Below are 144,179 nucleotides of genomic sequence, written 5' to 3' on the forward strand. Positions count from 1 at the left end.
TGAACATGTGTAATGCAACAAATGCTACAAGATCAAACCAAGATACCTCGGGTAAGATCAAATGCATAGTGTGAAAATTTCCATTAGGTGGGACATGTAGCACTTGAGTGTACCTGATGTCAAACAATTTTAGGTGCTTCTATTCTCACTATTTAGAAAATAATCATATGAAGGATATGTGTTCCTCAAAGAGATGCAACAAAAGACAAGGAAACCATGTTTAACCTACTATAGTTGAAAACAACCACTCAAGATATTGGACCAAAGCCTAAAGAGTTTGGTTTGAAATGTAGGCCTAGGAAGTTTTCTTCCTAGTATTAGAGAGGGCAACAATCCAATAAAGGCCAAAAGTTTCAAATTGATACCCAAGAAACATAATTCCCAACACATAGAAGGTGATAGTCTACTAGAGGTTGTGGGTCAGAAGAGGAATGCTACATATGACAATGGACATGCTTTCTGTATAACTATCCAAATCTAAGAACATCAAGGCTCTATAAGCCATAGTATAGCAAATGCAAAGGAGTTCACATAGGAAAATACTACAAGATTCCAACCCTCCCTTACAAAAATGACACTAATTACTAAGCTAAGGTTTAGACATTCACAACTAATGCCATAAATCTTAAAGTCACCATTAAAACAACTAATGCTATAAATCTTTAAGTAGCCCCTATAATAGGTGCAAGGAAAGGATAAGTGGTAATACAAAAGGAAAACCCCCCCACAAAATCTAAATTTATATTTGTAGACTCAAGTAATAATCCAGTCAAAAGGACTCATAAAAGGTAGAGACAAGGAAGGAACAATTGATTCAACAACTAGAAGTAGTAGATATTTCTATAAACTTTCCCAAGTCGATTGGAGAAATTAGTGAATTTGAGTAAGGCGTATAATGGGATAAGGATATGGACTTGTTCCTTTGACAAGCTAACTTGACATTCTGTCAATTGTTGGTATTATCCCCAATATTTAGGAGAAAATTTAAAGGCACATTGTCTAAGACTATGAATGCGCTTGCAAACAAAGTAGATCACATCTCTAAGACCTACTAAATCAATAAACATGGCCACTACTCTTATGGGTTTGGGCACTTTAGAAACAAGAGTATAAATTGAAGGGTACTTCATAGTTAATGCATGAATTAATGAATGTTCCTTAGTGAACATGATAGCTCAATGTGATATGTTCAGGCTCACAAGACATGCAATCAATACAATTGGCTCTCCTAAACCATATCCTTATGGCACCTCTTACCCACTCCTTTTAAGTATGCCATAGCTATTTGAGGTAGCGTACAAATGTATTGGCTCAAAAGCCCTAACCCTCGTGGGTTTCACTATATGTAAACCCTTACTATCATTGCATTCAAGGCCTCATTTAGACAATCCCCAACTATAAGTATATCATGAATAAAACATGCCAAATATCCCCTTTAAATGATACTCTATCATGAAGAAGCCAACTCATGGAAGTGAGTAGTAGATCACCAAAATTGGGTGAATATATCCATCGCAATTATAAAGTGCTTGTAAAATTAGTCCAAACACTAAGATTGAGTTGTTGATGGAATGCTCTTGAGCTAGAAGGGGAGTTAACATGATGAATCAAAATATCAAGGATGATGATTCTAAATCAGCACATGATCCCCCTTGCAACGGGGTACCAGAAAATAGCTTCACTTTGTGCAAATGCCATATGTTAAAAATGTAACAAGATGGGGCATCTAGCACAAATTGTCAAGGTTTCCACCATAAGCAAGAAGAGTCATGTAACATAGGTGTAACAAGATTGGGCATGTAGCACAAATTGTAAGAGTGTTCACCCTAAGCAAGAGGAGGCATATAACATAAGCCAAAAATCACCTTGAAACTTGGAAAGTATTGTAGCCATAGCTTTTAGTGTACCTCATATAAATACCATCATGTATCAACTCAAGTTGTTGTAACCTAATTAGAGTGAGGTTGAAAGACTTTCATATTTGCCTTAAGTAGGTAGTCACCATGTGGGTTATTGAAACAAAACAAAGAAAATGAAAGTTGTTGCTTGTGGTAAAAAATTTAGAACCCTAGAAATATCATAAATATGCACAAATTTATTGGATCACATTACTTTTGTCTATATGCTATATCCCAAACAAACTAAGGGACATCCTCCATCTCTACCCTAACATGGCTTATTTCCATGTGATGCAATCATGTAGCCTAGCTCCAAACAACCAATGGTGAATTAGCTTCCAAATTCATCTACAGCCCTAAAATAATTATAAACTTATTCATTATGTATTTTACATAAAGGACAATAGCCACATATGGGAAGCCATTTCGTTAACGAGTTTAATCATAAACAGCCTCCAAAATAACAAATTGATTTTATCAAATGGAGTCTTTCTAGGCAACAAGCACAAAGTTTTGCACTTAGGCATAGCCATCATTGTGTTAAGCACAACAATGTTATGCTTAATTGAATAATTATGAGCCTTAGCAATCCTTCATCATATCAAGAGGATTACCTCAACATGAAAGTAACCTATATGAAAGACCATGTATCAAGAGATCAAAGTCTAACAAATTCATGGACCTTATGAATCAAAATTTCATAATTATCATTTTATTGCAAACAAGCTATAATGATAATAATATAGGTTAGCGGAAGGATGAAAAGGGTATATTGGATCAATTTTGACCAAAGAAATAGCATTGGAAGCAACTTAAGTCCTTGAATCCCAAATTTTTTGGATCACATTACCTCTATGTGCCATATCCCAAACAAGGCAAGGAACATCCTCCATGTCTACCCTAACATGGCTTGTTTCAATGTGATGCGATCATGTAGCCTAGCTCCAAACTACTAGTGTTGAATTTCTTCCAAAGCTTTCAAATTCATATACAACCCTAAAATAATTATAAACTTATTCATTATGTTTTTTTACATAAAGGAAAATAGCCACATATAGAAAGCCATTTCGTTAACGAGTTTAATCATAACCAACCTCCAAGGTAACAAACTAATTTTACCAAATGGAGCGTCTTTCTAAGCAGCCAGCACAAAGCTTTTGCACTTACTCATAGCCATAACTATGTTAAGCACAACAATGGTATGCTTAACTAAATAATTATGAGCCTTAGCAATCCTTCATCCTACCAAAAGATTACCTCTAATTTCAATATGAAAGTAACCTTAAGTCTCCAAGACAAAGGCATGCCTTCTTGGATCCTTGAGAATATCTATACAAGCCAATTAGTCTCTTTTTGAGTGAGGGAATATCACTCTCTCACCTTATTAACAAGGAATCAATTAAGATTCTTTTTGTTCAAGACATCTTTCCACTTGCGTATTCCCTACTATTAAACTTTATGAGCTAGTATTGGATTAAAGCGAACCAACGAGATACCATCATCAAATGTAGTAAAGTTGAGCCAAATAGATAATTTGAGAGAACCACCACCTATGTTACTAGATTGAAGTCACTTGGTTTGATCTAATACATCTTCCCATGCTTTGACAATAGAGTTGGAAGGTTTTGCTTCCTTTAATTTCAAAGTGAGAAGTTTGAGTAATAATGTATCATACTATTCCACAATTGACAATTCCTTAACCTTCTATGGAGCTAATCTAATCCAATATCTCAACAACAACTATTATTCAACTTTTTGAAGCCATTTCACACTAAACTTATGGGCTCACATGGAAACAAGCCATGTTAGGGTAGATATTTCAATTTGTCCTAAGAAAACTTAAGAAGAAAGGGAAGTCTCATTAACATAAGCAAAGTCAAAGACTACAACACATGTTTTAGCATTGTAAGCTTTCCTAAGAAAGTAAGCCTAGCATTACTTCAACCATCAATTTTACCCTATAATCCTCTATATTATCCATATTGTAAAGAAGAATGCAACCACCGTTGCCCATTGTTGAAACAAAGCCTATCCAAAATTGTGACTCCTCCAAGAGAGGTCTAACTGCGTATTTCTCCATGACAATTGCTTCATACCCCTACTTTCATCCAATGTTGAAGCATCCACTAATTCTTAAGTATAAGCCACTTTCTAGCATACGTAAATTTGTTTGTAGGTCTTGTTGTGACCAATGAGAAGGTGAGGTTACCATATTTCCATTGCCTACAAAAATAGCATCGGTACCAAAATCTCAACCAATCTCTACCATAGAGCCTTTCTTTTCAAGCTTGTATGAAGATCATAGACTACACTCAAATAAAGTTGTGTTTCTTGAAACTCTCAGTGTACTTTTGTCAGGAGTCTATCACGACTGGAAATATCATTGGTGGAAAGAATGGATTTCTATATAAGATAATAGTGTCTCCCACACCATGAATACATGCCATCCAAAAGCACCTCAAGAACTTTCTTATGTAAGCCATCTTTGCCACTTTAACCTCTTGTAAAGCAATGGTATTGGTTTTGAGTTATTTTATGATTCTAATCTAAGTACTCTTCTTGGGCTCAAAGCAAAGACCCGCAACATTCCATGAGATGATGTTAAGCCTCTTTTGTGAAACTTGAGGACTTAGAAACTAGACTAAACATTCTCTAGAGACACATAAAGGTTGGGAAAACCTCAACCACACCTCATATCTTGAAACAATGAGTGAGCACCATATATCATTTTTTCGACTTGGCCAACATAAGTTTTCACCTCCATAGCCACTTTTTCCCCCTACCAACACGCTTTGCTCACCTTTGAAATTCCACCCTAGCCTTATACATGCCACTCTCTTCTTGTTCAAGCAAATGAAAAGAGGAGACCTATAGAGTTGAAATGTGTTGCACAATGCTAGAGACTACAAGTTCAAACTTGAGGTCACTCTGATTTCACATTAAGCTTCAAATTTAGCCGTTTCTATGAAGCATTGCATTTTGAATTGGGATGTGCACTACTTGCTCATATATAGGAAGTAGGCTAATGCTCTCTATCTAGGGGTATGATAATACTCTTTTATTTGGGAATATGCTCCTATAGTTCAAATTGGGAAGCATGCTAGATGCATCTATCTAGAGAGTATGCTAATGGTTTTTATTTGGGGGGAGTATGCTAATGGGTTTAGTCATTTTATACATGTGATCCACGTATTGATGGTATTCCGTTCAACAAATCAAGAGAGAGATTAGCATAAGGAGATTATAAAAATACCATGACAATGGGGTTCTAACCATATAATCCTTTGATTAGCATTTGCCATTGGTGTCCCCTTCATCGTTGGGATATATATACCAATCACTTTTCCAGCCTATACTTCAACTAATAACTTGCCAAATACAAGATTGCTTACCTTGCTTGATGACCTATTAAGGGGGAAACAATGACAAGAGGCCCAGCTGTAGAAGCAGCTGTCTGCTTGTGTGCAGAAAACAAGAGAATCAAACAAAGGGCTGGAAAGTAGTGGTGCAGCAGGTTTAGACAAGAATGACGCAAGGAAAGTTGAACAAGTTTTCAAAGAGCAAGAAAACCTTCATTATAAGGTAGGAAATGGGAGGTTGGCCGCCATGGTCTGTGATCTGTCTTATATGGAACAAAGAACATTGTAGTTAACTTATCTAATGGTCCAAGGTCTACTGTTTTCTTCTCATTATGGAGACTGTACCAACCAATGTCTCCTTACAAAGATGGTGTTAACCAATGTTTTCCTTCCAAAATGCGCAATATAATGCATCAAAGTTGCAGATGAATTCAAATTCCCAGAAGATATTGGTGGAGGCTTTATACGGCAATAGAAAGGTGTCCTATGTGTCCTCATCTTTGCGAATGGGTTAATATGTAGTGAAGAACCATTTTGAAGCCATGACTGCAGCCATGACCATCAGTTAGGTCATATGATTCAATCACCTCGTCAAAGATTTGTGAACATTGATCCACTTGGCGCTATTATCGAATCAGACTAGTCAGTGTTCCTGAAAAATTAGCCAGCCTCTTTTACAGCCATGATAATAAAAGGTAGCAATGCTTGCTAATGTGACACCCAAACCAAAGTAACAAGGCCTCACCACGTTCTCTTTGTTCAAAGACTCATCTGTGCTGGGAAGCATGGGTAGACAATGAAAGGAATAATTTAGCAACACATCCATGATTCTATGGAGAAGCTGCTCCGCTATTATTGGAGACCCACACGGAAGGCACAACAAACTTTTACATGTGAGAAACTTGTCACCATTTGTTACTCTTTATTTAGTTGGCCTATGCACCAATTGCTTGCCATCGCTGCAGCTGATTGCGAATATGGCTTATCGCATGCCATAGCACATCTTAATGTTATGGCCCTGAAATAAAGTAGTCATTAGATTTATATTTTAGGATAAAAGGTGAAGCTCTCATGCACCCTTTACCCATCTTTGTGCCTAAACAGCAATCTCTTGTAATATTACAACCATCTAAAAAGTCCAGACTGTTGGACTTATGCTATGAACACTTTGCAGGCCTCCAACATTACATCTAATGTTGGCTAAAATAATTAGGGCCAGGACAAAATTAAGAACAAACCCTTCAAGGATATTGAACTAACACAAACACCAACATTTATCTGGGTCCACAATGGCATGCTTTTCAGGGCTGTTTCTGCAAAAAAATAGTATTACTACGGAGATCTGGCACTGCATCAAGAAATTTTTTTGCTTTCACTGCTAAATGTTCTGTATCAACTCGAGCCTGCTTGATCAATTGTTCTATGTAACATCAATGCCAAAGCATCATATGTACTTTTGAGCACTGCTCAAAGTCACAAAAATTACTGAGCATTTTTGCACAATATCTTACAAAATTGCAGCAGCTCTAAGGCTGCTAAGGCTGGACAAGACATAGCAGGTGCATTCTATACTGCAGATGTACATTTCAGTGGCCCCAGGCAGTGGAATCACTTCTGTAAATTTTTCATCTGCACCAGCATGTACAAAAAGGGATTCAGGTATACTACCATGGTCTGTAGTTAGCTACGACCTCTGCAATATTTGCTTTCACAAACACACTGAAATGCTTTTATGGGATGGGTCGCATCATCAAAATCGATACAGTAATCCTGCAGAACATTCCTTAAGAAATTAGCAACATTGACTAAAGACAATACCACAAAGTTCTTCGCTGTACAAACGGGACCTAGGAGCTTTTATTGAAAAAATGAAACTTGGCATACCCAGGTCAGCTCTTCATAAGCCTTAACTAGCCGTGTGGTAAAAAAAGCAATCTGCAATTTCAAAGCAAAGAAGTTAATTTTACACTCTGCAGGGTATAAGGAGTTACATAGTTTTAGAATCTGCATGGTATGAACAAATCCAAATAGTATTGAAGTGATTGGAAAATTTTACATGGTAATAATGGTGATCTGGGCTCTCAATCTCAACTGGTATGTCAACTAGATTGGCATCCTCACACCTGCAATCCTATCCATTTTCAGCTTCACGTAACTCAGTTTGACTTATATTAAGAAGAGCACAGCATTATTTTCCTAGAAAATTCCATAGACAGGATGCCTGGAAGTATGGAAGCTTTATTAACAGAGTTTACTGTAGCATTGCTATAGACAAACCTGTTCACAGCCAATTGCTTACATGCCCAAATTTGAACCCTAATAAATGAACTACTCAAGAGGCCATGTATAAAAACATATACCTATGTACACAATTTCTTTCATGAACCAGATCTATTTTCAACCAAGAATGCCGGAATGGGAGAACAGCTGAAGTGGGAAAGTTCAAGCGGAACAGCAATTTATGTGGGTAGATAGGTACGTAGGTAGACCCAAAGCTAGCCAAAAACATCTGTTTCATTTAAAAAACATCAATTATCTTAGCTCATTACATCAAACACACAAACAAGGATATACTTGCCGGTGATTAATGAATCTTGCCACATTGCCATAGTTTGTGGCATCTAAGCACAGCAATTCGTCATCCCGCAGTATGTTTTCAGAGCTCCAGTCAGCATCAAGCAACACTGGGTAATGATCAGAATGACCTTTCCCGGCCGTATTTCTCATATCCAACTCAATATTTGTCAAAATCTCACCGACATATTCACAGACAAATGCACCAGGAGGCAAATCTTCCAAAGTGCGCACACCCCAACCTTTCTTCTTGGAAGTGAAGAAAACCTGGGCCAACATTTTAAACAAATTGCCATAGAAGTCCCTTTAGCATAGCAAAACATCAATTCTGCTCAAAAACTTAGAAAGACTATTCCCTAATTTCCTTGTTTTTGGATGAACAGGGCAACCATTTGCATTATCAAGACTATTCTCAGCACTACAAGAGGTGCTGCTAAAAAAACCAAAAGCGTGTTATTTACAAGCGGAAGTTTTAGTGCCTTAAGGTTGAAATCAGTTCCTACAACAATCTCTATGTAAGGATTATAAGCTTGCATCTGATGTGAACAATTTCAACAATGTAAGAGCTGTGGATTGATTTTGCTGTGCATCAATGTACTACCATTGTGGTTCAGTGTTATAAATTGAACATGTGAATACCAATTCCTAAACGTACCCAAGAATTTATAAGCATTTTCCATTTAAAGCTAAAATATTTAGCTGCATGGAAGTATTCTTGTTGGTGCATCTGCATTTCAAGAATGAGGTCTTGATTTTTTTCCATCAGAATTTACATCCTTGGACATCCGGATGGGTGCCAAATGCAGCAAACCACCAACGCTTGATGCCGGGGAAGAGGCATGGATACAGAATTTGCTGACCAGCAGTGGGGTAGGTGTAGAAGACCAAAACACAACTGTGTAAGGTAATGCTGATCAGGCGGGTAGCAACAGTGGAACAACCACCCTGGCAGCAACATGGCAGACAGCAGATGCTGTGTTTGAGGATGAGAGCAGCAGTCGGGCCAGAAAATGCAAATGTAGCCACCAAAAACACAGGCAGCAGGTCGACAACAAGCAATCGTATAAGACGGGCATGGCATGGGAACCTATGCTCACCAAGAGGCTAGGTCAAGGTATATGCAGGAGGGTTGTCCACAGGTGTATTGAAACCTATGCTCACTAAGAGGCTTAAGTTAAGATATATGCAAGAGGATTGTACAGAGGTGTAGTGGAGTTTGTGTGGTGTGAGAATCAGCACTCCATCCCCAAATTAGACAGCAGTTCTTGCATCTCTTATTTATCCCCCAGTACACCATTTTACTGCTACGATAAACAAAACTTCAGGGATTATCTACCATTCGTCCCCTCTTATTCTTTCCAAGTCACTGGATTAGGGTGTTGGCACATCAGGTGAATAAATGCCTCCAATCACATTCTGATGCTAGCTTTTATGATGCCATTTATCTATGGTGTTCTGGATAGTGCATCTGCAAACACATTTTTCTTTCGGGAAGACTGATCGATATGGTTAGAGCATGGACAGCAAACTAGTGTTAGCAACATATGCAGTGTAGTTATCTCCTTTTGTTTTTCAGAGAAGAGAAAAATATATTAATGAACATGGCAGAAAAATCAGCCCAACACAAAGTTAGACAAATAAACCTTGTATAGGACTTCAATGATACTATACATCGAAGTGTAAGCAAGAGAGGTCTAATACAAGGGGTGAGTAAACAGCCAACCAAACAGTTTTTAATGCCGAACCACATGTGACTCCCAAGTGGAAATAGGTTCCAGAATGCCAGTATGAAGACTTAGTATCAAAGCTTTTTCCTGCTTTTCAATGCATGCTTTGACAACATGCATAAAAATACTAGAGCTCATGGGACCATGATGGTCCAACCTGCCAAGCTCTCCCCATTGTTGCATAGGGGGCGATGTGGAATGCTACTAGCAAGAGCAAAGGGCAAGGATAGTGTAGAGAAATACTCGTCTACAAATAGCAAACACAATCATACTACAAAGCACTAATTGATAAAAGAACTCAGTAGGGCTAAGCTAACTTGGAGACAATGAACACTAAAGATGAATAAATGAATAATAAATAAATACAATGATCAATGAAGCAAGTGAATACTGAACCTAAAACTCCTGTGCCTCTAGGACCCGGGCAGAGAGTATGAGCTACAAAGTGTGTCATACTCTTAAGGGATGCTAAAATGCAGTAGAGAGCCGTCAAATGTGTGTGGCAGCAGCAAATGAAGATCACGGGAGTCTAGACCAGTGCCGGACAAAGCTAGACAGCTTGAAACAATAGGCAGCTGGCTGGAGGTGTCAAATGATGAAGGCAACAGCGGCTTGAGTGAAAACGGACGCTGCAAATGTTGACTGGCAGGATGGACAGCATACGTATGTGTCGAAAAATGACTAAGAGACCAAAGAGATAGTAGGGTTTGCAAGGAGAAACACAGTGTGTGTACAACAAACGCTGAGAGAGAGGAGAAACTCACAAACAAGAACACTATGATAATGCACTAAATCATGCTATGAGAAGAAAAGTTGGTACAATGGAACCGAAGCTCAAAAGATGACTGCAATGTCCTGTCAGAATCAAGCAGCAGCACCTATGGGAATCTACACAATGAAGGGAGTAAAAGGCAGTCCTCGGGTAGTGGGCTATCGAAGTAATCACTAGAAGGTGAAGGACACTTATCGAGGGAGTGATGGACCACAGTCCTCTGATGTCATCAAAGATAAGGAAGATGATCACCAACTATCAAGGGAGTGAACCACAATCCTCAGATATCGAGGAGATGGCCTGGGCAAAAAACGCAAATCCTAGAGTGTGTCGAAGTTGTCAGACACAGGGAGAGCAGCCTAAATGTTCACACAAGGTATAAGATGATGACGCCAAATGATGAGGATGCTCCCAGGCTACAAAACAAAAATACTTGGGTGATAAGGAGCTGATGGCAAGGGTGAGAAGACTAACGCCTAATGATGAGGATGTTGTCACCAAGTGGAGAATGCTGACGCTGGTTGGAGAAGTCCCAAATGCAGGTTGTCTGAAGGTTGCTAGGTGAGAGAAGATGTTGTCAATTGTGTAGGACTGATGCCAAGATGTGGGGAAGCTCCAAAACGCAAAACCCAATGATGGAACAGGACACCTGAAGCAGAGGGTGAAGAAGGTGGAAGGCAGCCACGAGCCACAAACCACAATGTCTGCCGAAAGAGGGTGTAAGGGTAGTGGAAGAACTGGAGAGAGAAGGGAAGAGTGTTGAAGTGACGAAGGAAGAGGAGTGAAGAATGACAAAAGTGAGTGGAGAATGAATGAAGTGACATGCCTATTTATAGGCATAAGTTGTCTAGGGTGGCACACCACCCACTAAAAAAGGGACTAGAATGTAGACACCAACCCTTTTTGGGGCTGTCAATGCGAAACCCTAAATGAAGTGTGGAAACTGAAGAAGTGGTTTCTCAACAGCACGTGCTGATGATGACACGACAAGTTGGATGCTGAAAACACACACTGAATCTGGTCATACAGTAGCAAATGCAACCTATTAGGCAATGGCAACAGGCTGATCGATAGAGTCGCTAGCTGATGAAAGGTATCTAGATGTAGGCACAAGCAATAGACAACGGCTCAAACTCACATATCCTCCATAGACAAGGTGTGGACATCAAAGACCAACACCAGCAATCCGCAAAACAAGGGTAGGCCAAGTGGTGGGCAGCCTGTCTATTTATAGTTGAGTGGATACTCCCAAATTAGGGTTTGGCTTATGGGATACAAACACTCTCTAAGACATACATTGTTTAATGAAACTTTTGGTAACAATTGAGTTTTGGGGCTATGATAAAGGGCTAATGAATTTATAATGCACTTTTACCTCAACACCCCCTCTCAGGCCCAACACTAGAATATCAAGATAGCTCGAGCCCAATTTCATCCCAATGCATTGTCGAGGATATTTGCAAGCATAGTGGGTCTTAAGCTGTGAGAATTTAGTAAGAGGAAAAAGAAGGAAAAGATGTAGATGAACATGTGTTTAATCTGTATTTATAGTTTTTATTGATTTAGGGACATATTTCATCATGAACCCTAAACCATAAACTCGTAATCCAATATGCATCATACATTAGCTTCAAATCACACCCCATGAATATGCAAACCATGTTTCATCATGGTCTAAGCATATTTCGATCATTCTCATCATGGTCAATCATCATGGTCAAGGGCAAAATAGGCTAGGCCTTCCCTCATACATTTATGCTCCTTATATACATGATCTCTCCATGCTTTTCACACTCAAAAGCTTCGGCTTTTGCCTTTCTTGCCTTGCTTTTTAATTTTTCTATTTTCGTTTTTGTACAAGCCCTACATCTAGCTGTAACTTATTTTAGCCATAATTTTGCCATACGAACTCCAAATAGGGTCATCTAGTACTCAAATCAAAGCGAACTGACCTTGTCGCCTTTTCCCAAGATAGTTGGAAATGCTGCTTTTCTGTAAACATGTTACTTTTTATATTTTTCAGCTTGGACGACTTGTATAAATCCTTGCGTGTATTGAGTCTTTAGATTCATCCAAAATTCTCATTAAGTCATTAGAACTTAATCTCAGATATTCAAACTATTTTAAAGTTCAATTCTATCCACTTCTATTCCTAGAAAATCCAACGAAGACTCCTTGATATGTTATCAAAGTGACTGAACATCTCATGAAGACAAGCGATTAGTATTCCATATGCATACCAATGAAACACTAGTGTAGATAGATCGTTCTATTATTTTCATTCTCTTAACTTATGGTTACACAACATCCACCCCCTCTAAACTTGCACATTCTCCGGCATGTGCCAAACTACGCAACCCTCCTAGATCGAAAGACCAAAAACTAAGCATCCAAAGTATCACGCACACAAACCACCTACCACCCCCCGGATCAAAAATCCAGATAGTCATCTCATTTAGGGCATAAGCATCATGGCATCCTCCTGAAGCAAAACCCAGAAAAAGGATTTGCTGAAATCCACAAAGCAACAATAGATCCATTGACTATTAGCCCTACCCTCCCCAATGATCGTTCTAAGCATGAGGATGTGATCCAATTTAGAGAAGTCTTTCCTAAAGCCAACATATCCCTATGCTCTAAGCCCCCACCTCTCCGCTCATCTACTCAACTCCTACTCAAGAATGGAGGCATATAGCTTAGCCAATGCGTGTCCAACCATAATAGGTCGATAATTATTGGGTAGAGCGGGATCTCTTTACTTAAGGATAGCTACAATGGTGTTTGTGTTCCAACTCTCTAGGAGGCCTTTGCACATGCCTCTACTAAACATGTAAGCTAGGAACTCCGCCACCAAATCTCTAGCATGAATCAAGTGCTCAGCTACTAATCCATCGTGATCATGTGCCTTACCTTGATTGAGTCTATCCATAGCCTTCCATACCCCACTCTTTGCAGAGAAGGTGGTGGTCTCTGGGCAGGGCTCTGGTGGATTGGGGAGAGGAGGCTGACCTGCTACTATGCAGAGATTAGCTGTGTACTGCTCCCATGTGATGGGTGCAAGTAGATGGCGCTCTCTGAAAAGTCACCAAGCCTCTCTAAAGAGTCAAGAACAAATGGTGTAAGTCTTGTGTCATTCATTGTTTCCTCTTCTTCACTATGTGTATCCATTGTTAAAGTTCTTCTACCTGCCTTTGTGTCTTCTTAAGTACTTCCACAAAAGAGGTCACCTCCTTTTGTATTCCCTCCTCTTTTTCCTACTAAAACCAGCCTTCCTTCTTGGAATGGGTGGTGATAACCTGATTTAAGAGTTAATTACAACAATAAATAAATATACATAAAATGAAATACACACTTTACCATAACATTCTTGGCCAGTAGACACCCTGTTGGCCCCAAAATTGGCACCCCATGCAATATTTCTTTAGCTTTCATCCAATTGGAAGGAGTACAACTTGAGATTCTTTAATCTCCTCTTGCTAACCAATTGCTCTTGCTGTCATAAATGACCAGCAAGCCTTTTGGGTCATTTGCCCCTTGATTCACCCAGGACTTCTTCTCCAATTTGACCCTTGGCTGGCCACATGCTGCCCCAAATCAATTTGGGATGGGTTGGCTCTTGAAATCCCCTGATAATCTTCAATTATCAGCTGCTGATTTCAGTCCCTTGAGCCTTCAATCTCTAGCATGAATCCCAAGGTGACTGCTAAACCCTAATTTCTGCTGTAAATTAGGGTTTACTGCAGAAATTACAGATCAGCCCACCAAAAATGGCTGAGATCACCTCCAAATGGCTAAGAATTGCCAAGAATGGCTTAGCATAGGCTGAAGGAGATGAGAGAATACTGTAGAGAGAGAAAATTCTGAGATTTGTCGCGAAGAACTGATCAAAATCAGCTGCTGCTCTATTGTACCAGCCCCAAACGGATGCACCAACAACAATAGGAGCATCAGAGACTATGATCTTCAGGAGAAAGTGCATCAACAGCAATTGCCAGCTTCCCAAAGTCAAGAATATGCAATCTCCATCACCAAAATGGTCTCCAATGGCTGGGAAATGGCCCCAAAAGCTGGTAGCAACAGTCCAACACCTCTTCCCAACAGCTCCAAAATGAAAAAACGATATTTCCCTCTCCCTTCAGCCCTATTTAGCCTTTCCCCCACTTGCATGGGAAAGTTTTGCCAAGTGGCAGCTTTCTTAATCCATTTCCAACAATTTCCAGTCATTTAATTAATTTTCAGAATTAATTAATTCTGAAAATTAATTCAACCCTTAATCCATGCCCAAAAATTTGACCTTGCCCATCCAAAAATTAATTGGCTAGGCCATTTGCAACCCAAAGTGGTCCCATGCATTAATTGACCCTTGGAAAAGCATTAATCCATTAATTAATGCCTAGTCCCAAGTGTCACCACTGACACTTAATGGCCAATTAATGGTCCTAGGGGCAAACTGACACCAAAATTCACCTAGAATCAAACAAGTGTGTAACTTGTTACAACTTTTGCCTTTGACACCCATCTTTTTCACAGGGTCCTTCGGCCTTCAACTGTGAAAAAGTAGCTTGCACCTCACATGTGCGACACATGTGCATCTTTTAATTGCACATTTGATTAATCCTTTAATCAAATGTCATAAGCAAAGCATCAAATTTTCACGTCCTCGTGACACCTACAAGTGGTAAACTTCCTCCTTGATTTTGATGAGTTCGATAACATTTGGCTGAATCTCACCTTCCTCTAGTTTGGGGCCCTATTCTAACATGTCCCTGTGTTTCTAAATCACATCATCTTGTGCTATAACATTGAGAGAGTGCACATGTTGTTGCAACTTTGAGAAAGTGCACATGTTAGATGCACGAGTGATTTGTCATGCCTTTCCCAAACACTAAGGTTGTTCAAAAAGGACGGGGTGGATTCACTTGAGGAAGTGGTACTCAAACAAACATATTACACACACAGGAGACATACATACAGTGGACCTATAATGTGTCTAGTCATGTGGTAACACTTCGATAGAGCATTGAGTGGGAATGTTGAGAGTAAGCTATTGCAATTGTACAATGCCACATTGCATGGGTGAAAAGGTAAGAAAAGCCCTCACTTAAGAGGGGGTGTTAAGAAGTAATCTTCAATGTTTGTGAGTGGGTGTGTGGGTGTATGTGTGTGAAAGCACTCTTAGGTACTTCAGACTGTGTAGCATATAAACGTGGATATAAGATGTGGATAGAAGTGTGCTACATATGTGCACACATATAAAGAGTGAAGAGTAGTGTATCACATGGAGACACACTTGGAAAGTGCAAGGCTACATAAACTAGGCCTCTCTTCTTCTATATATGTGACCACTATAGAATAATTGTTGAGTGTGTAATCTATTATCTCCTTCATCTATAGCCATGGAATTTCTTATCTACTATAATCCATCGTGATTATGTTAATTGTTTGTATACACCATGATTAGCCACGCATTGAGTTTGCTAACAATCATCCACAATCAACAAGAAATACAAAGCACCAATAATGGTCGTAGTGGATGTTGACCCGCAAAGATTAACATAGAGACACACATGAAAAGTGTGAGGCTATATAAACTCGGCCTCTCTTTTTCTATACATGTGACCACGAAATAATTATTGAGAGTGCAATCTATTATCTCCTTCATCTATAGCCATGGAATTTTCTGTCTACTAAAATCCATCATGATTATGTTAATTATTTGTATACACCACGATTAGCTCCACATTGGGTTTGCTAACAATCATCCACAATCAACAAGTGGTGCGTTGTCCACAATCAACAAGTGATGCAATGCACCATTAATGGGCATAGTGGATATTGATCCACAAAGATCGCGACATGAATCAACCTAAGGGGCTCCTCAACTCTATGAGAGGTCTACTGAGGGAGTCGTATGTGATTTTGTTTCCCAAGCAGACAGGATTTGTGAAAAGTTTTAGGTATGAAAGACCCTCAATCATCTAATTGTGTGACAACTCATTAAGAGAATCATACCCAAGGTGTCTTAAGTGGAAATGCCAAAAACACTCATTCTTCATGCACTCCCGTGTGGTGGCTAAATCCTAGAAATGATGAAATTCAAAGCCCTCAGCAATCATCTAGGAAAGAAATCGAGTCATCATATAGAGGCCACTAGGTTGTGCCTTGCCGTGAGCAATCACTAAACCAATTCAAGAGTCAATGACCTCACCTATGGTCGCAATAAAGAAAACTACTCACCCCAAATGGTAAAGCTACTAAATGGATAAGAGACTTACTCCAAGCTTGAGGACATACTACACATTGTCTAGCAAGGACATACTCCAAACTTGACATGACCTAGACCATGAATCTTGGCCAAGGAGGTGTTCCCACAACCAAATGGCTATTGGAGGAAGATAAGCTAAAAACAATGTTTATCATTGTCTTCGATACCTTTGCATATCATGTGATGACCTTTGGGTTATGCAATGCACCAAGATCTTGGTAACATTGTCGCACAGAATACGTGCAGGAGTTCGTGAAAGTCGCTCATCGCAGGGACACTATGCGAGATGGGAGCAAAGGATTATGAAAAGTACTCAACTCGAGCAAAGAAGAAAAAGCTAGAACAAGGCGTATGTGAAAGCAATCTCATTGATTAAAGGTGGAAAGATACAAGGATAGAAGACTCGTGATCAAAACATAGATACTACAAGAGAATTCATAGGAGTAGAGGACATTCTGAATGTGAACAAGGTAAGAAACTTGAGTTAGCTTTTCACTTGATGCCCGCAATGTCTTTGTATTCCCATGAAGTTAAGTGTTGCAATACATGGTGAGTTGAACATTAGAAGCTACAAGGGCTTTTGAGACAAAAATATTCTGAACAAGGATAATGTGATACGTGGCTCCACTATCCACAATCCAAACAAATGAAGAAGCGCTCAATCACGTAGAGTGGGCCTCTATAGTCGCCTCATCAAGAGAGAACTCGCAAATATGGACTAACCTCACATCCTCCGATATCTCTATAGAGATGAGATGCCAATGGGGCTAACTGGTGACAATGTGGGTCTAAGTCCTCCATTGTCCCTAATTTTGGTTGCCACCACACTGCCTTCCTTAATGGGGGTTACCCAACTGAGGAACAGGGGTCTGATTCTTGGGTTTGGATTGTGTATCTCTAGCCTTTGAGTGACACTCCTCGTCAAAATGGCCAACCTTTTGACAATCTTGGCAATGCCTATTTTTCTTAGGAACATTCTATCTCCCAGCTTTGAGAGTAGACTAGATGTTCCTCGTGATTCACTTGATTGTTTTTTATTTTGATCTTGATTTTGGTTTTGTTTCTTGTTGTTCCCTTGCTACAAACGAATTGGTTACAAGAGTCCCCTCTGAAGGGTAAGTGGACACGCTATGAAGCCAATTGAACAATTGAGAATCACACAGTAGCTAACACTCAAATTCATAGAATGTAGGCATGGTGGGCTATGAAATCACTTGCTGAACAAAGTGAAAATATTTCTTTGAGAACTTGTTCTGGAACAATGAGACGTGGTCGTCAAGGTACTTAAGTAGTAGAAACATCAGCGAGTAATTGTCGATATTCAAACCAACTTGACCTTAAGGTCATCTTGATCTATGATTCTAAATTCTTGGAGCTCATGATCGAGATTGATATGAGAATCCTATCCTGAGCTACATAGCAATAAGCCAAATGTTACCATCGCTCGGATGCAAGGTCAAAATGCTAAAGTTGAGAATGAAATTTTGAAAGCAACCCTTGTGTTGACTCAATGATGGCTAAGGCATTACATGCATTCCAAGATCAGACAAACTCCAGTGATAGCGAGAGTCTAGTTGGAGATCCAACCCCTATACAATATGAGGCATTGGAAAAGAGAGGTAAGAAGATGGATGGGTAGGATGGGTAGATAGAAGTGGATAAGGGTCTCCATAGGGTGCCAATGGAGGAGGCACTAGCATCTGATAACCCTAACCAATTGTCAATTGGGGCACTGGAACATAACCAAAAGGTCCACTAAGTACAGCCATATGGGTAAACTGTGGTACCATCTGATCCATACTTGTGAATGCTTGCAAGGATATCCCATGCAAGAAAAAACCCAAAAGTATTTGAGATGAAGGTATAACCCTCCCATAGGTGCATGTGCACAACCCATATGTGAGAAAAAAGTGGTCTTAAAGGTTATGTCTATGTTTGAAGAACCCCAATGTGATATGAGATTTCAGATTGAGTGTGTGAAAAGGAAAAGTGAATGGTGTGAATGATGATGCAACAAAAGAAATGGGTGGGAAGGATCGGTTTTGAAAGCGAGATGATAATGAATTAGATATGAATGCTTTGAATTGATTTTTTAATTTTAATGGTTGAAATTGAAATGTGGAAAAGTATGAACAAGGAAAAAAAGATAATATACCAACTTTAGAATGACCTTGCGAAACAAAACTTGAAGAAAAAGATAAAAAAGGAAAACTTACAAAAAAGGTTCATTGATTTTTTCTCATACACACCTCTTCTTGTGTTTACATCAAGTTAGTGGTCATGTTCAAGACTTCAACTATTACGAATGGATTAAAGAATTCCTACCTCTTCTTGATTTTCACCAAAATCTTGTAAAGAAATAGAAACAACCAAAGATGATACAGAAGTAAAAGTCGATATACTTGGCACGGGTAGATAGAGGAGAAGAGAAGGTAGGCTTGTACTTCCTACTAGTTTCTCCAATAGAATGGACGTTCCCAAAGTGAAGGCTTTGTCCTTCTTGCAAAATCAATAGGTCTGTGCACTAAACCTAAAGAGGAATAATCAACATTACCTTCTAGTTGTAGTTAGGCTCTATGCATGAGGATCAAATCAGCCTCATCTCGTAAAATCTTGTATGATGATTCTTCAAGCTTGCATATCTTTTAAAATAGTGCATATAAGTCTTTGGAAAGTGACCAATGCTTCGTCGAACCAAAAGGCATGACAATGTAAGTAAACATCCCCCATTCAATGGCAAAGATGGTCTTAGGCTGATCGTCCGCATGCCTTTGTACCTAATTGTAGCTTGAAAAGTCGTCCAAGAAATTGTAAGCTTCCTTCCTTGGCATAAGTTTGATCATGTGATCTGTGTACCACATCAGATAATGGTCTCTTTTGGTTGTTGCATTTAATTTGTTGAGAAGAGTGGAGATTGCATAGTGTATCTCATCGATTATGTTGTTGAGTGAGATGAAAATCTAGACAACAAGGAGAAGGTAGAAACCTCTTTGAGTGATGAGAGCTTTTTGGTAGTCCCCTAGACAAGTTTGGGAGAGAGTTATTTTGCAACAATCTATTGTGAATGAAGAAAACACAGACTGGAGCTCAAAAGAGCCTATGATTGAAATGGAGAAAACCATGAGGGAAAATGACCAAAAAAAAAAATAAAAAAATTCAAGAACTAAGAGAAGAAAAGCTAAACTCTAAAGCAACACTAAAAACTCAACAAGAGGATGAAAGTACCTTGACCAAGAATGGTAAAAAAGAAGAAATGAGCAAGTTGCCAGTAGAAGATTCTATTGAAGAAGAAAGGAAATCAATTTCTTTGGAAAATGCAAAGGAAACACATACGGAACTAGTAGAGGGTATAGAAATTATAAAAGACATGATTATGATGGAGAAAGTAGAGCCCTATGAGGAAGTAAGGACTGAGACAAGTCAACCTACAGAAGCGATCATGTCTAAAGGGCCCAAGGAGTTTGAATAAACAAAGAGAAGACCAAAAGGCCTAGAGAAGGATCGGATGATAGGCAAGTCTTCGTTGTATAAAGAAAACTATTGCATGTGAATGTTTGCAAACTAGGGGTGGACTAAATACGTTATGTTTTTTTTTTTTTTTGAAAACCCTAAAGACTCCTATCTTGCAATGGATTGTCAAGTTTTTGAATCTTGTAAAAAGGTAAGATTGTTGTTTTTTTGCTTTGAAAGCCAATGAAACCCAAACTTCTAACTACCTATGAGTTCAAATGTTGCTTGTCTTTTGAATTTCTTCAAGCATATAACTTTTCTTGTCAAGTTTTTTGAGTGACTATGTAGAAGAGGAGGAGATTTACATGTTGAAAGCCAAGCCAACACAAGGCAAAGGTATGTTTTTAATGAACCATACACTCATAAACATCACTGGTATCAAGAGAGACACGTGCACGATACTACACATTGTTTTTGGACACCGCACATGGGTCTAATAAACCACTTTTTCTCAATTTACATCCATGCCAATAGGTCGATGCACTATATTGCTTCTTTTCCAATGCACTGCACAGCATGAGGCCCATTGAAGCTATATCCAGTAAACTTACATGTACATGCACATGAGAGAATTGAGCACATACCTCATTACACATCACTTCAGAGACTTCTGTCCCATGTTAGGAACCATTCGAATGAGAGGGAAAGGAGGTTGGATGACTAGAGGGCACTCAAAGCGCAAAATAAACACAACTCTTCAAATGCATTCATATTTTCCTATGTATACATTGGATGATTGCCTTGCAAGTCATAATTTTCCAATGCATATCTTCATCAATACATCAAATGCATGGCCACATTGTGCATCAATAGCATAGCATAATTGTTCTTAAGATGCACCCAAGATAGTGGAGTCTAGCAATGGGCCTAGTGTAAGTCTCGGTTTCTCATCATTGCTGAGAGACTTTGAGAGGGAACTGGGGTGAGAGTGGGCTTTTTTTCCAACATGGAGAGGGGAGAAAGAGGAGAGTATATATATTTATATATGTATGTGTTTTTGTTAAATTTTATGATCTCATGTTTTTAAGGAAGAGATGTGCTTTTACGCGCACACGTGTGTGTGTGTGTGTGTGTGTGTGTGTGTGTGTGTGTGTGTGTGAGAGAGAGAGAGAGAGAGAGAGAGAGAGAGAGAGAGAGAGAGAGGGAGAAGATGTGTTCATATGTGTTCTGAGGCCTAGATTTACGTGTTACAATATATGGCTAAGTACTAGTATTTATAAGCATATGTATTTATATTCGTCTGTTTTGTGTATGGGTATATAAATGCACGTCTATATAAATACATGTTTAAGTGAGAGTGCTTATGTGTATATATATTTATATTAGTTTGTATGAGTGCATATATGTTTATGTGCTTGTGAATATATGTGTGCAAGAATTTGTGCATGAATGGGACCTATCACCCCTATCTTCTAAGGCCCAAAAAAGAAAAGGAGAGCGCGTGGGAGAGCGTGTGGTGAAGAAATTGAGGAGAGCTTTTGGATCAGAAAGGAGGGTGACTCTGAATGAGGAAAAAGCTGGAGGTTGGCTGTTTTGGGAGGGGAGGCCATCTCTGCAATTACTTTGGGGGGCCAATTGGTCAAAGGGGCACAAGGAAGAAGTAGGCCTAATTGGAAAAGAGGAGGCTGTGGAAAGCCTGCAACAGGGGCAGATAGATTCGCTGCAACAGGGGCAGATAGATTGTCTACTCACATAGATTCGCTGGTATCTTATCATAGATTGCAGAAGATGTGAGTAGGCTTCATGTATGCAAAGTCCAGGGCACAAGCAGGTATTAGATGATCAAGGGGAGCCTGCACTTAGAATAGACAACCTTGCACCAAAGATTTCGATGGGGGGTTCTCTGCTTGACTGGAGGGTGAAGGCAAGCTCAGTCCCAGTCTTGCAGAGTCAAGGAGGGAACAATGCAGATACGAGATGATCAAGGGGGACCTGCACTGAGAGTGAACCACCTTAAACCAAAGATTTCAATTGGGGGGCTCTCTGCTTGACTAGAGATTGAAGGCAAGCTCAGTCTCAGTCTTGCAGGGAGGAAAGCTCATGGTAAGAGACACTTAAGAGGAAATTAGAAAGGGAGGTCACCTTCTGCCTCCCTTCCTCTCTTGCTGGATCTAGCAGCAACCATGTAACGATCTTGCCAGTAAAAAATGAAAGCCAGCTCCAGAAAACTTCATTACAGCTGCAGACCACCGACCAGCTCTTCAGTATCTTTTGAAGAAGATAGAAGTTGAAAGAAGAGGACCATTATGATAGCTGCCTTTGGTTTTGCTCCTGGAAATGAACCATCATGAAGAAGCTGGCGGAGGAAAATTTAGACAAAACTCATGAAGAATGGTGGTAGATGTTCACATTAGTGAAGGCATTTGCGTTTGTAAGTTGCTGCCATGAGATATGCTTTTGATCTTTATCATGGTGTATATGACTTCATTTTGGGTTACTTGATAATTAAAAACTTAGTGTTGGTTGATAACCTTATATGAAGATGTTTCTCTTTTTCCATGCTCATAGCATTCTTCCATGTATATGACAAAGATGTTTTGATGTAAGAGGGTTCACTTTCCATCTTCACCATAAAGGTCCTCTTTGTTCTGTCCACATGGATACCTGCCTATTACTTTCTTATTCATCTCTAGAGAAAATTGGTATGTGCATGGATTTGTTTGTTAGAGAGGGTGATTCAAATGTTGAGCTGGTATTAAGTATAGCTTGCCCATTTTCTTGTCAAGTGGGATTTGGTAGCTTTGATGTGTGACATATGAGACTTCATGAGCCCACAAGAGTAGGTTTTTTGGGTGTATAGAATACATTGTTAAAATGGTTCAGCTAAAACATTCTTTGGCTAAAACATTCTAGTGGGCTTCTATACCTGAGACATTAAGAAAAAATCATGCTTTAACTTCGAACTCTTTGAAGGAACCAAGGGTAGATTATACGTTATTTGTTATTGTGTCTTGTGGCCGTTATGTACACACTAATTGAAAAGGAAAGAAAGGTTATCTTTTAAGATTTTCAAGCCACAAATCAAGGAAAAAGATACGTGAGTGCTTCAGTAAGAGAGAATTATCTTTATCAAGAGGGAAATGTGGCTAATTACCTTAGGCACCTTCAGGCCCATTAGAGCTTAAGAGACACGAGAGAGACTCATTAGAACCTTGCCACTAAGAAGGGCAATAGAGGCATAGGGAAGTTGTATCATTCTGGTCAAACACAATTTTTTTGTCCCTTTGAGCCTTTAGTTCTTGTAGTGGTCTTGTGTGGTTTGAGCACAGGTCAAACAAAGTTCAAACCCTTACACTAAGTCACTAAATCCTACCAACACTCAGTAATATCTCTCTTGATTGTGCATGCTTCTCTGGGCTTTTCCTAGCAATCAACACGTGTCAACGCAAATACCTTAGAAACGTTGCAACTGAAAAGGAGTTGAAAACTAACACAAAAAAGGAGATCGAGTCATTGTATTGCTTGGCACAAAGATGGAAAAGCAAGCCAACAAAACCATTGAGGGCTCGATGAAGGTCAAGGAGATCAACCTTGTTTAAGCAAGGGAGAACCCCTTGTGGAATCATACGACTCGAAGCACCATTGTCAATTAGTAAATGCCTCTCTGAAGATGAGAGAGCCAAAGGAGACAACTCTAACGAATGGACGTGGAGGAGTAATGATTTTTTTGTAATAGCAGACGTACAGGTAGATGTAGATGAAGCCTTCATTGTTGCTCCTTCCTTCGCAGTTGGACAAAGGTTAGGATACTTTTTCCATCACTTCTCCTTGGGTTAGGAGATCTTCCAACAATGTGGACACTTGGTGTCACGAGGACGTGAAACTTTGATTGCTTTACTTTCCATTTGGAATAATTTTTACTCAAATGTTTTAAGTATGTGCTGCACATGTGAAGTGCAACTGAGATTATTTGATATTTACGAGCCAAGGACCTGAGGAAATCAATGGATGTCAAAGGCAAAAGTTGTCTTAAGAAATGTTGCACGGATATTAGGTGGTATTTGATGCTAGAAATTGGCCTAAGACATTTTATTAGCCATCAGTGTCAATTGGTGAAACTAGGAATTTGACATTTAATGGTATTTAATACGAATTCAAGGGCTAAAGAAGACGCATAAACACTTGGGAGACGAATTAGCCGAGCCAACTTGGATGGTCACACTAATTTTTTGGACACCAAAATAATATTAAATTAATTTTACATTTTTAAAGCTGAAAATTAATTTAATAATGCAAATAATGCTTTCAATTTGAGTTTGGAAGGTTGCCACTGGGCACACTTGCCAATGCAAGCTGATGGAGGCTATTGGCAAGCAAAGCGAGTGCAGGGGTGTGAGAGAGAGAGAGAGACATGGATCATTCCTGGATAAATTCAGTTGTGGAGAGGCTATAACAAAGGTCACCAGTAGATTTTGGCCATTTCCAGCTTTGGAGCAGGCAGCAGTAACAAGGGGGTCTTCTCAAGTAGGCAACAGCCATTCTGGGCTTCTTTGATTGCTCGCGACAGTTTTTGTGGTTGTCAACACAAGGCAGCAGCTGTTTTTGGTTGAAATCAAGCCACTTCTTGTATAAATTTCTGAGTTTTCTCTCTCCTCAGCATTCTCTCTCGTTCTCCAACCATTTCCCAACCTTGCTCCAAAGATTTCAGCATTCTAAACCTTGAAGGACGAGAAATTGTATTTTTCACTATTGTAAACCCTAATTAACAGTAGAAATTAGAGTTTGACGGCAACCTTAGGAAGTGTGCCAAGAGGTTGGAACCTAAAGTCTTGAATTTCCAAGACTAAGAATCAATTCTCAGCAAGATTCAAGTGAGGGACCAGCCAGCATTTGAATTTGGGGCAATTATCATTTCCGAAAGAGTTAGTTAAGGCCAATTGCAAAAGCAAATCGAGGGGCAAATCAGTTTGAAGACTTTCTCGTCATTATTGGCAGCAAAGGGCTTTTGGATTGCGAAGGGGATTGAAGGAATCCCATTGTATTCAAATTCAATTGCAACTAAAGATAAAGAAATACCAAAAGGGGCGCTAGTTTTGGGACCAATAGGGTGTCCAATGTCAAAGATTGATTGGTAAATGTTTGTGTTTTAGCATTTCATTAATTATTGCTTGCTGTAACTAAGTTATAATCAGGTTATTACCATCCCTCCATAGAAGGAAGGCTGGTTTTATGGTCCCTTTGTCGCATAGTTCAGGGAAACTTTGGAACGATAACAAAAACAGGAACACTAATTTTCAAAGGGACTGAAGCGGGAACGAGAACGCAGTGACTTTTACTTTAAAAACTTAAATTTACCAATATGCAAAAACTCAAAACTATAAGTTAAAAGATGTTAATGAAGCTATAAGATGGAAGTTCTTAGTTAGAAAGAAAGAAAGAAAGAAAGATATATTAACGTCTACATAAGGCCAATGTGGCCTATGAGACAAAATCCTGAGTACATCCATGTCTAATGTCATCTCATCAGTAAGGTAAAGATAACATTACAAATAAGTGGGTGGCCTATGAAACAATACTGAAAATAACTATACGACACAAAGTTGGCAAAGTCTATTCTCTACTAGGATATTTGTCCATCTGTCTGTCTCCATCTGAAGCCTATGTGAGGACGTGTGAATTTGTCCGATAGCAACCCGTACGCTATGGAAGAGATGGGTGTCCATATATGCTGGCCAAATAGTGTAACCATCATCAGAGAGGCACAAGAAATGACTCCTGTAGAACTCCATCCTCCATCCTAGAGGGAGTGGTGGATGGATCGATGTCCTTGCTATCTCAATCCTCAAGATATCAGCTCTGATCACCTGGTTCAACTCTGATCGGCTAAGAGAAAGTGTAGGTTAGTTAAGGCTATAATCCAAAGGTGGAAGACGGTCAATATCCAAACTATGTAGGCTCATCCAAATAGCCATTTGTGAAAACCAACAATTCTTCTCGCCTCCTGTTGCTAGTTGTCTAGATGAGGTTAGTGCCAATCTAGAGTATCTATGGCGTGGAAGTTCCCAGAGTCTGTGCCAAAAGGTCACTGCCCTGAAGAGAGCCTCCGTAACTATAGGTGTTGCCCCTAGCTCTGCTCTAACAATGGGATGTGGGGTGGAGAGCTTACTCCTAATCATGCATGCTATCATCATGATCAATGGCCTTTCCATGCTATCCCAACCATCATAATAATCCCTCTCTACTCCAATCTGATCAGTGAGTGAGCTGAGACATCTGTGGTACAAGCTGCAACCCCATACCTTTGCTCCATATAGTAATATAGGTGTGACTAGGGTGTCAAACAACCACAGTTTGGTGAGGGGCTCCTGGAACTGTATGTGAGCAAATTGACTCTCGAGTGCCCCTAGTGCTGTGTATCCCCGTGCCAAACATGCCTCTAATGCCCCTCTCAACGAAAAACGTGGGCCAAAGAAGGTGACTCCCAAATAGACATATTCCCTCACATGCTCCAATATGTCTCCCCAAAATGTGAGTTGGTACATAGATCTAGTCACCCATGCTGCTAAAGTATTGAAAACAATGGTTTTGGTCTTCCCAAGGTTCACTGTGAGGTCTTTATCTCTGCAGAAGATGTGCAAAGCATCTAGATGGCACTGTAATCCCTCCAATGAATCTGAAATGAGAACAATATCATCTGCATACAATAATATTGGTATCAGCACCCCTGCCAGGTTGGCTCCAGCTCCTCCTCAGTCTATGTTATCACACACTTCATCTATGTATAGACCAAACAATGTGGGTGAAAGTGGACATCCTTGTTTCACTCCTATGGTACTGCCAATCCTCTCTGATAACCCCCCAGGTGCTCGTATATGACCTGTCATCACTGCCTCATATAATGCATAGACACCCCATCGTATACCCTCTGGTACTCCAATGTCCTGCAATCTCTGCATGATGCATGTACGAGGCACTGTATCAAAAGCTTGGCGAAAGTCTACAAAGCAACAATAGATCCTCTTGACTCAGGCTCGGACCCTCCTTGATAATGGCTCTAAGTGTGAGAATATCGTCTAGCGTGGTATATCCCCGTCTGAAACATGCCTGTCCTTGTACTCTCTTGCCTTGTATTTCAGCCCACTCACTGAGTTCATGCTCCAATATAGATCCATATATCTTGGCCAAAGAATGACCGATCATGATAGTCCTGTAGTTGCTAGGAATCAAGGGATCACCACTTTTAAATAGCGGAATTATAGTATTGTCTGACCAACTCATAGGGAAACCTTGACATATTGCTCTATTGAACATATGTGCTAATATGGGTGCTAATATGTCACAAGCATGTGAGAAATGTTCTGCTACTAGTCCATCTTCATCCTGTGCCCTCCCATTTTGTAATCTATAAATTTCATCCCTAACCATTTTCCATGTGAAGAAAGACCACTGTGTTGAACTACAAGCTTGTGGGGGCTGCATAGGTGGCTGTCCTGACAGGTCGTACAACTGTCTCCCATAGTCAAGCCAAGCATCTGGTGATGTAATCTGTACAGGGGGTTGTCTTTCGTAAAACATCTTCCATGCACTCTTACTGTCCCGTCCCAAAAATAGCTGATATATCTCTACTTCTGCTTTCGCTAAGTAGTCTCGTTTCTTCTTCTGCACAAGGCGTTTGAAGAACGCCTTTGCTTGGCGATGTGTTTGAGTGCCTAGCTCCACTTCCCTCTGTAAGCAAGCTCGGGTGACTACACTCATCATCATACCAGCTATTTTGGGGAGCAGTAGATCGTGTGGGTCTACATCGGGGCAAGGTGTGTGGGAATGCATACATGGCTAATCCATGTATGGCCTCTGCTGAATCCCTTGTAGATTCTTCCAATGACCTACTCAAGTCCAATGTATGTAAACTGGTCTGTAGAGAACCTTTGTAGATGTGTGAGGTGTCTTCTGTAAAGTAGTATTTGAGATGTTTAGGGAGGAATGGTGTTTCATGTTTCATACATACACAAGAGAGCATGAGTATCAAAATAGTATGATCTGCTGATATGCCAATTGGTCTCTTAGATATCTTAAAGTTTTGGATATCTCGTATCAATGTTGGTGAGCCTATCAAGTGGTCCACAGTACTTGCCCCTCCTTTGTGATTCCAACATGTCAAATTGTCACATCTTGGCCATTGTTGTAGACCATTAAAGATGGCTGGTCTATGTGCACTTCCCAAAGTCAATAGATGTCCCATAGGTACTCACTTCCTTATCCTGGGCTCTCCTGCGTAGGCCTATTTCATCTATGTAGATCTCTTTGAACATGGCATTATCATGCAAATAAAAGTCACTCTGTCTATCTCCAATGCGTGCATTGAAATCTCCTACTAATAATGTCCCCAATGCTAGCATATCTCATGATATCCTCAAAGTATATCAAAGGAAGATCCATCTCGTGTGGCATAGGTAGAATTTGCAGGAGGAAAGTAGCATATTGTGATGAATATATCCCGTGGTCTTTCTACATGTATCCTAATCCATAAGTATCATGCATTGTCATCACTTTTCACTACTTGCACTATCCCTTTGAGGTCTTCCCGGTATAGTATAGCCACACCTCCAGAACCCCTAGTGCTTCCTGGTTTTCTAGCTGTTGCACGAAATGCACTTTCCTACCTCTATCCCTGCACGTCTGGTAGTCGGCTACCTTTACATTGGTGTGTTTCTCTGTACATTGCTATATTTATGTTTTGGAAGCTATCTTCAAAGTAGCCAGCATTCAAGCGTAGGGCTCCATTATAGGGCCATGATCCTTGTTTTAGTAGTTCACTTTTAATGTTCACATATAGAAGAATCACAATTTCACTTTTATGAAAGGTCATGATTGAAAGGGTGAGCCCCTTTTTGCTAAAGGTTGTGATTGAAATGGTTGATCTATACTCAAAATGGCACATTTGTGGCCTAAAATAAATTATGTTTTCCTGAAAGGGCACAAACTTTCAATTTTTTACCATAAATATTGCATATTCCATGGAGACTTTTTATGTCCCGAAACATTTCGGGTTTCATCTGAAATGCCATGTGGTTCCATTTCAGGATTACAAACCATTTCGGTCCACGAAACATGTTTCAAGAAATTTTAACCTCGTTTCGGTGTTTTGCCCCTTCCTAAGTGCCGTTTCGGGCTGTTTCGTGCAACTATGCATTGCCGGGATCCCATCAAATCCTTTGAAAGGATGGGCTCAAGGCACCTGATTGCAAGTCAGAAGCTTTGCATCATTGCTTAAATTGTGCTCGGATGTTCATTACATCAAGTATGTCTTTACATGGTGATAAGGGATCAAGTAGTGACGATGCATCTCAACTTGGTCATTCACATAGTGAAGGGGGAAATGCAAAGCATGATCTTGGACAAGGTTCTCAAAATGGACAGCAAGCTCAAAATGTGGGAAATGACCCAAATGTAGGAACTTCCATACCTCAAGATGCTGATGATCAACAAGAAAGTGAAGAATTTGATGATAGGTTCAAAGATCGGATGAGGACAGCAGCAAATCTGTTTATTAAATTGGCAAAGGATCCTCAGCTTACTTGATTCTTGAATGCCCCAAAAGGAAACAAAAACAAAGAGAAGAGAACACCTACTAGAGCTTCAGGACAACCAAAAGAACAAAAGGAAAAGTTGTTGATGAGCACAAAGAGTTGGTACCCATGCGATAACAAGGTGGTTCCATACGTAATGTACGGCACATATAGATACGTACTATACGTCGTTCTATATGGATAAATTTTTTATGTACATAAAAATACATACCTTTGTAAAAAAATAATAAACAAGAGGATATTTTAGGGTGTTTCCCACTGTACATTAAGCATAAAGATATATACATTCCCTACTTAGTACTTATGACCATGTCACATCACAATTGAAACCTTTAAGCATTAAACATTTAACACGTGCATAACACTGAATAGTGAAAACTGAAATTTGAGACTATCAAACTAACATTGAGGAAGTCTACATGATAAAGAGCCAAAACATAACACAATACACTGCATCAAACAACGTACAATTGCTAACAAGGAAGTTAGGAACAATCCACCAAGGTGACAAATGTCAAGTCAAGATGGCTCCTAATAGAGCATACATATGTCATAAATAAAAACACCCAACTGAAATATATGAAAATTCAAAATTTTTAGATCTGACTGTAGTCACTAGTACCCACAGTCCACTGCCTAGGCTCTAGCAAAACTCATGATCACAAGAGGACGATGATGAGGCTGAAGAGAGCATGTCTCCATCTGCCACGACATTGCCATTGTCATCAAACTCTGGCTCTACCATCACAGGGCCTGTAGCCTGGACTGCGTCACCTAGATCCTCCTCCTCCTCAATGTGAATGAGACGAACTGCCTCATTCGCACGTCGCCGAGGAGTCCGAATGGGTAGCTTCCCTCTGTAAATGCCTTTCCGTCGAGCACTCTCTGGATTTGTAGCTTGCTCACGTAGTGGAATGCTATAAGCACATGCGCGTGACCTCGTCACACGCCTATCCACCTCCTCCATCTCTCTATGAAGCATACGCAAAATCTCTTGCTCGTCCCTAATATTCTGGTCCTCATCTGTGATCGGATGATTCAGATCAACCACCAGCTTTATACGTGAGGGATCAGCCTGTTCAAGATGGCAACATAGCATACATTTGCTAACATTGAACAATAATGTAAATTTTAAATAGCTACTAGTTCGAACCTGCTTGGGTGTCCCCAAGGCATGGTAGGCACGCACAAGCCTCATATTGGCCCTGCAATACACTAACTTCTCCAATTGAGAAGTGCTAAGGCGATTCCGGATCTTTGTATGAATCAAAGAATAAGCACTCCAATTGCGCTCACAAGCACCCGCTGAGCAATCCTGCATTTGCAGGTGTCATTGGCTTGATAATTGCCATTGCTACACTTGAGAGAGTGAAAGAGAGAGAAAGAGAGCACAAAGAGTGAGTTACCTGTGACAGGATACGTAGAGCCAAATAAGTCAGACCTGGAAGGCCTTGCCGACCATAACTCTGCCACCATGTGAAAGGAAGACTAGTAGCCTCCGAACGCAATGCCACCGCCCTTGAAAATGATGGTCCCAAGTTATTCACGAAGCTACACATCTCTGCATCTATTTGAAGCTGCTCCTCCTCGTCAAAGATACGTGCGATGAACTTGTCTTTCAGTTGCATGAGATGCTGCTCATGGAACAAGCCTGGGGTCTTGTAGAAAGGATGGAGTAAAGCAACCATCCCATGAATGGGACGACTCAAACTTCCACCGACTCTCTACAAGAGTCAAGATATCATCTCGACTGCAAAAATCAGCAACATCAAAGTTTAGACACATTGCAAGGCCAATGCATGTGCTGTACTATATAGCCTATGCATTAAAATTTAATAATAAGTAAATAGCATATGCAAGCAGCCATAAAGAAGTACAAGAACAAAATCTAGTACATACCGCTGCTAGGACAAGGCTTGGCATGCTATGATATGGCTCTTCATCTGATGAAGAGGTGATAAACCAGACCCAATGTGGAGCCCTCCATGTCCATGACTCGTAGCATCACATACATGGGCTGCAAAGCCACTATCAAATCCTGCACCTCTGTCCAAAAAGACTCATCTAGGATACGCCTTTGAATGGCTTTGGTCGCCTCTTTTAGTGCATGAGACATGTCCCTCCACTTTGGGTCCACAACTATCTGCAAAAGTGGATCCCTAAAAGCTTGAAGAGCCTTTGCTGTCAAGATTGTGGGAGAGAAGGAAGGAGTCTCACTTGTAGCTTTCTTGCTTGCACAATGGGGGAATACACACAGAGGTGGAGGCTGAAAACAATTTTCCTCTTCTTAGTTGTGTAAGCCAAAAGAACTCAAATACAAAGAAATAAAAGAACCCTATATATGGGTCTCAAACCAAACTCAACTAACTAAGGTGGCATACTAACTGAGCCACGAACTAGAGTAGATAAGGATAGCTATCATGTAGCTATTATTCATGGGCGGTGTACCAACCGCATCTGCAACTGACACGTTGGTGACATAAATGCACAACGGTCACCCTGCCGTATCACGAGTGGAGCTCGATATCTCAACACTCCCCCTCGAGCTCAATCCCAAATCCTGCACACCAAGCAGGTCTCTAAACTTGCGCAGCTTCTCTGCGCCCAATGCCTTCGTGAATATGTCAGCTACCTGATCCTCTGTGCTAACATAAACTAGATCAATAAGACCTAGTAAAACCCTCTCTCGCACATAGTGATAATGCACCTCAATGTGCTTTGTTCTAGCATGATAGACTGGGTTATTTGCCAAGTGTATACTACTCATGTTGTCACAATAAATGACAACTGGCCCATCAGTAGACTGATGCATATCATAAAGTAGCTTATGCAACCAAGCTACCTCACATGCAGCCATTGCTGCACCCCTGTACTCAGCCTCTGTGCTTGACAAGGCAACTGTAGGTTGTTTCTTGCTGCTCCAAGTGACTGCAGCACTCTCAAAAGAGAACACATACCCACTGGTAGATCGTCTATCAGAAATACTACCAGCCCAATCAGCATCAGTATATCCATGTAACTGTATCTGAACCCCAGTCTCATAAAATAGTCCATACTGCAATGTGGACTTCACATACCTGAGTATGCGTCTAGCCGCATCCAAATGTGGTTTCCTTGGAGCCTGCATAAACTGACTTACCAATCCAACAGCATAGCTCAAATCTGGCCTGGTAATAGTCATATAAATCAAACTTCCTACTATGCGTCTGTACATAGTAGGGTCTTCCAAAAGCTCACCTGCATCTGCGCTCAACTTCACATTCTGCTCCAAAGGAACTGAAATAGGCTTACAGCCTGTCATCCCATATTTGGACAGCATGTCCAATCCATACTGCCTCTGCAAGAGCTGTATCCCACTTGGTGATCTAATCACCTCAATGCCCAAGAAATAACGCAGCTCTCCCAAATCCTTCATCTCAAACTTATGCTTTAATAGCATTTTCACATGAAAGATATCTTCATCACTGTCACCTGTCATAATCAAATCATCAACATAAATGACAAGTAGCATAATACCTTTCTCTGTTTTTCTCACATAAAGTGAGAAATCTGCCTTGGAAATCTGAAAGCCAATAGTGACAAGATACTGTCCTATCTTGTCAGACTATGCTCTAGGTGCTTGCTTCAAGCCATACAAGGCTTTCTTCAACCTGCAAACAAACTCAGGATAAACAGCATGCACATAACCTGGTGGCTGCTCCATATAGACCTCTTCTTGCAAATCACCATGCAAGAAGGCATTCTTTACATCCATCTGATGTAAAGACCATTCCTTTGATGCAGCCATAGCAATGACTGCTCTTACAGTTGCCATCCTTGCAACCGGACTGAATGTTTCTTCATAGTCAATGCCATATGTTTGTGCATACCCCTTGACTACTAATCTTGCCTTGTATCTGTTCACAGAACCATCTGCATTGTGCTTCACCTTATAAACCCACTTACAGCCAATTGCATTCTTACCTTTAGGCAAAGGTACTAACTCCCATGTAGCATTTGCTTCCAAGGCATCCATTTCTTCATCCATGGCTTTCTCCCATTTTTCTTTTCCCATGGCTTCCTCAAAAGAAGTGGGTTCTGGTTCTTGTATCACTTTAACCATATATGCATAGTGAATGGCTGTAAATCCATCATATTTCAGCCTATCCACAGGATACCTAGCTCTCGTAGACCTGCGCAAAATAGGTTCACTCCCAGGTGCTCTCAAAACATCCCTGGTCTTCCTTACTCCAGGTGTAACAATAGAAGGAATACCCAACTCATCATCAATGCTCTGTTCTGAGCCACTAGATTCACCATCCACATAAGAGTGACCTGCATTCACATCAAACATGGGCTGATCAACCTTCTCTTTTCCTTTTCGTGATACTTGCATACCACTATCTGCATTGCTTTGAGAATATTCTCTTGATCTCAATCTGCCTGTCCATGGCGAAGAATGTGAATCACTACAAGAGGACGCTCCAGGTCCACTAATATTTTGTGACTGCTGCTGTGAATTCTATGCAGCATTACCATTTTGTGCATCTACATCATCAATCACATTTACTGGTTTATACCAGCTACTCATCTCATCAAAAACAACATCTCTGCTCACTGTAAACTTACGAGTAGAAGGGTTATAGCATCTATACCCTTTTTGCTGCAGAGGGTAACCAATAAAGATGCACTTCTCAGCTTTTGGATCCAACTTGGATCTCAGCTCATCTGGCACATGTACATAGGCAATGCAACAAAAAATTTTCAAATGAAAAATATCTGGTTTCCTACCAGTATACCTCTCCTCTGGAGTCATCCCATGTATTGCTGCAGTGGGAGTCCTGTTCATTATATAGACTGCTGTAGCAACTGCTTCAGCCCAATAAAAATCTGGCAGGTCTTTTTCATTGAGCATGGCACGAGATACCTCTCCAATATGCCTGTTTTTCCTTTCTGCAATTCCATTTTGTTGTGGGGTATGACTACATGAATATTGCTGCTTTATGCCATGCTCCTGCAAGAACCTTGCAAACTCATTTGAGAGGTACTCTCCCCCTCCATCTGACCTTAGGCATTTTATTTGCAGGCCTGTTTCTTTTTCAACCATAGCTTTAAGAGTTTTGAAATATCCAAAAACTTCACTTTTCTTTTTCATAAAATACACCCAAACTTTTCTGCTATAGTCATCAATAAAAGTAACAAAATAATGACAGCCTCCAAGAGATGCAGCTTTAGTAGTCCACACATCAGAGTGGATTAATTCCAATGGCTTCTTACTTTCTTGAACATGGATAGGAAATGGTTTCCTTGCCTGTTTTCCAAACTGACAGGCTTCACATACCTTATGCATTTCTGCAACCTTGAATTTAGGCAATCCTGCAACAATATTTTGGGCCTGCATTGATTTAAGTCGCTGTACATTAACATGACCAATGCGTTTATGCCAGATATCAATATCTGCAACTACACCGATCCCATGTGCAGACATTGCTGCACTCAATTCAGACATGTCTGCATCCAACGTAAACATTCTGCCCTTTTTCTTTCCTTTTGCTATCAAGCGACCTTTATTTTTCATATCCTCAACAAAGCATCCATGAGGATTAAATCTGACCTGCAAGCCCTGCTCAACCATTTGACCAACAGAAATCAGATTCTTGGTGATATTCGGGACATAAAATACATCGGACAGGTATTTCTTTTTCCCATCCTGCATAGACAAATGAATTTTTCCAATCTGCACAATAGAATGTGCAGTATCATCACCAGTCTCCACAAATCCTGGTTTTTCCATTTTCCTTGCATCCTCCATCCATTCTGCATGACCTGTCATGTGGTTTGATGCACCTGAGTCAACATACCATACATTGTTGCTTTCTTCTGCACTTGTCACAGAATTGTTCATGTGCTGCACCATGAACAAATGCTCATTTCTCTCATCACCACGTCTACTAGAAGATGCATAATTCCCTTGTTGCAGTTTTCCATTCATGATATCATTCTGCTTTTTATAGCAGTCTTTAGCCATATGACCCATTTTGCCACACTAGTAGCATTCAACATTACTGTTTGCATTTTGGCCTCTTTGCCATCCACCACGACCTCTTTGGCTCCCCCTGCCTCTAGAGTTACCACGTCCTCCTCCATAGGACTGGTTTTCTTGAGTTTGCTACATATTCTGATTTCTGCCACGGCCTCCAAATCGGCCTCCTCTACCTCTGCCTCTACCTCTTCCAGTATTTGAGTAGAAGACAGTTTTTTTTTAAGTTCCTCCTGAAGAAGATGCACCACCATTTCTCTGCTCCTCAGAAATTAGAAGAGCAATCAACTCCTCAAAATCAGAAAATCTTTCACGAACTGAAATGGATGTCCGAAACTGTGCATAATCCTTTCCTAGACCATTCAAGGTTACAGAAACTAAATCATCATCTTCCACTGGCGATCCAATGGAAGCAAATACATCTGCAATCTTCTTCACCTTCACGTGGTAGTCATTGATGCTCATATTTTCTCTTTACACATTATGCAACTCTTGCTTGAGCTGCATTTTCCTGGCTTGCGTATTTGTGCTATACATTTTTGACAAAGTATCTCATGCCTCTTTTGGCGTGCTTGCATCCTGAATATGCACAATCATAAAGTCTGAAATACTGATAGACAGCCAGTACATAACTTTCCTGGCTCTCTCATGCCATGCTTTGAATGCCTGCATTTGCTGTTGATTGGGAACATCAGAAAGAACTGGTTCTTCTTCATTTCCTGCAACAAATTCCCAATATCATTTTCCCATAAGGAAATTCGTCATTCTAAACTTCCATGCCTGGAATTTGTTCTTGTCAAGCTTTTCAGTTACAATCTGTGAAAGAATCAGACGCCATTACAGAACACTGCGAAAAATTCTGTCACTGCAAAAACTCAGCTTCACCCTCACAAGGGCAAATCTGCAAAACTGGCGAAAGTGGTATTTGACCACACAGTCACTTCCTAGTAACGATTTTGCATAAACAGGAACCAAGGATGATTCTGAAACTCCCAATGTCTCTGCGCACAAGCATACGATGCAATTTCTACAATAACTTTTCACCGACCTGTAGAACAGTGATCGCACAGCATAAAACAGAGCCTTTTCCTGAGTGCGTGCAGAAAACTTCCGCCTTCAAAACAGGCCCCGAAATGGCCTCAAATCAAAAAAACAGGGTCGCCAGGAGCTAAAGCTCTCTCCCGCAGCATATACTGCCCTCTTGCTTCACCGCGAAGGGCGTCTCAACCTGAGACAATGCACTCCTGCAATTTCCGGCTGTGCTACCTGCAGAGATCTACTCCCAAAACAAAAAATGAAAGCAACACTGCTCTTACCAGAACACCGCGAGCTTGGCTTGCTTTCTTGAGCTCCTTACCACGAACAAGGCTCTGATACCATGTCAAGATTGTGGGAGAGAAGGAAGAAGTCTCACTTGTAGCTTTCTTGCTTGCACAATGGGGGAATACACACAGAGGTGGAGGCTGAAAACAGTTTTCCTCTTCTTAGTTGTGTAAGCCAAAAGAACTCAAATACAAAGAAATAGAAGAACCCTATATATGGGTCTCAAACCAAACTCAACTAACTAAGGTGGCATACTAACTGAGCCACGAACTAGAGTAGATAAGGATAGCTATCATGTAGCTATTATTCATGGGCGCTGTACCAACCGCATCTGCAACTGACACGTCGGTGACATGAATGCACAACGGTCACCCTGGCGTATCACGAGTGGAGCTCGATATCTCAACATTTGCAACACCAAAAACATGTATACAAATTTGGACTTGGAGGGCCGCAACATATCTAGATTACTGTGGCTACAAAAGATGGCCAAAGCTCGATACTTCTTTCGAAAGAATGTGGTCATCCTAGTAGCATCTGAAACTGTGGGCTGCACCCAAGGTAGTTTGCCTATGCCCTCCATAAACAAGTCTAGACAATGGGCTACACATGGAGTCCACACAATGTGTGGGAACTCCGCCTTCACCATTTTTCCCATTGTCTTGCAGTTGGATGCATTATCTGTAACAACTTGGACCACATTCTCTTTACCAATCTCCATGATGGCTGTATGAATATGCCCATAGATAAACTCACCTATGATCTTCTCTCCTGCCTTCCCTGCATCTACAGCGCGCAAGAAGTAAGTACCAAGACAAGAGTAGACAAGTATATTTATGATGTGCCGCTTGCGTATATCACTCCATCCATCAGAGATGATGGTGCATCCAAACTGCTACCAGCCAGCTTTCACTGGGACCAATACCTTATCTATTAAGGCCTTTTGCTCGTCAAGTGCAGTGGTGCGCATTTTTTTGTAATCCAATCCACACCATGAATCTGTAGCACTAGCACCCACTTGGGCAATGGCCCTAACCATCCTCTTCTACTGCTCAATCCTTAAGACATTGAAACTGATGTTGCACTCAATGAGAGTGCGAGCAATCTCCATCTCAGCCACCTTCTGACACTCTCTCACCCAAGACTGAGAATGCACACATGAAGGCAAGGTGGTTTGCATAGGCACATGCACATCATTAGAACCTTCCTCCTCCTCCTCCTCCTGCATGACACGAGCCCTCTTCCTACTAGCAGATGGCTGCTCTGGGCAACGGGCTGAGACACAAAACTCTCCTCTACCTGTGTGGGAGGATCACCAAACTCCCCAAGAAGAGCATCGTGCAAGGCGTCTTGTGTTTTCTGGGATCCTTGGCCTTTTGTTGCTGCACCCATTGCTGGAAAGTTCTCAGCAATCAACTTCTCTCGGACAGCTTTTGGCACCTTCTTGCATGTGCTACAGTTGTTTGTGCAATTGATGCCCGTCAAATGCTTCACCACACGCGTAATTGTACTGGTCAATGTGAAATCGCAGAATTTGCATGACCACCTGCGACTACCTGAACCAGCTTGCCCGAGATTGTTGACGATATGAAGTATATTGGTGTACTCCTTCCAATAGGGATTGACTGGTTTCAGCATGATGGCTCCTGGAGCAAGATAAGAGAGAAAAACATCAGTAAATATGTGCGCGCGCATGCACAAGAATCAACGCGAGCAAGCGTGCGCGTGCCCGTGCAAGAGAGAGAGAGAGAGAGAGAGAGAGAGAAGGGCTCCAGCATGCATGAATGTGAGCCCATAGAGAGAGAGAGAGAGCGCAAAGAGAGAGACAGAGAGAGACGAGACGTACCTAGTCTGTGCACGCTGGCGCCTCCTGTAGCTCACATAACCTGCAAACACTGAAACAGTGAACACGTTTGGGACTTTTGTCTCAATTTGCCCAGGAAAATCCACAAATAACCAAGCAATGCAGAAATCGTCAGGCACATCACGTTTTGGGCTCCAAATTTTACATGAAAAAAATAATCACGTTTTTTATGTTCCATACGTACACAAAACGTACGATCAGTACGTACCGTACGGTAACAATCCGTACATACGTACTGAACCTACCTTGGACAACAAGTGCAAATGCATGGCCAACTCGGTAGTGCCAATCCATGGAAATATGGCCAGCATGGTATTCATGCAAATGCAAACATGGGACAGCAAAGATACTTTGGTGGTCGCACCATTTTTCATGCAATGGTTAGTCAAGGACCGCATACGGCAATGTATGACACAAATCCCCACTGTATGCAGCCGCCAATGCATGGTTTTCAACACCCAATGTATCCGGGTATATCAGGTGGAATCCACAATCCCATGTATGGCAGGCATAGACGTGATGCCTGGGACACAAAGTGAGCCATATGGAAATGTATCTGCACCCTCTTGGGCTTTTGCAGCACAAGGATTTAGAGCTGGTCATGTAAATGCATCTGATAGTGTTGGTTGTCATGGAAATGCAGAATGTTACAGGCTGAAATTGCCTCCATACTGCCGAATACACAATGATATGCCACTTTCTCCTCCTCTTGTAAATCCCCCTCTCATCTTGGCAAGAATCTCATCCACAGTGTTTTGAGGGATTTCCTTACATGGAGCAACTTGCCCCCTCCCCTCCCCAACGTCCTAGAAAGATGTTGGAGAAGCCAAGTTGCACCACTTGCATAGCACTTCCCGCAATACTTGCACGTCCAATGGTGGGAGTTGGAATTCTTTGTGTCCCTCTCCACATGGATGGCGTGCAAATTGAAGGCCTCATGCTTCTCATGAGTCATGGTACCGATGTCAGATGGAGAGGGCAAGGGAAGGGGGAGAGAGAGAGAGAGAGAGAGAGAGAGAGAGAAGGACAGTGAGATACTTGAGTCTTAACTCTTGAAAGTTAAAAGAGAGAGAGAGGGTTGGAATAAAGTTGAAAGAGCAAGGTGAGAGAGAGGGGATGGGAGAGGCTTGAGCCTTGAGCCTTGATACGATGCGGGAAGGAGAGAGTGAGAGGCTAGAGCTTCACCAATCACAAATCAATTTAAGATCTAGGAGAGGGAGATGAGAATGGTAAATGCTTGTTGAATTGGTGTGGAAGCATGGATGAGAGGAGCATCTTTTGTAGACGAGAAGAAGGGTCAAATAATCAAAGAGGAGTCAACAATCAAAGAGGGTTGCCAGCTTGATGGAATCCAAGGGGGGTTGGGGGAGGCGTGCATAGCTGGAAAAGGGGGTAGGCTGAAGTATCCAAGATTTTCCACCCCCCTAAAGTGCCACATAAGATGACACGGCCCAAAAACGCACAAGAACGCGGGGAGACTGCTAGACGTGATGTCCAAAAACGGTTTGTTTTATCATATGATTTTGTATGGATACATACGGTATCGTACGATACGAATAGTTCCCTACGACATACGGATGCAACTATGTTTGCACACAAAGGATAAGATCTTTGAGCCTCATTGCTATGTGGAGAGCATGGATGCAGCTTATGTGAAGATTAAGTATAGTAATTTGGTCTACGCAAAGCAACCAATACACACAAGATCTCCTTTAACATGCATAACCATTTTTTGGATTTGTCAGTTGTATACCAAAGATTGCAGGATAAGCAAAAAAGGGTAGCCGATCATCATAGACGTGCTTTGCAGCTTACGAAGAGCGATTATGTATTGCTGCATTTTGAAAGGTAAGGCTGAAAAAGGTGAAGGGCAAAGAGAGATTGTACCCAAAACTGAGTAAGAGATACTATGGGCCATTCCAAGTGTTGGAGAGAATCGGTGATATATGTTATAGGTTGAAACTGCCTACTGCCTTTCATGTGCGCTTACTAAGGCCTTTTCATGGTAAAGTGCCACAGGATGTATCTACTAAAATTCAGCCCAAGGTTAAGGAGCTAGATGACATATTCATACCTAAGCAAATATTGGCACACCTAAAGCGAAAGATCAAAAGTAAGGTTTCCAAGCAGTATTTGGTGAAGTTTCAGAACTACTCACCAATGGATGCCAAATGGATAAAGGATGACTGGGTAGGCCATCCTCATTTGTTGCAACTTTACCTTCATACTTTCCAGTTACACCCGGACTTAATCAGGTTCAACAAAGCAAGGGTCCAAAGCATTACTCGATGCTCGTGAGCAAGCCAACACCTCTACTCCTCACGGATGGACAGCTCTAGATGTAGTGGATCTCAGATGTATTCAGCATACATTCAAGGTGCTCCCAGTATGTTTGCCAAGGAATACTATTCACTGCTATGCATATGGTATGGTCTATCATCTGCAGCTCTGAAACTATACATTTGCATCACTTTATGCTCCGTGTAGCATCACTTATGATCAGCATCAAATCATTGGTTTTTTATCATTACAAACTCTCTATCTTATATCGATTTGCAGTTAATGGTCATTAGTTTTCACTAGTATTAAAACCAACCTTTCTTCCCAAAGAGGGTGGTGAAACCTGATTAAGCACTAAATTACAATAATTAACAAATTCACAAAACAAAAATGTACACTTTACCATACAATCTTGAACATTGAACAAGCTATTGGCCCCAAAACCGGCACCCCTTGTGGTATCTCTAACTTTTATTACAAATGGATGGAGTGCAACAGAGATCCCCTAACCTCCTCTGCTAATCCAAGTGCCTCTTGCTATCAAAACTGACCAACAAGCCTCCAAACCAATTTGCCCCCTAGTTTGCTTGGGGATTCGCCTTTACCCTACTCCGTGAAAGACAAATTTAGCCCCAAATCTAATATTGGCTGGCTAGCCTCTTGAATCTCTTCGAAATTCCTCAATTTCACATATTAGAATTCAAGTCCTAGGCCCTCAATTCTGAGCACGCATCCTAAGGCAATTGTCAAATCCCTAATTTCTACTATAAATTAGGATTAATAGTAGAGATTGACTGAAATCTATTCCTCTAATGGCTCAAACTACTGGAAAATACTAAGATAACTTGAGAGATGACTAGGGGATAAGAGAGAATGTTGTAGAGAGAGAAATTTAAAAGTGTCATTGCGAGAAACACTGAAAAACTACTACTGCCCTACTCAAACAGCCATGGAAGCTGTTATCTATAGCTTAGAACCACTAGAAATATTGTTGCTCCCTCCTATATGCTTATCATTTGCACGACGAGGACCTTGGGTGGTTGTCATTTACTCCTAGAGCACTCCAAATTGTTGTCACATGCTGTAGGACTGATCCCTAGTGGCTGCAAATCACATCAACAACCTCCCCTTACTCCCTAAAGTCTCACTCTCTCTCACAATGGTTGGAATAGACTTCTACTAGCCTCCCTAAAAACGTTTTTCCCACTTGCATAGGAAAGTTTTACTAAGTGATAGTCTTCTAGTCCCATTTTTCCACATTATCTAGCTTATTAAAGTAATTTTCAAAATATTGATTTTGAAAATTAATTTGATAATTATTCTAGTACTCAAAAAATTAATTTCACCAACCAATAATTAAATTGGCTATGCCAATTTGTCTTTCAAGTATCTTTGAGCAGTTATTGATCCTTAGATTGACATTAATTGCTTAATTAATGCCTAGTCTTTAATGTCACCACTAACATTAGTGGCCAACATTGGTCTAGGCCAAAATCTAACAATGGATACCACCTAGTACCTATCAAGCGTAACTTATTATACCTTTTGCCTTTGGCACCAACTGATATTTGCAGATCCTATGTCCCACACTGTGAAATAATTGACTTGCATCTCACATATGCAAGTCACATTAGCACATTTAATTAACTTTTATCGAATGCTAAGCAAACAAATAAAATTTCACATCCTTGTGACAAACCACGCTATTGAAATCTCTGCAATCGTCCTCGGAGTGCAATCGTCCTCGATTGCACTCCATTGTGCCAAAGAAATAGCATATTGCACTGGAATTTCTGTAAGGCATCACAGTCATAACATTGGCCACTGTTGTTCAACCATGTCATATGCCCCAAACCTACTGAAAATTTCCAGCCAACATATACATAACATAAAATAGAAAATCAGTCTAGAACTGTTGCTAGAAACCCATTGGATGCATCCGTAACTCATATTTCTCAATTGTTCTGACTATCAACCATAGAAAAGCATTAATTCAACTAAACCATGGCTGCAATTGTCAATGGCATCTACTTACATGCTAGTGTCCATGAAACCAGCTGTAAACCATTGACAGCTGAGCATGATCTGATCATAAACTGATCATTGTTAATCTAACAAGTAATCACAAACAAATTGCAAAATTGAATAAATAATTAATACAAAAATTGATGCAAAATGGATCCCAAAATTGACCGTAAACAATTCTCAATTTGATCAAAGACTGATCTAAAACCGATCAGAATTTTTGTCTCAGAACTGAGGCAAAAACTCATGCCAAACTGATCATAAATTGATGCAAAAGTATCATTTCAATGCTCAAGTGACACGCTTTCTCATCTATATACATTTCACAATGACTAGTACACTAAGTAGTGATCTCATGGTAGACATACTATCAGCACAGTACCGTGGATGTATGCTGAATACATCTGAAATCCACTACATATGAGAGTTGTCTACAACTGGCGGAGTGGAAGTGCTACATCCCCCTTTAGCATTAGGCAATGCTCTAGACCCTTGCTCTACTGAACCTAACTAAGCCCAAACCAAAGTTGCCTCTAACAGAAAGGCATCTTGGTAAAGTTGCAACAATTGAGGATGGTCTACCAAGTCATCCTCTTCCATCCATTTTGCATATATTGGTGAAACAATGCTAAAGCTTTACCAAGAAGCATATGGAAACTTTACCTGTAACTTTACTTGCCTCAAACCTCCACTAGGTTGTAGGTCTTCCCCTTAAGCATTGCGACACTTTATACTTTCACATTGTTGCAATTCCAACTTAACTAATATCCAACATTGCATCCAGTTGACTAGCCCCTCATGTGTGCCTAACATGCTAAAAGCACCAAATGCATTAGGAAACATTTTTTATTTCATAGTTTGGACCATTATAATGTGACTGTGCATGGGAATATACATTTTACCAACCATACCAAGATACATTTTCCCATACATTGCATACATTAATAGTTGTATTTCACTCATGACCAGCACTATACAAAGCATTTGCATGACCACATCAATACCATGAGTCCCAAACACAGTGATTGCACATATACATTGCCAGACGTACCTCTTTGTGCCCTAGCATCATGCCAACATTGCTCTACATGAGGTTATGCACATTATCAGTCATACCCAAATACATTGGGCCTTGCACACAGAACACATTGGTTGCTACATATGATAAGGAGTTGTATCATACATCCCCATATGCAGTCCCTAAACCACCATAGTATGGAAACCAGTGCCACCACAAAGTATAATGGCTACACCATCATTGCATACATAGTCAACTGTCCAAAGAGCATTGGATTGGTGCTTCCAAATTGGCCTTGCTATGCATCATTTGCTTATGCTCATACCCATTTTTAGAACATCATGCTGCTGTATTGGCTCTTCCTTCAATGCATTTTTCTGTCCCGAACCTCTTAAAGACAATTTTCTCTTCTTGCCTTTAATACCCTCCTTTAAGGGATTCAAAAAGTGCATGAACTGAGAATAATTTACCAATTACACAAACATTTTAGCTACTGTCATCAGTTGATCTTCAAAATGGTCATCAAATTCCTCTTGCTTTTGCTTGTCATCAGCTTCTAAAGGCTTAGAAGGGCCCACATTTTGGTATAAACCAACATTATCAGCTTGTTATCCATGCTACGTGCCTTGTCCAAATTCACACATTGTTTTTTCCCTAACACTTTGTGAATTTTCATATCGAAAGGCATCATTCCTACTCGATCCCATCTCACTATCTAAAGACATTCTTGCTGTAATGCTTAGCTGAATACAATTTCAGCAGTAGAGCAAAGCTTATGACCTTCAATCAAGTGCCTCGAGCCCACCAAGCAAGGGAACAAGCGCCCCTTGTGATATCTCTAACTTTTATTGCAAAAGAATGGAGTACAACAAAGATTCTCTGACCTCCTCCGCTAATCCAAGAGCTTCTTACTATCAAAACTAACCAACAAGCCTCCAAACTAATTTGCCACTTGGTTTGCTTGAGAATTGACCTTCACCCTGCTCCTTGAAAGATATATTCAGCGCCAAATCTGATATTGACTCGCTCGCCTATTGAATCTCCCTCAAATTCCTCAATTTCAGCTATCACAATTCAAGTCCCACGCTCTCAATTCTGAGCATGCATCCCCAGGTAGCTGTCAAAACCCTAATTTCTAAGAAAAATTAGGATTAGTAGCAGAGATTAACTGAAATCTCTTCCTCTAATGGCTCAAACTACTAAAAATTACTGAGATAACTTGAGAGATGGCCAAGGGATGAGAAAGAATACTATAGAGAGAGAAATTTCAAAGTTTCATCATGAGAAACATTGAAAAACTGCTACTGCCTTGCTCAAACAACCATGGAAGCTATCACTTACAACTTAGGACCGCTAGCAAGACTGTTGTCCCCTCCTATATGTTGTCATCTGCACCAAAAGGACCTTGGCTTGCTGTCACCTACTCTTAGAGGGCTCCAAACTTTTGTCAGATGTTGTAGGACTCATCCCTAGTGGCTGCAAATCACATCAACAACCTCTCCTTACTCTCAAACAGTCTCTTTCTCTCTCACAATGGTTGGAACAGACTTCCACCACCCCCTAAAAACGTTTTCTCCACTTGCATGGACAAGTTTTGCCAAGTGGCAACCTTCTAATTCCATTTTTTAACATTATCCAACTTATTGAATTAATTTTTTTAATACTAATTTTAAAAATAATATAATAATTATTCTAGTACTCAAAAAAGTAACTCCACCAACCAATAATTAAATTCACTAGGCCAATTTGTCTTTCAAGTATCCTTGAGTAGTTATTGATCCTTAGACTAGTAATAGATTTCGGCCATTTCTAGCCAGTGGTGAGCAGTTCTAGAGAGAGCAACACTAGCCAAGGGGTCCTCTCAACTGGGAAACAGCTTGGGACAGCAATAAGCGATAGCCATTCTAGGCTTCTCTCATTGTTGGCGACAGTTTTTTTGGGTGTCAAGAAAGGGCAGTAATTGTTTTTGGCTGAAATCACGCCACTTATCGCAAAAAAAATTGGATTCTCTCTCCTTAACACTCTCTCTCATTCTCCACCCATTTTCTAACCTTGCTCCAAAGATTTCAGCATTCTAATCCCTAGAACCTAACAAATTGTATTTTTATTTGTTGTAAACCCTAATTTACTACAGAAATTAGGATTTCGCAGCAACCACGGAAAAGACTTGAATTTATAGGGCTGAGAATTAATTCTCGTCAAGATTCAAGTGAGGGACCAATCAACATTTGAATCCCATTAAATGGGATGCCAATGTTGGGGCCAACAAGGTATCCAATGTCCAAGATTGATTGGTAAATGTTTGTGTTTCAACATTTCATTAATTATTTATTGTTGTAATTAAGTTATAATCAAGTTATTATCACCCCTCCACAAAAGGAAGGTTGGTTTCACTTGGGATATCCTTTGCACTTCCTCTCTACATTTGTATCTAAGTTTAAAAAAGTCAAAAGATAACTCTAATTTCTTGCACTTCTTCTTTTCTTTCTCTCCTTGGATTGTCCTTTACCCGATGATGATGCCACAAAAGCACAGCTCTATGCCCTGGTTCCACAAGAATGTCTCCCCTTGTGACGTGCATCCTACTCTAGTACTACAAGGACTAGCTCCTCCCAAGTGAAATATCAGGCCATTCTTCTCTTCTTCCATGCCACCACCATCAGCATCACCAAATACTACAAACTAGAATGATGGAATAGTGATAGATTTTTACCCCCTTCCACACCATTCATTGAAATACCTAGTGAATAAACAAACATGCCTTACCTTAAATCCCAATTCATGTGCAATTGTTGAGCTCTTGTATTTCATACAAACTACTCATCATGATTCTAGTCAAGAACTGTGATCCAAAGTCATATTCAAGACATAAAGAACAATGGATGAGATCTTTATTGACACGATCATCAGTGAGGGTGTGTTGCATTGAAACTTATTTTGTTGGGCTTCTTCTTGCATGGAGCTCTATGGTGGTGAAGTTATTCTTACCATACTGTGGAGTTGCTGCAAGAGAGAGGTGACAAAGGTGTCATAAGAAAGCCACAATCTTCCTGAGCAATACAAGCTCATCCTAAATCTCCTACATCCAAGTAGTCCTTTATCGCAAGGGAATCTACAACAGAAAGGTGGCATAGCTTCAACCAAGTTGCCTTGGTAGCTCAGCTTGAGTGCCTGCTAACCACTACCCATGCCTACGTCTCGCCACCGTGCATTCTCAATCTATTGCCCAATAGTTCCAGCATTAGAAGAAGAAGAAGACTTCATTGAATTCTCAATCTGCAGCACAATTCAATGAAATTGTTACAATTCTCAAGGTGGCTCAAGAGATGAAATATAAGGAGATGGTCACCATCCTTTGGGATAATGAAAGGCATAGTAAAGATGCTGACCTTGCATTGGTAACCTTCTATACCAAGAAACAACCACCCAAGTGTTAATATTGCAAGCGTATTGGTCATACTCTTGGCCAATGCTACAATAAAAAGGACAAGTAGCAGGACAAATAGCATGCCCACTATACCGCTGCCCACTCTATCTGATATTGACCCTAATGAGCCACCTACTACTGACAAGGCTCTTAATGTATCTGTTCGATCATTGTCTCTTGGCAATGATGAACCCTATCAATATGCGCTTTGAATCAAAACATAAATAAATAAATAAATAATGTGTTTGGAATTAGACACTACCATGCTAATGCATGCGTTAAAACCTTTCCAACATATCTATTTACTAAGTGGAATATTCTACTCGAATTTTTATCCCAAAAGATTTGTACTTCCCTTTTATGATTCTATCAAGAGTTCTATTTCAAGGGGGTTTATAACCACTTTATGCATGACCTCTATTTGTTAGTATTATACACGCTCCTGTGTGTGTGCACACCTTAGGTATGTAAGTATGTGTGTTAAGAGGTGTCAACACCTTTTACACCTCCCAACATTTAATAAGGGTCAAAGGTTTAAGGGAAAACCCTAGGCCTATATAATGAGGCCTAGATATTATACTTTCAAAAACATCTATCACACCAATCTATTCAACTTATTGTGTACTTGCAACAGCTCTCTCTCTCTCTCTCTCTCTCTCTCTCTCTCTCTCTCTCTCTCTCTGTCTCTCTCTCTCTTCCCTCTCTCCTTCCTACTCTCCCTCTACTTCCCTCTTCCTCTACCTTCTTTTCCTCCCTCCTTCCTACTCTTTCTCACCTTCTTTATCTTCTCTCTCTCCCCCAACTCTCTCTCTCTCTCTCTCTCTCTCTCTCTCTCTCTCTCTCTCTCTCTCTCTCTCTCTCTCTCTCTCTCTCTCTCTCTCTCTCTCTCTCTCTCTCTCTCGCCCCGTCATTGATCCGTCAGAGGGAACCGTCACGCCACGCTCTGAGTCCCCAAAACCCCCCCCGCCACCGACTTGCTCAGGCCCTCCCGCCACCAACTTGCCCCCGCCACGGCTCATCTCGCTCCCGCCATCGCTCTACTCACCTCCTCCCGACATCACGCCACGCTCTGTCCGAGTCCCCAAACCTCTCTTCCGAATCCCCAAAATCCCCAACACTCCTCGTCCGAGTCCACTGAAAATCGAACGCCCTCTCGTCCGACTCGGACACTGCCACGTGGACTAAATTGTCCGAGTCTCCACAATCGGACGTCGCTCGTCCGAGTCTCCGCCCTCATCCGACTCGGACACCAGTCCCTCGTCCGAGTCGCACAATCGGACGCCCCCTCTCCACGTGACCACGCACCTCGTCCAAGTCGACGACCGGACCATACAGTCCGAGTCGCCGGACCACGCACACCGGACCGCCCCGGCCATCGCCCTCCTTGCTCCCTTGACAGGAGCAGTCGCCATCTCTCCTCTCCTCGCAGCAGCCGCCCCCCCCCCCCCCCTCTCCCCCGCCCTGCTACAGGCCTCCCTCAGGCCCCGGCCTCGGCACCCATATCACCCCACCGCCACTAGCCCTGCCCATACCCGACTTTTCCGCCACCTCCCACCACCGCCCATCACGCATCCGCAACCACAATGAGGCCAGATGCCCGCATCCCCTAAGCAAGCCCCGGAACTGTGAGGAAGGGATGGGCTCGAACAAGACATCCCCGTCACCAAGCAGCCGCACAAGGGGGGAGAAGAATGAGAAATACTCAGCGATTTGGAGCAGCATTGACAAGGTGACAGACTACCACACAAGGAAAGGCATGGAGGCCCTCCGAGATGTATGCAAGGCGCATGACCAAGACATCAGCAACATCAAGGAAATCATGGCAGCAATGTGCGCGGAAACTGCACACCAAATCAAGGAGGAAATAAGCACGAAAGTGCAAGAATGGAAGAACGAAATCTATGCCGAGATCACATCGCACTTCACCTCCTGGAAGGTGGACATTGAAACGTCCCTCCAGGAGAGAAACAGGGTGATCGAAGAACTGAGGCACGAGCTCGATGAATATAGAAACCAGCTGGACCTACTCAAGAAGGAGGAAGGAGAAATCACCGAAACAACACCCACCAAGGTGCAATCCGAGATCAACGAGCTGAAGACACAAGTAACAAAGGAGCTCAACACGTGGGCGAATATAGTGAAACAAGCACAAGCCGAAGTGGCCAAGAACTCCAAATGGATTGAGGTAGCCAAGAAGTCACCAACAAAGGAGGAGGAGTTTGTGAATGCAGCACTGGAGGAGGAGAAAAGGAGAAAGCTTAGAGCGCTCCACATCCGGGTGGTCGGATGGAAGGAAGGGGATAGCCCCCTGACAAATGCCCAACAGATATGTGAAAAGCTGGGAGTAGAGGACCCTCAAATAGTGGAGAATGCATGGCGTGTAGGGAAAGACCTCACCAAGGGAAGGCCTCTTATCCTCAAATTTGCCAACTTAGAATCCGGACGAGCCTTCCTCTCTAAAAGGACAGCTCTAAAAGGGAAAAAAGTCTACCTAGAAGATGACCTCACACCCGCACAAGTGGCACACCGTAAAGAATGCATGCCACAGATCCTGGAGGCTCGCAAAGCGGGAAAATGGGCAGTATACAGAGATGGTCGGGTCATCATCACAGATAAGCGCCAATGACGAGGTGCGGCCTATGAGACCCACCTGAGTTTTGCAGTGTGGAACTGCAACGGAGCTATGAAAACAGATGCAGGATTATTCCAGGAGACCTTCACCGGCAAGGACATCGTCCTCTACACAGAAACCCACCAAAGCCCAGGCACCTACTTACCAGAAGTGAGGGGATATAGATGGGAGACGGCATGCCGCCCTAGAGCCCGAACAAAAGGAGGGACCCGAGGGTCCGGAGGGGTGGCTGTGTTGTACAGGGAGGAGCTACAGCCCATGGTGCAAGTCATGTGGAAAGATGAGGAAGCCCGGTTCATGTGGATCATGATACACACAGATCGCCCCCGAGACATATACATGGCGGTGTGCTATTTCCCACCAGCACACTCCCCATACGCACCACAGAAGGGCGAGTCACCATACCTACCATTGTACGAAGATATCATGCACTACTCCAGCTTGGGGGATGTCATGTTGGCTGGAGACTTCAACGCACGCACAGCACAAAGGCAGACCCCTTCTTCGAGAGCGAAGACCACATGTACAAAGAGATTGCACCGGAGGAGATAGGACTCAACCGGGCATCACAGGACACAGCTGAATGCACTGAATATGGCAAACACCTAACTGGCGTTGGGGGGGCACACGGACTGGCCATCCTCAACAGTCTCGACAGATGGCCTGGGTCGGATGCCCTCACATGCTTCCCACACAAGCACACGGCCAATTGCATCGGACGGGGGGCACATGGAGCACCCACACAGAAATTGGGAGCAAGCACAGTGCACTATATCCTCGGACCTCTATCACTTATCCCCGACGTCCAGTCCTTTAAAATATCACCTCGCCCACTCGCAGTGGCTGCCGACCATGCATACCTGCAATTTAACATAACCTGCAGGTATGACCTAGCCCCCCCAGCAAGCAATCCCCCAAGATTCCCCAGGTACCACTTTACTAGGCTAACTGCGAGCGCATACTCCGACCATCTCTATTGGAGCCTGCAAGAAATGAACCCCCATGCACCCCTGGAGGAGATCACAGCACAGTTGGCGGGCATACTACACACCTCAGCTGCCGAATACTTCCCCCACACATCCCCCTCCCCCCACCCCACCCCTCCGAACAAGAATGTCCCACAAAATAGCTGGTACGACGCAGAGTGCAAGGAAACCCGGCTCCGTCTTCAACAGGACGAAGCACGGGGAGTACACACGCATAAACAAGCACGCTTGATCTTCCGTCGCCTAGTGCGACGGAAGAAACAAGCCTACCTCTCCAAAGTGGAACATGAATTCTACCAGCTATTCTTAGGACAGGACAGCAAAGAGGCATGGAAGGCGTTTCAGGAACCCCGAGCCCAGACGCCCATCACCTCCCCGAACACTTGGCACGCATATGCAACCTCACTATACCAAGTACCCAAGCAGCCCCAGCTACCCCGGCCCCCAGGGAGCAGACCCGGATCATCCACATTCTTCAGCACGGGGCGGGTTCGGGACACCATTGATAGACTCCAAAATGGCCGTGCCCAAGACCACGAAGGCTTGGTAGCAGAGCATTTGACCCATGCTAGAGACATACTGGCACCTCTCCTAGCCCTATGCGAAGGCTTCCCAGCCAGTTGGTCAGCCAACACCATACATAATACCTATCCTGAAGGCCGGAGACCCCATGGTTCCCACGAACTACCGAACAGTCATGGTTGGCCATGTACTAGCCAAGCTCTATGGATCCATACTGGACCACGAGCTGAGCAAGTGGGCAGAGCAACACCAACACCGAGCAGCAGGACAAGCAGGGTTTAGGAGGGGGTTCTGCACCCTTGACCATATCCTCACACTGAGAGCCATCATAGAGGAGGGCAGAGCACATGGAAGACGGGTGTACTACTGCTTCGTGGACTTCCGCAAGGCCTTTGACACAGTCCCATGAGCGAGGCTCACGCAGAGACTACAGGAACTGGAGGTACCAACCAAAATACGATGGGGGATACTAGCACTATACGAATCGGTAACGGGCCGAGTTCGGGCACCGAGAGGGCTGTCAAAGGAGATCACCAGCACCATCGGAGTCAAGCAGGGATGCCCACTCTCGCCCACCCTATTTGGCCTCTACATTGATGAGATCTCAGAGTACATAGATTGGGCGAGGAGGGATCGAGCCTGGGAGGGACACTGATACCTATCTTACTATATGCGGACGACATAGTCCTCATCTCCAGCACACCCGAAGGGCTACAGCGCCAACTGGACGCACTACAGGCCTTCTACCAAGACAAAGACCTAACTGTGAACCTGGGGAAAACCAAGGTCATGGTGTTCAACACGTCAACCCAATGGCTCCAACGGTCAGTACCCCCCTTCACATAGGGCGGAGAAACCGTGGACGTGGTCCAAAGATACATCTATCTGGGGATTACATTCTCTGGACCGAGATTTACCCTGAGAAAAGCTGCGGAAGATAGACTAACCCGAGGCTATGCAGCCCTCGGGTCAATGGAGAACCAATGTGCCCGCATACAATTCTAGGAACCCCGGACAAAGCTCTGGCTTTTTGACACCTTGGTCACACCAGCCCTCCTGTACGGGGCTCCCATATGGGGGTCCAATCTCTACCACACGCGGAGGGCCCCACAGGATCAGCCACTACCTAAGGAGGAGGCCTCCTATGAGGGATGGGAGCAAATGGAGAGACCCTTAATACTTATGATCTCATGGATGATCCAAAGCAAGCCCTCCGTACCACACGAGATCATCCGCACAGAGCTGGGGGCACCGCCCCTCCTGGCTGAGGCCCTCTTCCAGACCGTGACCTTCTTGCGCCGAATATGGGACCTGCCCCGGCACCGGTACCCCAGACTCGCCCTGAAGTCATCCAAACAGCTAGCAACACAAGGGGACACTGAGTGCTGGTATGCCCGAACAAAGACCTGGCTACGGCTCCATGGCCTGCACATGGACCACCTCCCCCCACTACAATACAGCCTAGACTGCCCACACCTGGAGCTCAGCCGAGAGGAGGTAAATCGCATCACCAGAATGGATATCATCCAGACAGACACGGCCAGGACATGGGTGACCCCCACGTCGAAACTAGGAACCAAGAAGGCTTTCTACCGAGAACACTCCCTGCATATCTCCCCGGACAGCTTCATCACCCGCCCAAGCTACATGGACACACACCTGTCTCGCGGGGTCAGAAGTGCCATCGGACAAATCTGCACGTCCTCACACCAACTACGGGTCGAAACGGGCAGATATGGCGCCAACCCCCTCCCCCCAGAAGACCGAATCTGTTAGCTCTGCCATCTCGAGCCAGAGACAGAGGAACACTATATCTATAGATGCCCAGTGTACTACGAAATCCGGGGACGCTTCCACTGCCTATTCAGCGAAGGATTCGGACCACTCTCCAAGGTGATGGAATTCAAAGACCAGAGATGCCTGGGGCTCTTTCTACTAGAAATACGACGCCACAGAGACCACCTCCTACAAACCACGGAGCAAAGACAAGGAGCCACCAACCAACGCACACTCAACGACTTCTACCAAATACCAGCTACCCTCCCCACCACCGAGCCCCCACCAGCCCAACCGGCCTCTTGACCCTCGGGGGCCACCTTAGAAATAGCCACAGAGAGGTAAAGCCTGACGCCCATGCCCCGCCGGCCCCCGTCCCCACAGAAGACACTCGTCGAAGATACAAGGGATACTACGCCGCCATCGGAGGGCCCTGCCCCGCCGCTTTAGCCTCTCCATGCTAGACTGACCCATGCGGGACATCTTAGGATGAACACCCCAGGAGCAATTCCACACCGCACTAGGAGTACCTCTAGATTGTATCTAGTCCAGATATCATTTTGTACCTACTCATTTAGTTCAACATAGCATAAATGTTAGCTTCATTGGGACTTTTGAAATCTCCCAGACATTTGTATGCAACATTTTGGTCTCATAGGCCAACTTGGCCTGTTGTAGACGTTAATATAACTTTCTTTCTTTCTCTCTCTGTGGAAATGGAGGGGGAGAGAGAGTAGACAACGTGAACTGAAAACGATAGATTGTACTTGCTGAAATAAAAGTGATAAAGTGAAAGTACAACCTTACATTAACCCCCTAACTTAACTCAAATTAGCTAACTCAAGAACTAACTCTAGAAGTGGTGAGAACTTATTAACATAGTTGTGTTCACACTATAAACCAGATAACTAAAACATTGCGCATTGCCTATAGAATTGGTAAATTCTAACACCCCCTTGCAATGCTAATGTGGTAGAAGTACAAGAAGATCAATCACCAAAGGGTAGTAAGTTCAAGGACTTCGAAAAAGCCTCAAACTTCTCATGAGAAAGTGCTTTGGTGAAAATGTCCGCAACATTCTCCAATGTAGAGACATCCATCAAATAGAAAGAGAGAGAGAAAGAAAGAGAGAGAGAGAGAGAGAGGGAGAGGAGCTGAAAATGATAGATTGTACTTGCTGAGCTGAAAGTGTTAAGAATGAAAGTACAACCTTAGGTCTAAGGTAGACCAAGCCCCTAACTTAACTCATCCCAATTGCAACATCTTTTCTTGTTTCCTTGCACGCATTTTTGAAGGACATCTATGGCTAATGTGTATGCTTTGCAGAATTGTGTGGACCACGATCATGTAAACTGACCACCATCATATCATCCTCTCCCTTCATATTCTTCCAAAGCTTCTAGTCCCCGATTGGCACTGATGGCACCCCTTGTGCAAGTGCCGATCCTACCCTCTCTACCCGCATCCAAGAAGTTCCATTGGACAAACTACCCTTTCTGGTCCTGCAGAGTCGAGTGCATCCTTGATGGCTACAACCTTTGGGATTTTGTTGCAGTCCCTATACCCCAACCTACCGTGGATCCTCGTGATGGTGTGACTTTTGGGCTCAATAGCTTTATGGGATCAGCTGAATACCAGAGCCTGCTCTTCTCTCTTTTTGAGTTGTGTACATTTTGTGCTCATGCATATAAGACATTTCCCCACCGCCGCAAAGGTTTGGAAGAGATTGGGATCTTTTTCACAAATTCACATCCATAGGATGGAGGAGATATGGGATAAGCTTCTATCCCTTGGTCAAGACATTCCTTCAAAGGACCTAACTGTGACACTTCTCTCACATCTTCCATCACTAATATATGATGTGTTCTACCCTGGTCTTCTCTCCTCTCATGTATGGGAGACCATCACTTGGGAGGAGCCAATCCCGTTGGGGCTTGAGCCGAATGCACATCACAAGTACACAGATTCTTGCAGAGCTTGTGAACATAGCCGTGCTTTTGCAGTAATATCTATAGGTACAAATCACACCATGTAGAAGAAAGCAAGAGGAAGAAGTCAAAGTCATTAGCTCTTAATATAGATTTAGTGGGGAAGTGCACACGATACCCCACGTGTCCTCACTATGGGAAGACCTCACACACGGAGGGCACATTAATGCATTTCTTTTTGGGCATTGTAGACTATCCTCAACACCCACATTGTGGACTTGGCAACTTTATTACCAATTGTGGCCCCAATTTGCCTATAATACATGGCCTATCCTCTCACTCTCATCATCCATCTTTAATCCTTTGTGATCAACCAGCCCTCCTCATTCTCTCATCCCCTTGCTACCGTCTAGTGCCCACATTGAGGCATAGAGCTACATGTTGGGGCTGACTGTTATACCCTTGTATTCTCCAACCATTGCAATCAAATTGTGCCTTCTCTCACATGTGTTCTCTTTCTATCTCCTCTCCATATTCACTTTCCTTTCCACTACAGACTCTCACATGAATATCATAGAAATAAACCAAGTGAGAAGATACTCTAACTAGTCTTCTTGGACTAATCCACAATACTTTGAAAATAGTTTATAATACACGATGGTGTGCCTTGAATCAAAGTCCTTTGGTGCCTTCAAGTACATCCACATGCCTTCAAGAAGCTCACAAGGATTTTGGTGGAGGACAGCAATTGTGACTAGCATATTGTGGTATGGACTGCAATCACTTTGAGTCCTTAGGCAATCACTGGTTGTGGCTCATAATTGTACGTTAGGGAGAGTAATAAATATACAATAGCCAAAATATTAGTACTATCAAGTTTGAATAATAGAATGCTTCTGATGAGATCAACAACAACGCGAGACAAATGTTTCGAAGGAGTGATTGTTCATTTTGCTCTATATTCAGTCTCGAGATAGCCCAAGGATGACAAAGAGAAGCGGGACTCCAAGTATGGAAGTCCATTTGACTAAACTAGTCAGTGAGCTAAGAAAGATGGCCAGCAATGATTTCATCGGTCAAATAAAGTTACAAGCAGGTCTCCAACTCCTAGGAGACAGATTTTGAGAAATAGCAACAAATTGACCACCATTGCTGATTTTAGTGCAACAATTCATGGATCTCCACAGTTTGCCTTGCAAAAAATGAAATGGGCCAGAAATGGTAATCAGACCATTAGGACTCGTTAGCCTGCCAATTTGTTAGTCGGTCATCTCCTAGTTGTGAGCTCTGTCAAACTCTGATGGAGACATTGGAGCTTTGACTGTCCTAGATCATTCAGTTTGTGCGCATTTCTTTTTTAGTGAGTGTCAACTCTGTTCACACTGTGCATGCAGCCAGTTATCCAGCTTTGTCAATGGTCAGGCTGCTGCATATTGACAATTCTAATCAGGTCGGCTTGTTAAGATGGCTGTGTCAGCATTTTTCGCTCCCAACAGGAAGGCTGGTATTGGCCGATTGCAGTATTTTTGCTCCTGTCTGCTGATCAACCAGTTTTGATCATTTGCAGCTATTTATAGCAGCCACACAATTGGGAGCAAATCACTCTTCTATCTTGCAGGTTGCACACTCCAACTCCAGCTTATTCTCTGTGTCTCCAGTGCTGCCATCATCATCATCCTGATCCAGTGCCCCTACTAGATCTTTGGGCTGCATCCAGGGACTTGTTAGTCCACCATTGTATTCAGCATTCTTCAGATTCCGTGCAGATTTCTCTTCTCCTTCTGTTCTCTCTCCTCTCTCTTTCTTCTCTATGTTCGTGTCTCTCTTCCATTGCACTCTCTCACATGGTAGCATCGCTTAAGTGAGGACACAGAGGACTGTATCAAAGGAAACCACACTTGACAATCTGTCCAGTGCAGCCAAATGCAGTTCGCACCTGTGTGTTCGGGACTGAAAACACAGATTTCTTTTGCCTTTTATCTACATGGAGCTGGGAACGCAAATTTTTCTGTCCTTTGGAGCTGAAAACGCACATTTCCTGCGTGCTTTTATTTGCATCATACAAAGGTTTCTAGCACTGCTCAGGTGTTTCTCAACTTGTGCAAGATATCTACAACTGATTTCCTACACATGTAGCTGATTCTACCCTCCGTTTGGGCTTCCCCAAATCCAAATGCAATAGATCCAAGTGTGGCTTCAGGTCTAGACTCTATAGAGATGGACTTCCACTAGTTCAATGTGTTTGATGATTGATATAAGGAGCCTATTCATACTCCCTTAGATAGGTATCATAATCATCGCAAAGATCGGAGGTCAAAGTCCTGTTTTGATGGGCACCATCTTCTGATAGGTTTCAAAGATTAGAGCAACCTTCTCCTCCTCCCTCTCTCATTGTTTCTGATCGGGCCCATCCTTCTCGCCCTAAGATGCCTATGATGGCACCATCTATTCAGGTGCCCATTCTCTCTTCCCTACCAAAAGAAGATCAGTTGGATGGATCTAATTATTCCCTTTGGTCCTACAAAGTGGAGTGCATCCTTGACACATTCAATCTTTGGGCCTTTATTACTACCCCCGTTCCTCATCTCATGGAGGATCCCACAATTGGATCGACTATGGATCTTCATGCAACTCTTTGGGATCGGCTCAACTCCCAAGACCCATCCTTTCTCTTTATGACCCTATAGGATTTTGTCCTTGTTCATATACACAAGTTGCGAAGGGTGGTGGAAGTGTGAATAAAGTTTTCTTCCCTTTACCATCAAAAGACTTTGCCCACCTTAGAAGTGTGATTAAGTTTTCTTCCCTTTACCATCAAAAGACTTTGCCCACCTTATCACCTTAGAGAAGCAGCTTCAGAGGCTCTCGGTTGATCACTCTCCTTCTTTGAAGTACCACATCAACAAAATGGAGGATATGAGGGATAAGCTCACCTCCCTTGGTCGAACGATATCTTTGGAGGATAAGGCGATGGTTCTCCTTACCTAGCTACCATCTCCTAAGTATGATATTCTCTACACCAACCTTCTTACATCAAGAATATATGAGACTCTTCGTTGAGAAGAGCTAGCCCTGCTTGTCTTGGAGCATGACGAGCATCTCAAAGAGATAGGAGCCAGTAGATCCGACTCTACCAGGGCCTTTACTACAGGTATACGAGGGGAAAACAAGAAGGCAAACAAGAACAACAAATAGAATGAGAAGAAGGACGAGAAGAAGTCCAAGTCTAAGTGCCCACGTTGTGAAAAAGACACTCATCCGAGAGTGAGGTGTTGGCAAAAGTAACCCCTCTATTTGAAGCCAAAGGAAGGTTTGAAGGATTCAAACAGTACCCCTACTACTACTAAGTATGTCTTTGTTCACTTGTTTGAGGTTGAAGCTGTCTTTGTTCACTTGTTTGAGGTTGAAGCTACAACACTTGCTTCTTCCCCTAGGGAGAAGCCACGGCTTTTTGACAATGGGGCCTCTTCACATATGACCCACCGATAGCATTGGCTTCAAGTCCTCTGTTCCAAAGGGGGTTCCATCACCATTGGTGACAACTCTTCCATCCCTATTCATGGAGTGGAGACTATTCCCCTTTTGCCAAATAGACAAGTTTCATCCGTAAGGTTCTTTACATATCATATTTAGGCTTTAACTTCCTTTTTGTCCATGGTTTAACAATGCTAGATACAAGCATCGTCTTCACCCAAGATGCTGTGATAGTTGAGGGTTCTACTACAGGATCTATTCTTTGGACAAGTACTCAAGAGGGTGGGCTCTATAAGCTCACTATCTTTGTTGCATGGACTTCCCAGGAGCTTGGGCTGCTTTGGCATACATGTTGTGGGTACCTAAATTTTGACTCCATCAGACAAGCTTCTTGAAAGAAGTTAGTGGAGGACGTTCTAGATTTTGCACTCGTTCACACTTAATGCCCTAGTTGCTTACGAGGCAAGCTTGATCCTAAGTTGAAGAAGTTCAACTTCGTTAGTTATAATATGACCATGAAGCGCTATAAACTTCCTATGACCCAAAGAAATGAAAGATTGAGGTGAGCAAGGATGTGGTATTTGATGAGGATGTGGCCTTGGATGTTCAAATTGATGGTGCTTCTACTACAAGTGGTTCTTTGTCATCGTCTTGTTGGCTGTAATATGACCACAAAGGGATACACACCCTATAACTCCAAGAAATGAGAGATTGAGATGAGCAAGGATGTGGTATTTGATGAGGATGCAGCCTTGGATGTTCCAATTGATGGTGCTTCTGCTACAAGTGCTTCTTCATCATCAACTGTTCCCCCCCCCCAAACCCCCATAAAAAACCATTAGTCCCTCCCCTTCCTTCCAGGTTTCCGCTTAGCACCCCTCTGTCTTCGACTCCCCCCCCCCCCCCCCCCCTTTCTCCCTCCATCTCCCCCTTCTTTCCCTTCTACCTTTGATGGCTCCTTCTATTCCTTCTTCATCAAGTATTTCTACTCTCTCTCCATCTCCTAAGTATCTTCAAAGAGTGTTGAGACATTCGAGGGGGAGCCCTTTCCCCCATTGAGAGAGCCCTATCATAAAGTTTGTGGGGACATTACGACCTCTATCAACTTTAAGGGATTTAGACACCTTCTCAACCAACCATATTGGACCTAACCCTATTTTTAGTGTCTTGTGCACGTGTAAATTATACCCACCAAGCACATCAAAACTCAAGAAGATCTAGAATCTTGCAACAAAAAAGGGACAAGCGCACTCCAACCCCTACCTATGAGCCCTATCACAAAGTCTATGGGGAACATTAAGAGCTCTATCTACTTTAAAGGCCTTGGACAATTTCTCAGGCAACCACTTTGGACCTACCCTATTTTTAGTGTCTCGTACACGTTTATGCCTGTTTTGACCAAGCACATCAAGAAAAACCACAATTTTGACCAGCCACATTGGGCCTACGCTATTTTTAGTGTCTTGTGCACACCTATATACCCACCAAGCATACAAGCTAGCTCCAGCCCTTGCCTATGAGCCCTATCACGAAGTCTATGGGGGGCACTAGGAGCTCTATCCACTTTAAGGGTTTTGGACAATTTCTTTGGTGGCCACTCTAGACCTACACTATTTTTGGTGTCTTGTACACGTTCATGCCTATTTTGACCAAGCGCATCAACAAAAACCACAATCTTGCAATGGAAAAAAGATAGGCAACCTCTACACGTAATCTAAAAGTTTTGTGTAGAAATTGGACCATAGCACGCACTCATAGAGAATACAAAGGCATGAATTGTCTCATAAATACCACAATGCACCTTTGTAATGGTAATCACTACGATAAAATATGGTCACCAAAACTTTGGTATCTCAAAAGTATGGGACACATCTCACATGCTAATATAGATGGTATCCTTCCACCAAAACAAATATGTCCAAAACTTCGTCCAAACTGTACATCATTCGGGTTATAAAAGGAATCACAATCAAACAGATTTCTGAAGGGATCAGTCAAACAAAATTTTATGCAGTGCTGCAACCAAAGACAAGGCTCAAAACCTTGAAATGCCTACCTAGATAAACATTTATCAGCAGAAAAAAATTAAACATGCCATTTTTCATGCCAAACCCCAAATAGCAAGAACCTGTATTAGACACAGGAGTTTTGTTGAAGGATGACCTCTATGCCTGATTTAAAAATTCTCGTGTAGATATCAGGCCATAGTACTCACAAAATGTCATATAAATACCGTATGTATCTTTAAAAGGGAACCACTAAAATGAAATATGCTCGCCAAAGTCAGGTATCTCAGAAGTATGGGACACGTCATAGCTACAGCTTGCACACTAATATGGATGGTATCCTTCCAGAGAAACAAGATGCATGTCCAGAATTTCATCCTCATACAACATTCAGGTCTTCAAATGAATAAAAATCAAACAAGATTTTATATAGCAGTGCAACCAATGACATGGGCTCAGGACTTCCCAATGAGACACCCAAATAAATATATAATCAGCAGAAATTATCAATAGAGAGATGTTATTATGCAAAATCCCAAATAGCAATAACTCTTATTAATCACAAGTGAATTTTGTTAAAGGGTGACCTCTACCTGTAGTTTGCATCTTATGCCTTTCTGGACCACCCTGTTTCCACAAAGCATGCTACATCCACATTTTATCCAGCATTCCTTGACAAATTTCCTCATGAGATGCCCTTTACAAGGTTCCCTATTATCTCCTTGCTCCAAAGGACAAGCACCACTTTTACAGTAATACATGTGATTTGTAGTTTCCCCAGACCTTTTATCTGCTATAGCTTCTTGTAGAAATGGGACACGCAAAAGGCCCTCAGAGTTGTATGCAAACTCCCCCCCAGTTTCTCTTGCACAGTAACAAGGTGGGTACCTTTTCAAACAGTCACCAAAACAATTCCCACAGCAGTCTTCTTCTCCAATTCGGTCCAAGGAGAAATTGATGTATGCACTTTGAAAAGTTATATTCTTGGGTATGTAATAAAATGTTAGTGGTAGACTATCCTGTGTCAAGTCGTTTACTAAACGTATTGGCACTAATTCCTGCCCTCTTGAAATGTCATCTGAGCTATGCCTGTAGGATTCATTATCATCTCCTCCATTTCGATGTGGCTGCTCTGACACTAAAGCCAGCTGTTGTGGCTGCTCTGACACTACAGCCAATTGTTGTGGCTGCTGCCACACAAGGGCCAGTCTATCCCTGCTAGCACGTGCTGTACTGGATTTCCTTACATCCCTGCTCACGCATGAGGTATTGGATTTCCTTACGACCAACTGATGAGTCTTCGTAGGCTCTTCATCTGCCTCTTCATCTGACTGGCTTCCATACAGAGCTGCAATTGCTGAAAGAGCACCTTTATTTTGCTTAGAATCTTCCCTTCTTCTATTTGCTCCTAAGCCTGAACTACAACTGAGATCTTTCAAAGGTACAATTTCCATTGTTCTCTTCTCAACACAAAGTGATTTGTTTGAAACTGTCGGCAGTATCCCTTGACAAACTGCATAAATCAGATTTAACTGCTTAAAAAGGACATGTCAAATCATGAAAAAGGGCCTTATGTTAAAAAATTACCAGCAAAGCCCAAGTCTCTAGTTCAATTGTGATCAGATACTAATCATGTTGCATGAGCAGCCTAATTGAAGAACATTTGTATGATTCCAGAAGACTATTGAACCAGTCAATCATCACTTGTAAGCAGCAGGTAAAATGTACACAGAGCGTGGAAAAAACCTTGTAGATCATTCTATGCACTCGGCCTCACAGCCAACTTCCATTGAATAAAAAAGAACCAACCTATTGTATGTGAGTTTGAACTTGGATCTATTACATTATCATGGGCCTTTTCAAGAGGACTTCTAAATTCTCTTATGAGGAGCACATAGAAACCCAAAGCTCAAAAAACCCACAAATATGCACCGAAATGCTCCATTCTCCACCTGCCTTCATGCTATGGTGCTATAGCATGCCCTACTGCTGTACACGACATCATACTCCTACTTCAATGCATTTATCTTCGAACACAAAATTGCATCCAGTCAAGCATGTTAGGCCCTTCAATTTTGAAATGCATTAGTTACTCCTCTGACCAAAATTGATAGAAGTTATCCAATTTCCAAAACTAGTAACGCTGTTGGATCAGCCCAAGGAGGTTGGGCACACAGTCGTTGATAAGGACTATGTTATGTACATCATACAAACGAGTCCATTCAACACCTTCAATACCACCCTCCGTGCTTGAGACAAGCTAGTAGCAGATTTTACAAAGTACATGATCATGTTGCAGAACGAGATTGATGTTATTTTGCCCCCTTCAAAGAATGAGAGGGCCCTTGTGTTGTCCAAAGGTCACAATCCAGGGTGCAGCCAATGTCAACAGCCACAAAAAGGTGGCTGCAATGACAATAGATTATAGGAATAACAAAAGCAAGCAATATGGTGGGGGACCCTGCACCCCTATTCGTCACTCAACATTCACACTCTAACTGCTATAGCCAAGAATGTCTTTAGTGACAAGACTCGTTTTAATACGTCGAATTTCACAACTTGGTCAAATCTCAGGCAACAAGTGCTTCAGTCCCAAGGCCTTCTAGAACTAGTTGTTGGTCTACAGGCCATGCCTGACCTTGGACTTCCCCACCCTCATCATGCCCATAAATCAAAGGCTCGCTGCACCATAGTGAATATCAAGTTAATGCAAAGGTTACTATTCAAGTTTCATTCTCAATTACAATATTTTTCCCATAGCATATGATCATTGGGGTCATGTTATCGACCATTATGCTTTGAGAGATCAAAACCAATGCATCAGTCTTGATCATGAGCTTCAAGAGTTCTCCATTATGGAAGGGGATGATTTGAAGGTCAAGATGGCCAAAAAAAAGCATTTAATTGTTGAGTTCACCACCACCAACTCACTAAAGTCTGATGACAATGAAGTCACATTGTTTCTAAAGAAGCTACCTCTGAAATACTTTCATTTTATGCAATAAATCATATCATTGCCCCAATTGCTGACCTTTCATGAGTTCAAAGGTTGTTGCATTATGCTCAGTTGCATGACCAAGTCGATGAAACAACCTCCTTCCCTTGCCTACTTCAAAGAGGCATCTGGTTTCCACTTCTACAAAGGGGAAGTTCAGAGACGGCAAAAACTCGTAAGACCAGACCAGAAGGCAAGTCCTTAAAAGGGTGACTCCCCTTCCACTGACAGAACTGAAGAGACTAGACCAAATTGGCAAAGCATGCCTAAAAAGAATAAAGCCAATGGTCATGTAATGTGAACAAGGAATGTAGTTCCAAGGCCCAAGGTCACATCCTAGATTGTCTCCCCATCCCCATCAAACCTTGGGTCCACCCAAGGGCAACATTCGCTTTGGGCAACCGAGAGGGGGATCTTATTGCAACGGCTTCACTTATTGCTCCCATTCCTCAAAGTTTCGCTAGCTATTCTTGCAAGCCACCCACACCAAACTTCATACCACATGCTCATCTAGTCACCCTCACAAGGACTCAAATTTGACCACAGTCCATGCAGCTTCTCCATGTATTCATAATTTTTATTGGCACAACAATGGTGGCCCCACCCTCGAGCTAGCACCTTCTAGGTCCCTTAGCATATATTAGGCTAGCACATCCTCAAGCTAGTCTAGTAATTCTTTCACTCTTAGCCCTTGAGGCTAATCAAGTCCGGCCCATAGGCTCAATTGTCTTTAGGTACTTACTCACTCATTCTTTCAATCTTCCAATGCATTCTACTCTTATATTTTTTTGCTTTGTTTTCTTAGCTTTAGTACCAAAGCATCTTTTAAAAAAGCATCAATATGCAAGTATTAATGTTCTCTATTACTTACAAGCTAGGCTTGCATTTTAGTTAAGGACTAATGTTGCAAGTATACATTAGTCCTAACTACACTGGAGAAATTGTTTGATGGTTGTTCCAATGCTACATATTCCCTCTTGGATGAGCCCTATTTCTTCGATCAACATGGAGACTTCCCCTCATGAGGCTAATCTTTAGACATCTCTTGATGCTACCATAGCAATTGTTGATCCCACACAACTCTCCTAGCTCAAGTACATCTACTTAGACTTATGCACTAGGTTCTCAACACCATGGATTAATGTCAACTCCCTTGGCTTTGACATCCATGATTTGAGAGAGATTTGCTTGCTCTAAATGACATGGAGGTTTCAGCATTGTCTTCTTGTCTTCAACATCAACATCCCCTCCTAGTATGCTCAACAATTATAATATTGGTTTGTTTTTAAGACTTAATATTTCAAGAAAATTAAGAGAACAAATACTTAAAGTTGAATACGAAAATTTACAGTCATACAAATGTAAAAGTAATGGAGATAAGATTGAGGGCAACAAGATGAGCAAAATCCCACCCCCCCCCCCCCCCAGAAATTTATTTCTGCTCAACCCAAGTCCTTTAGGAAAGAGCTTAGTTATAATCAACTAGAGAGAGAGTAGAAGTAGTTCTTGCTCTCACAATATCATAAAAAGATACACACACACACACATACATTACTTACAATGCAATAAAAACAAGAGATTTCTTTACAAGATATAAGTAGAAAGAGAAGAAATCAACCTTTCTACATCGTCATTGATCAACAATACATTGATATCGCTTGGTTCTTGTTCTAGAAATGAAAGTAGAGCTCGAGGAAAAAGGGCTGTAATGAATTTACAGGTTTATTGTCCTATAAAACAACAACAAAAAAAGAGAAAATATGGAGATATTTGATAATGGAGGAGTGAAGGATGATAATGTAGATGGATGGGACTGATGTTAAGCTATATTTAATAGTTATATAAGAGTTTATAGCTAAGAAAAGTAATGAGAAATGAGGAAAAACGATCTCTCTTTATAGGAAAAAGAGGAGCACTAGTGCAAAAAGAAAAAGCGAAATAGCACAAGACAAGTATCCAAATACATGTCATGAGGTGTAACAAGTAAAAAGACACATGGAAGCTTGTGTAACAAGTGTCCTAACACTTGTCTCTTCTTTATGGTCTTTCTTTTTGGGCTGAGTATTATCAAAAATAGAAACAATCAAATTTAGTACGCACTGCTAAACTACAAACTTGTTGTTTTTAGAACATCATCCCTATTTTTTAAGACTAGCAATTCTAGAGCCACCCTCCTCTCAAAATATGGGTGTCATGTGAAAGCTCATTATGAGTATATTACAAAAATAGTATTAAGATCTTTGTACGAGTTTTCTATGAAAAGATATGTGCATTTTAAGCTTCAACCTACACATACACAAATACAAACATTTTATGATCATGATTGATTGTACTATTAGTTCTCGTAAATCTAGCCCACACTTCAAGCCATCGGTTCTTTATGTGTGTGAGCTTCACCCTAATATGCTTGAATTTCAATCGAGTCATATAGATGAAAGTGTGTACTATCTTATATTTAATCCACTGTGAGGACCCACCATAACTTATGACTACTCATCAATGGCTAGCTCTAATGCATTTTTCTTTATATCTAGTAAGTGCAAAGGAAACAAATTCAATAAATGATTAAATAAAGAGAATCATAGAAACAATACAACTTCTTTTTCGATTATGTTATGACAATATATAATTTTTCCATGAGAGCACTATCCAACTAGCATTGTGCTACAAGAGCATATGCCACTTTATGCATCTTTTTTTTTTGCATTTACATTGGGCTTTTATTTTATAGCCTTAGAAATGATGAAAACCTATGAGAAATAGACTTTATAAGCACTTTCTCATCCTAGAAAGAAACTTGTACAAATTTTACCTCTATCATGGATGGATAGTCCAATGCAGCTATATAATTTTTTGGAAGCTATTATAGTCTTTTTACCATAATCTTCCTTTAATTGTAGGCCCTTCTCTCAAATGGATAGTGAATAAATATCCTAGACTCTTATAACAACTTTTTTATCCTAGAGGAAAACATATACAAGTTATACTTCTACTCATACGATGGATAATCCAGTATGGCTTTGCATTCTTTTAGAAGCTATTGCAGCCTTTTTACAATCCTCCTTTGATTGTAGACCCTTTCCTCAAATGGATATTGGATAAATATCCTAGACTCTATAACCACTTTCTCAACCTCAACTCTTTCCTTGAAGGTCTAGAACTCTTCTTAAAAATAGAACAAGTTTAACAAAATCACCAACTTTGTGTGAATGGTGATTTCTTGAGATGATATGTATCCTCATGGCCTTCCTAGGAGCAGTTCATATATTTTTTATTTTGATCTAAGTCTAAACAACTAGTATCTTTGTCACATATGATAGTTCAACTAGATCTTACTATCAATATTTAGGCTTTATTACATTAATTGTTCATTTTCCAAGACATATGTATAATTTTACAAATGGTTTTAACTTATGGCCTCATAGGCCATTTTTGCCCTTTCGTAAAACTTAATAATTCATTCCACGAATCTCTCTCTCTCTCTCTCTCTCTCTCTCTCTCTCTCTCTCTCTCTCTCTCTCTCTCTCTCATATGTATGTTTCAAAGTTGCTCAAACTATTATGGTCTTCCAACTCGACAGTCTAGCGCAATTGATGTACTGACACTTGACGCAACTGTCTGTATTGACACCTGACGCCCGACACAACTGATGTATTGATGCATGAATGCTAACATTAATGTACTAATGCCACAGTGACGGCTCTGACTAACTAGGATGTACTGACACCAATACCTGCCATGAGCAATATACTAACTAATCGACAATGAGTCTGTTCCCAACACAATAGTAAGATTGTTCCCAACAGGGGGTTGTGTAAAGAAATACCCTAACACAGAAACACAAATAACAATCGTACGACAAAGCGCAGATTGATAAAAGAACACAGATAGGGTTACGATGACTTAGAGACAATGAACACAGTGAATAATGAAATGATATGACTACTGAATAAACAATGCTCATGCAATAAACACACTATGCAATGAATGAATACTCAACCTCGAACTCCGATATCTCAAGGATCAAGGCAAGGATAATGAGCTAGAGAGAGTGTCATACTCCGAACGGATCCCGAATCGCAACAAGGCAACCTCCGGATGTCAAACACCAACAAACGCAGCCAAGGAAGGCTGGATCTGATGCAAACGACAATGCAAGAGAGAGAAAGACTAAAAACACAGGAAAAACCGGCAATAGCAATTAGTATGCTAAAATCAGCTCCAAACAATGTGTGATAGATTGGAAATAGGTACCAAACTGTTATAGACAGTAATGGCCAGCTTGGACCGCGATGTCCTCCGCATCTGGAGTGTGGGCAGCAAGCTGAAATACCTGAAATCTGCAAAAACGAGATTATTTCCTGAATGGAGAGTGATCAGCAACAGTCGCTCTGCTGTAAACAGCTGCAAACTACGGGTGGAAGGCTAGAAACGGGCGCTAGACTGTAGGTGATAGCAAGGGACAGCTGAGACAGCGATGTTCTCCGCGGAAGGGGCGTGGGCAGCAAGCTGAAAACACCCGAAACTTGCAAAAACGAGATTAAGGGCTAAATGGAGGGCAGCATACTTATTTATAGAAAGTTTAGGCCTTCCCAAGTGGGTTTGTGCTTCTGGAACACAGACACTCTCTAGGATCGCATTTCTTTTAAATAAACAAGGTTTCTTCATTAATTAAGCATGTTTTGGGGCTATTTTAGTAAAAGCTAAAGCATTTTTTAGCTCAACAGGTTGCTCGTCAGTCAAACAACTAGGAGCCTGCTTGCTTGGCATTGCATGGATGTATTAATTGCTAGATGGTAGAGACTACAGAAAGAGAAACCAGTGGACATGAGACTGAACTTGACACACAAGGGTTGACCGTAGAAGGCACTGCATCACAAGGGGGGTACAAAACTCCAATTAAAGACGAAAAGTTTTACTATAGATAAAACAAAAGGAGAGCTCGTGACAATGCCACTCCCACAAGTACCAAGCGATAGACAAAGTTGCAAAGGTTGATTGCAACAAACGGTTTGGATGACGTGAAAGCCCTCATAAGATATGAGATTGCAGCAATATGTATGCCAATGATTGACAAGGTGACAAGTGACATGAATGCAATGCATTAAACATGGGGAAAGGAATTAAATGCTAAAATGGATGCAAAACTGAAAGCATGTATCAAGGTGTGGGCCAGCATGCAACAAAATGTCATGAATGACATGGATACAAAGTAAAAAGACATATATGACAAATTGCAAGAGACATTCAAAAGGGAACTAAGTGCTGCTATAGATACAAACACGAAATCATGCATTGATGGCTGGGATGATGCAAAATACAAAGAAATCAAGGCTGACGTGCAAGTTGATATGATAGATAACTTGAACAAGTGATGCTTGGAAAATAGATATGGATGCATTGAAATTTAATACAAATGCACACATAGAAACCAAGGATAATGTCGAGCATACAATGAAAGAAAATGCATAATGAATTAAGATAGTCAAAAGAAACAAAGAGAAGCCTCAGAACAAAGTAGAAATGATGAATGCAACACTAGAAGAGGAAGCAAAAAGGAACTCCGTGCATTATGTGTTCGTTTGGTGGGGTGGGTTGAAAAAGGAACCCCCCTAGAGGATGCTAAAACACTTTGTGCTAAGATGGGTGCAAATGAGACACACATTATGGATGCTTGGACGGTGGGTGATCCAAGTGACAAAAGAGGTCGGATCTTCATGCTGAAATTTGAGGACATGGATAATAAGAGGGCCTTCCTCTCAAAAAGAAAGGCTTTGAAATGCGAAAAGCTTTATCTCAATGGGGATCTTACACCCGCCCACTTAAGAGCATAGAAGGGCTAGCATGCCAATGGTGTTGGAGGCACGTAAAGAAGGCAAGTATGCTATGTATAGAGATGGCAGAGTAATCATAGCAGAACAAAGGTCAAAATGACGGTACGCGGCCTATGAGACTTTTAAGGATGTCCATTCAGAATTGTAATGGTTCAATGAGACTTGATGCAGGTTATTTTGAGGATACTTTCCTTGGGATAGACATAGATATATACAGAGACACATCAATGTAAAAGTTCTAGATTACTAGATGTTGTGGGATACAAATGGGAGAGTGTTTATAGGCCTCAACCTTGTAGGCCAGGAGGAACCAAAGGGTCAGATGGGGTGGCTATTCTTTATCATGAGAGCCTCCAAAACATGATTCATGTGGTGTCACAAGATGTGCACACTAGATATATGTGGGTAAGGCTAAGGATAGGGCACCCGAGGGATCTATATGTTGCAGTATGTTACGTCCCACCTGTCTATTCAACATTTTCCCTTGGAGGGGAATCACCATTTGAAGTACTACATGAGGCCAAACTATGGATGAGTCTTCTTGACAACATGCTTCATATTTGGAACAATTTCCATGGCTTTTTCAAGATGATACTTCCCTCAATGAGACTAGTAAACAACTTATTGTATTAAATTTCTATACAATTTTAATTATCTTATCTTTATCAAAATTGGATTTTGATGGCATCAATGGATAGTATATATTATCCGCTACATTATGAGGTATGCAAGCATTGGGGACATACTACTAATGGGAGATTTTAATGCTCAAACAGGAAGTGACCAGTCAGCATTTTATGATGCTGAACATGAGAGGTTTAAGGAGTTGGCATTGGACAAACTAGGGCATGACAGGACATCTCAAGATAAGGAGATGACAGCACTTGGATCCCATTTGCTAGCATTAGGAAGTGCTCACGAATTAGCTATATTCAATGGCTTATCGAGATGGCCACGAGTGGATGCTTTCACTTGTTGGAACAACAAAAAGGGAGCCAGCATTGTGGACTATGTAATGGGCTCGCCTGTGTTATTTCCAAAAATTAAGCATTTTGAGATATCTAACAAGCTGATTAGTCTCGGCCATGCAATCCTAAAATTCACCCTCGCATGTGGTCAAATATAGGAAACATGCACACAAGTACACACATTACCGCACTATTGAGTTTCTAGAGCAAACTCCGCATATCTATGGTGATGTAGTACAAGATGGCTTAAGCTAGCTAGACCAGTATGAACCACTAGAGAATGTCACTAAATCTCTAGTGAAAGTTTTACATACATCAGCTACAATGGCGTTCCCATGTAAGATGGGCTTTATTGCACCACATAGATACACTACCCCTCAAAATGCTTGGTATGATGATGAGTGCCAATAGACTAGGACCAGTCTACAAAGGGATGTTACATTAGAGACATGCACACACAAGCATGCACGAAATGTGATCTGTCATCTTGTGTGGAAAAAGAATAGAGATTATCTAGCCAAACTCGAGTCTGAGATATATCAGATCTTTTTTAGCAGGGACAGCAAGAAGGCATGGAGGAAATTTCATGGTAGACAACCCCCAATTCAGTTGACATCACCTACCGCATGGCATGAACATGCTAATGCACTATATGATGTTCCATCACAAGAGCAGATTCCCTGTCCATCAAACTCTAGGCCAACACAGTGTGGATTCTTTACGGGAAAAATGATGAGGTATGCCATTTGAAGGTTAAAGAATGGGAGAGCACATGATCAAGATGGCCTTGTGGCAAAACATTTTGCACATGCATGTTAAGCATTGGCCCCTATCTTGTCAAATATCTTCAATAGAGTTGTGTGTGAGGGGTTTCCAAGAAGTTGGTGTGACCACACAATAGTGTCGATTTTTAAGAGCAGAGATCCATCGGTTGCTAACAACTACCGCACTCCTCAACAAGAGGCTACGCAACAGCTGTAGAAGAGTGTGTTGGTGCTAGGCAGCATGCAAAAGCTAAAAATGCAGGCAGCAGGAGTGTAATAATGGTGCTAGCTGATGACATCAATGCTGGAGCAGCAAATGCAACCTAATCTAGGGCAACAAGTGGCTGGCTGCAGTAGAGGATAAGTCACCAAATGTGCGGCAACAATCAAGTAGGCTAGACAACCACTCCAAGTGAAGCTGATGGCTGAAAACTACAAGAAGAGTGAAGACCTACAAGCCAAGGGATGAGCTGATTGGTGGGGCTAGCCTTCTATTTATAGATAAGGATTATCCCAAAGATTGGGTGTTTGGCTTATGGGACAAAAAAACTTTGGTAATCTTTGAATTTTGGGGTTGTTTTATGAGTTTTGGGGCCCTTTAATTTGTAATGCATCTTTTTAAGCTCAATACCCCTCTCAAGCCCAAAACTAGAAAACTAGAACAGGACTGCAAGCATAACTCAACCCATAACACCTCAAGGCATCCCACCCCAAAGCAGCTAGGGTATTGAACAAAGGGTGCATGTAGGCCTGTAAAGAAATGTTCGTCTACAAAATACAAAATACAATCGCACGATAAACGTGCAGACTGATAAAGAAACACAATTAGGATTAATGCAAAGACAGTGAACATAGGAGAAAAATGAAACTGAATAACGAACAAATGAGTACAATGCTCAATGCATCAAACCCACTATGCAAGGTGAGAACTAACCCCCGTACTTCCGTGTCTCAAGGACCGGGGCAAAGACTATGACTAGAAGAGTCTATCATACTCTAATGGATCCCGAGATGCAGCAGGCAATCTCTGAACGTGTTTGGGAGCAACAAATGCAGCCTGTGAAGGCCAGTGAGACAAGTGGGCAGTAGAGTGTGCAAAATCTGCAAACCCAGATCAAGGTTGTGATGTGGCAGCTAACATATGCAATCGGCTGCAAAATGTAGATTTTGATGACATGGTAGATCAAGCGAACGCAAAGAACAGCAAACGCAAACTTAGGGCTGATGTGGCAGGCTGCTGACAGGCTGTGTAGCAACAACAAACAGTGTGGATGCAGCAACAGCAGCAAAGATGATAGATAGCAGTGGGCAGCAGCTCCGGCTAAGATAGCCTTCACATAAAGGGTGTGGACAGCAATGAGAAGGCACCTGCAAGATGCAAAAAAAAGAGTTTTGAGGCTGGATGGAGGACAGCATGCCTATTTATAGAAAGTTTGCGTCCTTCTTAATAGGGTTTGTGCTTATGGGACATGGACACTCTCTAGGAATGCATTTCCTTTTAATAAAGAAATTTAATTCATTAATTAAGCACTTTTTGGGGCTGTTGTAAATAAGCTAATGAATTTTTAGCTCAACATGGCTACCTATACTGGCCCACTAAGACTACAAAGGTGATGGTTATTTCACCTCAAAATCCCAAAGGGTCGCCCCAGAGAGGCACAAGCATCGGATAAAGGATGCTTGTCAACTACTAAATGGCCTATCAAGACCTCCAAAGGCGATGGAATCACTTTGAACTTCTTTTTCTTTTTGGAAGTAACTATGCCTATGGGGGAAAAATAAAAGGGATCGTTAGATCCAACACCACAAAACAAAAGACTATCCCAACTGCCCATCAAGGGTGTCGAGGACAAAATAAAGGGGTGAAGGAGTATGAAAGTGGGGTGGTTATAGAATCGCCAATCAAGACAGGTCAAAATCCACTCAAGGGTGCTGCTCAAGGGTGCCGCTCAAGGGTGCTTTGCACAATGAGATGCACATACAAATGCTACATAATGAGAATGCACATGCAACAAGATGCCACTTGCATTGTGTGCCTGGTTGAGCTAAAACACACTTTACAGCTGATTAGCATCTTTAAACAGCCAAAACACACTTTAATGAAAAGCACAAAACTAGTACATGGTTTGAGAGAGTTTCAGTGGTCCCCCAAAACCCAAATTTTTTGGACACCCTTCAACATCTTTAAATAGGCAAGCTATCCACCATTTAGTATCATCCCATTGGTGCAAGTTCTCACTCCTTTGTTGTGTTTGGTCCATCTGCCATCACCAACCCACAAACTACCTCCTCCTCCTCCTTGCGTTGGGACTCTCTATCAGCAAAGCAACAGGTGGCTGCCCTCCGTCATCAAGTGTCAACCTTGCAATCTGCATTGGGCTTGTTCTCCCCCAAGCGATAGCTGGTGACCTTCATCTACCTGCATGCGACCATCTTCTACCTATCAGCGGCCATCCTACAGCTGTATTTGCAACATCCTACTGCCACCTACTACTCCAAGCATCATCCCTGCTATGAGCTCTATCTTTTGACTACTTGGTGATCAATGTTTGGTGTTTTTTCTCGTCTTACACACTCTAATTGGTAATCACATCACTTGGGATCCGTCTCCGATGGACATCACTCTCCAAGACTCCATTGCTCTACCCTCGGGCATTTTGTACACTCTTACATTCATTTACAGCATTCATTCACTTTAGAGTGTTTTCTCTGTGTTATCTATGTGTTTGAGTTTCACGTTTTGCATTTGCAATTTGCATTTCGCATTTACGGTTTGAGTTTTGCTTGTCACTATCTAAATTTTTGTGTTTCAATCGTGGTCATATATGTTGTGTTTCCTCAGTGCAAACCCTAGCATTTCTTCACATGGTATCAGAGCCGGAGCTCTTCTAAAGAGTATCATGCAGTAATTGTGGAGGATAGTCTTTGTGCAAGACTCACACACAACTCGATTCGGACTCATAATGTCTTAGGCACCTTCTTCTAGGAATCCTATGATGCCCTATTAGGCTTCTCCATCATTGGAGGCTTTGAGAAGGCACTATGGTCTCAAGAAGGAGGTAGACACTGGAGGCTTTGAGAAGGCACTATGGTCTCAAGGAGGCCACACCTTTACCACCACCTTCTCATTTTGGTCATCTTACAAATGAAGAGTTTGAGGAGTACTTGCGCATCACATACAATCAGGTTTACACCCCTCCAATGAGTGCTACTACTCCGTTTGGACCGATTGGTGAGACTGGCCACCTACCTGATCTTAGAGGGACCAGGACATTCGACGCGTTTGGCGATCCATCTCCTTCATCTTGGCCAAGCCTTCTGTCAGGCTCGTATAACCCTTTTGAGTTGTATGAGCCAAAACCCTCTCATGTTTCTTCTTTTGTTGTGCAGGATTCAAATGATTTTCAGTATGTTAACTTTAATAGAGGAGGCTCTCGAAGCAAGCACCCGAGGCCTCACTTCTCAACTCCCTCCCATCCCACCACTATCTTCTCCACATTCTAATCTACTCACATCTTCATTCCAAAATCTTGGATTACACTCCAGTTCCACTCAAAGCACACTAGGGGCTTGGATTTTCCATCTCGGCTCCTAGCACTTTCTCATTCCACATCCCACCATCTACCTTTCCACAAACCCCCACTTTACCACATCATTACACACTGGGACAACTATGATGGGCATCCCTCTCACTACCCCCGGACACTCACACTCCCCCACATGACCTTTCAGATGTAAGGATATCCATCCTCTACTTATGGACTATCATCCCGCATCCCTTGGGTCACTCCAACATAGGGATTTCAATCCTCTACTCCCAATGTCCCTATCCCACCACCCAAGGCTTCTCATGCAGTTACTACGCCCATACCCAATATACCCATTTCCACATTTGCGACCACTGCACACACTACTCGTATGCATGTTGGGCCCTCTGGGATCCCTTTCCAACTGTACTCCACTCCCCTACCTTATCCACCCTACCCCTATTACACACCTTCTCTATCTTCTAGCACTACCACTCGTCACAACAGCCAAGAAGCCTTCACTCATAAGACTCATTTTAATGGGTCCAATTTCACCACTTAGTCGAACTTCATGCAACAAGTGCTTGAATCTCAGGGTCTTTGGGACCTCGTCGTTGGTACCTATAAACCCTCGATTAGCTCGCCTTGATCACATCTATCAATGGAGAGCCCACAATGCCACAACCAATGTTGAGTTAATGTACAGGTTGCTTCCTAAATTCCACTCTCAATTGCAGCAATTTCCCCTCGCATGTGAGCATTGGAGTCATCGCATTGACTACTATGCAACCCGAGATCACACTCGATGTATCAATCTCAATTTTGAGCTTCAAGAGTTTTCCCTCAAGGAAGGGGATGATCTAAAAGTCAAGTTGGCTGAATATTGAAGGTTACTTATTGAGTTTGCCACTATTAACTCCCCAAACTCAAACGACGATCAAATCACGTTCTTCTTGAACAAGTTGCCCAACAAATACTTCCATTTTATCCAACTCCTTACCTCACTATCTAGATTGCTGACCTTCTACGAGTTTGAGTGCCAATTCTTGCATTACACAAGGCTACACGATCAAGTCCATAAGAAGTCCTTCACACACATCCATTTAGAGAGGCGAGGGTCGGTTGCCTCTTCTTTGAAACGAAAAACCAACAATGGCAAGAGCTCGCAAGATACAAAGCCAATCTAAAACAAGGTTGGCACCCCTTCCTCTAATGGAACCAAAGAAACACAACCCCTTTGGTAACAAATTCCTAAGAAAAATAGATTTTGAATACATTGTCAGAGGTCAACCATGTGGACAAGGAGTATCGTACCAAGACCCAAGGTCTTCCACCTAGAAAACCATAGCAAACCGCTACGATTGACTCCACTCCAGCTAGCCAATCCACTCGTGCTACACCACCCGCTGTTGCATCATCTGCTCCATCTATCCCGATGACTACTAAACATGTGGCACACAAACACCCTTAGCAACCTATATCCTTTACTACTCCTAAAGGATTAGCTAATTGGTCTGCTAGTCGCTCACCTATTGCACTTTACACATCCATTCCTAGTGCATCAGCAGCACTTAGGACCACTTTCCCACCTTGACATACATGATAGTGGCCACTCACTTAAGCGTTTCCCTTTTTAGACTTTCATTGCATACTTACATACTCATTGCATTGCACGTAGCTTTACTTTATTTTTGTTTTTTGGAGCATCTCACTACTCACTACTATGCTTGCAGATTTTGATATCTTTTGCAGGGTTTTGTATTTGACTGTAGAACCGTAGGTTTGCACCACTCCTTCCTCAGCTTGGGACAAAAGTTGTACACCGTTCCTTTCATGGTTCCATCCACAAGGATTTTTGCTCTTCTACCCACATGGAGACTTCCCCTCTCCTGCGGCGGATCATGCAGTATCTATCTTGATGCTATCATGGCAATGACTTCTATCCTTGCTCTTCCAATAGGGATGCTTCATCATCTTCATCTATATGGTTCTCAGCACCACACGAAGACCAACATCCTCAAGCTCCTCTTTCTTCTTCGAAATCAATATCCAAGTTGAGAGTGGGTTCCTACCCTTCTTGATATTCCATACGTTTTGACACTTGTCTTCGATATCGACCTTCCCCCATGTTGTACCTTCCCATATGCATCACATGATTTCATCATCTTTGTACTAGGACACTTGGGCAAGTGAACAATTTCCCCATGAGGGACACTATCCAAGTGGCACCTGCTACATGAGCATTCTTCAACATGTAGCGTACTATACATCCCATTGCGCAAAGTACCACTGGACGGATCCTAAGCTATTTCCACTGGCGGATTATGCTATCATCCTTTTTCACATGATCCTTCACCACCTTTCTTCGTCATCGACATTCTCAAGTGGATGCGTAAGCTAAAATTATTTTGTGATGTGTTGGGTGTACTATCCCTACTCGTCTTCTGGGTCACTGTTATTTAATTGATTGCCACCCATAAAATTAACTTTTCCACAACCAAAAAAAACAATATGGTTACATCTGCCTTTGTAGGGTTTGGTAGGCTAAAAGGATCCTAATCTCAATAGGTAGATGACTTCATGGTCAAAACCCACAGGTCAATCATCCAAGAGATTTGGGCAGCCAACAAGCACCCTCTGTCCAATGCCATGTCCTCTCTATGGTGACTACTTGGATTCTCTTGGTACAATAACCATCGCCTTTGTAGTCTTGGTAGGCAACTAGAGAGCCGACGTGCACTCTTTGTCTAATGCCCTACCTGCTTTGGGATAGAATAACTTGGGGTAAACATAGTTGGCCTTCCCTTTTAAGCTCAATTTTGGGCCTCAGAGGGGGTGTTGAGCTAAAGCATACTTTATAGTGATTAGCATCTTTAAACAGCATCCATCGTGGGAAAATTGCTCACTTGCCCAAGTGCCTTTTTACAAAAATGATAATCGTGCAATACAAAGGGGACATACAACAAGGAAATTGAGTTTGGTGTCAAAGACCTACCAAAACCTAGAGGTATTGACAAAGGGTAGGATCCCCTCTTAACCATGGATATCAATGTCAAAGAAGAAAGAGAAATCTAATATCGGCCTTTATGTGGTGCCAAGAACCATGGTGAAGGATGTGTCACAAGTGGATGTAGCAATGGAAGCATAAATAAATGCTAAAATAAACTACTGAACACAAGACAAAAAGAAAAAACACAAAAGAACACTGCAAAGAAGAGAACTCAAAAGAATGCTCGGAAAATGGAATCCACATACCAAACATGAGACACTGTTGCGTAGGCACTAGCACTCCCTCCCTCTCTCTGACAGAATCTCAGGCAATTAATGGTGTGGAGCAAGAACCTAAATAAATAAGCAAAAAAGAATCCGAGTAAATGGAATCCACATACCGAACATGAGACAGTGTTGCATAGGCACCAGCACTGGCTCCCTCTCTCTAACAGAATCCCAGGTGATTAATGGAGTGTGGAGCAAGAACCTGAATAAATAGGCAAAAAAGAATGCAAAATAATGCATCACATCGGTAGTATTTAATGCTAGTCAATCAATATTTACTACTGGTGGGCCAGCACAAAATGACAAAATAATCACTAATGTGACTACCGCAAGGATGTGAAATTTTGCTTGCTCTACTTATATTAATTATTAATCAAATGTTTAAATATGTATTGCACATGTGAAGTGCAAGTGAGATTATTCCATATTTACGAGCCAAGGACCTGAGGAAATTAATGGATGTCAAAGGCAAAAGTTGTCTTAAGTAATGTTACACACATACTAGGTGGTATCTGGTGCCAAAAATTGGCCTCAGACATTTTTATTAGCCATAAGTGTTAGTTGGTGACATTAGGGATTTGATATTTAATTGTACTTGATGCCCTCCACAAAAGGAAGCCCGGTTTTTCAATCCCATTGCTGGGATCCCATCAAATTCTTTGAAAGGGTGGGCCCAGGGCACCTGATTGCAAGTCAGAAGCTTTGCATTATTGCTGAAAATGTGCTCAGATGTTGATTACAGCAAGTATGTCTTCACACGGTGGTACAAGATCGATTAGTGATGATGCATCTCAACTTGGTCATTCACATAGTGAAGGGGGAAACGCAATGCATGATCTTGGACAAGGTTCTCATCATGGACAGCAAACTGAAAATGTAGGAGCTGACCCAAATGCAGGGACTTCCATACCTCAAGATGCTAATGACCAGCAAGAGGGTAAAGAATTTGATGATAGGTTCAAAGATCGGATGAGAACAGCAGCAAATCTCTTTACTGAATTGGCAAAGGATCCTCAATTTACTTCATTCTTGAATCCTCCAAGAGCTGGTGACATGCCCTGAAGAGACTACAACAGTAGCTAACAGCACTTTGAGGTTGTTTCAGCCAAACAAACATCATCTTCACTGTGTTCCATCAACGGAGACAACTTTCATGGTTGCCTAGATAGGGCAACAGCTGACTTCTTCTATTTTCTTCCAATGGAAGCCTGATTTTCTCTCTATTCAGCATTCTCTCTCATTCTCCAACCATTTCCCAGCCTTACTTCGAAGATCTCGGCACTCTAGTCCCTAGAGGCTGAGAAATTGATTTTTCTCTATTGTAAACCCTAATTTACAACAGAAATTAGGGTTTGACAGCAACCTCAGGAAGCATGCCAGGAGATTGAAGCCTCAAGACCTGAATTTTCAAGGCTAAGAATTATTCTCAACAAGATTCAAGTGAGGGACCAGCCAACATTTGAATTCGGGGCAAATTTCATTTCCCAAGGAGGGGCAAAGGCCAATTGCCCAAGCAAATCAAGGGGCAACTCCTGCCAATGATCAAATTCCATCCTCTAAATCAAGTCATTTTTGTGTTTTAATCTCTTTTCTTCATCAGCCTCTGCTCTGACTATAGGTTACTACACTCAGGATCCATCTCCAACGAACGATACACATCGACACCTCCCTCAACCTTCTCCCACGAGAGCCACCAACTATTGGACAGCTCTACCCTTAAGTATCTTGTACATTCTTTCCTTCATGTACAGATTCATTCATTCACTTCAAAGTTCTCTCTCTTCTCTTTTTGTGTTTGTGTGTTTTGCACTTTGCATTTTGGGTTTTACATTCAAGGCTTGAGTTTTGCACGTCACTATCTAAGTCTTTTGTGTTTCAACAATAGTGGTGGTACTTTGTGTGTTTTCTCAGTGCAAACCTAAGCATATCTATGCTCACGAAATGGAATCTATATACCAAGACATTAGGAAATCGCGTATAACTGTGAGTCACTCACTGTGTGGGCATTGGCACTTGCTCCCTCTATGCAACAAAACTTACACAAGTGATGAAGAACCAAAGGAGAAGAGCAACCACCCTATAAAGAGGCCATAACCAGCAAAAACTTGGCCAGCAATAAATGAATAGACTAGTCAAGTCAACCAGCTCAATAATGCCCAATCGGCCCAAATCGAGGGCCAATAAATTAGGCACCAAGAAAAGAAATGCACAAATAATGTGCCCAGCCCACGATGCATGCACAGGCTCATTCATAAGCTGACTAAGCTGCTAACAAGTGAATTCACTTTTCATTTGCGGGTTATCAGTGAATTTATAGGTGTATTCGGTTTTTCCGGACAATAGTGATCCTGAAATTGTGCACACTGGTGTGGCTGGTTATGAGTAAGGGTACACTTTCTGCCCTCCTGATGCTTGACAATAAAGGTCAATTTTAGAAGTATGAGACTCATTTTAGATTACACAAACCTATACCAACTCTTTACTATAATTAACCTTAATTTGAGAGCTCTCTTTCCAGATTAGAACATCAAATAAGTATCCAAAGTCTCCTTAAAGAGCACACAACACTTTCACAAATAAGCGTATGCCTGTTTAACCAGGATTGATGAGCATTAGGATTCACAACACAATGAAGTCCATAAAAGTGTGACAGCTTTGAACACAAGAGAAGGAAGATGAAGCTAACAGCAAACAAGGGCTGAGATAACAATCCGAATAGACATAGTTCATAAGGTCTCGTTAAGAGATGGAGCACACAATACTAACAAAAGTAAAACAAGAAAGGAGGAATTCACAACATGGTGGACAGGCCACAGAACATTACAGGCATACAAGTTGTCCAAGGTGATTAATTTGAGTTTAATGTCATGAGAAGTAGTACAGTAATGCCACAAACTTATACTATATGAAAGTAGTACAGTAACGCCACAAATTTAGACAATATATGTAAGTCAGTAACTCCACAACCTCAGATAATGCCAAAAAGGAAGAAAATCCAGACAAATACTGGATGGAATGACACCCTCACAACTAGTGACCAAGTTAGCAATTCAGACATGGCTCGAACTGCAACGAATGCACCGCCATGGCACCTTGTGGAAAGGCAATCGTTTCAAACACATCAGATTGCTTCAGAAATTTGAACTAAACTAACAGTTTGTCTTGTGAAAGTAAGCACTAAGAAAATGTGCTCTTTTATCAAGTTACTCTTGGCACCATGCATCTTGCTATAACCCCCAGATCAACCTAAACTGATATGTTAACAGCCTGTTCAGCAGTCACATATCCGTTCAAAAATGCTCTATATCCAGAATGTAATCTGTAATGTATAAATAAAATACTTCCAACTACAAAATAGAGCCCAGATTACCAGATTGTCCTTTCAGCACCTGAGATGCCATTTCTACAGGTTCTTCTTTCACTGAAATTGAGCTTGACGCAAATGAACGCTCGGATCTCGCTCTAATTGGTGATGCACTCGTCTGCCTTTTCTTTGCAATCTGCCTTGACACTGTTGATCTCTTTTCTTCATACCTTACGCACTCAACTTGGGTGTTAAAGCAAAGGGCACCAGAAAAGCCATTGCTTGTTGTCACCGCCTCCTGCTATATCAAACATACATAATTGTCATCCAGTAATTATGCACGTCAAGATGCTGGTGTGTCTTGGATCCAAAACACAAAGCAAATAAATACACAACGTGCTCACCTGCGAAGAACCGGATTCCATTATATGATCAATTTCCATGCCTGCTGGAAATTCTTTTTCGTACTTCATAGTGTCAAGCTTTCTCTCCATTGCAGACGTGCAATCAGCATCTGCAACTTGCTCATTCTGCTTCAAATAGATGATCTAAATAATGCGGATTGTACACAAGTTAGCCATTTGGATTTTATTCTTTGAGCTCATACCTTTCTGTCTTCTTTGTGTTCAATTTGTCTCTCTCTGTGTTCTTCCTCTTTGCATTCAGCTTTGCCTGCTCTCTGTTCTGTTTGTTCAGCAGTAGAAGTGGCTCTTCGTGACATGTTCCTCGTCACCCTTTGACTTGTTTTAGCTTCCTATAGCAGTTTACTGAGTTACAGGGCACATTCACAAGTCCAAGTTAAACATCCCAAATTTGTTGTAACAATCCTGTACCTTGTTTTCCATATGTTCAAAGTAGCTATCTGCCAAGGCTCTGTAGTTCTCCTCCTCAATCAGGCTCCACTCGTTATCATAAAGCTGCCATTAGAATGTGCTAGATTATTCAACACAAATATTCAGCCTAAAAACGTGCACAATATCACGTGTGAAGAGGCTAGCCTATCATGAGGAGGCGTGAATGTGTCTGGATATGATTTTGTACGAGGCATAGCATTAGGTTGACGATAGTTAAATTTGTAGAATTACCATAATGTATGGCTACATTGTTTCTGACTAGCGAGCTGGACATGAAAGGGATTAGAGGTGCCCACATTTGTTTTTTAAGAAAAAGAAGAACATCCAATGCAAAGAATTCGTATCAAAACTGCGTGCCTTGTCGCTTGATGTCATTTCTGTTCCGGTTTTATGGAATAATTGAAAAAAAAGGTAATGAAAACCTTGATCAGCCGTCGTAGAATGGGAGCAACAACTGTGTGTGAAATGCCAAGCATCTTCATGAAGTCTAAAGCGCGCCGGAATCTCTCCTTGTCATCGGCCATCCTCGATACAGGGAAGGCAATCAAAAGCGCTGGATTGAGTCCCTGAAAACGATCACAGGCACGAAATCTAAGATACGCAGCTACCAAATCAGGTAAACCAATAGCTTGAGCTAACAGAAGAAGCTGGTATGACATGCATTACAAAACAAAGAAAGCTTCGAGAGCTTTTCTCCCCCTTCTTCTTCACGTATATAAAGCATGCCAACCTATTTGAGCCATTAGGTACAGAACAAGCAAGCAATATAACCGAGCCGCAATATAAGCCATAAAACGATCAACAGAAGAAAGGGAAGAAGGGATACCTTGTTGCGAGCGAACAGAATTAGTTCGTTCGATTAGTATTTTCTGTGTCGGACAGAAGCGTCTGCCTGCGCTACAAGCCCTTCATAGCTGCGCATGTGCAGCTCCGTCTGAACGCAGAAGTGACCATGCACACTGCTGTTATTCCTTAATTTTTCATTAGCGAGTGATTGATAGGAACTTTCCATCTAAACACAGAGAGAGAGAGAGAGAGAGAGATTGTGTGTATGTGTGTACCCTCTAGACTAGTATCGTGTGTGAATGATTCTGGACTGATTCTCATCATGAAAGGGAGCATTTTCACTCCCCCCCAAAATATGGTCACCACCCCATACCAGCACCTTCGACCTTGGTAATCTCCTTAGATTTTGCAAGCTTTTGGGTCACATTTTAACACACTAGATGTTTAATTTTAAAAACCTTATCTCTAAAAATGTCAAAAATTGTAGATTTAGCCAATTCACATAATATGAAACCTTGATTTTTCATGTAATCAATTCTTAATGCTAGCTCACTTACAACAAGATTTATGCTTTCGCAATCAAGAGATGGCGTATAATGCAGTGTGTATCTATTAGTAGCTAGTGGCCCTTATTATATTTTGTGCAATGTGGTGCATCTTCATGCAACCTACTACCCATTGAATCTCTATGGATAACTATTTAGAATTTTTAGCTTCTAAAAAATTTCTCCTTTATTACTCTAAATAGCCAATCATCTTGTTCCTACGAGCTTTTACAGATACATGAAGAAGTGTTCCTTGCACGGAACGATATGCCGAGAAGTGACATCAATAGAGAAGTGAAGTTCCCTCACTTCTTCCTCCCACACTATATTTCACTTTTCTCATTCTCCTTTCACTTCTTCCCCCACACATTGTATTTCACTTTCCTCAACTTCGCACGTCAAATTCGTTTCCTCTCTCTCTCTCTCTCTCTCTCTCTCTCTCTCTCTCTCTCTCTCTCTCTCTCTCTCTCTCTCTCTCTCTCTCTCTCTCTCTCTCCACACAAAGTCATCAAGCCATGTGTCTACTGCATGCCACCCACCTATGGCTACACTTCGAGCTTGTGCCATGTCACCATGTAGTGTTGTTGCATCATGCCTATCGACTATGCACCTACTTGGCTTCTGTGCCAGCCACCTATGGATGTTGCACCCTACTCAACCCTAGAATTCGAGCTCGAATGAGAGAAAGAGAGAGAGAGAGTTCATATCGTGTCCATAAGAGAGAGAGAGAGAGAGATCCTGCACCTTGGTGAACACTGAGTGAGAGATGGATGTTGCAATTACACACACACGGGGGGGGTTCAGGCTCCACTTCCACTCCCCTCCACTTTGCTTTGCTTGGCTACCGTGAAGTTGCAAGAGAAAGATAGAGAGGGGGGAGAGAGAGTTCACAAGCTGCACTATCACTACTTGTTGTCATTCCCACCCCTGTGTTCCTCGCAAAACTACTCACCATCAATTTACTCATGACCACCTTGCTTGTGCTCCCTATATGTTTGTGTTGCCCACCATATATGTGCCCATGGTCACATGATGACGCCCCTTCTCCCTAGTGCCCATACCCTACTCTAGTTGTTGATGCCTTCCGTCCCTTCCCTTCACCGCCCAGGTCGAGAGAGAGAGAGAGAGAGAGAGAGAGAGAGAGAGAGAGAGAGAGAGAGAGAGAGAGCAAACCTACTAAACGACCACACAAAGTGAGAGTGTGAGAGAGCAAGGGGGACCTCAACCCCCCCCTGCGCAGGCCATTCATATAAATGGTATGAGGACACACACACACATATACATATGTATATGTATGTACATGTACATGCAATATACATACATACGTACGTGTGTGTGTGTGTGTGTGTGTGTGTGTGTGTGTGTGTGGCTATATCTCCACAATCATCTCTCAATCTTTTATGTCGAGAGAGAGAGAGAGAGAGAGAGAGAGAGAGAGAGAGAGAGAGAGAGAGAGAGAGAGAGAGAGAGAGAGAGAAAGAGGCATGCCTAAGAGAGTGATATGTATGTGAAGAGAGGGTGGAAGAAGTAAAAAAAATGAAAAAGCTGAAAGAGCTTCAAATGCGCTAGCCCTATTTCAAATTCAAATTTAGGTTTTGACCAAGTTCTGGCTCAAAACAAAAAAGTATAGAAATATTTTGGGAGCAAAGATTTTAATAAAGCCAAGAATCAAATTGAGGGATCTCCCAACTAGTTCTATTAAAGGAGAGATGGTGAGGGATGTTCCAAGGAATGGCAAAGAAAGTCTATGTGCATTATATATGCTATGAAGCTAGATTTCTTGGGAGTTGCTAAGAATAATGGGGTTGATATGGTAGAAGTGAAGCAGCACTCTACAATGACCTCAAACTCTTCTTTGAGCGGAGAATGGCTTGTTTTAGTGCCATGCCAATATCTTGAGGAGGCAAACCTATGAACTCTCTATTTAGACTAACCTTCATGAGTCCACTTACATTAATCGCCAATTCTTTAACCCTTTAGTCCATGTATTGTTGTACTCATCTCTTGGCATCCAATGTAGGCTATTCCTTGACGTCTTAAAGCCACCAACACTTTAGCATGCTAGTCCATCGCCCCTATCAATGTCATGGTCAAGCTATCTTATGCATCATTCCTACTCAAGACCCTTGTGTGGACCATGCCCACTTAAGACCTTTGTGTGCTAACTCATGAGCTATCCTATGGACCATGCCTCCTCAACACCCGTGTGTGCTAATTTAGGAGCCTTAATGATTATCTTTGTTGAAATAAATCTAGAGATACTTTTTCCACTTGTTGTTAGGAATCTCTAAGAAACGCAAGAGCCAACTAGCCTTCAAGCACTCAATTTTATTCACTTGATATTTTGGCAATGAATAATATATTATTCTATATCCTTATGTATTCTAGACAATAAAAGTGTGGATGTACATGTGCATAGATCTTTCTTATCATTGGATGACTTGCACTAGAACTGTTATGAAACTCAGAAAGTATTTTCTATTGTGTGTCTAAGTCTTGAATTACACATATTTGACCCTTGTGAAGCAAGTGCCCATCATCGATGTTAAAATTCTTCCATCAATTGAGCTCATCACTTGTATGAGTGGAGCCTAATGTGAAATTCATATCTTATGCATGAAGTGGTACCACATTCCACACCTTACATAAGACTAGTCCTGCTCACATTTGCCTTGTGGAGATTTTAAAAGATCACTCTTCAACATTGTAAATCAAAAAGAATCTCAAGTATTCTACTTAAAGCATTAGCTATAGCATTGTATCAATCCTTGTGATAATGTGGGATAAAGTCAAACTTTTGAAGGAGTTATATCCATCTCTTTTTTTTCCATCAAATCCTTTTGGATAGTAAACCACTTGATACTCTCTTACACAAACACTACCTCAAACCTAGCACCATACAAAGAATGGCATAGTATTTTTAAAGCATAGATAATTACATAGAGGTGATGTTTAAGTAGAATAATTTTTGTTGAGCCCTATCTAGCTTTTTGCTTTTAAAAGCTACAATTCTACCCTCTTACAATAGCACAGCCTAAATGGTTGTGGCACTACCATTAATCTCCACTACAAACAATTTGTGTGGATCAACTATAGCTAGCATTGGTGCAATAATGATTGCCACTTTGAGCTTATCAAGGTCACTCTGTCGTGTTGCTGCGCATCCGAGTCGTATACACCTCCATTTCTTTTGTTGTGCATTTGTGTTAATTTCTACGTGTGATTCATTGTTTGTGTGATGCATTTTGATAATCCGCATCCAGTGTACATATTCCCTTAGTGCATGTGTATGATTTTGTTTGGATGCATGATGTGTGTGTATTAGAAAAATATGAAAAACTGATGCCAAAGGATCTTTGTCCTGCAGCTATTTGTTCTAGTTCTGTGTGCAATGACAGTCTTTAAGATCACCACATGCTATACATCTCGGTATGAAGGTCAAAAACCAGGAACTTCAGGGTTGAGGAAAAAAGGTTACTGTTTACAAACAACCAAATGTCACTTTTGTTTCTGCAGTCAAAGTTTGCTCCAACATGACAGCCTTGGTGCCAGTGTTTTGAAGATATGCTACAAGAAGGACATTTAAAGGAGGCAGCAGAGTTGCTGCAAGATATGCCTCTTGCAAATAATCTTGTTGCTTGGATGTCAATGTTAAATTAATGCAAAAGGCATGGTGACATATTCCTAGCACAGCAATGCTTTAACAAAAATTATGCTCATGTCAGACCTTTATAAAAGTGCCGGAATGCGGGAAGAAGCTAATGAGATACAGAAGATGCGACAATGTTCCATGAGATCACATAAGAAGCTAGGAGAAGCTTTTGTTGAAATTGACCACAGACTCTATGGTTTTGTGGCAGGAGACAAAAGCTGTGGGGATTCTCGAGACATATACACAAAAATCAAGAGATTGGAGTCTCAGATAAATGAGAAAGGTCGCTTGCCTAATTTTGACATGTGAACAAGAAAAAGAAAAACTAAAAACAGAGGAGAAAAGGAAGGGGAAAAAGACTAATTCTGGGGAGAATTCGAATAGCGGATGGAGGGAAGAACTGACGCCATGGAGGAAGCTGTCTGTTCGGAAATCGAAGGAATGATGAGAAGAATAGTGAAGAAAGATACAAAAAGCTCCCGAATCGATTAGTGGCAAATAATGGCGGCAGTCTGTCTCTCACAATAGCAGGTTCTGTACATAACTTCTCTCTGGAGGACGGCATTGCTTTGGTCATGAATCATTACGATTCACGCAGGTCTAGTGAAATACTGAGAGGGGCAATCAATCGATATTATACCCCCTGGTGTTGATGCCAATGGAAAGCCTCACTGATTTCTGACGGAATCGGCAGAGGACACCTTCAAGCGCTCAGACAAAGCAATGGACAGAGGCGACGGAAGCGGGTGAAGATCGATATGCGATTCTTAATGATCAAGAAACATGGCTATCGCCTTTACTGGAGAATCTACAGAGGAAAATCTGAAATTCAGATATCAATCAAACAAAATTGGGAATGTCTTCTTTGAACGACATTTCTGAGCGACGTGAACTATGATCAGCTGTAACTCTCACTTTAGCAGCTGTATTACGCCTTGGTGCAAGCCAAGCAGAAGGCACCTGTGATCAGCCCAGTTATCATTCTAGCAGCCGATCCCAACTAAGTCCGCAGAAAGGAGAAGAAAAACCAGATTGATCAGTCTTTTGTATATGGTTTTGCTTATTTGCCCCATCAATTTCATAAATCCGAAGCAATTTGGGACGCCATCGTTTGGGATTTCTCTCTTGCGCTGGAGGAGCTCTCTCACTGACGGGCCCTTTCACAGGTCTCGCTGATAACATGCTTGTGAGGAAGATTCCTAATAACCAAATTCTTGATTCCACCAGAACTGAAGCTCTTCAAGGAGGAGGAATATTGCAGCTCTTTACTTTGTCTTCTGTCATAAGGAATTGAAGTCGACTGACTGAAATCTTGAATGGGCCAGAATTGTGTGTAAAGGGGCAATTCGATGAACAGGGGACAGTAATGGATTGCTTCTGGTCAAGGAAGAGAAGATCGATTCATTTTTTTTGTCTGTGGCTACGCTGTTGCGTCTACGTCATCTCTCTGTACAGAATAGCATTGATAGAGATGGCATCCTCGAGCTCTTCCTGTACGTTCAGCTTCTCCAGCCCTAGGGGAAGTCCCACGGCTAGATCTTCCTGGTTCTGCCCATGTTTCCGTTGATCAGCAGACCATCCTCGCCCCTGACCTTTACTTCAATGAGCACATCGTCATCCACGGCATCTTCTAAGCTCTTAACCCGGACTTTTACATACTCCCTTCGTCCTCGGCTGTCAGATCTTCACCCTTTCCAGAAACTTAAGCTTTCACTGTGCGTGTATGGAAGAAGAGTTTGGGAGTTTGGAAAAGTTATGAGTTCGTAAGGATTGTATGGCTTCACTCTGATGTCTTGTTATGGGAATAGTATTACAGTGATTAAGATAGTGCAGAGTGAAGACACCTCAGGCAGATCTTTCGTGGTCTGATGTGATGCTGTATGTGCAAATTAGACAATACTGTGGGTGGAACTATGTCGTGTCCTAAAGCTGACAATACACTGTTCACCAGTGGGAGAATAAATCAACCAAACAGTGCATGCCTTCATTCAGTTAGTCTTGAACATTGGTAGAAGGAAAAAAGACAACAATGTTGCTGTTTGCGTTGCTAAGGAAGAAAGTTTGATGCTTTTGATGGTGCTTTAAGCTCCACAGTAGCTTTGCAGAACAGGCTTCTTCAAGTGTGCTGGATACTGATCCTGGTATATTTTGAAATCCTAAAATACAACACTGGATTGCTGTTATTTCAGGGAGTGATTGATAGCATATTGCACTCTTCAGTGGTCTTGCCATAATTATGATAGAAGCTCACATGCAATAGCTAAAGAGAAAATAAATCAGATTTTTCTGAGACAAAAAGGAGGGACTTATCAAGTGTATGGTTGTGTGGTTTTGATAAAGCTGATTACTATGCTCATTCTCACCATTATCATTCTGAGTTTCATGTAACTCACTTGACCTGAAATATAATGTATTTTGGCATCAACAATTCAAATTTTCTTCTTGGTAGTCTCTTCCATTGCTGCATCTAGAACCCCGTGTTCTGGAGCCCTTGCGTGAACTCTACGACATTTCTGGTGAACCCGACGTGAAAGTGCTGCGTCATCAGCAAGATGGGAGACTCGCAAGAAGAGATGACAGATGATAATGTCATGAAGAACCTGTTTCAGTCATTTACCATGTATATGCAGCAGCAAGCGCATGCAAAACGAGACAGTGATGCTATGGATGCTTTGAAAGCTGTCCAACAGGAGATGAAGCAGTTTAATGACCAGCAAGTGTCAACTTACCTGCATTTGTATGAAGAAAAGATGAAGTTTTTTGGGGTTTCTCAAGATGTTTGGAGCCGCTACTTCTTGCGGATCGTGGTGCGCACTCTTGAAGGACGAATTGCAGAAATTCAAGAGGCACATGCAGGTTGGGCTGAATTTAAAAAGGCATTAAAAGATGAATATTTCCTGGAGGATACAGGTCTTATGAATCGCAGGAATTTTTTAGCATGGGTTTCTATGCCTAATAAGGGACTTTCTATTACTGCTCTTCTGCGAGAGTTTGAAAGCCGTTATGATCAGTTGGATGGGACTGAACAGCAAGCTTTGGAGATGCAGAAAGTGGAGTTATTTTTGCAAGTTGCAGATGCTGATTTACAGGAAAAGTTGGATGATCTTTTGGAAGATCAAGCTACTGATTTAGGTTTAAAGACTGAGTGGAGACATGTTATTGATGCTGTGAATGCTCTTGTTAAGAAGCAGCGCAGGAGAGTAAGATTGCATCGAAATACAGGAACAGTTCCTGAAAAATCCTTGGAGACTTCTTCTTCTACCCCTGCTGCAACTTCTTTGCCTAAGCCTACTCCTCCTGTTGTGAATCCACCAGTTCCTGCTGCTCCAGTGCCCTTATCTGTAGATGATGTTATTAAAGGCTTGGCGGATTTGACGATTGAAGCAGTCAAAGCTGAAGTTGGTAAGTTAAAGGAGCAACTTATGTCAGTACCTGCTGTAGCACCTGCTCCAGTGACTGCTTTTCCAGCTGGTCAAAGAAAAGGGCGACGATGTATTTGGTGTGATAGTACAGAGCACCAACACTGCAGAGATTGTGATGCTTTTCAGGAAGCACGTAAGAAGAATGTAGTGTTCTGGGGACAAGATGGGAAGATATGGCTGACAGAGACTGGCGCTCCTCTTGACACGAACTTTGGTAAGGGAGGTATGAAGAAGCTTGTTGATGATATGGCTGCGCGATCAGCTTATGTGAGTGTTAGAGGAGATGCTTCAGCTTTTGGAGTCCAGCTTGAGCAGAAATCTGATGGAGACTCTGCTTTATGGTCTTCTGCCTTGGAGATAGCGAGAAGAGGAAAAGTTCAAACTTCTACTATGACTTGTGTGGGCTCTAGCATCCGAGGAGAAACAGGATGGGATTCTCCTGTTGACAGGTATTCTATTTTTGCTTATATGGCTAAAACGCAGGGTTTAGATGCCATGGTTGAGGAAAAGAGAAGAAGAGATGAGGAGGGTCCTAGCTCCTCCAAAAAGACTAGAGGGGGTGACTTTGTTTCACCACCTGTTACAGCTCCACCTATGTCAAATTCTCCAGCTCAAACAGGTTCTGATCAACCAATGGGAGACAAGCAGAAAGAAAAGAGGCAACCAAGAAAAGAGCCAGGATTCAAGCTCTTGTCAGACCTTGATATGCAAACGGATATGAGTAAGATTTTTCATGAAAGAATTTTGAATAGTGAAGTCACTTTTACTGTTGGAGAGGCTCTTGGGATTGCTAGAAGAGAAATACAGGATCAGATGCAGGATCTTTTGCGGAGGAAACGACATGCGATGGAAGGACCTGCTTTACAGGGATTGTGGCATGGAGCTCTTGGGGAAGAGCATGATGATGCAGCGATGGTTGAGAATGCTTCTGTTAATCCGCAATTGGAGAAAATAGTGCAGCCTATGCAGTATGAAGATGATGAGACCCCTATTCTAATTCCTCGCAGCCATTTTTCACGAAGTCATTGGGCTAGAGCAACCACTGAGACAGTGGTAAGGATTGGAGAGAAACAAATTCCCTTGATCGCTTTAGTTGATCATGGTTCTGAAATTAATCTTATTGCTCGAGGTGTTTATGAGAGTGGCAAGTGGCCTATGGATACAGAGCATGGCTGGCGCATGAGAGCCGCCAATAATACTTCTGGTGATATGTATGCTGCTTGTCCGAGTATCAGAATTTCTATTGGTAATGTTGAAGAGGATTATCATTGCTTTGTTCAGGATTCATGCTCTTATCCGATTATTCTTGGACAGCCTTTCATTACAGAAGCAAGAATGGAAACAAAAGTGATGGATGACGGATCAGCTTATGCGCGGATACGCAGTAAAGATGGTATGCGAGCTGTTTAGTTTATGACTGTTGGGGTAAATCATCCGAGAAACAGGGACTCCTTGCGTGAGGCACCACTACCTGCGAAGGAGTTGGATTTTCATTAGGTACCGCTGTCTTGCGAGACGCTAGTGGTACGGAGCGGAGAAAAGAGGAGATCTCGCCTCCTGGCAGCCAGTCTTTCTCCAATAACTTTGTTGGGTTTACTTCAGATAGTTCAGTAAGTTATCAGAAAATTTCAGATTTGCCTAGAGCTGCCAGGCAGTACATTGGTCGTAAGGAGAAAGAGTTGAAGAATGCAGGTATTTTGCAAGCAGAAGAGCATGTGGATGGATTGTATGAAGGGATGTCTTATGCAGATACATTGTTTGAGATGAGAGCAATGCTGAAAACTGATGTATGCAAGGGTTCAAAGATCATACCTGTGCAAACCTTGGATATGTTTCAGGAAATTTCTGGTTTTATGCTGCAAACAGAGTTAGAGGCTGAGAAAACTCAGCAAACTGAATTTATGGCTGATCTCGATCGGCTAATAGAATTGCAGAGGGCTGAATCCATTCAGTCAACAGAGTTGAATGCAGAAAAATTTCTGCATACAGAGTTTTAGGATGCATCTATGCAGTCCATAGAGCTGAGGGCTGAATCCATTCAGCCAACAGAGTTGAATGCAGAAAAATTTCTGCATACAGAGTTTCAGGATGCATCTATGCAGTCCATAGAGCCGAGGGCTGAATCCATTCAGCCAACAGAGTTGAATGCAGAAAAATTTCTGCATACAGAGTTTCAGACTGCACCCATGTAGCCCATAGAGCTAAAGGCTGAAATTTTTCAGCCAACAGAGTTGAAAGTTGCTGAAAATTTGCAGAAATTGCAGCAAAGAAGAGAGTGCTTGAATGATGCCAAGGTTGACACAAAATATAAAACAGTTGATAAGAAGGTTAAGCCGGTTGCAGGCCTGCTTCCTTCTGATAGTGATGAACAGATTGAAAAAGCTATGAAGCAGCCTATGTTGAGGGACCCTGCAAATATTGGACATAAGTTTACTGCTGAAACTCTTGCAGAATTGAAGATTGGAAATGATGATTTTTTGCTTCCAGTGGAAAAAGAATGTTTTAGAGAGATGCTTGGACGTCATGGTAAGGCATTTGCTTTCTTTCCACATGAAATTGGCTGCATTAGTCCCGAATTGGTTGCACCTATGGTCATCTTCACTGTCCTCATGTACCATGGAATATACGTCCTATACCTATGCCTAAAGCACACTTGCCAAAGCTGATAGAGTTGCTGAATGAGAAGATTAAAATGGGGATTTTGGAACCCTCTTCTGTACCCTATTCTAACAGGTGGTTTACTGTACCAAAGAAGAATGGTACTTTGAGATTTATTCAGGATATGCAGCCCGTGAACAAAGTGACAATCAGGAATGTGGGAACAGGTCCAGTTGTGGATGAATTTGCTGAGGCTTTTGCAGGACGAGCCATCTATTCACTAGGTGACTTGTATTCAGGTTATGATCAGTTTCAGCTTGCCTTGGAAAGCAGGGATATTACTACTATGCGAACATCTATTGGTCTTGTAAGGATGTGTACCTTGCCTCAAGGTGCTACAAACTCAGTTGCTCATATGATGAATGCTATGCATAGAGTTCTTCGAGACTATATTCCGCAGTATACCATGCCTTTTCTAGATGATGTGCCTATTAAGGGTTGTGCAGAAGAAGAAAAGAATGAAAGTCTTGATTTGCGTGGATGTAGACAGTTTGTGGCTGACCACTTGATTGCTTGTGAGCAAATATTGACACGATTAGAGGAGGTAAATTTGACACTTTCAGGGCTGAAATCTGTCTTTGGTGTTAATGAAGTCATCATAGTTGGGCATATGGTTGGATATTATGGCAGAAAGCCTTATCCTGCAAAGGTGGATGCCATAAACAGGATTGCAGAGTATTGCTCGACTACTTCAGAGGTGCGGAGATTTGTGGGAGCTTGTGTATTTTACATGATTTGGATTCCTCATTTTGCTCATATTGCAGATGTTCTCTATCAGCTGCTTCGAAAGGGGCAGAAATTTCATTGGGATGAGAAGCATTCAAAAGCCATGCGTAAGCTCAAGAAGCTGTTGCAATCAGCTCCTACTCTACGCAAGGTGGATTATCAGTGTGGACGGCCGATCATGTTGACAGTTGATACTAGCCCTATTGGCATAGGTTGGGCTGTGGGACAGGATGATGCTGATGGAAATAGGTATGCTATCCGCTTTGGAGCTAAAGTTCTTAATGAGCGACAAAGGAGATACCCACAGATCAAAAGAGAGTTGTGGGGAGTAGTCACTGCACTGAAGTGTGACAAAGGATATTTTATTGGAGCTTCAGTTATTGTGGAAACAGATTGTTTGCCTTTGCTTGGCATGATTACTAGTTGCTCGACTCCAGATATAGCGATGCTTCGATGGATTGCCTATATCAAATCATTGAATCCAGAATTTCGACACATAGCAGGGAAAGATAATCCAGTTGTTGACATGCTTTCTAGAGCGAGATATGAGGATGAGGAGTCAATGCTTGCAGAAGATGATGAGACAGAGTTTGCTGCTTCTGTCCTTATTCATGATTGTCATGTATCTACTGTTGAAGCCTTTATTGAAGAACTTTATGTTGATGAGTGGCTGCAAATTGGACAGTATCTAAGTTCATTGACTCGAAGAGCTGATTGGACAGATGATGAATTCAAGAAAATCAGAAGGAAGGCTTATGGGTATTTCTTGAAAGATGGTTTTCTTTGGAAGCATCCAAGGAAGAGAGGAGGCTTGCCCTTGAGAGTAGTTTGTGATGTAGCGAAGCAGATACAGATTATGCGAGAGTTTCATGAGAGCTCATGGGCTGGACATAGAGGTGTGTGGGCTACCTATGAGAAAATTAAAGAAAGATACTGGTGGAAAGGGATGTATAAAGATGTTTCTCACTTTGTGGAGACTTGCAGGGACTGCCAGCTTTACTCTTTAGTGCGACATCGTGATGAGTTGCATCCAACTTATCCACTATGTATGCATTACAAGTGGGTGGTAGACTTGGTTACTTTGCTAGTGGGACTTTGGCAGATGAGATATCTTGTCTTGGCTAGGGAGGATCTTACAAACTATGTTGAAGGTAGACCGTTGCGGACGAAGACCACCACTACAGTATGTAAATTCTTGTTGGAAGAAATATTTTGCAGGTATGGATGTATAGGCAAGATTACAGCTGATCGTGGAGAGCTAGATGCTGATGAAGCTAGAGAATTCTTCTCACGGCTTGGGATTAAATTGGCTCTTACTACTGCCTATAATCCAGAGGGAAATGGCAAAAGTGAAAGAGTGAAGATCGATATGCGATTCTTAATGATCAAGAAACATGGCTATCGCCTTTACTGGAGAATCTACAGAGGAAAATCTGAAATTCAGATATCAATCAAACAAAATTGGGAATGTCTTCTTTGAACGACATTTCTGAGTGACGTGAACTATGATCAGCTGTAACTCTCACTTTAGCAGCTGTATTACGCCTTGGTGCAAGCCAAGCAGAAGGCACCTGTGATCAGCCCAGTTATCATTCTAGCAGCCGATCCCAACTAAGTCCGCAGAAAGGAGAAGAAAAACCAGATTGATCAGTCTTTTGTATATGGTTTTGCTTATTTGCCCCATCGATTTCATAAATCCGAAGCAATTTGGGACGCCATCGTTTGGGATTTCTCTCTTGCGCTGGAGGAGCTCTCTCACTGACGGGCCCTTTCACAGGTCTCGCTGATAACATGCTTGTGAGGAGGATTCCTAATAACCAAATTCTTGATTCCACCAGAACTGAAGCTCTTCAAGGAGGAGGAATATTGCAGCTCTTTACTTTGTCTTCTGTCATAAGGAATTGAAGTCGACTGACTGAAATCTTGAATGGGCCAGAATTGTGTGTAAAGGGGCAATTCGATGAACAGGGGACAGTAATGGATTGCTTCTGGTCAAGGAAGAGAAGATCGATTCATTTTTTTTGTCTGTGGCTACGCTGTTGCGTCTACGTCATCTCTCTGTACAGAATAGCATTGATAGAGATGGCATCCTCGAGCTCTTCCTGTACGTTCAGCTTCTCCAGCCCTAGGGGAAGTCCCACGGCTAGATCTTCCTGGTTCTGCCCATGTTTCCGTTGATCAGCAGACCATCCTCGCCCCTGACCTTTACTTCAATGAGCACATCGTCATCCACGGCATCTTCTAAGCTCTTAACCCGGACTTTTACATGCTCCCTTCGTCCTCGGCTGTCAGATCTTCACCCTTTCCAGAAACTTAAGCTTTCACTGTGCATGTATGGAAGAAGAGTTTGGGAGTTTGGAAAAGTTATGAGTTCGTAAGGATTGTATAGCTTCACTCTGATGTCTTGTTATGGGAATAGTATTACAGTGATTAAGATAGTGCAGAGTGAAGACACCTCAGGCAGATCTTTCGTGGTCTGATGTGATGCTGTATGTGCAAATTAGACAATACTGTGGGTGGAACTATGTCGTGTCCTAAAGCTGACAATACACTGTTCACCAGTAGGAGAATAAATCAACCAAACAGTGCATGCCTTCATTCAGTTAGTCTTGAACATTGGTAGAAGGAAAAAAGACAACAATGTTGCTGTTTGCGTTGCTAAGGAAGAAAGTTTGATGCTTTTGATGGTGCTTTAAGCTCCACAGTAGCTTTGCAGAACAGGCTTCTTCAAGTGTGCTGGATACTGATCCTGGTATATTTTGAAATCCTAAAATACAACACTGGATTGCTGTTATTTCAGGGAGTGATTGATAGCATATTGCACTCTTCAGTGGTCTTGCCATAATTATGATAGAAGCTCACATGCAATAGCTAAAGAGAAAATAAATCAGATTTTTCTGAGACAAAAAGGAGGGACTTATCAAGTGTATGGTTGTGTGGTTTTGATAAAGCTGATTACTATGCTCATTCTGACCATTATCATTCTGAGTTTCATGTAACTCACTTGACCTGAAATATAATGTATTTTGGCATCAACAATTCAAATTTTCTTCTTGGTAGTCTCTTCCATTGCTGCATCTAGAACCCCGTGTTCTGGAGCCCTTGCGTGAACTCTACGACAACTCTTGGGATCAAATTTGCATATGTTTTTACATTAGTTATTACTGATCAGTTTCTGCAATTAGTTTGTGATGTTGTTCATCGTCTTAAGAGAAAGTGTATCTTTGAGCTTTCACTTAGTTTCTCATGTAGGAACAACTATCTTAATGAAATAGTTGATGGTAAAAACTCGCCAAACCAAGGATTATTTGTTACTCTTCGAGATTTGTAGAATGAGACCATTTTAAGATCATTTGAATCCATTCTAAAATTTTCTTCATACATTATTAAGTCAATATAGTAAACTTCCATCTTGAAAAATGTAGATTTTCTTTCCTTCACCTATAGTTTATCCTTTTTTAGCATTTCAAAGACAAAGCAAAGATGTTCCAAATGTTATTCTTTAAAGTGACTATAGATCAAGATATCATCAAGGACAACAATAACATGTTTTCCTAGATAATGGATGTATGCCATTATCCATAAGCATCATGAATGTTCCATGAGCATTAGTTAGAACACCTTTTTGCGTATTTGAATTTGATGGTACCTTGACCTCAAGTCAATCTTGGTGAAGCATTGTGCTACTTCAAGTTGATTAAAGCACCAACAACACAAGGAAGTGGATACTTCGTATTTATTATGATCACATTTAGACCATAAAAATCTATGTACATATGCATAGACCCATCGTTCTCCTTCAATAACAATATTGGTAAAGCTTGTGGGGAAAAACTAGGTTAAATAAATTCTCATTGGAGATAATCAATCAATTACTTCTCCACTTTGCTAGTTTCATTAGTATTAAGTCAATAAGGTGGTGAATAATGGGTCTACTCTTTGGTAGAATGTCAATATTGTGGATTAAAATACGCTCAAGAGGTAAATTTGGTGGCAAATTAGGAGGAAACACATCATCTTATTCTTTAACTCTTGCATATTATCACGAACACGTGTTAACAACATAGAAAAAGAGCTCGTAAGAGAAGGTAGCAATGTGGAACTCTCTCTCTCTCTCTCTCTCATCATCTATTTAATTCAACATTAGATCCCACTAACAAAATATCCACAGCATCATTAACATAAGACATACACTTGTGCAAAGAGAAAAAGGGAGATAAGACATAACAAAAATCGACATATTTTGTTTTGTTATGCTTAGCCAAATGATTAAGTTAAATTATACATGTAACAAGGGATGGTGGAATATTCCACTCACCTAGCAACAAAACATGCTTATGTTGAAATATCAGAGTGGCAACATGGATCTGTGCATAAGAGGGAGAATAGAGCTCAAGTACAATAAAAATATATGGCTTAGTAAGTTGCTCAAGTACAGCTAAAGTACACTCTCTCATCTAATTGAGAGTAATCTTTGGCCTATTTATATAGACACTGGAAGCTAGGGTTAGGGTTTCCCTTGCCCTCTAGTCCATTCACACCTCACCTTCCCTCATGCACCCTTGCTTACACAGGGTTTCCATACTATATTTCTAACAGTTTACTGTTGTCCTCAAATGCAAGATTGTTTTGCTTATAACTATGCTTTAGTATGCTACTCAAGCTATGCAACCACTTTTAGCCCACGACCACATCCACCCTAGTCATCTTTATAACTCAAAAATTCAGTTTCATAATATACCCTTGTAGCTCTTAGGAAACATCATGTACTTTCATGTCTCATTTATCCTTGTCATCCATTCATAAAAGAGAAACAACATAAATATAAGTGTTGGATGCCTAGGGTCAACTTAATTTATTAACTAATATATACTTAAGAAAGTTGTGAGTTCATCCATCATCTGAAAGAATATGAACTCATCGTCCATTCATCATGCCATGCATGCAAAATAACTCGTTGGGTCCAAAAATGGATTTTCATGGAGAGTTAGTCAAACAACACTCATGCTCATCAGCTTGATGGTTAAATTCTAAAAACACACAAGAGGGGAGAGAGGTGAAGAACCTAAGAGCACACACAGAGATGGGGTTGAAATCTTATTCTTTCTTCTTCTTTCACACAAAATAACTAAGTCGACAACACGATAAAGACTAATATAAAAGTATCACAATATATGTACATGTGGTCACTAACTGTGAACCCACTAAAGAAAAAAGAGATGGCATAATGAATGTGCCATAACTAAGGATGGACTATGTAGGTGTAATCCAGTCGTAAAATCACTTGTGTATCCTCATGTCAGTCACCTGATACACTAGTGAATAATATCTTACCACATCGCTAAGGCACATAGTGGATGCTAGCTCATGTAGAGCTCGATATCTCAACACTCCCCCTTAAGCTTAGCATGAGCTCATGAACTCCAAGCATAGTCTTGAAGCATTGAATCTTCTCAACTCCCAAGACCTTGGTGAAAATGTCAGTAGCTTGATTCTTTGTGTTAACATAAACCAAGTCAATATCATGTGCCAAAACCCGCTCTTGAAGGAAATGGTAATGGACCTCTATGTAATTGGTTTGCATATGATACACCAAGTTCCTAACCAAATGAATGATACTAAGGTTATTATAGTAGATGATAACTTGCTTGTTCACCAGCATCCCTAGATCACCAAGTAGATTGTGTAACCAAGCTACCTCACATGTTGTAATTGTAGCACCTCTATATTTTCCTTTGTAGTACTAGATAAGGCAATCATCGGTTGTTTCTTGCTACTCCAAGTAACGACAACACTGCCAAGGGAAAACATAAAATCACTTGTGAATCTCTTGTCTAAAATACTATCAGCCGAATTTACATATGTGTAACCATGTAAGTCCAATGGTACACTTGCACCATAGAATAAGGTATAGTCTAATGTGGACTTGACATAGTGCAATGTGCACCACACTGCATCCAAATGCAGCTTTCGTGGAAGCTACATAAGCTGGCTCTCCAAATCAATTGTGTAGTTTAGGTTTGGCCTAGTGATCATCAAATAGATATACCATACTTCTTCAACATATCGAATGCATACTATCTCTGTGATAACCATATATCTTTTAGAGTCTTGATTATCTCTATGTTGACAAAATAGTGTAGATCTCCCAAATCCTTCATCTCAAATTCAATCTTGAGGAGACCCTTCACATGGTCAATCTCTATCTCACTATCACCCACAATGATCAAATCATCCACATATATAGTAATACAATGTCTACATCACTCTCATAAACATAGAGTGAGTGATTAACATATGCTCTACAAAATCCAATGCTGACAAAGTATTTTGCAATCATGTCATGCCATGCCTTGGGTGCTTGCTTCATCCCATACAATGCCTTATGAAGCCTGCATCATACAATATCTAGATAACTCTCATCCACATAACTAGGTGGTTGCTCCACATAAACTTTCTCTTGCAACTCCCCTTGTAAGGGCACTCTTAGCATCCATTTGATGCATGGTTCAACCTTTTGATGCAACCACTGCTATGAAAACCCTTATAGTGGCCATTTTAGCCAATGGAGTAGAAGTCTTCTCATAATCAATACCATGAGTCTCTACATACCCTTTGGGAACGAGTTGTGCCTTATAGAGCTCAATAGATCCATCTATGCTTGACCTTGTAAACTCATTTGCAGCCAATAGCTTTCTTGCATTTAGGAAAAGGCACCAACTTCCATGTGCCATTATCCATTAGTACAACCATTTCTTCATCGATAACATGATCCTCAAACAAGTGGGCTCCATATCCTGCACAACCTTAGCCATGTATGCATAGTGATGAGCTACATAACTATCATATGTCAACCTTTGCTTTGTCTTTCTTACTCTACTTAACCTATGTGGACTCGGATCACTACTAGGTGCTTTAGTGTCCTCTTATGCCTTCCGCACATTAGGTGTTTTAATAGATGGAATCCCAAACTCCTCATTGAAGCTCTGCTTAGAGCCATCTGAATTAACATGAACATGAGAGAAACATGATGATGCATCTATCATAATAGGTGAGTTCCCAACTTTCTCTTTACATTTTCTTTACATTTGTGATATACTTGGTGGAGTAACCTGTGACCTCAATTTGCCACTCCAAGGTCTATCAATAGATCCATGACTAGGAGAGTCTTGTGGCCCACTCAATGTATGTGACTCTTGACTTATTTATTATATAAACACACTCTCATGCTCATCAATCCTAACTGCATTCTGCACATTACTGTACCAACTACTCATTTTATCAAAAATGATATCCATGCTAACTCTAAGCTCACTTGTAATAGGGTTATAACATTTCTATCCCTTTTGCTAAAGAGAATATCCAACAAATACATATTTTTCTACTTTGGGATCCAATTTACTTCACAACTCATCAGGAATATGTACATAAGCAATACATCCAAATACTTTTTTATGGGACACATTTGTCTTTCTACCCATAAACTTCTCTTTAGGTATCATACCATATAAAGTAGCAACAATGGAGGGTGTCACGTTCATAATGTATACAATAGTAGCAGCTACTTTAACCCAATAGTAATGAACCAAGGTTCTTTCTACATCAATGCACAAGCCACCTCTGCAATATGCCTATTTTTTCCCTCAGTAACTTCACTTTGCTATGGAGTATATCTACATGTATACTACCTTAGTATACCATTTTTCTACAAAAAATCAAACAACTCATTGGAGAGATATTCTCCCCCTTCATCCAACCTTAGGCATTTAATATGCAACCATGTCTTCTTCTCAATCAAAGCCTTAAAGCTTTTAAAGTGAGTGAACACCTCACTTTTCTCACACATAAAGCAAACCCATAATTTGCAAGTATAATCATCAATGAAGGAAACATAATACTTACAACCACTCAAAGCTGCAATCTTTATAGGATCCTAGACATCATAATGTATCAATTCAAGCGGTTTCTTACATACATGCTTTTCATGTGGAAATGCATTCCTTGCTTGCTTTCCAAATTGACACGCTTTACATACTTTATGCATTGTTAAATGCATGATTGAGGCATAATCTAGGGGTCTATTAAGTAGTTTTAAACCTTTGTAACTGATCAGATGTGAAAAGTCATGAGTAGATTATGAGTCTTTTTGGGAAGTTAGAAGGAGGAGTCGTGAGATTTTTGATTGTGTCTGTTCGAGTTAGGAGAACATGAATTTCTATAATCGATGTTTTCTAATAAGCAAAAGATGTGGAATATATAGAACAGATTAATCTCGTTGTGTCTCAATTTGTCTTATACAATGTTTACTGTATTGGTTTAAAATGCATTTGAATTGCGAAATGAATTATGAAATGGAAAACTGATTTGTATGTTGAAGTGATGTTCAACGGTGCGTGATGACAAAGATAGAAAGGCGAATATTAGTCGTAATCTGAATCTGTTTTATATTAGATATATGTCCGTTTTGGGTTAACTTAGGGGAAGCTTTTTGACCCCTAACACTTGGCGATCCTGGGCATTAGTCTTTGGGCATCAGTGAGATGTTTCAAAATGGAAAAGGTGCATAAGATTCATGAATTAAAGGATACATTTAGAAATGGATTCATGGCTTGAGGAATTTCAGTATTGGACTACTGAAGAGGAGGAATGGGAATCCTTTGCACAAGCTCTATTAACAGGAGTTTCAAAATTGGACAACAGAACAGGAGGAGTTTGAGGCATATAGTTAGGTGTTTTTGAACACACAATTTCCTAATTTACCTTTGGACATTATTGGAAAGATCAGGGAAGTAGTGTGAAAAGATAATACAAAACAGGTTGCTCCTGTTGGTTTGAAGAATACAAGTAGTGTGTTTAGACAAATTTTGCATAATCAGGATCTTTGGCAATTTCTTCAACCTTATGGCTTGAGTTATACACCTAAATTGGTCAAGGGAAGATGGAAATCAGTGTAGATGCGCAAGTCATCACTGTGAACATTGTGCATCTGGATCTCAACAGTAGAATAATCCGATGACAAAATAGGTGTATGGTGTATGTATACTGAAAAATATAGGCATGAAGGTTTTGGAACCTATTATACCATGCTACATGCAAAATTAGAATAGGAAGAGAAACAGAAGAAGAAAGAATAATAGAGGTCCAACAGTGGCAGTCAGGTGGATATCTTGGATTTAGGGTATCTGAGTGATCAGGAAGTACAGACTGAAGAAGTAGGCCGTAGTCATGCAACAAGAGATGTTGTTATTGATCAACAATTACAGGTTACACCATGTGAGGAGGAGAGAAATAGAAACACATTTGTGGGATTGCTAGCATGGTCTCAAATTTAGAGACATGCAAGGAGAAAACTAAGGTTTCAACCATTGCCTAAAAAACCAGCAAGAAGAAAGGTTGCAACAACACAACAACCAGGATCAATGGCACAACCCCCTAATCCAACAAATCTCAAAGCCAAATTTGCAAACTTCAAGGGTGAGTCCAAAAAGGAAGACCCTGATGCCCATGTAGCTCAATTCAGCATAAAATGGAAAGCAAGTGGACTAGGAGTATTGTATGGAGATAATGTGAAAAAGTAGCAATTTACTGCCACATTGGAGAGTAAGGCTATGAACTGGTTTATACAATATGGTGCATCCCATTTTACTGATACACAAGCATTACAAACAACATTTTTGGCAAGATTCAGAAGGTGGAAAACACCCATTGATATTCTGAAGAAGCTTAAAACAATGAAATAGAAGAGGCTCCTTGTTGATGATTATGCATAGCAATCTTTAGATTTGAATGGAAGACTTGCACCCAATGAAAGGCCAACCAATGAGATGATGGGGGAATATTTCTGTAATGGGCTGTGGGAGAACTACAAGAGCTAGTACAAATATTCTTAGAGGTGCAAGAGGACTTAATTTGTTGGTAATAGCTGCCAAAAGAGTAGAGAAAAGGTTGGGAACCATCAAACAGAAGAAGAAGAAGAAGTATAGCATTGATTTAGATTCAGATATAGATTCGGATTCAAACTCAGATTTAGAGTCTGTCTCAAGTTCAGATTCAGAAGATAACAGTTCAGATTTTGATTGTGATGATTCAGAAGGTGAAGAAAGGAAATCTAGAAGTAGGAAGAAGAAAAGGAAAGAGAAGCAGAGAAGTAAAGCTAGGGGAAAGAAGGACAAAAATGGAAAGGGAAAGACAAAGAGCAAGTCTCAAAACCTGAATAAACAAATTATTGCAACTCTGAAGAGTATGGGAATGTCAACATCTTAGAAGAAGGACAAACCATATTGTAATACATGCCAGAAGCATGGGCACACAGATGCTACTTGTTGGTATAATCCTAATAATAGGGCAAACCCAAGACAGCAAGTACCAAGGGCAAATGCAATAGAACCAGACAGAAATAGAGCAATGGAAGGTCCATCGAAGATTTCAGGGGAGAAATAACTGGGGACCACCTAATCCTTAAGGAAATGGTAATCTGAAGGATGACCCATGCACATATTGTGGAGGAATGAATCACAGGTAGGGTCCTAATTGTTCATTGTGGTGTAACCACAGAGAGGAGAGAGGTATTCCTATTATCATGTATAACAATCTGAGACCACTTGCATAGGCACAACAGAATAGGCCACCACAGGCTAATGTAGTCATTGTGGAGAAAGCTAGGCAAGTTAATGAACCTGTGTTGCAAAAACAACAAGGGGACTATCTCAATGTGTTGCAGGTCTAGTATGATTGTTCAAATTGCATATAGGTGGAGGAGATTCTTGAAAAATCAGCATCAGTTTTCGTTGTTACAATATCAGGTGGAAAGTATGTGACTGATCCTGTTATATCCCATAAGGAGATGAAACATCCTCAGTATTTGGAGAATCAAAGACAAGTCAAACAGGGATGTTTAAAGGAAATTCAGAAGAGTCAGAAAATTGACTATGATAAACAGAAATTGCAGCAGCAAATACTTGATATACAATTAAGTATTCAGGAGGAGATCCACCATCAAGAGATAAGGGAGGCTCAGTTGGACAGCTGAAGTTTTAAGGAATACCACTGTTACAATGGATCAAATTTTAAGTTTGGTCCCTGAGTTTAAAATACATGTACTCAGAAAGTTAAGTGAGGAGGAAGAATGGGTGGATGAACTTGAAGCATGTCAAATTGAAGTTGAAGATGTGGATTACAAAGTACCCAAAATCACTGTTAATTTTTACAAACAGGAGATTCAAGGAGCATTATTGGATGGAGGTTCAGGTGTGAATATTTTACTTGAGTTCTTGTATACCAAATTAAAGCTATCTGAGCTAGAAGAAGCTCCTTTTCAACTAAAGATGGTAGATCAGAGGAGGATTCAACCTCTAGGAATTCTTGGAAATCAGCAGATTTCTATTTTAGGACTTATCTTTTCAGTGAATTTTGTGGTTCTGAAAATGGATAAAGGAGACAACCCTTATCCAATTTTGTTGGGAAGGCCTTGGTTTAAACAAGCAAAGGTCAAACAGGATTGGGGAGCTACTAAAATTTTAATCAAGAAGGGGAAGAAGAAAGTTTACATGAATGTGGTACCTACTGTAACTTTGCCCAATGAAGCCAAAGCCTTGTATGCACAGGGTATTAACATGGTGAAGGAGGTTGATGATGATGAAGAAGATGCTTTCCTTAAAGTCAACGAATCCGTTGTACCTGTTTTTGATGTAGATGTGGTCAAAATTTTGGAACATTATAAGAGGCAGAAGAAACCTGAAGCTTCATAACAACAAAGTGAAAGTAAACAAGAAGATTTAGAAGAGGAAGACATAAACATGAATTTATTTGAACAGGAGGAGAAGATGCATATTCAGCAAATTATTCAGGCTGGAAAGGCTTTTGAGGAGTAGATGGCAAAAACAGCAAGGGTCCAATAAGATGATTTACATGATCTTAATTTAGGTTATGCAGAGGATCCTCAGATGGTCAAAGCCAGTGTTCATGTGGAAGGCTAGTTCAAAACAGATAAGAGTTAGCTAATTATAGGAATTTAAATATATTTTTGGATGGACTTACACTGATATGAAGGGAGTGGATCTTAGGTTTTGTATGCACATGATCAACCTAAAAAAAGATGCAGTTCCTATTATTTCACAGAGATACAGGATGAATCCAAATTATGCAAAGTTTGTTAAGGAGGAGTTGGATAAACTTTTGAAAGTGGGATTTATTTATCATTTGGAGAATGTGACATGGTTATCACCTATGTGATGGTGCCAAATAAGAATGGCAAACTCAGAATCTGTGTTGACTACAGGAAACTAAATGCAACCACTATAACTGATCCTTTCCCATTACTATTTTAGGATACTCTATTGGATATAGTTGTAGGCCATCAAATGTATAGTTTCTTGGATGGATTTAGTAGTTACAATCAAATATTGATGGGGCAGAAGAAGACAGAGAGAAGACAACTTTTTTTACAGAGTGGGGAGTCTATGCCAGTAATGTAATGGTATTTGGCTTGAAAAATGCTCCACCTACATTTCAGAAATGGATACAGGAAGTCTTTGCGCCATACTTGACAACATTCATGAGAGTCTTTCTAGATGATTTTAGTGTGTTTAGGAAGACAGTGGATCACCTTAATTAACTCAGATTATGCTTTGAAAGATGTAGAATGGCTAGGCTGAGTCTTAATCTAGCCACATGTGCTTTTGCTATTAAAAGAGGGATTTTATTGGGGCATATCATTTTAGAAGAAGGAATGCAGGTTGATCCCAGGAAAGTGGCAACTATTCAAAAGGCCAAGCCACCAGCAAACTTGAAGGAATTGAGTAGATTTGTTGGATAGATCAAGTGGCATAACAGATTTCAGAAATATTTGTCTCATGTTTGTGTTTCATTGACCAAGTTGATCAAGAAGGATGTGAAGTATGTCTGGATAGAAGAACATTAAAAAGCATTTAGATTATTGAAGAAGATGTTACAAGTAGCACCAATAATGCAGTCTCCTAATTGGAGTTTACCATTCCATGTGTTTGGAGATGCCTCTGATATTGTAGTGGGAGTTGTGTTAATGTAGGAAAAATAGAAATGCTGGTTTAGACTAGTTTATTATGCAAGTAAGGTGATGACAAGAGCATAAAGAAATTATTTTGTTACTGAAAGGGAGTGCCTAGGAGTTATCTTTGCACTGAAAAAGTTCAGGCATTATTTGTTGGGCAATTCAATCATAATTCATGTGGATCATCAGGCATTGATCTATTTGATGAATAAACCACAACCAACAGGAAGATTGGCTAGATGGATTCTGCTATTACAGGAATTTGATTATTCCATTGGGCATAGACTTGGAAGAGAACATTTGATTGTTGATTATTTAAGTAGATTGGACTTAGGAGAACCTCCTGAAGGGATACCAGATGATTTTACTTGATGCAGATTTATTTCAGATTCAGGCAACCTAGTCAGATGATTGGTATGAATAGATGCTTAATTACCTTACTGAAGGTATATTCCGTTAAACAGAGATTCCGTTAAACAGGAGGATTCACTTAAACAGAGATTGGAGCAGTTGATGTCTTTGGATGAAGCGATTTCACAGTGCTTATGTGGCTACTTAATTCAGAATAGAAGATTTGTATGGCTGAATCAGTACTTGAAGAAGAAGAAATTCAAATAGGGAAATCTGGTCTTAATGATTGGAGCAGTTGATGTCTTTGGATGAAGCGATTTCACAGTGCTTATGTGGCTACTTAATTCAGAATAGAAGATTTGCATGGCTGAATCAGTACTTGAAGAAGAAGAAATTCAAATAGGGAAATCTGGTCTTAATGTATAACTCTAAATTGGGCAAGCATCCTGGCAAATTAAAACTCAGGTATGTGGGACCGTACAGAATTTTTAAGGATTTAGGGCAAGAAACATTTCTGCTGGCTGATTTGGAGAGTAAATTGTTGGCTAAACCTGTGAATGGTTTTAGACTAAAGTTGTTTTTGCTCAATAAGTTCCAAGATGCTGATTTGAATTTGGTAGGAGTGGACATAAATTCATTTTTAGCAACTCAAATTGATGAAATTGTTCTAGGAGGAGAGGAAGAAAGTAAAAATGATGCAGAGATTGAGAAATCAATTCAATCAGTTTTAATTGATATTTAGGCAAAGTAGAATTGACAGTCAGGAATGCAGGAATGAAATTCTTAGGACTGAAATGAAATCAAGGGATTTTGTGGGTTCATGTAAATACTATTTTGGGAAAATAGTAACCACAGGGTGTGCCAGTGTTTAAGGCATGATTAAGGCATAATCTAGGGGTCTATTAAGTAGTTTTAAACCTTTGTAACTGATCAGATGTGAAAAGCCATGAGTAGATTATGAGTCTTTTTGGGAAGTTAGAAGGAGGAGTAGTGAGATTTCTGACTGTGTCTGTTCGAGTCAAGAGAACAAGAATTTCTGTAATCGATGTTTTCTAATAAGCTGAAGATATGGAATATGCAGAATAGATTAATCTCGCTATGTCTCAATTTGTCTTATACAATGCTTTCTGACTGTGTCTGTTCGAGTCAAGAGAACAAGAATTTATGTAATCGATTTTTTCTAATAAGCAGAAGATATGGAATATACATAATAGATTAATTTCGTTATGTCTCAATTTGTCTTATACAATGTTTATTGCATTGGTTTAAAATGCATTTGAATTGCAAAATGAATTATGAAATGGAAAACTGGTCTGTATATTGAAGTGATGTTCAATGGTGCGTGATGACAAAGACAGAAAGGCGAATATTAGTTGTAATCTAAATCTGTTTTCTATAAGAGAGATGTCGGTTTTGGGTTAACTTAAGGGAAGCTTTTTTGCCCCTAACATGCATCTCATCAACTCTAAACTTAGGTTAGCCATCCACAATCTGTTTTGACTACATGTCTTTTAGCCTCGTTGCACATTCATATGACCAATTCTCTTATGCCAAATTTCAATATTAGTAGCCACAATACTTGAACCTTGTGCAAATATGACAACATCCATTTCGGGCAAACTTACATCAAGAGTAAACAATTTGCCAACACATTTTCCTTTTGCAAACAACTTGCAATCATTTTTTAGATCTTCTACATAATAACCATCAAATGTGAACCAAACCTATAATCCCTATTCTACCATTTAACCAATAGAAACCAAATTTTTTGTAATATTTGGTACATGCAACACATGAGCAAAATACTTAGTTTTGCCATCCTGCATACTCAAAGGAACATTTCTAACATGACTAATGGGTTGAGTTGTATCATCCCCTATCTCCACATAACTTGAAGACTTTGGATTATGCATCTCTCCAAACCACTCTCTATGAGAAGTCAAGTGGTTAGAAAAATTATGTTACGGATTGAGGAAGGTATAGAGCTGAAAGTATCATGGTTCATTTGAAACTAGGGTGGGATGTCAATGCAGATGCACACACATTCTCCTTGTCTCAATTTCTAAAATCTAGGCATAAAAGGGAGACAATAGTATTGGTTCAAGATGGAGAGGTAGTTACTCACATTGATGATTTGTCCATCTCTCAGGTCTTTGTAAAATATGTGGTGGCCTTGGGGGCACTAAGGACCTCAAAGAAGTTGGTTTTGAGCAACAGAGTTCATTCTTGTAGTGATTTCTTTTATTTTGTTGCAATCTTTGTCTCAACACAACAAGTTTATTGCCACAATGTGAGGGTCTTATATCCAAACCTATAGTGTAAGCATCCAAACTCTCCACACTAGCAAGCCATTCTCTTCTAGTAGCTCCTATTTAAACCTAAATCCCCCTTGCTCAAGATCTTGTATTTCTTGTGTTGTCAAATTAGTGTCCCTTGCAACCAACCACTCCCTAGGGGACCTTCTAGGATGCTCTTCAACAATATTGAATGGGGTCCATGTATGATATACATTATCACCACAAAACCATACCATCTGCCTCCTAGAACCACGTGCGTTGACTTTCCCAGAAGTCGAGAGTTGGGACACTGATCAAACCAACTTTGCCCTTTTTATCAATTAACTTATTACACTTTTTTTTCTTTTTCCTCAAGGTACCCTTGATATCTCACCTCACTGCCAACGCTAGTTCTACAAATCACACACATTGTTGTGTGAACATCTTCCTTAATGATAAGGAAGGGACTTGCCCTATGGATGCTTCTTTTACAAGCTTTGGCTAGCCAAGTTACATGCTCATAATTTGCTTGATGGGGGCAATTGTGTCCTATTGCACATTACATATTTTCTATATGCTTTTGTTGGATAGTTGTCGCACCCCCATTAGTTGAAAACCTCCTTTTTGGCACATGTAGCTCCTCCACAACACCATTGGTAAGATCAATCATGGTAGCTAGGGTAGGAGGATTGTTAATGGATGCTCTTTGTTTTTTGAGGCGTTCAATACTAGGACCACTTCCAATATGTTTACCCTTCAAGAAGGCAACATTTCTTGCACTTTGAAGCAAGGCCATTGTTAAATCATTGTAAAATGTAACATATTTAATGCTATCAAGGGAGGCTAGCCAACTTCAATGCACTGACTTTGAAATATTTGTACATGGAATAAGGTAGTTGTCATCAGTATCGAGTGCCTACATTAGGAGAGTTGAAGTGTTAAAAATATATAAAAATAAAGAGCGATATTGATGAAGTCGGTTTATGGTTCTATATTACCTTGATCATATATTCACCCTAGTGCCCAACTCTTGCATGCCACCAGACAAGCCATGTTTCTAGCATTGGCAATTGCAAACTATCTACATGGCCATCTTCCAACCAACTCCTTAAAGCTTGTAGCTCAAACTCGGTAGCTTTCTCTCAAGGATTATTTTTCCAAACTCTACACTTTAATTTGGAATCTTCTTGATTGTGAGGGGGGATGCACTTTTTTGTATGATGTTGGAGGCTTTATTCCAAATGGAAGGAACATGACCTCTCTTTCTCAGAAATAATCTTGTTGGGATTACCATTGAAAACAACCCTCACTGCACCCTAGTTGGCTTGAGCCTCATCAACCACCATAAATCCTCTAAAATTTACTTTCTCATAGCCTTCCTTCTCCGTGACCCTATTGAGTAACTCCCAAAACAAAGTTTGAGCCTTTGTGTCCTTCACCTTGAAATCTCCAATTGCTATTGTTTGTAGCTCTTCTATATGTGGATTGTAAACATGGCAAGCCATAGTGTTCCAATCCTTCATTCTCTTCATGAAATCAAAACATACCCAATACTTGGATCTCTCTCTCCCTAGATGCATTTTGTTTACTAGGTCAACACCACTAGCAAGACTTGACATCTTGAAGATATGGCATCTCTCAAAGATGAGAAGCTAAGTTGCCCAAGAAATACCATGCTTTGGAAGTAGTCATATGAACATCTTTTTTGAGCTAAAGCAAAGCTTCATAACCATCAATGGTCATTCCAACATCTCCATGGACTTCCTTTCTCCATCTTGATATTTCTCTTGTATCAAGAGCAAGTTTCAATCGACAAAATAACTCACCTAGTTCTTCATATAGTTTTGTGGCTCCAGTAGGTGTACTTGATAGAATTGAATCCATGACTAATTCTTTTGCCATTTTCTTTTGCAAGGACTTTGGTTGTCCTTGCCCGTCTTGCTACACATACTGTTGAACCTCATCCTTAATATCCTTCATTGCTAGGCATGAAACACCTTCTTTAACAAGGTGTAAATGATATCCTAAATGAATGATTCCTCTTGTGATCCTCTTGCCTTTTCCAGATGGAAAACATAGCAATAGTTTGCATGGACAAGTCAAAATGCATATTGGAGGCATTGTAAAAGAGATCATTCAAGCTCCTACAAGATTGAATGATCATGTTTGATTCACAAACTTTGGTCAAATAACCTTGCCAGTGCAACATTGTGATAAAAGAGTTCAGTTTTCAAAAAAGTTTGTGAGCTTACCTTGATGCTCGAATGAGCAGCCTCCTCCCTCAAGCACTCTAGTAGCTCCACGATCTATGATGCGATCTCAAGCAAGCTCAACCCTCTACCATCAAGCTCCATCCACCATAGCCGCGTGTATGAGACAAGAGAAGAGAAGAGAAGAGAAGAAGAGAGGAGAAGATGGAGAGCTTCTCCACCATGGTCCCTCGCCCTCACATACTCACTCCCTCACACTCTCACACGCACTCCCTCTCTCAAGCACAAGCACAAGCAAGAGGAAGATAAAAGAAGAAGAGAGCTACTTTTGCCACACACCAAGAATGAGCTTCTCATTCACTTTTGGAGTTTATATACAAGCCCTAAATCCTTTGGGAACCCATCCCCTTTTTTACATGATTGGGTGTCTTGCCAAGGTCCTCTTTTCCTATTTTCTTCTATTTACCTCATCCCAACATCTATGCCCATTTAGATTTTACAAATTGCATATAGGAGGGAGCTTGGTGCTCATACACAATATTTTTGGGGGTGTCTTTCAAAAATGCACCTTTTGTCTTTTGCATTTTTCTAAGGTTGCCTTTGTGCCTTTTGCCTTTTCTCCTTCTTGTTGACTTCATTGGGTCCGCATTTCATAAATTTCTTGGATTTATTTTTACTTTTCTTTTTTATTGTCCTGCACTGGGTTTAACATTACCCCTTCCTAGTCGAGTGCCAGTGTGCCAGTCCCATGGCACTTACGATTCTTTGTTGATGAGGGCTTGGTGAGTTGAAGGGTGGTCGTTTGGATTGATGATGGGGCCTTGTGGGGACGAATAATGGAAGAGAAGCTTATTGAGTGATTGAGGTGGTGGAGACTAAGGGTATGTCGAGTGAAGGATGGGGTCTCCAAGGTCGGTGGTTGGTTACTGTCATCTTTACCTGAAAGGAAAAGAAAAGTGCAGTGCTTAGGGAGTGTGTCTACCTTACCGTGTAGTGTAATGTGCAAATGGTCAACCAGATAGGGGGACTTGCTAGCACTTGCTCTTGTTGGATTTTACAAATTGTTACCTTTAGAGTGTTAGTAATCATAGTTGTTGCTTCAAGTTCTGGTAATACTGGGTGCTCTGGTTGAATCATCCTTAATAGGAGTTCCTTGAAAGTTGGTACAAGATTCAAGAGGTCACCTAGCGGGACAATAATATTCACTGGTCTCCATCTAGTTGATATTTCAAATGACTTTGAAATAGTTGAAATGCTTGGTGTGTTTCCTTTCACAGTTGCAAGCTTAGCATAACTCTACTGGCTTCTACTTCCTCCAGGATTATCATTTGAGGTTTTACCCTATCTTTGTTTAGGGTGATCATTTGGATTCTTCTTGTGATCTTTACCGAGGTTGTCATCTGACAATTGACACTTTTTCTTGCCATAATAAACTTTTGGCCGCTTTCCTTTGTGAATCCTAGGGTGACCACTTGGATTCTTAATTCAACTAGGTTGTAGTTCCTCTCTTGCAACTTGCTTATTTTCCTCCTGTTTTGGGATTGTTGCTACATGTGCAGATTCTTGCTATGGATTTGAGTTTGTAGACTTTAGGCCTATGACCAATTAGGGGTTTAAGTGACTCCATCTTGGAAGTGGGTTTATCGTCACATCTTGTTGCATTCCCTAAGCTAGTGGGGTATGGGCATTAGATTGCAAAATTTTCCCCGTGCATGAGCTACCTGACTAGTTTTTGGGTTTAACCTCCGAATTAGAGCTTGAGGCCATATATTTCATTGTCATTGGCTTTTTTGCTAACCATCCTACCACTTGCTAGTGGACCTTCTTTTGATCTACCCACAAAGTTCATGTGGGTCATAATGTAGGTTCTTTATATGTTTTGCTTGACCAGATTATCATACGCATATATGATTTTGTTAGTTACTTTTTTTCTATTGTGTTAGCTTGAGGCATGTGTGCTGGTTGGCCTTGCATTTTTTTTGAGCATCATATGTTTAAGCTTCTAGACACTCCAATCTCCAATGTCCTTTCTGCATGCAGAAGAAGCAATGTTTAGAGGATGGCTAAAAATTTCATTGGCCTCTTCCTCCTCTAGCACGCATACCATGGTCATTGCCAGGTTATTGACATTGCTAATTTATGTAAGCAAAGTCAATGTAGGAGCTTGATTGACCAAAATGGTGGTCCATTGGTTGGAGGGGGATGCTTTGGTACCTTGTCATCCTCTTGGATGAGCCATTTGGTACCTCCCACTGTACTGGTAGTATGAGTGGCAATGCTGCAAATACTACACCATTTGGTACCTCCCATTGTACTGGTACCTTGTCATCCTCTTGGATGAGCCATTTGGTACCTCCCACTGTACTGGTAGTACTTGGTATTATGAGTGGCCATGTTGCAAATACTACACCATCTCTCTTTTATTATAGTGTGTGCACTAGAGATGTTTGACCTCATTTTTTAGTGTTTTTTGATGTTTTCTCATCCTTGTCCTTTTTCTTACTCTTTGTGGGATTTGTCTCCTCCTCATTGAAGTCAATTTTGTCATTTTTGTTGGATTCTACCTCCAAGTTAGAATCAGAATTAGAATCGCTACTGTCATCATTGTGGTTCTTTTGAGTTGACTTATTGGATTTCTTTCCTTTTTCTGACTTCTCTTTGGACAAAAACTACTTGAATCTAAGGGCTTACTTGTAGAGTGGGCCGACAAGTCATTGGAAGCAAATGCCTTTTGGATGGGTTTATTAAAGCCTTGAACATACAATGTATTCAACATCTCATCTTTTGGTTAAGCATTTGGGTCAACTCTATTATTGAGAATAGTGAACTTGGCGGTATATGCATGGACTAATCGATCCCCTTGCTCAAGGTTGTGGAGCCTTTCAAGCTCATGCGCATCCGTTTTGTTAGGTTGGAATCAAATACAAAATGTGGCGAGTGTATCATTTCATATTGGCCATCCATACTCTAGCCAAGTTGCAAACATTTTTTGCATCAAAGATTCAAATATGACAACCTTGTGAGGTCATTGACTTGATTAGGGAAGTTGACCATGTATGCCACATCAAATTGACAAATAAAGGCATCCAAATCCTCATTGGAAGATCCATAGAACTTTGGAAATGAAATCTTGGGTGGGTGAGCCCTTGGAATCGGATATGAGGATGGAGTTGGAAGGATTGAGGAGACAACAATTAGTTATGAAGCCTAGAAATGACTTGTTAGATTTAATGGAGTGGTGGGAGAGCAATTGGCAAAAGGGCAGATTCACTTTACCAATCGAGGGAGCGAAATGCAAATGATATCTTCACACCTACAAAGAGGAGTGTTGCACTCGAGATATATTATTGCTAATGATAGAAGAAGTCTTAGGAGATGGTATCATTTGCTACTTCTTAGACTGGACCATTGTGTTTGGTCTAGAGTCGTGGGCAACAAATCTTGCAAATGTGTATGCATTCAATTCAACACACGGAGCAACAATGATTGTGATCACCATGTGTAATCGGATCTGAGCACTACCGCCACATATTGGAGTGTGGTCATACTTAGAGCCAACATAGGTTGATGTCAACATCCTACTCTATCATTAGTGTTAGATGTGCAAAGCTCGATACAATCACAAAAATAAAAACAAATATCAAATGTACTCAACAATAGAACAATCCTAAATGTATATTGCTATATGAAAACAATATAATTATCTCAAGAGAGACGGAAGTGATGGTGACACAATACTCGGGGACAATCAATGGGGGATCACAAACCTTCATGAACTCAAGACAATTGGTGAATACAAAGACGATAGCAATCCTATTGCTAGATATTATGATTGAGGACAATACAAGTGATACATTTGCTACTAGATAACACTCAGGATGCTGCTCAAAGTACTAGTCAGAGGGACGCCCAAAGATCTAATAGTCGAGCATGGGAGCACTTGAATCTTCAAATCCTAATTTCCATTGGATACTTGATCCCTTTCACTTTCTATCTCTATGTGTAACCCTTGATTTCCTCCCTCCCTTCCTTATATAGCATGCTACCTATTGCGACATTCTCTCCATCCATGTGCCATGCTAGGTGATCTTCACTGCTCTTGCATTCATTGGCTCATTATTACGTTGTTGGCAGCCTTAGCTTTAAAGGCTGCTAACTACCACCACCTATAACACGGCTAGGTTCTGCATAAGGAAGTTCAAATAAGATATTACCATTATACATTTTTGGCAACTTCTCCACCCGTATAATCTTCTTTAGCATTGCAGATTTTTTTTCAAGGAGCACTGGTCTAGAAGATACCTTAATAATGTTATAATATTATCAATGGATTGGCTAAAATTAAGTGAGGGAGAAGTAGCACGTACATCACTTGTTATACCATGCACAAAAAATGTTCTTCCAAACCAAATATCCAAATGGTAGATGTGATCACTAGTTGTTGTGTAAGGCATCTCAAAAGATAAGTCACTAGATTGTGAATTAGACATTTGGTGCATAGAGATAATGTTATGGATGATGAATCCAAACATTGCAACAACTTTCTCTCTAGAGATAATGACCGAACCATTATCTATTGTATACTCTGCTCTCTTGAGTAAAATACAACACAATTTTTCTTTTCCTTTATCGTAATCAATGTTTTGCACATGACCAATATTTGCATTGATGGTCCAATTAATGACATGATATGGCAACTAACTCTGAGAATGATAGAATTAAATAGCTCCCATTCAGAAGAAGCCTACAAGATTTTGGCATGTCAATACTATGTATAACAATTTCCTTTATTTTATGTGTGAAGGATAATTATAATCATTTTTTTGACCTCTCTTTCTCTCTCTATATTACTATTTCATTACCAAAATTACTCGTGGATCATGCAAGCGTCAATAGTTTTGCCACCAAAACTACCTCGACGAGTGAGAGACAGACTACTCTGAGAGAGAGAGATGAGTTTGCATCATTAGTAGGATTGAAGGAGAAGTACTCGCTCTAGCTAATATAAAGGTGATAGCCCACCTTCAATTAGCTTAATATTCACTTTTTTATTTTGTTGAGGTTCTTTTGTTGATGTGTTGGTCTAAAATGTGATTTTGAGATACAAGATCTTAATAACCTTGATTTAGAAGAGGTTAATATAATTGGTATTGAAGAATTTGTGCCTAAAATATGCTTGTTTTGGCTCAACAGGATTTGTTATAGGGATGTGAAATGAAGGGGATCCTCAAGCTCAAGCTAGAGGAGGAAAAATGTGAACCTTATGGAGAAAGCTGAGAGGATTGATATTACACCAATTGAGGTAGGTAATGATGCTATGCTCCTAATCCAAAGGAAAATGAAATAGGTGATGATCAAGGTACTAGCACATCTAAATTTGGGGGGAGCAAAGAGCAAGAAGAGTTAGATAATCATTGCATTCTTCCTCAAGCTATGGCAAAACCTTACATGTTTGAAATCCTTGAGGCATTGACAACAATCAATATGTGTAGGGTCGCCCCCGATGATGGTTCCTTTGTGTCAATGCATATTCAATCAAAGGGTAAGGGAGCTTAGACATGATTTATCTCAGTTGAAGGTTGCATTTAAGAACGAGGGTTACATATCCACCAAAGGCTCTTTCGGCCTCTCATTAGCCTTGCCGGATGGAGCATAGCAAGAGGTGGATGCCAACATTATCTCCAAGTGGGACAAAAATTGGCAATCAGTAAATGAGGAGTTTGAAAAGGCATTGGAAGGCAATGAGGATTGGGACATCCTAAGCAAAAAATGTTTTATGTTTGGGAGGGCAACCATAGGACTATCGTGTGGATGAAGGGTATTGATGAGTTGTATAGAAACAATAAGGCAAGACATGTGAGAGTGCATTCTCAGTTCATTTCATCGAAGCCCAAAGATGAGCTACTCTTAATTGCAACTTTGCAAAGATTCAACTTGTAAGTTGTTTATGTTATTATTTTTCTTTTCTCTACTTCAATATGTATGGTGCTTTTTATAACTACTCTCACATTCTTAGGTTTGAGAGATGTGTCATTGATGTTGTGGATTTGATCAGATTTATGTTTAGCTCGTTGGGCTATATATGTGTGATTGTAACTTTCTAGGCTAAATGAGGATGTACTGTGGTCATGAACCTCAAGAACTTCTTCCTTTGTACAAGTACCTTGTGTTCATGTGATGAATAAGAATTTATCAATAGATTTGTTGATGAGAAGAAAAAGTCTATTAAGAAAGTGGGGGCCTTGGAGGCAAGCATAGGAAGAAGAGTGTGGTATCCTCTTACCTAGTCCATTCTTGGTCATATGGTTTATGCGGTGAGTTGTAGAATTTTGTTTTCTGATTTATGTCTCTAGTAAACTTTGTTTTCACATTGATTCTTCTTTCTTATTTTTAGGGTAAGTGGAAGGTTGATTTTGAAATGGCATGCAAGAAGATCCCTTCCAATCTTCCAAAGGGTGAGATTGAAGCAATAAACATTATAAAACTTCGAAACTCAATGCAGAGTGGTGATTACTTGCAGGGATTGCAAAACTTTGGGGTGTAACAAATGGTTTTCAATTTTAAAATTGTATTCTAATGTGTAAAAGCATGTATGTCATTATACTCTTCTTTGATAAAACACAACAAAGCTCTCAAGACCCCCAAAAAGTCATGACATGTAGAAAACTTCATATTACGCGAGCATGGAACATAGCCACACAAAAACATCTTTCCATTCCAAAAGAAACCCATAATTTTATTACTTCTGCTATCGTGAATCCTTTGGATTTTTCTTGATTCAAGTCATATATTCAACCCTCAACATCAATACATGACCTTTGTAGCATGCAGACCCTTAAATCACCAAAACTCCCGTTTTCCTTCTCTAACTAATGAGTGTTGAGGGCTCATTTTGGGGATAAAGGCACCTATGCCTAGCCGCCAATATATTAGTTACACTGACATTACTTGCATACCTGTATACATATACATTATAGTAGGCACCCATTACTATCACTTCATTCTTTATTCTTTTAGTGACATTTGAATAAAGGGAAGGCCGGTCACACATTGTGACTGTTGGAGTTTCCACATTGTGCATGTGTCTCTCTCTCTTGCTTCTTCCACCATAGCTCTTGGTTGTGCTCCATGCTTCCACTTCAGGGTTCATTCCCTTGAATTGGTATTAGAACCATCTTTTTACCTCAAGGTATGCATTGAGCTTCGGCTTCTTCCCCCCTTTTGCCACTTTTTCCCGGGCATTACTCGGTTCCTTTGAGCACCTAAGAGTGCTTCCAAAGCTTTAGCACCAATAGTAGGAGTACCATTAGAGGTAGCCATATTTGTGTGATTTTCGCCTATACTGTCCCCTTCTTCCTAATCAACTTGACCCATCCTCTAGCTCTAGGCACTCCTCTTGACTCTTAGAAACCATCAGACATCTCTACCATGAGTTTGCGCATCAGATGGAGCTCTTGGGATCAACTATTGATTCACAGTTTGTGCCAATTTATTGTCATACAGATCAGGGCAGCTCTTCATTGATTGTTTGGAGATCAGCTATACTTCTCGAGATGTCTATTTGATGTTGGATCATTTGGGGATTTGATGCCAATGTATCGCAATGCTTTGGGACTGATTTGAGCACTCTTATGCTTAGTTTTATAGGGGTTTTTTACTACTATAATAAGTAGGATTGAATGCTATTTTATCAATGAAAGCATATGCCTATTGCTCTCGAGTTCTTACCGATTATTTCAAGTGATATACTAATGCTTATGGTTCATGTTACATGCTTTGTTATGCTTCTGGATCGCCTTTGAGCTGTGATTGGAGCTTTAAATCTTGACATTGATTATCATTCACTATTATGTATGGTTATTTGTGATGCTCCAATAAGAGCTTTGCAAGTTACTTGGGTTAGATGCTCTTAGCGGATATATGCCACTTAGATCTTGGATGTATGGATGCCTTCCACATGATATTTTGAGCTTTATTTGCTCATCTGGCATTCGAATTTCATTCTAGAGGGAGCCACTTCTTCATATTTGGAGATTACATTGAGCTTTTGGTTACGTAGTTGAGCTTGAGGATCTTACAGTGAGAGCGTGGACTTGGTGACATGTAAATGCTCTTGTTATGCTTTATGTACATAGTTGATGCTTAGTGGGATGATTTTATAGTACTTTTGGACTAGCATCTATCTCTGTCACAATGTTGTCAGTGACGTAGGCATCTTGGTTGGTTATTACTGAGCTTCTCTTATATTGCTTAGTCCATTATGCCTCTAGTTGGTCTCTTCTATTACCCATGAGATCCACTCTATGCGTGATGGTTATGCCTATGGGATGTATCTCAGATTGACACACTAATTCTTTGATAGTTCTCGGTGCCCACCACATATTCACTCACTTCTAGTTGGAATTATTCCCTGGCAGCTGCAATTTGTCTTATATTAGTGATTGCCCATCTTTGACATTGATCTCTTATTGTTGCACTTCATTTTCAGCATGCTGAAATCGCAATTCACTGTACTATTTATGTGAGAAGTCATTTGCATATGACAATTCTTTGCATTGAACTTGTGGATAGTTGGTTAGTACTCCTTGTTTTCAGCTTGATTTGGTAGTGGTTTTAGGGCTATTTATAGTAATTATAGGAGCTTGTTTTGACAGTTTGTACACTCGTTTGCCTTTACTATGGTTGGTGGCTTGACTGATAGTACTATCTTTAATATTGATAAGTTGGATGATACCAACTACAACTACTTGAAGGCCCAAATCTGGCAAGTTTTAGTGCAAAAAATACATGTTAGGCCCTTGAAACATGAGGGCATCAAGCCCAAACTTATTAATGTAGATGATTGGGCTGAATTAGATGAGCTATGTAAGTCCACCATCATATTGCCCCTCTCTAAGAAGGTGTTCTATAATGTTGTCTTTGATGGGTAGTCTGAATGGAAACTATGGGAAAAGATTCGCAATGTTTATGAGAAATAGAGCCCTGCTTCTCAAATGTATTGGTTAAAGTAACTCATTGACCTTTGCATGAAGGAGGGTACTTATATTTCAGTCCACTTAAATGAGTTTCATTCCATTATTAGTCATTTGTCTTCATAGGGGATTGAATTCAAGGGCACTCTTCTTCAGTTGTTTCTCTTAGTTACATTGCTTGAATCATGGGATATCTTTTGTACTGCTATGTGTGCCAACATACCTATTGATGGGCTATAGTTTTTGCAAGGTGTAGAGGGTGTACTCTTGATTGAAGAGGTTAACAAGAAGAACATTGATGCTTCCTGCACCTCTTATGCTTTGACAATTAGAGGCAATAATGGTAGGGGTGATAATGATTGTCGTAGCAGAGACTCTCACAGTCTTGCTCTCAGTCATATGGGCAATCTCGCAGTAAGTCCCGTGGTCATAAGTCCTCATTGACTTGTCATTACTATGGAAAAGTAGAGTATATTTGACCACAGTGCCATAAAATGCGCGAAGACAAGTGCAAAGGTAAGGGTAAGGGTAAAGCACAAGACAAAATGATGGTCATAGTATTGTTCCTAGCAAGTCCAGTGTTAAGATTGAAGAGATTAATGTTGTGCAGATTGATTTTGATGATGATTTCATACTTGCAATCTCTTCTCTTGATAGTTTATAGTTGATTGATGCTTTGTCAGGGTATACTCAGTGTTATTGGATGATAGATTCAAGGGCTTCTTTTCATGTGACCCCTCATAGAGAGTGGTTTCACTCCTATTGCAGTTTGATTAGATCTGTCTGTTTGGGTAATAACTTGGCATTGAAGATAATTGGTATTGGTGATGTCCAGCTCAAGTTGCATGTTTACTCTTCATGATATACATCATGTACTAGCTCTCACGAAGAGCCTTATTTTTGCTAGTACTTTGGATGATGCAAGTTATCTAGTTTCTTTTTGTGATTTGTCATTGCACGTGGTTCTAAGTCCAATACTCTCTACCCCTTGCTTATATCTGGGTTAGTTGATCATATTTTGGTAGTGGAAGGAGTTCCACATGTATCTATTTTGCATCATCGCCTTGGGTATATGTCCTTGAAAGGAATAAAAATGCTTACTCATAGCGGATCTCAAAGAGGAGAGGAGACTAGCTCGGGAAGCTTTGTAGCGCATAGTGGCTTACAATCAACAACAAGCCATAAGCTTTTGACAGAACATAGAAATGCATGAGATTTAGCGAGTGTTAGCCCTAGCAAGCAAAAATAGGACAGGACTTGACGTAGAGAGAGAAAGAGCGCTAGAAGGTGACCTCACATTGAACGAGCTTCTTATGAAGCGATTGCTAGACAACTCGTTAGTAGAATAGAGTGCCGCTGCAATGGCAACCTCATTGCTTGTAGGTTTAGGAGTTTACCAAGGCTCTAAGAGCCAATCAAGGGTCCTTGTCATGGCTAAGCAATTAGACAAGTACAAGCCAAACGATGACCCATACAGCTTCGTAGAGCAGTTTGAGCAAGCCTACGAGGCCAATGGCCTCACTAGTCTTATTCAGCACTCACAAGCTTTTGGTTTATGCTTAGGAGATAAGGGTAGGACTTGGTACATGAGTATGGACGCTGCTAAGAGTGAACTGACTTCAATAGCCTTAAGAGTCTCTTCATTAAGAGATTCTCTGAGCTTGGGTACTTCAATAACCTTCTAATGCAGCTGAAGAATGTCAAGTAGAAAGACAAGGAGGACATCAGAGACCATGCCACCCACGTACGGAGTCTCTTTGAAAGAATCCCAACTGGTGAGCAACCCACCAAAAGAGCGATCTCCACAGTCTTCATCAATGGGATACGAAGTGAGGAACTCTACAAGGCCTTGGCAGGCAAATGTTAGGAAAAAAATGAACTCACAAATGGGCCCTTAAAAATAATATAGTTTAAGATGTGGGCCTTTTGGATTGTCCAATAGGAAGGCTAAATGTTGACATCCATGGAGGGTGAATCTTCTCTCTCCAAATCTTGGGTTTCTTATTAAAAAAAGGGGTAATGGGGGATTCAAAAAAAGGAATAATGAATAGTACACAAAATTTGATTTTCTCTCACCTCATATTTTTTTCATTTTTTTGGAGAATTTTCAATTTCGATTTTTTTCCCTCTCACAAAATCAGTTTAATCCAAAAGTTGAGCAACATACCACTTTCCCTCTCTTCTCTATATTGGTGAATTTTATTCTCCATTGAAGTTCCCTGGTGAGAGTAATTAGGGTTTTGAGCGTTTTGCTTACCTCTGCACTTTCTTCTCCATGTAGCTCCAAATTTTGGGCAAAACACAGGTGCCCATCTCTCTTTGCATTTTCTCTTGTTTGCTATTTGGTGCATATATCGGATGTTGTATGCATACATAGCGAGTGTTGGAAGGTCCCCAAGAACAAAGAACTCTACTTTATGCTCAAAATCCAAGAGAATAGACTTGAATGACATGAAGAAAAAAGACCAATTGGATATAATCTCCCCCCATGCCTTGTGTCAGCGCTCCACAAAGCATGTATTTAATATATTATTCATCTCCAAGCTAAAAAATAGCCCAAATTTATAATTAGTATGCTTTAGCTTTTGTATTTGCTTTTGTCCAAATAAAGAATAAAGCGGTTGGGTGCCCCAAGAGTTGGGATGTGCCCAAATACAATGACCAATAATGAATATTTAAATCGTGCGTCCATGCGCATACAAAATAATAAATATATGTCAAGCGCTTCAATAAATAAGTGTGTCAAAATAAATATTGGCGCCATGTCTAAGACGCGTACCCATAAAAAATGATAATTTCTTCTAAATAACTTGAATACATGCTATCGCCCAATGCTTTCCAGCACCACTGTCGCCTGCTCTACATCTCAACTGAAGCATTCACAATTGTTAGAAAATAATAAAATTAAATCGACAAAAGTGAATACCTAGCAGTCTTTAGCTACAAAATAAATAAATAGGTTGAAACTCTGTCCAAACCTTAATTTAATATAAGTGCGCACTCTAAACTCATAAACGTCCATTAATTTAAATATGTATTTTGCGAAATCACCCGCTATGGAATCACCCACTTGCACATTAAATTAACATGATGCTTGAAAAGGACAGGCATCCCCATCAACATTTCGCACAAGGAATCCATCTTGTGTACGAGCCCCGACAAATAAATATAATTTTACGGAATCCACCGTGGAATATGCCTCTTGGCATCATACCCCCGGGGTGGGATAGCAATTGTCCTCAATTGCAATTAGCTCAATGTGGAGCGAGTAGTGAGGAATAAGCACTTAGGTCACGAGCGTGCATCCATTGGGCCTCTTCAATAGGATGATTTTTAAATTTCACCAAATATCTAGAATATCTATGGCCAGTTCTAATGGTCATATAATCAATGTCTAAAATTGTTTCGGGTTCAAGTATTTCAGTTTCTTTCTTTAACAAAGGAGGATTTTCATAAACATGGTGGACAGATAATTGGCCTCTAAAAGGTCATAACAAACTGATATGAAAAGTATTGTGGATTTTCCAGTGTTGGGGTAGTTCTAATTTAAATGCATTGTCATTGATTTTGTGAATGATCTTGAAAGGTCCATAAAATCTAGGAGCTAACTTTACAACATGGTGTTTCTCAACACTTTGTAGTCTTCACTTTTTAATGCGTAACCAAACATAATCATCAACTTTGAAACTCATAGCTTTTCTTTTCTTGTTAGCTTGTTTTGTGTATGATTGCTGGGCTTTCGCAATCATATCTTTGACTTCATAAAAAATAGTAGCATGCATATTAGTAATATCATCAGCAGCTTTAACTTTGTTTGATAATGAAGTAATAGGTGTAGGTAATCTATATCCATAAATGATTTCAAAAGCTGCTTTTCGTGTAGCTGTATGGGGAGTGTTATTGTATGCAAACTGAAGTAAATGCAAGTGTGTATCCCATGTTTGTGGTTTTGAAATTGTGTATGCACATAAAAGATCCAAGATTGTGCTGTTTGTAGCTTTTATTTGTCCATTTGTTTTAGGATGAAATGCAGATGAGAAATCAATCTTTGTGCCTAAGTTAGCAAACACAGTAGTCCAAAAATTATTGCAGAATCTAGAATCACGATCAGAAATAATAACTTTTGGCAAAGATGGTGCTTAAAATTTGAGGCACCTTGAATACAATAACTAACATGCTCAAGCCCTCTACACAATAGTTGCAGGTGACTCATAAAGCTAAGGGGTTGTGCCTCAACGTTTTTAGGAGGCTATATGATAACCAACCATGTGCTACAACCATGCAAACTTTGATGGCATCTTGTGAACTACATCGTGAACTACCTAATCGTAAGTAGATTGTGCTAGATTGGAAAGATATAACCTTTTACATCTATGACATTGATAGACATCAATACATAACTTTACTCTGTGTTTGCTCCAAATCTTTCTTAGCCTTTACATATTCTGTAGTAGCATTTCACACAAGAAATTCAAGTGCTACTCTTTCTACCACCCATCTACCCTTACAGTTTGCATAAGAGGGAGCCTAGCGCTCTTTTACAAAAGTTGTAGGGGTGCCTTGCATTTAAAAATGCAATTTTGTCTTTGCCTTAGCTTTTGAGGCTACTCTTGTGCCTTCGGCCGTTTCCCTTCCTGCTTCTTCTGTTGTGTCTGATTTCCTTCTGGGTTGCCTCTTTTGGCTCCTAGCTTGTGCCTTTCCACTTTTTCCACTTTTCCTTGCGTTGAAGGTTAACATTGCCCCCCTCCTAGCCTAGTGCTAGTCCCATGGCATTGATAGGTACTAGTTGGAAGGTAGGATGGATGTAGCCACCTTGACATTGGCGAGGGGTGGATCGGGTCCTTTGAAATTGATGACGGTATTGGACGGGTCCCTCCCCTCATCCTCCGAGGCTTAGCTTTTTTGGATTCCCTTCTAGTTTCCTTATCCCTTCACCTATGTCTGTTTAGACTTTACCACTTGCTTAGGAGGAAACCCAGCACTTCTTATAAAATAAATTACATTGTACCTCGCGCTTTCCTTGTGAGAGCCTTTGGAGGTACTCCCTCATCCTTGAGAGAACCTTGCTAGAATATTCAGTGCTTTCCTTCCTCCTTTCAAAGCACCTTGCTAGAATCTTCTGTGCTTTCCTTCGTCCTTGAGAGAGCATCCTTCATCCTTGATAGGACTCCCTCATCCTTGAGAGGACCTCTCCAAAATGATCGGAGCTCCCCCACATTTTTTCTAAGGTTGCCATCTCCTGCACTTTTCTTACCTGAGCAGAATGAGCTTCTTCATTCACTTTTTGACCTGGGATTCCTTGGTCTTCCTTTCCTTTGTTTTGGCTGCATGGTGCCATGTCATGTGACAGCGATTGTGAAAGTCGATGATGATAGGGTTTCATGGGGATCAAACTTGGAAGTCAAGAGTGAATTGAGTGGATGATGGGGCCTTCGAAGTGGGTGGGTTGCATCATTTATATTTACCTAAAAAGAAAAGAAGGTGCACTATCTAGGGGCGTATCTACCTTACCGTGTGGTGCATTGTGCTCGTGCTAGTGGAACTGGGAGGTGGCTCAAAAGCCTGGGTGTTGTCCCACACTTGAGAACCCAGGTCGTACATTGTTATGGGTGCGATGCATGGCTTAGGGAGACAGGTTGGGATGTCCTATCCTTGAGGTGCCCTATGTGTGAAGTGGGGAATGAAAATGGGCTAGGGGGTTAGGTACGGAGCCGGCCGATCAACGCCACCGGACGTGTCTATCTTGAGAACCCCTAGGTGCAATGACTGTGACCCCAATGCTTTTTTTTTTGCCATGCATTGATCTAGCAATTGCATAGATATCTTTGCCAGAATTTGAGGTCAAAAAGAGTGGTGGGGGGTAGCATCCTTGTTGTGAAAACCTCCTACTAAGGAGCCGTGGCTTGCTATCCCTTTTCAAAACTTGGCCCTGCGTCTTTAGTCAGCCTTCGCTGCTCTTGCTCTGCGTCTATGGACCTTGCAATTTGCGTTTGGGCATGTATCCCATGTCTTAGAGCCCTTCGGGTGATCTCCGACTTTTTCCTTAAGGACTCGATGGCCTCCTCTTCCTCAGATTGTGTGGTGTCCAAGAGAGTGAGGAGGAAGGCGCATTGTTGGGCTTCCAAAGTCACCTATGCAGCCTTTGCCCCTGCTCTCTACTAACACCATGTCGCCTTCTACAAGGGCTAGCCAAAGCACGCTGAGTCATTCACTTTTTCTTTACTCCTGTTCATCCATTCATCTACTTTTTTCTTCATTTCTTCTAGCCTTTCGTTGTGCTTGCATGCTAATGCCCTTAGCCTCCTCTCCTATTCCTCGATTTCTCTTTCCAAGCACTGTTGCTCTCCAAGCTCTGAGGCTAGCCTTTGTTCCATATTTTCTATATGCTTTTGGTGTTGTTGGCTTCTCTCTTCTTCTATTGCTGCTAGTTGCTCCGAGGCATCTTGGATCTTTTCATTTTCCTTTTGCAAATCTTTGTACAATGCCACCAACTCATCAAAACTGCATTGTAGGCTCATAAGGCTTTGTGTTTCCGCTACCACAAGTTTTGCTTGCCACCTCTCATCTTCTCCTCCATTGGCCTCGAGCTTCTCCTTTAGCTCCTTGATCCCTCTTTGATACATGGCCACTTGACAGGTTCTCTCTAATTGAGAGGCTGCCATCATCTCCCTTTCGGCCTCGAGCTCAACTACGACTATTTTCTTGTCTTCCTTTTCCTATTCCAACTGTGACATGAGTTCCTGCACGTAGGCATCGTAGTTTGTGGACAACGGTAGTGCAATGGGACCAGTGGTTGTAGATGCCTCTATCTTCGGTCTTTTGAGGTCCCGTCTGGATTCCGCATCTATAGCTACTTGTCTATTTGCTCCTGTCACAGGGGTTCCTACACTTGCACCTTGAGTTGCCTCTTTGTTGACCAGGAATTGCACCCAAGCCACAAGATTACTGGCATCCATTGTGGTAGAGGAGTCTTGGGTGGATGTAGTGACTGGGGTGATGGACAGTAGGATGGGTGGGATAGGGTTGATTAAACCCTTGACATTTCCCTCGATCACCAGGGGTGGCAAGCTTTTGGGCATCTTGGAGATGGTGCTTGGACCTCCATGTCAAGGTGGGCTCATGGCCGCCCTCTTCTTGTCTTGAAGGTTGCTCCACTGAGAGGCGGATAGCGAGGGCTATGAGGCTTCTTCCTCTTTCTTCCTGGGCTCTGCATCTTCCTCCTCAGCTCTTCTCTTTCTCTCCTTCTCAGCTTGTCTAGATTCCTCTTTTATTCTCTTTGCCTTGTCCCTTTCTTCTTTCTTTCTTCGTTCTTTCATGGTTTTGGACTCACTTTGGGCTCCGTGTAGGCTTGTTTTCTCTTTCTTCCCCCTCTCTTCTTTGGTCTTTTTATGTAGAGTCTCTTTCTTTGATTTCTTGGCCCTCCCTTGGCTAGATTGTGCTTCTCGCTCTCCTTCATCCTCACTCACGGTCCTTTCGCTGGACTGCTCCTATCCTTAGTGCAAAGGGGACCTATCCAACATCTCACTTGACTGCCTCGACATCTTGGTGCGAGGGGGACCTATTCAACATCTCACTAACTGCCTCCTCATCCTATGCTTTCCCTAGTGCCTCACTTATGATGGCTGTCAAGACTCCTCCAAAGCGAATGGTGGAGGCCTTTGAAGATGACAATTTCTTGGCTTTGGAGGCCACGGACTCTCCCCCCATAGGTCTTCTACCAGTGGCTAATGCTTTTGCCGACATCTCTATCATCTTTCTCATGAAGCCATTTAGGTTTACCTTGTTGAAGGACCGAGCATAGTGATGCTCTCCAGCATTGGGACGTTGATTTTGTTCATCAATGTGTTATATCGTTGGTTGGAGAATAGGGCGTGCACCATTTTGGTCTGGATTTGGATCTCAAGGTTGGAGATGTCAGCTAGGCTGATGCCATCGTTGGTGTGGACTATCACTTTGTCTTGTCCATTTCCAACATGTTGTATACATCTCTTTTTGGCCGTCTCTCCACTTTGTTTGGTAGGCCCAATGCTTTTTGTACCAGCTCGGGGCTCAGCTCGATTTCTACTCAGCGAACTTCATTCTCTAGATGCATTGTGATAGTGCCACGGTTCTTGTTAAAGGTCTAGAGGAACTCAACGCACTTCTCGTAGTCAACGGCTTGGTCCACCTTCTCCACGTACTTACACTGCTTCACGAGTTGCTTGATGGCTAGCTCCTACATTACGATGTCTTTCAAATTCAGGATCTACCTGAATTTGATTTGATTGTAAGCCCTTGTTTCTAGCGAGAGCTCGTACTTTTCCTGCTCCTCCTCCGAGAATGGAAGTTTGTTGCTTTTCTCTTGACTTTCCATTGTAGGTACCTATCATAATACCATAGTTCACCATTAGTATTCTTCAGATCATTTTTGCAGAAATACATGAAAACTAAAATGATTTTTCTCTTAGATGGTCCATGCTTTTTTGCAAAAATTGATGTTACCTTTCCTCAATCAAAAGTTGATTTTCATCCATTCTTCTTCACTTTTGGTTTCATTAATCTTACATGTCCTACATTCATCTTACATGTTTGCTTCACCTTACCTAGCATAGAGATCCATGTCGAAAGGACGGATGCCTACTTGAGTGATGTGTAACTCCTTCTCAGTCACAATGCAATCTAAATATGGGTGGGTCAGGAGGTGCTCTTCTAGGAGTCAATTACGAATGGTGGTCAACACCCTGTAAGAGATTGGAGCTACAAAAGTGGGGTCATACTCTAAGGTTTTGATGCCACGTTGTTGCTCAGCATTGGTCATGATTCAGCATCCCTCTTGCTCCCATTCAAGGCAAAGATCATACCATTTGCGTAAGAAAGAGGAGTCATTGTTAGCAAGCTACTTCAACTTCGGAATTTCCTAGTCTGTGGCAAGGACTTTGCTCTTGTCATAAGATGTGATAAGGTGTTGTTTGCGTACTTGTTCAATGGAGAGCTCGGTGGCCATGAGTTCCTCAGCTACCTAGGAAGCTTTGACAAATATGAATTCAGATTCCTCCAATGAGCAAGGTAGCATTCGCACTTCCATTGCTAAAGGCTCATCCAAAAGACCTAAGTCTAGCTGATCGTAGCTTTTAGCAAGCATGGTAAATGTGACATCCAAGTGTTTGAGGCAAGTAACCAAGTTGTCGCATGTCTTCTCAACTAAGTTTGCGGCCAAGGTTAGAATGGATCTTCACTAGTAAGAGGGTCTAAGGCCGGCATGTGGCTGAGGTTTGGGGGCTTGACAGTTGAGCAGTTGTGATAGTGCAACTCTAGTTGCGGTTCTGGCTAGGGATGTGGCCTTGGTCCACTAGGCGTGGCCAGTGTGGTGGGTGGGGCACTACTAGATGTTTGGGCAACATATGGGATACTAACAGGACAAGGTTGAGGCAGTTCAGGAGTAGCGGGCTGTGGTTTGGGTCGATAGCTGATGAGTTTAGGTTTTGGAATGATAATGGGCCCTACAGACAGACGCTTTTGAGGAGTTGATGCTTGATTTATCTTGATGCTTCGTGGGGTCAAGCTTGAGGGCAGCAGTTGAGCAGTGTGCCTGGCCATCTTGGCTTTAGGCACCCAAATCCAGGTATTACCCTCATAATAGCCTTGCTCTTGCAATAAGGTCTTGAAGATCCATTGTGGCTTTTTGATCATTCATCAATGCTTGTAGTTTCTTCTAGGCCTCCTAGGTTTTGAGTGAAGGTTTCTAGCTTCGCGAGCTTGTGGTTGGGTGTTCTTAGATGCGGCAGTCTTGGATGTCTTGGTACCCATTTGAACTAGTGTTTAAGGGTTTTAGCTTTGTGGTCAGCTTTTTGTTAATGGAGTTGAGCAGCCCTTACTGAAGGCTATGACGATTCATACGTTGCCAATGGCCAGGTGAATACCCTGTGACTAGTAATCAACATTACAGTGGGTGTGCTTCTTAAAGGTTCATCCTAATTCCGTGTCTATATCTTTCGTGTTTGGCAACACATAAAAGATCATGGGCAAGCTTTCAAACTTGATAGAGACTACAACTTTGCATTTTTCCAAAAGTGCACATGAATGGCCCCCAAATGGGCTGAGTTTGGCGTTAATGGACTATAACTGTGATTTGCTGATTTGAGTCCAATGATCATGAGACAAGATATTAAAGTCAGTGCCCTCATCCATCAATGCATCAATGGCATGTGTCTACTAGGCTATAATGGTCATGTGCAGGTAAGAAGCCAGAGCTACAACTTCCGCATCCTCATCTTCAATCTCCGTAATGGTGGCCACTTGTACATTGATAGGGTTGGGTTGGTTATGCGAGCTCCTTGCCATCATGCAGATTCGTACTGGGGATGTGTCACTAGGTTTACCAATTGCCTTAGCATCTTGCTCGTACTCCTCACTATCTAAGAATGGGAGATCGATTGTGGCTAGCACATGCATCCAATCTCGCTCATCCTTAGGACAAGGGATATACTTGGTGAGTGATCCATATGATTTTCCAACTTGCGCATCACCCTTCAGCATGGCTAAGATGGCATCTAAGTCAACGAGCATAGTCTTTCAAGTGTCCATCTCTACCCTTACCGCTTCCATTCAGTTGCCTATGAAGATAAGACTATTGCCCCAGTCTTCTATGACTCGTGCATTGCGCATCTAGGGTCGGTCTAATAGGATGTCGTAATCCACTCCCTTCATGACAAAGAAGTTCACAGAAAACTAGACACCTACGATCTTCAACGGCCAATCCTTCGACACTTTGAATGGTCTAACTTTCATTCCATTTGCCAATGTAACATTAAACCTAGCATTCTCAATAGGTGGATTACCCCAAGCCTAGAGTATTGCATGGCTAGGCAAACTGACTCCTGCCCTTGTATCCACAATCCCTTTTTGTGTCGCATCTCCTAATGCTAGGACCGGTACAACTGCATGCATCTCTCTACCCTCCTAAAAATCATTAACATGTAAGGACTTGGGCATTGAGTGCAGCATCAAATTGGATATTTGAGTTATCGCATCATGGTCATTTAGGTTAGCTACCTCTCTTGCTCCATTTGTCCTTCAACCCATTGCTTTAGTTCTTACCACAGAGTCGGATGCTATCTAAGTAGATCTCCTAAGCTTAGAGTCATTGGGGTGGTCACTAGCATTGTAAGAAGATTGCTAGCTACTTGCTCTTCTTCTAGTCTAGCGTTCCTTGGCCAATGGCCTTGATTGGTTTGCTTAAGCAGCACTGCTTGTGGTACGGCCACATCCCTCAACTTTGGTCATGGAGGTGAGACTTTGATCATGCAAGGGGATGGGTGTGTCCTCTCCAGTAAGTTTCTCAACTCCAAATAGCCCCAATGGTACAAATGGCTCATTTGTCACACTAGAGGGTGGCCTTCGTCTAGGGTATTCGGCAAACAGGTGAGTGATTCCACACTCTGGGCATCTAAGACCGGCTTTTTCTTGCTATTAATCTTCTCATGTTCAAGGCAATATAAGGAAATGTATCCTAGGCGACCGTAATTCAATAATAAATAAGTTCTTGGGTCTGCCCCCCTAGGCCTCTGTTTCTACCCCTTCCTAGCGGCGCCATCACCAGTATCGGCCGGTAATCCATAATGATTGCATTGCCCTCTTCGTCATATGATACGTAGGGGTGCATGCAAGGCTCTTTGTTGTTTGGCTCCTCCACATAGTAGATTGGAGCATCACTCGGTGGATGGGTTATGTAGGGTCTAGGTGGTCTAGGTATGCATGTGGGGTTTATCTACATCCTAGGAATGGTTTTCAATGCAAAATGATTAGTAGATATGATGTAATTGATTTTTTTATTGAGAACAAGGAAAATGAAATTTCAAAAGTTTCTTTTAAGATATTTGGAAATTTTTTATATTCTAGCTTTTGGTCAAAAAACAAACCAACTAGTCAAATTTCGTATTTTTTGGAAATGTTTTTTGAGGTAAAATAGAAATGTCTAAAATATGAAAAGCCTTGGACATCCCTATCCTTTAAGCCATTTCCCCCCATATCTATACTCTCTCATGGCTCTATTGTGACCTCTTCTCTGTGTTTATGCAACCTTCATTAACAGAGTGAATAACTTACATCTTCCTTTCCCTTGGCACCTTTGTGTGCCTCTCTGTGCATCTCCACTCTATCTCCTTTGACAACCAAGTAGGCTCCCCATTTCTATTAATAGTAAAATGAATACATGAAAGAAGGAGCTACATATTGAGGTAGGGATTGAATATGCCCATTATTCAAAAGAACCCAACGTACCAATGTTAACCCTTAGGTTTTGCAAAGTTACATGAAAATGGGATTGAAACATGTGGACTTGTGGGTTGATGGGGGAATATACCTAATTGACCCCTTAAACAATAGAGCTTCAACTTTCTCAAGAATCACAAATTTACTCAAGTATTTATGCAAGGGTGAAAATGGGTTGCTCGATTACACTAGGCAGCTCAATGATCAGGCGTTCAAAGTATTTACAACTTGCCAAGCAACCATAAAAAGTTGTCATGATGTGATCATTGCACATCAAATTCATATACAACAGCTCATAGGACAAGTCATACAGCTAAATGACACTATAATTCAACAAAATAATCAAAGTATTTCAATGCAGGATCCTATCCATGACATTGGTATCTCATATGAGGAGGCAAAAGGCACAATTGGACGACCTGAGAAAGATCAACAGCAAGCTAACACATGAGCACAAATGAAAGAATAATCCAATCAATGAGTTAAATGCGAATAGCGGCCTGTGGAAGCAACGTATCAAAGAATATAAGGTAGCTCAGAATGAGAACCTAGGTGAGGGTGAGGTTGTGGATCATGTATTAGTAGATTGCTGAAGGCAAGTATATTGGAAAACACTTTGAGCAATCCTAAGTTTAAAGCTATGAAGGAAAAGATGATTGAGTGCATATTAAAAGATGTGTCAAAGGAGATCTTAGCTGTGGATGCACAATCCATTTGTGACAAGGCCGGTATTAGCACAACAACTTACTCAAAGATATTCAAAGGTGTGAAGGTTGGGTTTGGTCGTGTGCTGAAGAGAAATAAAATTGTGCCTCTTCCTCAACCTTCAAAGTTAATAGAGGCGCGACTGCAACTTAATACAAAGGTTTTGGACCTGATAAGAGATCCCATGCATGTTCAATGCATGGAAACACTAAAGGTTGGGGGACCAAAAATGCATATGAGGTGAAGTTCATCGAACTCAACAATTACTATTTAGATTTCTATAAAGTGCAGTCGGTAATGGTAATGTACTACAATATGTCTCTTGAGAAATGTAAGAGTAAATTGCAATTTGTTATAAAATTAGATGAAAGTGAGGTCGTCAAAGGAGTAAAGCTTGAAAGAGTTAGTGTAACTCTAATGAATAGAGCTTTACAATTCGACAAGAACAACCCATGAAACTTTAGTGTTCAATCTGAGCACCATGTGTGGTAGCTTGCTACATTTCAAGTTCCTAAGGAAACATTTGAGGTGCTACAGATGTTCTTTATGCACACAAGCATTCCAAGCATCATCAATCATCAAGAACATGGTGAGATGCTCTCAGTTGAAGGGTATGGTCAATACTTGGTTGAATGGCATCTTACAAGAGACTTGAAAACTTTAAAATGCATGTGTGGAATCTCCAATGGTGCAAATACATGCCTATATTGCTTGACAAAGAGGGTGGAAGGAAAGGACGGAAAGAAGAACTAGCAAAGGGTGACAAGTGCTACACCGACGTGTAATAGAGAAGACCCCACTTGGAAGCCCATCTTCAACATTCCATTGGATTGTATTCACATTTGTTCATCTCATGCTTTTTTTAGAATCATGGAGAAACTTGTATATGAATAAATTTGCTTTGCTTATAGGATGCAACCAGAAAAAGAAGCCATTGCAACGTATAGGAATGTGAAGCAAGTGCTATCAGAAATTGGGCTACACAAGCATCAAGTGATGATTGAAAAGGATGAGAAGAGATCAAGAAAATCTAGTAACTTGCCAAAAAATCTAGTTACATTTTCCAATCCCTGATCAAAGCAATGGAGGAAAAATAAGGTTGGCCAAAGCTAAGGTTTGATTAAGTCTTAACAAATTGTCTCCCTTACTTCACAAGATGGTGTTTAATAATGAAGATAAGCAAGAATTTATCGATTTGTGCATAGCTTCTACGAAAACATGGTGGAAGCGGAGCAAAAGCTCCATCACACATTACATGGTGTGTACTAAGTTAATATTTTAAAATTTTATGAATTGTATAAACTATTGAGCATAGTTTTACTCATGTGTAATATATGTCTTTGTAGCATATCCTTGAGGCACATGGGCCATACTTTGCAGAAAAGGGAAGCATCAGAGTTCGGTCCACACAAGGGATGGAAAATTCACATTGGATAGCGTGTGGTGCATACCAAAGAAAAACCGATCGTGGTGGAGGGGTGAATGGTAGCAATCCAATGATCTAATTGCTATCTTGGTGGTATAGGATTATAGTAGCGAATGAAGCTAAACTCTCGCAAAAGAGAGCAAATGAAAGTGCTGATGAATTGGCTGCAGACATCATGGAATCACGTCGTGTCACTAAAAGAGTACGTTATGAAGCCTCAAATACCAAAGAAAACCATGCCAAGTGGCTAGAAACAAGGCTTCGACAAGGCAGCAAATGGGTTCAAAGAGAGCTAAGATAGTAAGATGAACAATGTGTTTAGTGTGAATGCAATTCATAGTTTAAGAGAAAAAGAGAAAGTGTGCATCTATGTGAATGAGTCTTACAGTTTAGGGTTATATAAAAGAGGCTTTCACTTTCTATCTTATCCATTGAGTTTTCACATCTCTTGTGCAGGAAAGATGGCTAGGACTAAGGTAGTTGCAAATAAGCTTCGCTTGGAGCCCCATATCGTGTTCAGCCCCTTGGAGCATCTACTAGCTCAAATGCACCCTCTTCTCAACCTAACCTAGCTTCCTCAAGCCGCCCTCACAAGGGTCCTCCTCAATATCCCCACAAGAAATGCAAGTGGAAGCCAAGTACAATGGCCCTGAGAGAAATCAGGAGGTATCAACACTCTTTTGATCTCATCATTCCCGAAAGCGAGCTTCTCGAGACTTGTTCACGAGATTGTACAAGACCTCTACCGCACAGAAAGAAAGAGGTGGTTTTTGGCACAATGTCAAGATAGGCTTGATCGCTTTACAAAAGAATGTCTTCATGCTCTATAGTATGCTGTAGAGGCCTTTTTAATTGACTTGATGACGACTAATGCTCAACGTTGTGCAATACATGCGAAGTGCATCACTATAACTCCCAAGGACTTCCAACTTTTAAGAAATCTTCAAGCAATGAAGGACACATTCGTTCCAATGGAATGAGCATGGTTTGTAATGTTATCTTTTTTAGCATAGTGTTCTCCTCGTGCATTGGACATATGACTATGTCCCAGTGCAAAACTGTTGTACGCACCCTTAAAATATGAAATAAATTTTTACTCTTGTCCTTTGCTCTCAACTTTGACTGTGCATCTTCGCTGTATTTTCAACTATTACTTAGAATTTTTGCTAGCATTGTCAATTTCAATAGGAAAAACATGCAAAAATTTACCATTTCTTATTGCAGACTTTACTCGTGATGCCTCTATATAGTCTATGTGGTGGGAAGTTTCTAAGGGCCAATAGTCGCGATATTGATTTCTTGATTATCAATCCATCCATAATTTTAGTATGGGATAATTTTTAAAATACTAAACTATATCGGAATGCAACGAAACTTCACATGCGCACTCATTACGTGACCAAGAGTCCAAATTATTTTTTTTGGAAAAAAAAATGATTGCTGACCCCTGGTCTGAAGTTTGGCATCTGGAGCCACTTTCTTGGCATGAAGCTGCATTAACCCGGTTTTGGGGTTTAAATGGATTAAAAGTTCATTCTTCTTCTCATTTTCACATCTTGCTTTCTTTGCTTTCTCCATCCTCACACCCCCAATCTCTGTCTCTTCTCTATATTGGCCTCCTCCAGCTTGCATGGCACGCACCAAGCAAGCATGTCCTTGTTTTGGCCACGAGAAGGCCTCATGCCAAGGCTTGCCACCTAGAGCACAAGGTGGAGCCTCCTCTAGTGTAACAGCAGGTGCTCCCTATAGAGAGCACAATAACCACCACAAAAGAAGATGAGATGGAAATCGGGCACTGTCACCCTTTGGGAGATAATGAGAATCCAACGCAGATACGAGAGTCTCATCCTAAAAATATCTTTTCATAAGGTTGTTCGGGAAGTGGTGCAAGACTTGGAGCTAAAAGGGATGGGAAGATTTTGGGTGCGAGTGCGGGATGGCCCACCAGTAGGAAGGTGGATTGCTGCAGCTATGGAGGCCCTACAAACGGTTATAGAGGGGTTTCTCATCGACTTGTTCAATGATACACAGCTAGCTGCCATCCATGCAAAGCATGTCACAATCACAGATAAATACATGAACTTTATCATTCGGGTTCAACACGGCAAGGAGACTCCTCCATAGGTTATGAGATTAATGATGCAAGGTTTTGTAATGAGTGTTATAGCACCATAGCATCTTGAAAGGCCAAAAAAATTTGTATCCTCTGCTACATTGGAATATATATATATATATATATATATCTCATACGATGTGTACTAAATTCAAATAATTGAGTAAAGTTGTTTTGTTTTGTTTCTTGAAACGTACGACTCTTAATTTTTGTTTAACGTATGCACGCATCGAAAGTAGTAATACATATGGATACAAGTTATGTTATTGCTTATGCACAATTGCAAGTGCAATACTACACATTGACATAATTAAATTGGATTAAGTTAACGTATGCAAATGTGTCATTCACGTACCACTCATTATCGTCACACTTACATGAATCACACATTTATTCAATAAATATTTATTTATAGAGACAAAGTAAAATATCTTATATTCATCAAGAAAAATACATGTGATGGATGATAGTGATGGTAGATACAAAAAGCTGATAGCCAACAAGAACTCTCATTCATTCCTTGGCTTTTTTATCGGTGGAGAGAAGGGGCTAGCTTACGATGAAAATAGAAGTTCCTTCTTTGCTTCAAAAATGACACGCTCCCCCTTCAGCTCTTTCTCTAGGAGAATTGGATCTGATACTTTAGCACGGCCACCTAATGTAGCAAGCACACACATTGCTCCACCACGCATTTGGTCAAACAAGTAAAGAAGCTTTGACCACTTGATTATCACCACCTTCTCCAAGCTAGATGTCACATGTATCGCTTGAAAAGGTCCAAACTTGGTCAAAGCTTGAATTTTCATGATTGTTTCTTGCCCTCATAGTGAGCACTTCTTATGAAAAACAGTGGGCTGCCTTGTTTATGACTGGTTATTACAGCCCATAACAGTCCATAAGTCTTCAATATCCTCACTCTTTGCTTGTCCCAAAGTCACTCAAGTTCTTGGGTACAAGTCAGGCTTCATTGGACCAAGAATAAGGTAAACAAGATGTGAGAAGTTGTGCATAAGAGCAGGCTCAATACTCTTCTCTCAGATTTTTCTCTTTTATAGACTGTTTCAGCATGCATTTTCGTCAGACCAAAGAGGCAGAGAAGTGGAGCTCTCACCATGTTTACATCTTCAGTAGTTGGGCCTGTTAATCTTTAGTTTGCATGCTCCATTTCATGCACCATAGCTCCAGCTCTCTCCAGTTTGCCTCAGACAGTGCAGCTCGCATTTTGCACCGAAAAACGCGGGCTGCTCCCTGCTCAGTCCCTGGTCACTTTTTGACCAGCCTAGGTCACTTGCTGGTCACTTAAGTCAGTTACTTCTGGTCCCATGTGGACCTAGTGGACTTTTTACAGTTTTTGGCATCATTCTTGGGTTCTGACCATATTTTTGTACCTGAATTAATGTGATTTATCCTGCAGATTGTCAATTACTTCCAGATGTCCAAGTTGTAGGTTCCCATAGACTTATTTTTCATAAATGTACATGGTATAACTCAAAATTATATGCTAAATACAAAAGAACTTGTATAACTAAGGTGGTTATTAGATAACAATGCCTGAATTTTGTATGCAAATATCTCATATAACTTCCAGTGAAACTCTTCTGTGTTCATAAGAAGCCCATGATTTATATCATGAACAGTAAACTCTTTGACATTCACCCCCTCCTAACCTGCACATCCTCCGACATGTGCCATTTCATAAGAGTACAGGTCAAGGAGGGTCTTCTTCTTCATCTTCATTCCCTAAGTCTTTTTCTTCCTGCATGTCTTCAAGAGTTTGATTCGTTTCCCAGCTATTGGAGTCTTTATCATGGTCCCATCCATTTCAGCCAAAGAGTAAGTAGCATTATGATGTACTACTTTTACAACATATGGTCCAAACCATTGCTTGGCTAACTTCCTATGAGCACTATGTTGATTGTCCAGGCTGCTATCATAAACAAGAACCCAGTCATTCTCTTGAATAGCTCTTGGACGGAGTCGATGGTGCTTGTCAAATCTCTTCTTATTCTTTAATCTTGCTGTTTTTAGCCTTTCAATGGCTATTTTAACATCTTCTGGCCTTCTTTCAAGTTGCCTTATGCGTAAAGACAATAATTCTTCCCTATTCTTGCCTTCATCCCAAGGCAAGATACTCCATGCGACAATGGATTCCTCAATAGGCATAATAGGTGGCTGTCCATACATGAGTTCAGCTGGCATATATCCTGTCACTGCACTATGGGTTGTTCTATCAGCCCGTAATGCGAATGGTAGCATTTTAGGCCATTCCCTCAACTTTCCTTTGCATGATTTTGCTAAAGCTTTAAGAATTGGTTGATGGCCTCTTTCACTCTTACCGTTGCCTTCAGGATTGTAGGCTGAAGTAAGAGATAGCTTAATTCCCAATGGAGCAAAGAAATGGCGAGCTTCATCGGCATCCAATTCTCCTCTATCAGCAGTTACTTTAGCAACACATCCATACATGCAAAATACTTCTTCAAGTAAAAATCTACAAACAGCATGGGTGGACTTTGTCGTCAAGGCCTTTCCTTCCACTTGATTTGTGAGATCTTCTCTAGCAAGTACTAGATATCTCATGTTCCAAATTCCTGTAGGCATGGTTACTAAATCAATAACCCATCTATAGTGAATGGATAAAGGATAGGTACTGAAGCCCATCTCTATGCTTGACCATAGAATACATTTGACAAACATGACAAGACTCAACAAAATGCTCAATGTCTTTATACATGTTTTACCACCAAAATTTCTCTTTTATTTTGGCAAAAGTACCCCATATGCCTCTATGACCAGCCAATAGGCTTTCATGGAATTCTTGCATGACCTGTCTTTGTGTCTTTTTGTCACCTAAGACATGAACAGGCGCCCTTCCTTTCTTTTTTGCATGCCTCTAAAGGTAGCCATCTTTAAGAAAAAAACTATAGGCTTTTCTCTTAATTCTCTTGAACTCTTCATTAGTCCATTCTTCCTTCTTTGTTATAGTACTAAAAAATTGGCCAATTTTTAGCCAATCATCTGCATAATATTCTTCTTTAAAGTGTGAACAAACCATAACAAAACATGGAATATGCTGTTTACTAACTGTCCATTGTCCTTCTTTGGTTGATTCATCATTCCTTGCTGATGTAAAAGTTGTTTTAACAGCTGAACTTGTTGTTCTTGCTATAATTTTTGTTGTACCTGCATTAACAGCTTCATTTATAAACTCTGATTCTTCTTCATCCATCATTTCTTCTTCATCCATATATCTGGCACGTGAAAGCATGTCAGCAAAACTGGATTATCTCTACCTGCAATATGTTTCAAATCAGGATTTAAGGATTTAATATAGGCTATCCATCTTAGCATGGCTATGTCAAGAGTGGAACAGTTGGCTATCATGCCCAAGAGTGGAAGGCAATCTGTCTCAACTATAACATGTATGCCCATGAAGTACTCCCTGTCACATTTTAATGCAGTTACTACTCCCCAAAGCTCTCTTTTAATTTTAGCATACCTTCTTTGTCGTTCATTAAGAACCTTTGCTCCAAAGCGGATTACATATCTGTTGCCTTCAAGGTCGTCTTGACCAACTGCCCATCCTATTCCAATAGGACTTGTGTCCATTGTGAGTATAATGGGCTGTCCATTAGAGTAGTTAGCCCTCTTTAAAGTGGGAGCTGAAGTCAGCATTTTCTTGAGTTTCCGAATAGCCTGAGTGTGTTCTTTTGTCCATAGAAACCTTTGGCCCTTTCTTAGAAGCTGATAAAGACTTTTAGCAACATGGGCAAAATGTGGTATCCAAATAAGGTAGAAGACACATGCACCAAGAAATCTTCTCACTTCTGAAACATTTGTACATTCTTCTTACATTTTGCTGATTGCATTTATTTTAGATGGAGAAGGCTTTCGACCATATGGACCACACATATGACTGACCAGAAGGACTTCTTCAACTCCAAAAATAGATTTAGCTCCTGAAAGAGTAAGATGAACTTCTTCTAATTTAGACAGGATCTGAGCACAATCATTAATATGATCAAAAACAAACTTTCGACATCCAAGTTCATTGAGTTTTTCATTTTTCTCATAAACTTCACATCCTTTGATTGGAACATCATCAAGAAAAGGAAGAGTCAATTGAGGAATATAATCCCTTAATACTTTATGCATAGCATTCATCATGTGAGCTACTGAATTCGTAGCCCCTTGAGGTAGAGTACACATGCGGACTAGGCCAAGAGGCGTCTTCATTGTAGTAATGTCACGGCTTTCCAAAGCAAGCTGAAATTGGTCGTAGCCTGAATATAAGTCTCCCATAGAATAGATTGCCCTTCCTACAAATGCTTCGACGAACTCATCCACAATTGGTCATGATCCAACATTTCTTATAGTGACTTTATTGAAGGGTTGCAAATCTTGAATGAATCGTAAAGATCCATTCTTCTTAGGTACGGTAAACCATCGGTTGGAATATGGAGCTGAAGATGGCTCCAAAATTCGCATTTTTATCTTTTCATTTAAAAGCTCCAATAATTTAGGCAAATGAGCCATTGGAACCGGAATTGGTTTAAGATTCCAAGGCACATGTGGGACTGTAAAAATTACCATTGGTGCCACAATGCTTGGATCCACACAGCCAATTTCATGTGGCTGAAATGAAAAAGCTTTACCATGGTTTTTTAACATCTGCATGAAGATTTGCTTTTCAGCTCTGGCAAGAGAAAAGAGTTGTCACCAATTTTCAGCTTTTGTAGACTTTCTGCTGTAAATTGGTGACAATATCTTTAGGATCATGAAGGCTTGGTTGTTTGGAAGCCCTTTCTGCCAATCCTTCGCTTTCAGGTGGTAGAGGAGTAGCTACCAGCTTGACCTTCTTATCAACTGTTTTATACTTTGTTTCTACTCTTGCTTCATCCTTGTTTGGCTGTCCAAAAGCTTCATAATCTGTAAATTCTTGAATTATATCATACATATCCAATGTACATACCTGTATGGACTGATTTTCAGCTTGATTTTTTGCATGAATGGCTGTATAAATTTCAGCCATTGTATCATTATAATTCAGCCCATAAAATAGTCCTGAAATTTCTTCATCTTTGGGTAAAACATCAATTTGCTTCAGCTCTTGCTCCATATGACTCAAATACTTTCTTTCAGCCCTGTTCATGACTGAAGACTGTTTATAACAGCCCACACCATTGGCTGAAAAAACCTGCAAATCAGCTTTTGGCCTTGCCTCCTTCATATGTGGAGGCAATTTTTTGTGACATGATGCACTGCCATAGCCTCCACTTATAGCAGCGCTACCCAAAAATTCTCGGGCATTAGGAGGAACAGGATGATCTCTTAATCGATCCCTATTCCGATGGTGATTAACACAAACAGTTAGGAATTGAACAGCTTTATCATTATCCTTGCTTCTTATCCGAGCATATGATGAACCATCATCAAAAGCCTTTGTCTCTAAATGAGACTCGAAAATAAATGGTTGTCCAAGAATGATGGGATAATTGCAGGAATCTTGAACAAAGAAATGAAATTCATCTTTTACATTACCAATAGTAACTTGTACATAAGGACATGCTGCATAAAGATTGCCAGAAGAGTTATTGGCTGCCTTCATGCACCATCTTGGGTCCACATCAATGGGCCATCCACCATTCTCACAGAGACTTCTTGACATAACATTAATTTCTAAACCATGGACTATAAGGGCAATGCATGGAGTTTCTTTCTCACCGATTTTAACAACAGTTTCAGTAGTCGCCCTTGCCCAATGGGTACGGGAATAGTGACTACTTGGAATAAAGTGACTTTCACTTTCTTCTTGCATGTTGTGAAGAAGAGTCTCTTTCTTATACATGGGCTGCACTTTAGATTGAGAAGTTTCCACCATTATGGCTTCTTCAGCTTCTGCTTCATAAATGTCTTCTTCTTTGGCTTCTATGGCTACAATCAATTCTTTGATTGCCCCCAGTCAAATCCCTTGGGTTTTCAGCTTTTCTTCATCCTGCAAATACACATGAAGTACTTGCAAAAAAGCATGTACAGATTCTTCAGTTTTCTCACCAACATATTGTCTTTTTCGTTTAATTACATCAAGTATTACATCATGAAATTCTCGTTTTGCAATACCGAGAATTTCACCTAATGTAAATTCAATTCTGCTTCCAAGAATCCTTTCTTCTAGGATCCGTTTAAGATCCGTTGCGGTCTCTATGTCAGACTGCAACTTGCGGTCTTTATGTCAGGCTGCAACTTGTAACTGGGATGTTTGCTTTTTCTTTTTCCTTCCGTTTTCTTTTCTTGAGGGGCTTCTTCCATGTCAAATTCTGGTGGTGGCGGATTTTCAGCAGCCTTGTGTTGGTCTGGTTTGCTTCTTGTTATGCGTTTAGTCGGTCCTGAAGAGGAAGGACCGGCAACATCTTCTTCTCTTCTTCTCTTTTCTTCTATCATGGCTTCTTGATTATTAATTTCAGCTAACCAGGCAAAAGCTGAAAATGAATCCATAGGCTCGGACCATCCGGTTCTTCCTCGAATACATTGGCTGGCAGTGGTTAAATCATCCTTAATTGCCTTGCCTTGCTCCATGCGTTCCAAGGCCTGCGTCCACACTTTAGATTTTGCATTAGTTTTACATGTTTT

At 41.0% G+C, this 144,179-nt stretch overlaps 1 protein-coding gene and 2 pseudogenes across 5 annotated transcripts; all 3 read right to left on the reverse strand.

Annotated features, from left to right (window-relative positions):
* Window positions 1-6,559: 6,559 nt before the first annotated feature.
* Window positions 6,560-83,536, reverse strand: LOC148017313 (histone-lysine N-methyltransferase SUVR4-like). Of its 5 annotated transcripts, none has more exons than XM_087663062.1 (11): window positions 83,261-83,536; window positions 82,857-83,000; window positions 82,414-82,497; window positions 82,188-82,334; window positions 81,985-82,128; window positions 81,647-81,878; window positions 61,506-62,425; window positions 7,836-8,098; window positions 7,314-7,380; window positions 7,142-7,192; window positions 6,560-7,027 (listed from the first exon to the last, which is right to left on the reverse strand). In XM_087663062.1, the coding sequence occupies exons 2-11, from the start codon at window positions 82,956-82,958 to the stop codon at window positions 6,938-6,940; spliced, it is 2,100 nt and encodes a 699-aa protein (XP_087519188.1). In that variant the 5' UTR covers window positions 82,959-83,000; window positions 83,261-83,536; the 3' UTR covers window positions 6,560-6,937. The 5 variants fall into 5 exon arrangements, with proteins under 5 accessions (XP_087519188.1, XP_087519187.1, XP_087519190.1 ...); XM_087663061.1 differs by having other exon boundaries at window positions 81,647-81,881; XM_087663064.1 differs by having other exon boundaries at window positions 81,985-82,110; window positions 83,261-83,535.
* LOC148017314 (uncharacterized) lies at window positions 30,269-31,619 on the reverse strand (annotated as a pseudogene).
* On the reverse strand, window positions 36,204-38,612 carry LOC148017315 (uncharacterized; annotated as a pseudogene).
* Window positions 83,537-144,179: the final 60,643 nt, after the last annotated feature.

This window comes from Lygodium microphyllum, chromosome 22, assembly GCF_053477565.2.
Source record: "Lygodium microphyllum isolate KBCC chromosome 22, Lygodium_microphyllum_v1.1.10, whole genome shotgun sequence".
NCBI lineage: Eukaryota > Viridiplantae > Streptophyta > Polypodiopsida > Schizaeales > Lygodiaceae > Lygodium > Lygodium microphyllum.

Coding starts and splice junctions, on each gene's coding strand:
- LOC148017313 (XM_087663061.1), bottom strand. CDS start 82,958: ATGGCCGATGACAAGGAGAGATTCCGGCGCGCTTTAGACTTCATGAAG. Junction 82,129..82,187: donor AACACAAAGAAGACAGAAAG/GTATGAGCTCAA, acceptor CGCATTATTTAG/ATCATCTATTTGAAGCAGAA. Junction 7,381..7,835: donor GCAAGATTCATTAATCACCG/GCAAGTATATCC, acceptor ATAGGATTGCAG/GTGTGAGGATGCCAATCTAG.